Below are 144,179 nucleotides of genomic sequence, written 5' to 3' on the forward strand. Positions count from 1 at the left end.
TTTTGACTCTGGTCTCTTATTGTTAATTATGCCAATTAATAAGAAGCCAGAAAAGAGATAACTTCAGTCTCTTTATTCAGCTGAGCAAAGCAACCGGGTATCTCTTCAATGCAAACAGAGAAGAGAGACGCCCAAGAGAGTGTGACATACAATTTTATAGCCACAAGTAAACAAGCCCCCTCCCCCTTCAGTTCCCCCTTTTGCAAAGCAACTCTATTGGCTGTTTCAAACAAGTTGTTTTTCCAGACATTATCACATACATTTCATAGGGTGTCATTTTGCAAGACCCCCTCTCTATTTCTTGTCCCCTGCCTTGCGATTTCCAAGTTTAAGCAATTTTGCTCTTGTCAGCAGTCTAACTGTCAGCTTGTGGTTTTACACAGGAAAGTCCCTCTCTCTGACCTTTCCCTAATTCAGCACACTGTATTTCTGTCTCTAATATTTTGCAAGCAAAGCCGTCTTACAGAAGCAAAGAAGCAAGATGGCGCTGGTTAGGCTAACTTAAGCTTTCATTGACCCCTTCACACACACTCATGCACTGGGCAAATTTGGATGCTACTTCCCTCAGCCATGTGATTAAAAGAAGGACATGTGGAAAGTGTGCCTGTCTTGATGTCTGTTGCTGACATTCTGAGACCTTCCTGCACCTCTCTTTATCACATGGGGGCCTGTCTGTCTGAATGGCCACTTTACATATGCTTCAAATTCTAGTTTAAACTAGTACTTGGAGTGCATCTACACTTACCATTCCAATGAACCACACTCCCACACACATAAAAATCATAAAAAGAGGCTCCGGGAGGGTATAGAGTGTCAACTAAAGACAGTATCAACTAAAGACAGGTGCATCTTGGCGTGTCTCTCTTTTAATTACGTGGGCCAGGAAAGTATCATCCAAACCGGTCCAAGATGTTCATTTCACATACAGTAGTACTCTTTCTATCTGTACCCTCTCTGTACATTTGAGGGGGCTGTACTTGTGTTCATTTCAAAAGTGAACATTTGTGGAGTCATTCATATAAACATGTATAAATGTGTACAGACACATGTATGTATGTACAACATTAATGCCTGAATAGAGCTTAAATCTGAAGCATATCCTGCCAATCTTTATTCAGCAGGAGATTTCACTCATAGCCAGAGACGTTTGCAAAATTAGGGGTCGTGTTTAGGGATGTCAGAAGATGTTTTTTTCTGGCCTGCATATTACATATCTAAAAAACTATCCAATACAATAATTAAAAATCCTTCCTGAATGTCAAACATGTGACACCGATTTTCAATGAATGTTGAGCTATTTCAAACTCATTAAGTCTGTCATTATTGCATTTTAGTTTTGTCAGGCTTAAAGCAAGACAAAGTCATGAAAAAAAGGCTGCAATTTCCCTCTGTTGTATGTGTTATCTTTATTGTTACAAGCATAGAACCTTTGTTCTATATCATAGATTATTGGCACCATGATTTAGTGTCCACTTGGTTGCTATGCAGCTTCGTGTCAGCTTGTTCTTAACTGTTCTTTCTCATATTTTGTGTTGGTTAACAATTTCTGTTGCTAGGTAACACACCTACTTTTCCTAGTTACCATAGTGCCCCCTTCAGAGGGAGACAGAGCAAGCAAAGAAAAATTCTCTTCCAGACACTGAATAACCACATAGACAAATACATTTTACTCCAACAATGACTTAAGGGTTTTGTACACAATCCTTTTTATTAAGTAATAAATGCACATTTGTAAATGGTTTGGAAATTGTACAAAACTCACACATCATCCCTTGTGTTTGTACTGTTCTGTTTTCTCAGATGACTTGTTCTTGCATCATATATTTCTCATAAATATGAGGAGAAAAAAGAACAAAGGGGAGGGAACTTCTGTATATACTTTCAGATACTGGTGCAAAATTGTACCTTGGTGGATTTTTTTGAGTTATATTTATTTCCTCCATTTTTGATGCTTTTATTCAAACTTCAGATTATAGAACTATATCCTTGAATTGACCATTATCAGGGTTATGCATGGAGAAAACATACAATTTTAAAATGCTACAGCTTATAGTTGCCAGGTTGCAATCTAGAGATCCTGCTTTGTTCCCTTTAAAATGTGCACTCTGGTCAACTTCGGAGGCCTTTTTCCAGATATCTCTACTGAACAGTGGGTAGCACTAGAAGAAAATTGAGGGGCAACACAGAAGGGGCAAAGTGCATTTATGGTTGGGTAAGCTGTGTCCCACATATTCAATTTCTGAAACGGAAATGGGGGGCAGCGGGGCAGACCACTTGCCATAGGGGTGCTTGCTCACCTATGCCCGCCCTCGGGAGCTGCCCTTGTCACTGAATCAATTTTGGTAGATGTCCACTTGGAGCAGCAGTTTTCAGCAGTGGCAGCAGTTCTGTGGAATGCTCTTCCCAGAGAAACCTGTCAGGCCCAGATAATGAACACCTCTAAGTGTCAGGGCAAAGCTGACTCTTCAGAAAAGTTTATGCAGTGAAGTGATACTTGTTCCATTCCTACAATGAGCAGGACGTTGAACTGAGTCAAGGTTGACTCAGCCTTCCATCCTTCCGAGGTCGGTAAAATGAGTACCCAGAATGTTGGGGGGGCAATATGCTAAATCATTGTAAACCGCTTAGAGAGCTTCCAGCTATAGAGCGGTATATAAATGTAAGTGCTATTGCTATTGCTATTGCTAACTGAGAGACAGTAGCAGCTGGTGTCGGTGCCACAGGGTGGGGTGGGGGGTGAGAGGCACCTTTAAGCATAAATTAGTAGGTGTTCACTGCCACACCTGAAAGCTGCTCCGAGAAGTGGCAGCTCCCAGCACTTCCTGAGAATCTGTTCCACTACTCACCTGGCCTCTGCATGTGTGTAGAGGCCATTTGATGTCTATTATAGGTATTATTTTGCTTGATGTTGTGGATAATTTGCTGGTTTGGTTAGCCACCTTGGGCATGTTATTAATGAAAAGAGTGGAGTGTGATTTTGAATAAATAAATAAATAAACCATACATTTTTAAAAAAGTGAAATCTGAAGCAAATGTTAGGGTCTCTCCCCCACCCCTGGAGAAACATCTGAGAATTTTCTAGGGAAGCCAAATGGGTTACTTTAAAAAAAATGAAACTTCGCGGGGGGGAGGGTGGATCTGGAAATCCCAAACGTTGGCCGCAAAATTTCACACAAAGTGAACTTTTTCCAAAGGCAAGACATCTGAAATCGTTAAGGAAAACCAAATGGCTTTCTCTAAGACAGCAAAACTTTCACAAGCGATTCTGCACAGCCTTCTTATTTTCTCTTTATCACCTGGGTTAAGCTTCACAATCCTTAAAGAAACACTCCCAGGAAGCTTCTACTGCATCAGCCCATAGGTCCATCTAGCTCAGTATTGTCTACACAGACTGGCAGTGGCTTCTCCAAGCTTGCAGGCAGGAGTCTCTACCAGCCTTATCTTGGAAATGCCAGGGAGGGAACTTGGAGCCTTCTGCCTGCAAACATGCAGGTGCTCTTCCCAGAGCGGCTCTATCCCCTAAAGGGAATATCTTACAGTGCTCACACATCTCCCATTCAAATGCAAACTAGGATGGCCCCTGCTTAGCAAAGAGGAGAATCCATGCTTCCTACAACATAGCCCACTGTCATTCTAAGTGAGATGTACACATATTGATGTGCTGTACTCAAAAGCACATGGGCATTGGTTGCAGAGGTGGAGTGCCTTTGTACCTATTAAACAGTGTCATTGCTCTTTCCATGCTTCTCCCATCATTCCCAATGAGAGCAGGTTCAAAATAGTGATGATGCTATGTAGTAAGCAGGGAGGTGCCCTGCCTCTGCCATTAATGCTTGCCTTCTTCTGAGTAGAATGCAGCACCTTTTATGTATCTTGCTTAGAATGACTGTGTGGTATGTCAGCCAGTGTTTTATTCACCTTAAACAAACAAACAAAAAGGGAGCATATATATGCGTTGTAATAATCGTTCAGGATTCTATCATAAAACAGATTTAAAAGTTATTTTAATTAATAATCATATAACCACAACATGGTTTTTATAGCAGGTTCATAAAACAGGAAAAGGGAATACAGTAAGAGATCCAAATAAACAGAGAGAAAAATCAGTCCAAATAAATTGCAAAAGAAAATTTTCATGGTTGCTACCTGTTACTGTGCTTGCATATTTGGGCTGCAATACCTGCATTTATTCGGGGGCGGGGGGGACTCAGCCAACTCAGATGATAGGGGAACTATTTTCTTTGACATAGTTAATATAGTATACTTGGACTTCCAAAAAGCTTTCGACAAAGTTCCTCACCAAAGGCTCTTGAGTAAACTTAGCAGTAATGGAATAAGGGGGCAGGTTCAGTTGTGGATTGGTAACTAGTTGAAGGACAGAAAACAGATGGTAGGAATAAATTTTACAATGGAAGGTAAGTAAGAAGTGGGGTCCCCCTGTTGTGGTCCAGGCCACTCATATTGGACCAGAACTCATAGCCCAGTGGGCCATGCTAAGGCCTGTGTCTCTGCCAGCAATTCCATTGAAAGATTCCCTGTTGCAAGGAATAATTGAACTCTGAGTGAAATGATTAACTCCTAGGAGACAAGCTGGAAACTAATCTTTTACTTGCTTGCTAACTGGGCAAAGAGGCACCTTTTACCGTGGTGATTCTCTTTATTGAGCAGGGGGAGAGTAACTGGCCCTATCCACCCCCAGCACAGTAATAATAATAATAATAATAATAATAATAATAATAATAATAATAATTCAATTTCTATACCGCCCTTCCAAAAATGGCTCAGGGCGGTTTACAAAGAAAGGTTTACAAACAAATAAGATGGCTCCCTGTCCCCAAAGGGCTCACATTCTAAAAAGAAACATTAGACACACACCAGCAACAGTCACTGGAAGTACAGTATCTCCAGTGACTGTTGCTGGTGTCTATCTTGTGTGTGTTTGTGGGGTTTTTTTAGAATGTGAGCCCTTTGGGGACAGGGATCCATCTTATTTATTTATTATTTCTCTGTGTAAACTGCCCTGAGCCATTTTTGGAAGGGCGGTATAGAAATCGAATTATTATTATTATTATTATTATTATTATTATTATTATTAATAACAACAACAACAACAACAACAACAACAATACTTCCTCTGACAGAATGTTTACCATGCTGATGTTACCTATCTTGTTTTGCCTTAGTCAAATGCATTGAGTAACTAATCTCAAACATATGCATATTCGCTCCTCAGACTCCGTCACAGTTTTTAGAAAGCTGGTTAAATCTTGGCTTTTTAAAATCCATGGAGGACAGGTCTATCAATGGCTACTAGTTTGGTTGCTATATGCACCACCAGCCTCAGAGTCACGATTCTTCTAAATACCAGTTGCAGGGGAGCAACAGCAAGAGAGAGGGCATGCCCTCAGCTCTTGCCTGTGGGCTTCTCAGAGGCATCTGGTGGGCCACTGTGTGAAACAGGAAGCTGGACTAGATAGGCCTTGGGCATGATCCAGTAGGGCTGCTCTTATGTTCCTTCTGCAACCGACTCAGGCCATCTGGGGAAACAGGCAGGTGCCTATCTTGTGGAATAGGATCAGATATACCAACACCAAACTAGCAAGTGCAAGTAACTGCACATCAGGTCCAGAGAGTGAAGTGTTATTGTAAACTACCCAGAGAAGCAAACAAAGTCAAAAACTAGGCCTTTTTGAAAGGAAAAAAGTAAGTTTTATTTAGAGGAATACGGTAGAATATCTGAATAGTGACTATTTGTTGCAATAGCTATGTTGAAAGCTATTTTGAGAGAAGAAAAGGGAAATGGAAAATGATCAAAATCAGATGACTGCAGGGACAATAAAAGTAGAAAGAGACTAAGGACAAGAAGAAGGAGACAGCACTAATATTATACCTCTCCTGTTTTGCTGAAATTGAAAAGAGAGTCAATGAATCTCAGTTGGCCATCTGGTATTCTCACTGCAGTCAGTTTTCTGTGAGAGAAGGGACACTTCCAAAGCTAACAGGCTGCAACTCAACCATGGGATCCCAATTGGGTCTGCATACCTACGAACTGGGGAGCAGGGAAGTGAGTGCAGAGGCAGACCTTCAGCTGGAAGTCTTCAGGGTAGCATGATTCTGGGTGCTTGGAACAGTTATAGGAATTCAAAACAAGACAAGGTGGCATTTGAGTGGGGCATTTCCAGGAATACAAAAAAGGGGAGCAGATATGTTAACAACTTGTTATTGAGTCAGGGAGTTTAGTGCATGAGTCAGCACTACTGGATATGGGCACAAAGAGAAGGCTTGGGGTGTGCTAGTTCAATCAGACAGCAACCATCATGAGTTGCTCTGATTGCACTAGGATGGAGTCAGTTTGGTCTTTGGGGATTCTCCCTTGTCCCAGGATTTTAACTTGCCTGGCTGGTGATTTATCCCCATCAAAAATGCCAGAAAATACAAGAGCCTTGGGTACAGTTCCTGCCTTTCTTAGGGTCATAGTGTAAGCCTCTGTCTGTGTGACCATCTCATGTTCCTGAACCAGATGAGACCCTCAAAAAACAGACCTGGTCTAGCAGTCTTGCTTGACTAAAATGGAGACTAAGGAGAAACTCTGGCAATATGCCAATGACATAAAATCTACACAAGATATAATTTACGTAGTTAATTCAGGTTTTGCTCTGAGTTAGCAACCATGGTGGACATGAGGAAAATTACTCAAAGTAGTTGCATTGAAATTAAATGGACAAATTAGTCCATGCGTAATTTGTCCTTTTAATTTCAATGAGACTATTTTGAATGATTCCCTGCATCATGTTAGCCAGTGTTTACAACTATCTGCCATTGTGGTATTCAGTCAATGGCAGGTTACATATAAGTAACTAAAAATGCTATTTAGAGTGTCTCATTTTTCCCCTTGAGGATTATGGATGTGTGAAGAGGCTCCAATTATCCAATCCTGACTCCAAATTATATAGTTCATTATTTGTATTTTATTTACAATAAAAGCAAAAGCTTACAAGGTGCTATATACATATTATATATAATTTTGACTAAAATATCTCAAATGACTATGAAAATTCTCTCTGCAGCACTCATAAGTTGTCACAAGGCTAATCGCGGGGCTGGATGTAGAAGATGTAGCAGAAAACAGGCTGGTGGTCAGGTACTAGATTAGGCAGACAATCAAAGGCCAGAGGAAAGAGACATATTTGAAGGCAGGATGGTGGTCAATAGAGGTCAGGGTAGGCCAAGTCTCTGGCCCGATTTTGACATAGCGTGAAACCTTGGGTAGACGAAGCTGTGGTTAACCTGTGAAGCCAGGAGTCATGCCGCAGATGATTGACTAACTAGAAACACAGGAACATAGGAAGCTGCCTTATACTGCGTCAGTCCCTTGGTCCATCTAGCTCAATATAGCCTACACAGACTGGCAGCAGCTTCACCAAGGTTGCAGGCAGGAGTCTCTCTCAGCCCTTTTTTGGAGATGCCAGGGAGGGAACCTGGAACCTTCTGCATGCAAGCACACAAGTACTCTTCCCAGAGCGGCTCCCATCCGCTAGGGGAAATATCTTACAGTGCTCACACATGTAATGTCCCATACAAATGCAAACCAGGGTGTATCCTGCTTAGCTAAGGGGACAATTCATGCTTGCTACCACAGGAACAACCCTCCTCTGGTTTAGCAACCTCCAACTGCTGGGCAGAGGGACCTCTCCCTCTTCCTAATCCACCCAGGCTGCATCCTGGCAAGCTCGTTCTCCTCACATTGCCAAACTGTGGGCAAGGTGTCAGCATGCTAGTGAAGCTGCAACCATTGGCCATGAAGTTAGAGGGCAATCGTGACTTTTTGGCAGTCTCCACCTGCCCTAAGTATGTAAGACATGTAACCCTTTCCTCATACCGTTTGCATCACTGTCTTCTGCAGTTGGGGGGGAAGGGTCTTGTGGTCCCCTTCTTCCCTCCCCTGGGAAGAGAGGTTTGGGCTCCTCTCTTCCCACTTGTACTAGTTAAAGATAGACTGCATAAGCAAACCCTCTACTTTTTCTCATAAATTCGCAGATGTGACAATGGCCATTTGTGACACACCCACACCCCAGCCCATTCTCCAGCAGATATGTCATGAGATGCATGGCCCCCCTCCTCATTTCTCCAAGGACTTCTATTTTTTCCTCCCCCTAGAACCCCATCACTATCCTATGTATGAGTGCTTATCTATGGATGGATAGGCTGAGACTGCTAGGAATAGGTAGAGATTACTTAGGATTTGCTCCTTCAATTTTGCCACTGGCTCGTCTGGTGGTCACTCAGGGACGGGCCTTCTCCGCTGCTGCCATGAGGCGTTGGAATGCGCTTCCTAGTGAAATAAGAGCCTCCCCATCTCTGACAGCTTTTAAAACCATCTGTTCACCCAGGCTTTAAATTAATATTGTTTTAATGGTTTTAATGCTGTTTTAAAATATTCTTTTAAAATTTTTAAATTGTAATGTTTTAAATTTTTCATTTTTGTTTTAACTAATGTTTTACTTTCTGTTTTTATTTTGTTGTAAACCGCCCATAGAAAATTATGTTAATTTTTTTTTAAAAAAAGAAATGGCAGTATTGTTCTATCCCCCCCCCCCCGCCCCCAGTTGGTAGAGGAAGGGTGCTAGCGTGCTTGCATCTTTCCCTGGTGCAAGCATGCTTGGTCTCGGCCAAACATCATGAGAAGAACTATCCATCTAGAGCAGGATTAGATCACACAAGAATTCTTCTTCTGCAATGAAGATGGAACCTGCTCCAGAGCGGATCACTCTCTCATGAGAATGCCTGGCCATAGAGAGACGCATGTGGGCCCCTATTGGTTTCTGAGGTTATCTTTGCTGAGGAGCTGCTGTACCTATTTCAGCCATTATGAGTGTGGTGCTACAGTACAGAAGAAATCAGATTTCTAACTCCCTCTGCCTTAGAGTTCCCTTGGTGGTATAGGGAGAAATGGGCTTCAGCCCTACTACCAGAGTCCCTGTTTCAAGATTCTGTTCTTAAGAATGCTTACAAAATTATCCTCATTTGAATTTCTCCAGATTTTGGACTTCCCAATAAATGGACTTGTTTCTGCACTAGGAACTCTCCACTCTTCTCCATTTCTGAATGTTGCACAGAGCTATATTACATGTACAGTTTGCAGTAGCATCCAGTTCCTTCATTTCCTCCATATCTTTCCCCAGTCCCATGTAAAAACAAGCATGTGTGCATCGAGAGAACAGAACAAGCAATGAGAATGTATCTGTATTCTTTTTGTGTGGCGTCTGCCATTGCAAAGGTACACATGTTCAGACTTCAGTTTATTCACTGGCAAATGATTTTTATGCAACCATATGCACAATCACATAATTTTTGCAGTGTTTCATGAATGCCCAACCACATGGCAGTAAAAAAAGATGCAAACAAGTTAAAGAAGCTGAAAGCTATGACAAACTGTGCTTCTCCAGTTCTGGCATTAATTGTAGAATTCCATCTGTAATAATAGTGTGTCATAACTGTAACATTTAAGTGCGTAAGTGTGCATGTGCACATGCACACAATCTCTATGAGGTACCTGAGGTGAAGGCTTCAGACAGAAGATTGAAAAAGATTGAAATCTGCAGCTTTAAGACATGGAGATGAGCATTATTATACATTGGATTAAAGGGAAACTTGGGCTGTCCACTTATTTAAAATATTTTAGTTGATTAACCACCACCTGGGTAAGTAAATAATTGATTGGCCAGCTGTTTCAATGAATCACCCTTGACTCACCCAAATCGATTCAGGTGATTCGAATGCCATTTGAGTTTCGTTTTGCTGTAGTTGGTCAACCAATTCGGGTCGGTGGGAAGAGCAGCCCTCTGCTCTGGATTTAGTGTGTCTGCCCACCTCAGAAGACTGGTTTACTGGGTAGACCCGTCCTCCAAGGTGGGCATATGTGCTAAGTCTGGAGCAGAGGGCTGATCTACACACTGACCCCAATTGGTTGACCAGCTCTTCCCTGAAAAAAAGGCCTCAAAATGGCATTGTTTTTTTCTGGGAAGAGCTGGTCTACCAGTTGGAGTTGGTGGGTAGACTAGCCCTCCACTCTGGACTTGGACTGCTTGCCTGCCTCGGAGGACTAGTCTGTAGACCAGCCCTATGAGGTGGGCAGACACGCCACGTCCACAGCGGAGGGCTGGTCTACCCACCAACCAGCTCTCCCTGGAACAAAGTGCCACTTTGAGCCCTATTTCCCTAGCAAAATGGGCCTCAATATGGCACCCAAATCACCCAAATCAATTCAAGTCGAATCAGGGGTTGATTATCTTTGACCCCTGATCAGGCCCTCTATTTTGAGTGATTAAATATTACATTACATTACAATTCATTAAATATATATTTTATATTACCCCTTTTCAATGCAATGAATAGGAGTCCCTCCCCCATTCATAAGTAGAACAGTGTGTGACCTTAAATCTTTTTAAAAATAATTTTTTAAAAACCCATAACCCCCACTGACTTGGAGCTGCATGGGGGGAGTTCTGGGACAACCTGCTGTGCCCCCAGATCCACTTTAGGGTGCCCAGGCAACCCCCAAAGAGGGGGAATGGGGCATCCTCAAATTCCCATTATTCCCTACGGGAGAAATACAAAAAATGGAAAAATCTTTTTAAAATTCATTAATAATCACAGGAGTGTGTGATTGCTTTGGGGTTCAGTGTGTGGTAGGCACACCTGGGTGTCTACCACCCACCCCAGGTTTGTGCCCCTAGGTGCTCCACATAGGGAATAATGGGCCAGTTTGTGTCCTCATTATACCCTATGTAGAACCTTGTATAACCGGTTCAAATAGGGTTTGAATTCATACTGAACGGGGGTGGGGTGGGGGTGAACAAAACCAAACCTACCCACCCTGGTTCAAAACTGGTTTGAATTCAAACCAATCAGGCCAAGCTGGTTTTGTGTACATCCCTATTGAATCGCACACCTCTAGTTTAGAAGTCTTGTTCAGATACTGAAAGAAGTATGAAAGCTTTCACTGATTGTTTGCTGGAGAACCATCATTTTATTTGTTTCACTTCTTTATTACAGAAACATACCAGAACAGATTAGCCCCAAAGTAAATGTGCTCAAGTCCCCTGAATAAAATCTACATGAATTAGTTCCAAATAAACACTGCTTTCTACCATTTAAGCAACTAAAGCTATAGTTAATTTAGTTATTGATTAAACCAATTAAAACATACAGCATAAACTATTCCTTTCTTTTTTTTGAGTGACAAACCTTTATTCTTAAGCACACAATTCTATTTTATTAAAATTACCTCAACCAACTGAATGCATTTTAGGCCTGCATTATCATGCTGTCAATTGCTCATTTTAAGTCACTAGTACCGGACACTTTTGTTTTGATGGGAAAAATGTCTGTTCTCAATTCTGGACACAAGCCAGTAGGAAGTTGTTCTATGTAATTCCTGTTGAAATGAATGGGAACTGTACAGGAGTACAGTGGTAGCAATAATCTTTGTCAAAAAAAGCCATTGGAAGCCTGAGGGTCCCTTCTGAAGAACAAATGAAATGACAGATGAGAATGTCAAGACTGAGTGAAATGAATACCCAACTCCTCTCCACTGCGGCAGTCTGCGGAACTTCAAAATAGGCTCTCCCATCTTGAGCCATGTGAAGGAATCATATCAGGGGAAGCTTTACTGAACTTTGTCATGCTAACTTCAAGTTTATTTTGTAGCTGCATAGCTGCACTAGGAAACACTGTTGTCAGCTTTTTGATGTCCGGAATAAATGTGCAGACGGACAAATAAGCAAGAGAAAAGAAATAAGCAAGTCTGCAAGGCATTTTGAAAGATAAAAATACAAGACATCATAAATAGTAATAAAGTTGAAAAGCACTAAGGTCTATTAAGTGCAGCCCACAGGACAAATAAACAGCTAACCCATTGTGGGGTGGCATGGGGATAGAAGCAGAATGTGATAAAATTGCTTGGTTGAAGCCATACACAAACCATTACTGGGGGGACATATATCTAATTTACGGATAATCCTCTGAATTTCTGGTATACTGGGATGCTGAAACTCCTTCACCTTAACTTATGTTCTCCATAAATTAGGAGCACTTTTCATGATACACAATCCATATAAATACCTACAATTTTCCTTAACTCCAAAGCAGGTGAGTCTTCTGAAAGGGAGAATTCAAGATTTATTTATTTATTAAACATTTCAGACTGACTAGAGTTTTGCAGGTCTATCTGCATTTGTCTTTTTTTTTAATGGGAGAAGCACTATGGATTACTTTAATCCATTTTACAGAACTTGTGGACTACCAAATCAAATATAGTCCACAAGCAAAGCATTTTGGCCTGTCGGGTGCTTGATAGCCTCCTTTCTGCAATTAAAGAAAGATGGTGAGCCCTTTCACACAATTATATGGGTTTGGTTTGAGGGAGATAAAGAACTCCTTCCTGGTAGCCACAGATGAGCAGAAGGTCGGTTTGGGTCTGCAAATTCAACACACAGATAATTCAGGCAGCAGCGGTCTCCATTACTGAAACTGGGAGCTAGATCCTCTGAAGATTGAAAGAACTATCCCAGCATGCATTGCACTACCAGTTGATTGGCAATCCTTATTATATCATCAGCTGTCCCCTGATTGGACTTGAAGGGACAAGAAGCTGTATCAGCCCCACTGAGGGCATTGAAAGCAAAGGATCATAGAGTGTGATTTTCAAAGCAGCACATTCAAAGATTCAGCCCACAAGCCAGAGTGCTCTATTACAATCATGCTGCTTCCCAATAGGGATGTGCGAACTGGCTCACCGTCGAGCCAGTTAGACGTCAAACTAGTTCAGTTTGATGATTCGGGGTCGAACTGAACCATCCCTTGTTCGGTCCAACCCCGGACCGAACACCCCCTGACTGTTCAGGGGTTTGCGAGGTCTGTGTGGTTTTTTTTTAAATGGATTTTTTCAAGGCACTTACCCCCTCCAGGGGAGTTGTTGGAGGTGGGGGGGGTCCGCAGAGGTTTCCCTCCCCCACCGCCCTCAACGCAGCCCAAACCAGCCCATTCGGTCGGCTAATCAGCCCGTTCGGGCCTTCCCCCTCAGTGCGGTGGCCATTTTGGAGGCTGCTGCTCCTGCGCAAAGGGCCTCTGAGAGGCATGACATGACCCTTTGTTGTTGTTGTCATAACTGGGTGAATGGACTCAGTGGCTGACATCTAGCCTGGTGTTGCATTAGCATAATGCTCTTATGCACTAATATAATGCTAGTGCAAGGATTTAGCAGAAGGACATTGCACATAAAAGGAACTAGTTACAGACTAGTTCATGTGCTACCAGAAGATGTTGACAAGTTGCACCGCACATTGTAAAACTTTGTATATGCCTGGGAGAAGATCTTCCACTAATGATTGTGCTGCACCACAACTTCACATTGATCATGAACTTCTTAAGTGTGTGCAGCTTCTCTTGTTATGCTAGCACAACACTACAAGAGTTTTATCAAGCCTTGGTGTGTCACTGAATCTGAACTAACGCTTGCCTTTTCTGAATATCTGGACCACAGTGCTTCTAATTAGGTGCCCTTTCTCTCCCTCTCTGAAGGGTCATTCCTTTTTCTTCTGCCAATTTCATATGGCCTCGAGGACCTCTTGGTAGTTTTAGTGTTAAAAAAGACATGATCTCTTGCATCTTCTCTTTATATCTGGAGGCTTGCTAGCTGTGGCTGGGATCTTTTCATCTATTACATTTCAATATAATTAGGCTCCTAATTAGGGACGGAAGTCATGAAGGAGAAGATGGTTATTTAGCATTGCCTGTAAATGTCTGTTTTTGCCATATATAAGAGTCACAGACTTGCTGCCTGATACCTCTGGTAAGTAGGGATGTGCAGAATGCTTCAACATCGAAATGTTTTGACTTGAAATGGGCTGTTTTTGAGCTTGGAACTAGGAGTGGAACAACCACATTTTGATTTTTTTTTAAAGTTTCAAGATCGAAACAAAATGCCCTTTAAATAATAGGCCTCTTTCGAGCTTGGAACAAAACAGCCCCTCTCTGTGTGAAATGTTTCAATGTTTTAAGTGCCATTCTTTGCTACAGGTTCCAGAGGAGCAAGTCATTCACCCAGTTGGACAAATGGACACCATCACGGCAGTATAAAGAATCGTCATGGACCCGAATGTCCAGAAGCAGAATCACCCTTCCACCCAAGGCAATGACAGCCCAACCAATCTTTTGATTAGCCTTTTTCCAAGCCCGACTGAAACATTCAATCCCCCCCTTGTCCCCACCATTGTAACTGGGGTATCAGACAAGACCAAACAAGCATCAAACCCATCAATTGGGCTGCAACACATTTCAAATCTTTGAATGCTTGTAAAATTAAGGCTTTGCCACAAAGTAAACTAATATCATTATCACCCAATTAAATTACTAACATTTGAGGAACACCTTGCTTGGTATATACTTGTATAGGAGGGGCATGAAAAGACTCCATGTCATTCCATGACATCCCTGTCAATCCACTTCAGCATCACCAGCCAGTCCTTACTTGGTGCCCATGCTGGTCTGATGAGCTCAATGACTGGCCTAGAACACATAGCTGTGGCCATAAATGAGCACTCAATAAGAAATCAGTGACTGCTGTTGCATTTCTGTAAAACAAAACAAGTTAGTATCTAGTTTACCACCCTCCCTACGACTAACGATGCAATGGGCAAATATACCACTAGAAAGTATTTAATTTAATTTAATTAATTAATTAATTTAATCTGTATACCGCCCTTCCAAAATGGCTCAGGGCGGTTAGTAGATGAGTGCCAGTGCCCGGGAGCCTGAATCTGATCCTCAGGTATCCCCACTGTGGCCACGAAACTTGCAGCCCCGATCTAAAATGAGTGAGTACTAAATTTGTCTGGATTAAGACCCACTTTTCACAGAACTCCCCATACCGTGGCCCAGCACTGATAACGGGTAAGTGTGGAAAAATCTTCATGATGATGAAGAGGACCCTTCCCATCCCCTAAAAACCCTAGGTGATTACTTAAGGCTAAGACAGGACATAACAATTCTGAGGTGTCTGGCAAGAGATTAATTATAGCCCCCTTGACGTGCTGGTTGGCTTTAGCTCGACAAACTACCAATTCTACTTCTTTTTTCACTAAATGCACATCCTGACGTTGTAAAGCCCAAACAGAGGTGTCTCGTTTGGATGCCACAACAAGTCCACTTACCTGAAGAGCCCCCCCAAAAGCCACCAGTGTAGCTGCCTTAAATAATAAGACCTTAAAATTTGAAAAACATATGGAGGCTATTCTCACAACCAACAAAAATCGGACTAGCCTCTGCTAGCCCGATTTTTGCTGGTCGTCAGAACCATTGGGCTCGCAGCCGAGCCCGGTGGTTCTGGAGCGGGTAACCCACTCAAGAATCCCTGGCAAAAAGCAGGTTTGTGGAGCGAGCGCTCCTGCAAACCTGTTTTTTGCGATCATGAGTAGCCGCGTCGCGCCTTCACGACATGCCTACTCACGAGTAGACCCACGGCCAGGAGGCTTAAAAGCAGCCTCCCAGCTCAGGGACCCCATGCGCAGGGCATGCTGGGGCTTGCGGGGGCCACGTGGCCCCCGCTCCCCCCACCCCCGCTGGCTCCGTCTTGGGCCAGCCATCGTGTGGGCGGCCGATCCTGCCGCCCAGGGCTCCCTGCCCACTCATGAGTGGGGAGAGCGGGCTTAGCCCACTCTTCCCACTCACCAGACAAAACCAAGTCTCACTGATCGTGAGACCTGGTCCATGGCATTAATATGAGTTAAGAGTTCATCTAATATGGGAGGAGAAATTGGCACTCAGGAATCATGGTGTGCCAGGGATTCCAGTGCCCAACCCTCTAAAACACGGCGAACCCTAAAGTCAGTTGTGGAATCAAAGATCCCCTTTCTCTTAGCCTGGAAGGAGAGGGCCACCAACCCACCTCTGATTGATCTTGAAGCCAAACCCTGGTTGCGCAGGTGGATGCAATAGCGTAACACCTTCTCAACTGGAATAGTCCAGAGCTCCTCAAGGCCTGATGTGGTCCTTAATTCACAAAATTCACATACAGCAGCTGCATATCTTTCCCTAGTGTTGGGGGCTAAGGAAAGGCAAGTAGCCCACTCAACCTCTAACTCCCAAGGCTCCATAGCTCGGTCGGAAAGATCTCATGATTTTCCATGGTGGGTGGCACGAGAGTCCTAAAACGGACCTCCTACTTCTGAGACAATGTGTCAGCAATATTATTGTTTTGTCCTGGAACATGTCGAACACTAAATAGTATGTTATGTCACAAGCATTGTAGAGTGAGACACCTAACAAGGCGCATTACCTGTGGATTAGCAGAAGAAATTACATGTGTACAGTAGCCAAATTGTCGCACCAAAACTGAACTGCGTAATTCATGAATTCACAAACTCAAACGTGCATAGCGACCACAATTGGGGAAAATTCCAAGAATGTCAGATCACGAGTGACCCCTGTTATGACTGAGTCCTTTGACTGAGCACCATCTGTTTCTAAAAAACAAAACAAAACTATGCTCTCCAGCAGCATCAGAATGTACTTGCAGTTCAGCTTCCAACAAAAATTTTGAACACCACAAATAAATGCCGCTAAAGTCTGAAATAAATTTAGACCAAAGTTCGGCATCCTCCCAAACTGCACGAGTTACTCAAATGTGATGATGTGGGGCTTTGATGCCTTTAGTAGCATCACATAAATGCCTAAGAAAAGCCATCCTGGGGCTGACCACATGACACACAAAGTTTAGGTGATGCAAAACCATGACCTTATCCACCAGCAAACAGCAGCACTGGGCAATGGTATCAATTTTAATGCCCGCAAAGGTCAGTCATGAAGCCGGACGTTCGGTCTTTTCGTCAGCCAGGGGAACCTGGTTTTCAGCTTTCTCCCAGCGGGGCAGTGGCCATGTTGGGGGCTGGGTGCCTGCCAGGGCCACGCAGAGGAGGCCTATTGCACAGGCACCTAGCCCCCAACATGGCCGCCGCCCCGCCAGGAGAAGGCCAAAAACTGGCTGAAGACCTCCTGAACGGGTACAGAGATGGCCAAACTGGCTCTGGGGGCTATATAGAAGGTCGGTGGGGGAGGGGGGATCCCCACCGTCACCTCCAGGAATCCCACAGAGGGCTGCAAAGGTTTGTTTTTTGTTTTTTAAAAAATTAAGACATAGATCGCCCAGATCTACAGCGCAGTGCCAGCCAAACCAGCTCTTGGGGGCCATATAGAAGGCCGGCAGGGGGAGGGGGAACCCCATGGACCCTCTCCCCCACTGCCTCCAGGAAGCCCGTAGAGGGCTGCAAAGGTTAAACTTTTTTTCCCAAAGACATTTAAACGTTTGCGAACCCCGTGAACCAACGTGAACCTGAGGGGGTTCGCCAGGGTGCTGGAAAGAACTGGCCCAGTAGGGTTCGAGTGCAGTTCACACTCGAACCAAACCGGGTCAGCCGGTTCCATGCACATCCCTAGTCCTTTTTCCTCAGAAGAGGAGGAGGCTGGAGCTCACCGGGTAGGCAAACTGGATGCTTAGAAGCGTGTGCCTTCTCTTTCCCCTTGGATTTTCTACAGCCTTTTTTAGGAGCCATATCCAGGTGTTTGTTGATTATTCCTTTTTTATTCAATTTCACATTAAACCAATACTTATCCTAATATAACACAAACTCTCTCTCTCTCTTTTACATTATTTACTGCCCACAATATTAACTTCCTTTACCACAAGGGCTTAGCCCACTTTACTTTATGAATAACTGTAGGAAAACTCTTCACCTACACTTTCCCCTTTATTATCATTTAAACTTTTTCCCCTTTTTCTTAAATACAATTATTCAGGTTAAATGTGAAGTACGATGGAAGTTACATGTGCTCCCCTCGCTTTGTTTGCATTGTCATTATACCAGTTCCCGCTAAAAATTAATTATCGAATTATGCTACTCAATTAATAGGAATAGATTCATAATTCAGCCTAAAGAACCAAACAAGAAGTGAGAGAAATTAATGAATATCACCCCCGGAGTCATATCTTCCTCAGTTGGAAATCCCAAAACATAGGAAGGCATTCACTTTGGCACGTTGTTATGCCTTCCCCTCAGCTTTGCTTGAAGGCCATTTCATAAATATCCCACTAGCAGAATGACAATGCCCCTGCGGCTCCATTCAGAAACAACTGAGTGTGTCCTACTTCACTGTTTGTATTACAGAGACATTCACTCTTCCTTTATCCACCCATTGCTATGCATTCTTAAGAAGCCTTCCCTGGACCCCTTAGTGATTGATTATTATAGGCCAATCTCCAATATCCTTTGATTGGGCAAGGTGATTGAGAGGGTGGTGGCCGACCAGCTCCAGGTGGCTTGGAAGGAAACTGATTATCTATAACCATTTCAATCTGGCTTTATAGCAGTAAATGGGGTTGAGACAACCTTGATCAGCCTGATGGATGACCTCTACCAGGGAATCGACAGAGGGAGTGTGACTTTGTTGACTTTGTTGGTACTTTTGGATCTTTCGGTGGCATTCAGTACCATTGACCATGGTATCCTTCTGGACTGCCATGAGGAATTGGGGATACGGGGCTTTAGGGCAATAGGGACATTGCAGTGATTCCACTCCTATCTCTCAGGCAGATTCCAGATAGTGGAGCTTGGTGATAGTTGCTCCTCAAAACGGGAGCTGATATATTTGGGTCCTACAGGGCTCCATTCTGTCACCAATGCTTTTCAATATCTACATGAAACCGCTGGGTGAGGTCATCAGGGGGATTGGTGCTGGGTGTTATCAGTATGCTGATGACACCCAAATATACTTCTCCTTTTCACCTGCATCAGTGTTCCCTCCCTAAATGCCTGCCTACAGGCATGGGCTGGATGAAGGATAACAAATTGAGGCTGAATCCAAGCAAGAAAGAGGTACTCATTGTAAGGGTTCAGAATCTGAGGGATGAGTTAGCTCTTCCTGTGCCAGATGGGGTTACACTCCCTCAGATGGAGCAGGTACAGAGCTTGGGAGTACTCCTGGACCCAGGCCTCACCCTGGTATCTCAGGTGGAAGCTATGGCTAGGAGTGATTTCTATGAGCTTTGGCTGATTTGACATCTGTGTCCTTTCCTTGAAGAGGACGACCTCAAAACAATGGTGCATCAGCTGGTAACCTCCAGGCCTGATTATTGCAATGCGCTCTACATGGGGCTGCCTTTGTACATAGTTGGGAAATTTAAGTTTGTTCAAAATGTGGCAGCCAGATTGGTCTCTGGGGCAACATAGAAAGATCACATTATGCCTGTTTTGAAACAGTTGCACTGGCTGCCAATATGTTTCCAGGCAAAACAAAAAGTGCTGGTTATTACCTTTAAAGCTCTGAATGGCTTAGGTCCAGGTTACCTTGGAGACCGCTTTCTTCTGCATGATCCTCATCAAACGTTAAGGTCATCTGGGGAGGTCCATCTCCAGCTGCCACCAGTGCATCAGGTGGGGACTCAGAAGTGGGCCTTCTTTGTAGCTGCTCCTGGGCTGTGGAATGCACTCCCTGAAGAAGTCTGTAATCTGAATTCATTATTTGCCTTCAGGAGAGCCTGTTCTGTTTGGCCTGGCCTTCCAGGGTTTTTAAATTGCTGTAAAGGTTTTTAATCTGTTGTAACCTGGTTTTCCAGGGTTTTTAGACTGTTTTGAATGTTTTAACTTTAATTGTTTTATGGTGTTTTATAGTTTCTCTTTTTAACTGTTAATTGATCTTAATTGTTTTGTTTTAATGTAAACTGCCCTGAGCCATTTTTGGAAGGGTGGTATAGAAATCAAATAAATAAATAATAATAAATAATAAAAAATAAATAATAAATAAGTACCCAGGTCATTCAAGCCATATGTATGTCTCTATGCTGCTTTCTGACTCTAAGCCCACTATTACATCCAGCATTGCCAGGTTCTGTGCAACAGCATCCAAAATCGGTTGGACTCTGATAAATGGTGGGTCCAAGCAGCCCTAGTCTGACTTCCTGCTTGCTCCTGCGTTTTATGTTATTTTATGCCCTTTCATGTGTTTAAATGCTTTTTAATGTTTCCTTAGGCCTTTTAATGTATATTTATGCATTATACTTTGCACTGTGTAATCACCCCCTATATTTTATGCTGGTCTATGACCGTAATAAAGATGACTGATTGGTTGATAATGAATATCAGGAAACAGAGCAAAGAACCGCCAAACTGTATGGACCCAGGGATGTAGAAAGCAGCCTCCACCAACGCTGTAGGCAGCCAACGGGAAGTCAAGTCACCATCATCGCCCAGACTTTCAAGGTTCCTCTGAAGACCCAATATATGGTGGCTGCCCAAAGCAACAGTATTGGCCAGCTGTTCTGCACCAGCTGCAAATAGAATCAGCTGCGAACAGCTTGCCGCCCTGCCCCCAGAGCAACTGAGAGCTCTGAAGACCTGGGCAGGGATGAGAATGGCTACTAAACACAAGTATCAGCCAGTTGCTCATCCTAGCCACTCAACTGAATCAGCAGTGAACTGCTCGCTAACTTGCCCCCAGAGCGAATGAGATGGAGGGAAAGTCAGTTGCTTAAGCAGCCTCTCATCCCCCATCATTGGCTGGCTGATCCCACTTGCCAAGGGGAAGAAAATGATGGCCCCTGTGCCCATCTCAGCAGCCAGGTGCACAACTCTGCCCCCTCCCCACTGAGCTGTAGAACGCAACAGCGGTAAGTGACCTTTCTTGGTGATTGCTGTGATAAGCTCCATGTTTGGCCTTGAGACTAACTTCTGCTTCACTCACTGCTTTGGTCTGCTCTGCAATCTGCATGGCAAGATGTACTCAGTCAAAGGACCGGGTCTCACAATCCGTGAGACCCGGTTTGGGACTGTGAGCGGGAAGGGAGCCCTGGGCGGCCGAATAGGCCGCCCACATGATTGCCGGCTTCAAGATGGAGCCGGCGGGGGCTGGGGAGCTCGGGGGACATTTGGCCCCCGGAAGCCCGCTCACGCAGGGCATATTGGGGAGACCCTCGGAGCCGGAAGCCAACTCACAAGCAAATAGCCCAGGTTTGCAGAGCTCTGGGTCTGCAAACCCGGGCTAAGGGGCGGGCTACAGGAGCGGATTAGCCACTCCAGAACCACCGGGCTCGGCTGAGCCCAGTGGTTCTGACGATCAGCAAAAATTGGGCTAGGGAGGCTAGCCCGATTTTTGCTGATTGTCAGAATAGCCCCAAGATGTGGCTAAAGTTGCTGTAGTTGAGTGTATGGCTATACTTGCTGCTAAGTAAGGGTGCTGCTGTAGCAGCTGTTGCAATGCTAGGAAGTAACGTAAGGAATCATAATTGTGTGTGAGAGAGCAATTTGGGCCAATGATGTTACTGCAGTTCAGGCATTGTGGCTGGCAGTGAATTGTGGGTCAGTGATTCTTTTTTGGACTTTTCTGGCCTATATTTGAAATGTGTGTTCAGTGTTGGGAGGAACAGATTCCCTTTTATTTTGTGCATCTGCAGTGTTTTTCAAGGCAATGTTGCAGAATGCATTGCAAATTGCAAAGCAAAACTTGTGTGTGCACTCTGTGACTACAGCTTGTTCTGGCTATAGGGAACAATGGGGAAACTTGAAACAGTTCCCACGGGTGGCTCCTAGGGACACCAAAGCGGGTTGTGTGATAGGGCATGATGGATGCTACCTTCCACCCCCCAAAGACAGCAATTTTAAAAGACAGCAAGACAGCAATTTTAACAAATTTTTAACCTTTCCCCCAAACCCCATTCTATAGGATTAACCTTCTTTGGGGAAAGGTTAAAAATTGTTCACTGTGTTCAATGCACTCTAACTGTTTTGAGTTTTGTTCCATCAAAACAGTTGGTCATCCAGTGTTTCAATGAAATGTTTCGGCCATCTGTTTTGTTTCGAGCTTGAAACAAAACACAAAAAAATCATTTTGTTCACATCCCTACTGGTAAGTAAAGAGTATCACAATCAATAGTTCAGTGTGCCAGGGCTTATTCATGCTTCATAAGCCATTACAAGTGTCTTTAAATCAATTCAGCCTTTGACAAGAAGTCAGTGCTCATGGTTTAGTACCCATTTGGGTTGTAAAGGTTATGTTTACAGGATATCATAGAAGTAGACATCTGTACAAATGGAAGTTTATGAAGGAAAGCAAACATCTGGGGAAACTGGAAGTAATAAGCTTCAATAATCTATAGCCAGTTGTTACAAGGGGAGAAGAAAAGAGCTGCTGTGTCAGCTAGACATCCTGCTTTCTCAATTCTCAGAGAGAATTTACTGTAGATTGATGAATTTCTCACTTGAAAAATCAAGGGATAGAGGCAGCTTTCTGTGCTGTCTGTTCCTTAAGCAAAACCAGGTGTGGACAAAGTCTTTTTCTATACACCAGCTGAATTCCCCTGCTCAAAGTGCATAACCCATGCTAGTTACACAGTCTGTTGTCTTCCCCCACTTTGCATAGAAGGGTAGGGATTGAGGACAGACCACCATCATCCCAAATCGCTGGTGTGCATACCCTATTGGTGGCAAGCTGTATTCAGTCATCCCAAAACCTTTGGTTTGAGATGAGAGTTAAGATGCTTTACATTTTCACTCATGCTCTATAAAGCATGGAAATCCCAAGTTAAGGTGCTCATCTTAATTTCTGTGCTATATAATCTGTAAAGACTTTGTCCAGTCTAGTACAGTATATTATGCTGGGTTTAGAAATGAGGCTCCATGCACCCACACTTTGCCTTGATCTTTCATCTGGGGTGGGGAGGGATGCATCCAGCAGATATTCAACAGGTGCAACTTCCCCATCACTTGCTAGAGATGCCCCTGATGAATTTCCACCTGATACAAGGTGCTTCCCCCAAATGCTATTTATTATGTAAATGGCCTGACAGAAATGCAAGATTGTTCTGTTTAAGGATTTTTTACTGCATGCCAATTCAGAACAAGAGATGCGGAGCATTGCCTGGTTGCCTTAGAACATGTTGATACATTCCTTTCCCTAAAATAGAAAAAAAGATGTATTTTAGGGATGACGATTAATATGTTTGTGACTTATGCTCCGTCCTTTATTTTGCATAACCCTGAATCAATAAATTGTTGCCCTAGTTGCTCAATGTTTGCTCCTATACTTTAGTTCATAGACAGAGATGCCACCTTAATTTGAGTTGCTCTTGAATATAAACAAAATAAATTTCATTACTATATCCAGTGTCATTGAGTTTCATAGATCAGTTTGCAAAATAAATGGTAATGGCTATGCAATCTTTTCTATTTGCAGACATGCTATTAATATATTACTTTTCAAGTTTGAATAGTTCCTCTTAAATGCCTGAAGGATCCAAATGCTTGATCCAGCTGCCTTCAGTTCCTCCAGCTACTGTTGCCAGCTTTGGCTGAGGTGTGAGCAATTAGCATCAGCCTTGAAAACCTTCTGAAACTGAAACTGCCTGTTGCATCCAGTGCAGATTTTTAAAGGACTACAGCTGTATACGTGACATTTTAGGCAAGTACTGTGTTGTAGAGATGCATCAGGCAGAAATTCATCAGGGACATCTATAGCAAGTGATTGGATAAGCTGCACCTGTTGAATGTCTGCCTGGATGCATCCCTCTCTAGCCCAATGTCCAGATGAAAGACCAAGGCAAAGTGTAGGTGCATGGAGCCTCATTTCTAAAGATAGCACCATATACCAGACTGTACAAAGTCTTTACAGATTATATAGCATAGAAATTAAGATGAGCATCTTAACTTGGAATTTCCATGCTTTTTAGAGAACAAGTGCAAATGTAAAGCATCTTAACTCTCATTGCTAACTGAAGGTTTTTGGATGACTGAATTTCTAGGCTTTTTGCAAAGAAAAACCTGATTAGGCATTGTGGGGAAGAGAAGTGTAACATGTCACTTATCCATGCTGGCTAAGTGGAGTATTCATATTCACTGATAGTGTACCTCTGTGTTCTATATCAGAATCTGTATGTTCTACATCAGAGGTATATGCCTTCACAAGTCCCTTCATCACCCAACTCCCACTGCCTCATGTAGCTTCTTAAGGTCCCCTATTACCTGCAGCATTCTGCTTCCTCATAAGCCCATTTGCCTCAGCTTCAGTTTGTTTCCGCAATCCCTCGTGACCTCCATGCATTCCTTCACAAGTTGATGCACCACTCTGCCACTAACATGGGTATAGAGCTGGGAGGAAGTACATTTCCCAGATGTCTTTCCTAATGGCTCTGTCTGCCTTCCCATTTTGCCCTATGGGCTCTGGGGCCACAGAAGAGATCTACCCAACACCAGGAATGGGATGAACTGGCAGATATAGCCATGATAGGAAGGGCCATCTCATGAAGCAACCACAGAATACTGCAGATTTATTGGGATTGAGGAGCCCAATGAACAGCTCTAGTAGGCAACATTTGTTTTCTAAAGTTTAAGGATTTGTTTTTGGGGTTTTTTTGTTGCATCTCAGTCTCTTTACCTCAGATATGCACCAGATTTGAAGGGGTAGTGTCACCTCATTGAGACATCTAAATTTTCAGGTAGATTGGGCAGAAAGTTTAGATTTTATCACCAACAGAATGTCCAGAGCTTATAATATGAGAATGCTAAAATTGCTCCTCATCTAAATTATATTGGCCCTATTCTGCCATAAGGAAAGTTTCTTTGGTAGGAGTTTTGTTTCACTATGGAAGCTAGGGGTGTGCAAACAGGTTCAAATCAATATCGAACCAGTTTGGTTTAAATGTTTGAGGTTGAGCCAAACCATCCCCAGTTCAGGAGTTTGTGAAGCCATTAAGAAAAAATCTTTTTTAAAAACTTGCCCCCTCTGCCGGCCATGACACAGGACACACAGGGTCCACTCGAACCGGGTGAATTTTACATAAGGGAAGATCGGTGGGGGAGGGTGAACCTCCCCGGACACCCACCACCACCTCGGAGAAGTGGTACCCTGGAGGAGATAAGTTAAAAAAGGGAGAAGAAACCCACCAGACCCGAACCAAATGGGGGGGGGGTTCAATGGGGGACAAAACCAAACTGGCCAGGTCCGGTTCGAACTTGAATCAAACCAGGCCAGGTGGTTTTGTGCACAGTCCTAATGGAAGCTTCCTCTGCAGTGCAGTGGCAGGGTAATTTTTTCTTTCTACTGAAAGAACTGCTGATTTTGATCAGTACTATCACTATAGTGTCTTAAGTCTCACTTGATAGAAGTCACTACTCAGGCCTCAATAATGGGACACAGAATGTATCTTCAAATACACAGGATATCACCCTCACTTTAGCTTTTAATTTTGACAACCTGTAGTTATTACCGAACATTTTAATTCTGTATTGGGAATAGTTGGCAACTCAGCCCAACAGAGCAATCAGGATCCAGATTACAAGTTTTCAAAATTTTATCCTGATGAAAGTTTATTCTAAATCTTGCCTGATATAAAATATGCTAATAATGCAGGTCTCAAAGCATGAGGTAGCACTTCCCCATATTGAACACCAAAATTTCTGTAACTCCTTCAACTAAAACGCTCACCGTTTTCTTCAAAAATACAAAACTAAATGAACTGAGTGGATTCAGTAAGAGTAGCAATGTGGTCCCACTTCATGAGCAGGTAATTTGTGTTCACTTCAAATTTGTACTCCATTCTTCTTGTTCTTCCTCTTCTTCTTTTGAATAACACAAATAAAAATGGAGGAAAATTTCCCTCCTTGCTTTTCTTCTTTTTCTAATATCTTCTACTCATACCTCTCTTTTGTCTTACTCTCTTCCAAATCTACTACCTATTCTTTAGCTCCAATTCCTTCCTCCTTTTTAAAATCTATTTCAACTACTGTCCTTCTCTTCTGTCTATTTTTAATCTTATGTTGAGATCTGGGGCTTTTAAAAAAATTCAGATCAGTTCTTACAAGAGTTAGCATCCAAGGGGCTGATTGGGTTGTTGCTGTTTGGGACTGGATAGTGGGAGGAAGTTGTGGGACTCCCACTGCGAAACATCTCTCACTCGGGACCCCATCAGACTGCAACAAGAAACTCCAGAAGACCACCTTGGTGTTCTCCTCTCCAGGACAGGTGATATAGCTTCTTGCCCAGCTTCTTCAGGGCTGAACCTATCCCTTTCTCTTATTTTTGAAATCTTGCCTCTCTATCTTAAAGTACCTCTCTAGCCCACCTGGGAATTTACACCCTTGAGAGCCCTCCCCTTAAACCGGGTTTGCGGAGCAAGCGCTCTGCAAACCCGGTTTTTGGGATCATGAGTAGCCATGGCTACTCATGAGTAGACCCCCAGCAGGAGGCTGAAAAGGAGGCTCTGGGGGCAGGAGGCTCTGGGGTCTCTCCAATATGCCCTGCGCACTCGCGCAGGGCATACTGGAGCTTCCGGGGGCCACATGGCCCCCGAACTCCCCAGACCCCACCGGCTCCATCACACAGCCAACAGTCGTGTGGGCAGCTGATCCGGCTGCCCAGGGCTCCCTCCCTGCTCATCTGCAGGCCTTTACAAGCTCGTCTGCTTACCTTTACAAACAAAAAGAGCCTCAAACAAAGGAAGAAACAGTGCTTCATTTTGCAGATCCAATAAAGCACATTGGACTGCTCTTGGAGTTTCCAAAGGGAGTGAGAGAGGTGATCAAGGACCTTAAAAATGCAGCAGGAGGCTATGCAATAAAAACAGTTAACTGGCTTGGAGTGTGGCTGCTTCCCAGGGAAAATCTCATGCGGGTGAAACACTGATGCCCAATTGCTCCCTGCCATGTCATGGTCCCTGGGAGGGGGACAGAGCCAGGGAGCTCCTGTTTGTCTCTCCCCCTCCATGTCTTTCATTCATTCATTCATTCATTCAATTTCTATACCGCCCTTCCAAAAATGGCTCAGGGTGGTTTACATGGAGAAATAACAAACAAATAAGATGGAACCCTGTCCCTGAAGGGCTCACAATCTAAAATGAAAAATAAGATAGACATCAGCAACAGTCAATGGAGGTACTGTGCTGGGGGTGGATAGGGCCAGTTACTTTCCCCCTGCTAAATAAAGAGTATCACCATGTTAAAAGGTGCCTCTTTGCCAAGTTAGCAGGGGTCAGCTTGGTAATGTCAGCCTATTCTGCAGCTGTGGCTAAGCACAAAACATTTCCAACTCTTTCCCATCCCAATGCTTTTCCATGATCCATCCCCATTCTCATCCCCACAACTTCCTCCCACTATCCAGTCCCAAACAGCAACAACCCAATCAGCCCCTTGGATGCTAACTCTTGTAAGAACTGATCTGAATTTTTTTAAAAGCCCCAGATCTCAACATAAGATTAAAAATAGACAGAAGAGAAGGACAGTAGTTGAAATAGATTTTAAAAAGGAGGAAGGAATTGGAGCTAAAGAATAGGTAGTAGATTTGGAAGAGAGTAAGACAAAAAGAGAGGTATGAGTAGAAGATATTAGAAAAAGAAGAAAAGCAAGGAGAGATGGTCTTGTGGTAGCAAGGTTTTTTTCCCCCTTTTCAAGATACTTATCTATGCTTTGCATTGGGATTAAATTACAGCTGCACAAATTTTCATGATGCTCAATTTTTAATGCGAAACCTACAATTCAGGCATTAGTCTGACCACCCTAACCCTAAGCCTAATGTACTCATAGCTGTTCTTGCCTATAAGCTGCTTCTTTGTATATGGGTTTTTTCCAGCCTCCTTGCTGTGTTGATACAAATATTGATGCACATTAAAAGACTTTCCCCCTAAAAAACACCAAACAAACCCTTACTGTGTACTAATATGTATTAGTGACAAACGTTAAAAACAACTGTGGAATTTAAAGATCCCCTTTTTTCCTGTGTACTAATGCATATGCTAATAAACACTAAAATGCCCCTTTTAAAGCCAGATTGTGTTTATGGTTATAAATATCTGATTTTTTAAACAAAATTCCAAAAAACCTCCCTTGTGAATATTTATATCCCTTGAATTCTCCTCCCGAATAAAAATTGCTAAAACTTGGAGCATTTTTTGTGGGATGTGAAAATGTTACTCAGTTTGGTTCAGCATGAATCAAAACAAAGCAAATGCATTTTTGTTTTTAAAAGATGGCATTGGAGATGATTTATAAGGTGATTTAAAAGCATATGAGGTAATGTATAAAGCCTAGTTATTGTTAAACCTTCATTTCAAACAACTCTTGCTTCCTTTGCTTATGGAAGTAATACTTTCTAGTAGTAGGCCTGTTTTCAGTCAGAGATCCCCACATATAAGCCTACATGCTTACTGTTATGGTTTCATATTTTATTACTGTGCACTTCCAGTGAATTTTGTACTTGTCTCTTCTGTGTCCTGTGACCATGTTAATGTGCATGTATTTTATGAGCAACATTATTTAAAACTAGAAAGAAAAGAAACAAGTTGTTCTGGTGAGAAATAATCTGCCTACTTTCCTTTCCCTATGATCTCAATAGATAATTACCATCTTCACAAGTTAGTCCACTTGTGCCTCAAACATTCACGCGTCCACCATCTTGAATCGGGGTGGATGACATCACCATAAACTAAACACATTAAGTTCTCCCTATGTGTCCCTACAGCTGTAGCAAATTTGGTTCAAATTGGTAGGAGGTTAAAAACTGAGCCCACTTGCACCTCAAATGTTCACACGTGCACTATCTTGAATTGAGGGTGGATGACATGATCACAAACACCCTGTGCTTCAGGGGAAGTGGAAACCACTGAACATGTACTCTTGAACTGTCCGTTTTATAAAGATAGAGGGGAGAAGCTCATACTTCCTTTACTTCGCAACTACCCTGACCACTCCAATCAAGCTTATAGTAAGATGCTGCTCTTGGATGAAAAGCAAACCTTCACGTTTAATGTTGCTAGGTTCTGCGCGGCAGCATGCAAGATCCGCTGGACCCTGACTGTCAGTCCATAATGCATGATCTCACACACACACACACACACACACACACACACACGTAAAATAGCTTGCAGTTTGCAATCATTTTTCCAAATATCAACCTCTTATTTCTTTCGTGACTCTAGCTTTCCTTTCTCTATGTGGTTTCACTATCTATGCTTTTCAGTGGGAGTGTTTTCCTGCATTTTGTGGTAAATTAATTCATTTTTGTGGGGTTGGGGGTGTTAGGGGGTGTTTGGTAGTCTGGGCAAGGTCTGGAACCTACCTGCAAAAAACCGAGATAGATGTTTCTATATTTTGTGTGTTGGCCTAGGAGTTCTATGCCACTGAGTGAGGCTATTCCCATGATTCCTGGAAAGCAGGCTAAGGGAGCTTAGCCCACTTTCCAGGGATTGTGGAAACCACTGGGCATGCAGGCGAGCCCGGTGCTCCCAAGGTGGCTAGCCCGTCTAATTCCCCCTCCCCTTAAATGAGGTTAACGGAGAGAGCACTCCATTAACCTCATTTAGTTGCGTGTGTGTCTCCCGAGTTCGGGGGTCTCTCTAGGAAACCCACATGCTTGCACAGAGCATCCTGGAACTTCTGGGGGGCACGCGGCCCCCAATCCCTGTAGCCCTCGCCAGCTCCGTGATGGAGCCAGCAGCCATGTGGGTGGCCAATCCAGCCGCCCAGCTACGAGGAGCTGCTTATCTGCAGGGAGAGCAGGCAGATGAGTTAGGAACATAGGAAGCTGCCATATACTGAGTCAGACCATTGGTCTAACTAGCTCAGTATTGTCTTCACAGACTGGCTAAGCCCACTTTTCCCACAGAGCCCCCTCCAGCGCTTCACACCAATCGTGTGAAGCACCTCACTATCTTTTATCCTGTTTCCTAAGGGCTGTTATTCTCCAAAGACCTCTAAGCAATCTCCTCAGCTCATCATGAGCACGGTTCTAGGGAGAGCGACCAAGAGGCACTTTCCCCACTTTCTCCAGTCTCCTTCCCAACTCTCTCAAAAAATGCAGAAGAGACACAAAAGAAAATGAACCCTTCCTCCCAATAAAAAGGGAACCGTTAACTCCCAATTCAATTGATTCTCTGTAGGAGACTGCAGCCAATCACAGGGTTCAGTGAGTGGTCTGATCGTGATGTCATCAGTTCCCTGCTAATGGGCAAAGAGACACCTTTTAACGTGGTGATTCTCTTTATTTAGCAGGGTGAGAGTAACTGGCCCTATACACCCCCAGCACAGTACTTCCTGTGACTGTTGCTGGTGTCCATCTTGTGTTTCTTTTTAGAATGTGAGCCCTTTGTGGACAGGGATCCATCTTATTTATTTATTATTTCTCTGTGTTCCCTGAGCAATTATTGGAAAGGCGGTATAGAAATCGAATTATTCATCATCATCATCATCATCATCATCATCTTCATCATCTTCATCATCCCCAGCAACCAGGCTTAGACTCCATAAACCCCTTGCTCACCACAGACACAAAATGGACTAGATGAAAAAGCTCCCCACACATAAGTCAATCAGGTGAGACGCAAAAAAATCCTACTCAGTCACCAAATGGATGACCAGCAAAGCCTGCTCTCTACCCAGAGTGAGAGCAAGGGTAAGTCCACCCAGTTCCTAGGGTGGGGTAACAAGGGCAATTGCCCCTGTGCTCCTGCAAGCCCTGCACCTGCCTGCCTCCCCTGCAGCCGGTGTGGGCTTTGAGATGCTTCCTCTGAACCCTGTGTGCGGGCAGCATGGGGCTGCCTAGGATCAGGAGGCTTGCCTGCCATTGAAAGGCTCCCCACATGCTGAGGCAGGCTGTGGGCTACAACTCGCCCCCAGCTGTTTGGTGGTTTGGTGGGGCTTCCAGAGGCCTCTCTGCCAGCTTCCCTAAATCTCTTCAGTATGGGCTGGCAGGCTGCCTGCAGACAGCAGAGAAGAAAGGAGGCAGAGTGGCCAGCACTGTGCTCTGTGTACATCACAGCTCTGTGCACACCCTCTGCCCTGCCCTGCCCTGCCCTGGGGAGCCTGTGCCTTCTTCCTCCACAGAGCCAGCCATGGAAGGTATGGGATTTCCCTTTTATGATTATCCGCCCCCTGCATATTTATGCAATGGCTGGCTATAGGGCTTTGATATCAGGCACAGGTCTGGGGCAGGTGGGAGGGCTTTTTATATTTAATTTGGATTGTACAATCTGTTGATTTTTAACTTTTAAAAAAATATTTCCCCTAAAAACATTTTTGCTCGTTTCAATGCCAGAAAATCACAAAAACTTGTGGAACTGAAGCCCCCGCTTCCATTATTCCACCCCCATGTGGAAGAATCTGCCCCTTGCCTTCAAAAAAAGGGGTAAAGCACTCCCTCATTTGCCCCACCCTTTAGATCAACTGGAATGACTTGGCATAGGGCTTTGGTATTGAGCATAGATGTAGAGCAGGGTGGGAAAGCTCTGAGTATTTAGTATGAAGTAGAGTAGTATGTAGCAGATTTTTAATACATTTTCCCCTACTGCAGTAAAGCTGCCTGTAAGAGTTTTCTCTATCTATAGAGTACTTCACACCTAGTGAAAGTGGAACTAACTGTAAATTGCCAGATAAACAAACAAACCATATTATATATTATATGCACCATTTTATATGCACATGTGTGTAAACCATTGAGATCAGGCTGATCCCAGTGGTACCACAGCAGCAAACCCACCTAACTAGTCACCCTTTAAAACGAGGTTAACAGTAGTGGTGTGCACAGAACCGGCTGGTTCGGTTCAAGTCTGAACCAGACCCAAACTGGACTGGGCCAGTTTGGTTCTGCACCCCCTCGAACCCCCCCCCCCACTCCTGATTTATTTCGGTCCAGAGTGTTCACAAACATTTTTAGTTTTTGGGTTTTTTTAAGCATGACCGAGGCCATGCTGAGGCCCTTTGCGCAGGCACAGTGGCCTCAAAAATGGCCACTGTGCTGGGAAAAAATGGCTGAATGGACTGTTTTTGTAAGGCAGGGAGGCCGGCAGGGGGAACGGGAACCTCTGTGGAAACACACACCGAGGTGGGTCTCATGATCCATGAGACCTGCTTTTTGCAAAACTGCGGGGAGAGCGGGCTAAGCCCGCTCTCCCTGCAGACAATTGGGCAGGGAGTGCTGGGTGGCTGGATCGGCCGCCCACACAATTGCCAGCTCCGTGACGGAGCCGTGACACAATTGCCCACACAATTGCCAGCTCCATTGCCAGCTCCACACAATTGCCAGCAATCGCCCACACAATTGCCAGCTCCGTGACGGAGCCATGACGGAGCCATGCGGCTCCTGGAAGCCCCAGTATGCCCTGCGTGAGCACGCAGGGCATACTGGGGAGACCTCCGGAGCCGGGAGGCGGATTTTCACCTCCCCTCTGGGGGTCTACTCATGAGTAGCTGTGGCGTGGAGCCGTGCCGTGGCTACTCACGACCAGATAGCCCAGGTTTGCGGAGCACTCGCCCCACATACCCAGGCTATGGGGAGGGCTACAGAAGCGGGTTAACCTCTCGAGAACCACCGGGCTCACAGCCGAGCCTGATGGTACTGATGATCGGCAAAATCGGGCTATCGGAGGCTAGCCCAATTTTTGCCGATCGTCAGAATAGCCCCACCATCTGCCACCTCAGAGATCTCCCCTGGAGGGGGTAAATTTAAAATAATAATGATAACACCTCAACACCATAGGGGCCACAGAAATCACCATCAGCCAATTACAAAAAGCAGCTTTACTGGGAACAGCCTATATTCTGCGACGATATCTATAACAATTGACAATAAAATTCAGCCATCCCAGGTCCTTGGGAAGGACTCGATGTCTGGATAAAACAAACCAGTCAATAACACCTGTCTGACTGTGTAAACAAGAAATAATAATAATAATATTTGTTATCCTAAAAATGTTCACAGACCCCCTGAACGGGTCTGGTCTGGGGTCAAGCCAAACTAGGGGTGGTTTGGCTCGATATTGAGCCTTCGAACTGAACCTTTTCAACTTTGAACTAGTTTGGTTCCAAACCTGTTTGCACATCCCTAGTTATGGGAGTGAGCGCTCCCTTAACCCTTTAAAAAAAAAAATCACCTGGCAGCCGTGGACGAGCATAGATGATGAAATGGAACACACTAAGACAGCTCTGTGGATATGATTAGATTCAGAATACTTGCCTTGTAATGCTACAAGAAAGTAAAAAGATCTTATTTTTACCATGATCTACTGCCATGCTGCATCATCGTATTTTCAGCAGCTGGGACAACACATCCCGGCCCATGGCCCTCCCCGCTCCCTGGACACGCGAGTAATCATCTGGACATGTAGGGATCATGCTCAGCACAGGAGAAGTGGTCGTTTGTGAGGAAGGTGTCTAACCCGCCTTCCCTGCAGCCTGCTCTGGAGCCCTTCTCACCGCTCATAAGAAGAGGCTCAGTATGTCATCAGTTAGTATGATTCTGCAATCATATGAAATGTAAAGGAGGCCCTGCACATGCTGATTTGCCCCCAACCCCGCACCCCCCAGGGATGGCGCTGAACCCACCTAGCAAAAACTATGCCCAGGAGGGAGGAAAATGGGCACAAAGGCTTTCCAGCTCCACCCCCCACTGCTAGTTTGGGCTAATCCAGTATTAAAGCCCAATGCTTAAAAAAAAAATAGGGTAAAGCAATAACACCACCAGCAACATGAGGCCAATGGTGGCCACATCCTGCAATTTTTGTATTTCAAAGGCATCTGTATTTGGGACATTCACAGAGGAAAGAAGGAGAATTTTGTTCCTCACTTTGAAACTTAATGAGAACCTTTCCTGAGGCTAATTCTCATAATTGTAAGAATACAGATGGCAGCATCCATTTAGAAGTGATAGCACAAACTCAGCATATTTATAATCTCCTCTATTATTTAAAGATTTAATTTGGCTAATGTCTTAACTAGTCATACATCAGAGACTTTCCATATTCATCATTTATTTTGACAAGTTACCTGGTAGAAATAGGAATCTGATAAAGCTGTGTTCAACACTTAAATGTGTATATAATTGATGTGGCTGTTATAAAATCTCCAAACTGAGGTGGTTTAATGCAATTATTGTGTGACTGAGTTTTAAAATGTGCTGTTTGATCTCCAGTGGCAGAATCAGACCATAGCAGAAACAGACCTGTTTATTCTAGAAATGCTAGAACCCCCAGCAATAAAGTTGTTAAAACTATAGAAAATAGGCCTCAATTCCCAGGAGCTAGCAAAGCTAGCCTTGATTGTGTCATGTGAACCTGCCAATGTTAGCTTCATGCACCTGATTTGTGGTTTGGAAGCCAACATCTGTAACGAAGAGTTTGGTACAGATGTCAACTCCAGAATGTATATCAAGCAGAAGAACCCAACTTTTGCAGGATTGGATAACATGACCAATGCTGCGTCTTCCCCCCATCTTGCCACCAGGTATTCAGCTCACCACTGAATTTTGATGTTGTTATCTGAACCTACCATATGTTAATCTTGGATGGATATTTATTTTCCTTTGGGGGGGGGGTCTTTTCTTTTTGTTTTGGGTTCCCCTCCCCATATTTTGATACAACTGGAGATGTACATCCCCATCTTAAACCTTTACCTATTGCATGAAGGGCTGGACAGATCTTTCTGTTTTCATTCCACCCATATTTTTCACTTGTTACTTTGATTTCCCCCCTTTTTTCTTCTGCTAAAGCTCCCCAGATTGTTTCCCCCCTTTCACTCCCCCCAAATAAACATATTTATGTATTTTTAAACTATTTTCATCTGCTTATCTTAACAGTTGGTGCAGCAATACATAGCAAAGTACGCATTAGAATACCTGTCTTTATGCAAATATGTACAGTAGAATACATAGAATTAGTAACTGCCTCTATATCTTGTAAAATTTGTTCCACTGGAGAGCCAGAGTGGTCCAAATTTTGTCAAGAGATAAATTTTATCAAGAGTTCTGAAGGTAAGATCCAAAGTTAACCTTCCATGACTCTCTCCTAGATCACTAAGATAACTGATGAAAATTTCTCTCATCACTTCAGCCCTTCTCACACCAGTGCCACCTTTAATAGGTAGCATTCATGTCCCCATCACTGAGGCAACCAGGCAGGAACATTACATGAGCATGATGCACATTTTTCACCGTGCCTCCATTTCTTCTACTGCAACCTGCAAAACTGGCCTGACATGTCTATTCAATCCATTACCTCGATTGCTGTCCAGTCCTACACACCATTTCTATCTCTGTTGTGTGCTATTCCACATACCCCCTCACTTTCCTGCCTGGCATTTTTGCCTCTATATTCCTGAACCCAGTTTATGCATGGTGGGCTTCACAGTCACAAACACAATACAATAGAAGACAACTGTTAAAGATGTGCAGTTTCCTTTTCCTTTTTTGGTACTCCATTTTTGTTATAAGCAATTCTTTTGTTTTGTTATTCATTTGTTAAGGGCAGCATTCATTGTATAATGAATGTTGGCCATTTTCATTATCTGATTGATTTTTGTAACAGGGAACTTACCTTATAGCACAGCACAGTGGCAAGCCTTCCCTCTTTTTTTGTAACAATTTATTGAAAGGAGTGGCACAATTCCTTTTGGCAACCATCTCTGCCACTCCCCACAATATCTCATTTATTGCATGTGGAAGAATCTTTGGAAATTATGATATGATGGAAGCCATTTTTTTTTGCAGTGACAAACTGTGCAACCTCTGGATTATTGTGGGAAAGAAATTGCCACCACAAGAGGCAGCTGTCAAAAGGAGGTCTGCCACTCTTTTTCTCATCTAAAGGGCTAAAAAGAGAAATAAGAGCCTGCCACCACAGGCAAGTCCCCATTATGAAGTGATTAAGTTCCTTAAGGAACAAAATGGTGTGTGTGTATATATATATATCCCAGTCATTTCATAACAAAGAGCTGAATGGACCACATTTGAACCCATTTTTCATTTGCTACTAAATGAATGTATACCCCTAATAATTACAGATACTTTAGATGGTTACATGACAGCCTGTAACCAAAGTCTCATGCATTCACCCTGCTATAATGAAAGAATATTCAGCATTTAAGTAGCATTGTTTCCCTGCTGGTTCTAGTTTTTGCACAAATTATGATGTCTAATTCTCATTATACATTCTTAATTTAATTTTTACCAGGAAAAGGATCCTCGTGTGCTAGTTCTCAAGAGTGTAATATTAAGAGGAAATCATTTTGATACTAATTTCAAAGTGATGGAGTGCCCTATTATAAACTCTCTATTAATTTGGTATTAAACATTAATTTGCTTTCTGTTTGATATGAAATGGAGGGTAAATAGACAGATTTTCTGATAGGGTATGTTCTAGTGAGCATATTTTGATATGGCCCTATGTACTGCTTGCTAGTAAGTTACTGGAATGGATGAACATATATCAGGGGCTTGGCTGGTAGCAAAGGGAGCATTTGCCCTGGGCCCAACAAATAGAAATGTGCATGGGCAGCCAAGTTATGGTTCAGTGTTTGAGATGATCAGATCAATCCTTTTCATTCAAGGCAGGAAAACTATTCAGTTAATATATAACCCCAGGATCAAGAGTTACCTCAGTATTTGGGGTAATTACATAGGATGCAGTGCTTGTTTGACAGACTGTGCGATGTTGCACATGCGCTGGATCATAACGTTTTCACAGTTGCTCAAGATAGCTATTGAAAAAGTGCAAAATTGCACAAATGCAGTTGTGTGACAGTGAGGCTATTGTATAGCATGGCTGCACAACTCTGTGCAGTTTTTGAATCTGTGAAACAGCACTCTTGTGCAACTGCACAAATGTTTCATTCCACCATGTGTGTAACATTGCACAGTATGTCTGCCAGAGAGAAGAAAGTGAGTGAGAGAGAGTGTGTGTGTGTGTGTGTGTGTGTGTGTGTGTGTGTGTGTGTGTGTGAGAAATGAACATTCTCTCCCTGGGTCTCAGTCTTAAAAAAGCCTTGACTTAAATCATGGATTTGGAGAATACCTACTGTTTTTTCCTTTCCAGTTTTCCAGCCTCAACGCTCTTTTGCACTTTCTCAAGTCATCTCTTAAGAAACCTGAGCACATGTGAAAAATTATATTTTTAGCATTTTTTCGTAGTAGATGTAAAGTCTGTGGTGCCTTTGCAAAGAAAGGAAAAGTGTTGCTTTCAGTTCAGCTGTGGGGGAAGTAAGGCAGAAAAATATTAGGTGTATCTAAATAAAAAGGGTGAAGAGTTGAGCAGAATATGAACAAAAATTGGAAACACACTGGAAAATGTCCTTTAAAACCAAATTTATTTTAAATATCCAAAACAGAAATTATTCCTCTCTCCAGAATAAGGCATTTTTCTTCACAGCAAAGATTTAACATTGTTTGAGACCTTTGCTTTCAAGCATACTGTAGGTATTCTGAAAAGCAAAGTGTTTGTTTTGCTTTTTGAGAAGTGACCTTCTAAAATAGCAGTAGCACTCCAGTGACAGTACCATGAAGTCCTTACAACCTTATGGAACAAGATGTCATTACCCCAGATCCAGGACTCACCACCTGGGGAATGAGGTGGACTGTTCAGGGGATGAGACAAGGTGGGAAGAACCTATGGCACAGACCAGGGGCGTAGCAAGGTGGGAGTGGGCCCAGAGACAAGATTTTAAAATGCCCCCCCCCCACTGAAGCTCAGCTCATGAAGTAAAGAAATCTTAAATGAGGCTGAATCGTGGTCACAAAAAGCAGAGTAAAATTATACACACACACACACACATACGTGTGTGCCACAATAAAACATCACCCTAAATTATCTTTTAAAAGGTTTTGTAAATGGTGGACGATGCAAGTCCTTTAATGGTCCTAGAGAAAGACCTGCTGTTCTGGTCGCTCCAGGTCTTAACATCCACATCCGTTTCGGAGGATGAATACAACTGAAGGAAGCCCGGGCGGGTGCTTGGCTGGGGGAGTCGGTCATGTGACTTGCCTCTGAGGGGCCCCCCCAGGCTGTGGGCCCCCAGACAACTGTCTCCCCTTGCCCTATTGTAGCTACGCCCCTGGCACAGACCCCAAATGGCCCCATGTTGCTGCCCCCCCCCCCACACACACAGCAGGAGAACTGCTGAATTCAAGCCAGCACCTCCACCACAACCCACGGATTTGTTGATTAAGACAAGCCTCATCCTCCAACTCAGTCTCCTGCAGACTTACCAGTTTTAGCAGAGGCCTCCCCCCAGTGTTGTCAGAGCAAGCACTTACAACATCCAGCAAGGCCCCTTTAAGAAACCAATTCCTCTCTGGGGAAGGGATGGGTGTAAATCACTCTGCCTTAACTGCGGTGTTAAAAGCCAGCAGTCTGCTCTGGAGTCACTGGAGCAACATGGCATTAATGTTGCCTTACCCAGCTGCTGTAACGGCACATGGTGTTTCCCGCAGTTCTACTCCTGGCCCTCAGAGCTGACCAAAGTCAGTGGGATTCCTGGATCTCTACCTTGGTGGAGACCTGGCTCAACTCAACTTGGTGGAGACCTGGCTCAGGATAATGGCACATTTTGGCAGCTCCCTTGCTCAGTTTCATAGTGGTTCAACCACAGGTGGCAGAAGCCACACATTTGCTACAAAATGTTTCCTGTGGTGAAATGTTAGCAACATCTCTAGTCTAAAGTCAGCTCATCAAAGCAATATGATGGTGAAGTTTGGCTCAGCTATTGCTGCTTGGGCATGATGATGTAGCATGATGCTGGTGTCATGAAGAGATATAGAATATTCCATTTAGGCAGCATGACAGTTCAATGCCTAGACATGATTGCTCCTAAGCGTCCTCTCCAACCCAGTTCAAAATTGGCCCCTTGGTATATGGAAGGACTCCGGGGGCTGAAGCAGCGAGGTAGATGACTGGAGCGCAAGTGGAGAAAGACTCGACTAAAATCTGACAGATTACAACAAAGAGCACATTTGAAGATCTACGCTCAGGCAATACATGCAACAAAGAAGTGATTCTTTTCTGCCCATATTGCATCCACAAGTTCACGTCCAGCAGAGCTGTTTAGGGTTGTGAGAGGGCTGGTATGTGCCCCTCCTGCCTTGAATCAGAATCTGAAACCATCAATTACTTGCTGTAACTTGTTTAATGAAATCTTTGTGGGGGAAATCTCTCGTATTGGGGCTGACTTAGATTCTGTCTCCACAATTACTCCAGTGTCTGATGTGGAGGTGTCCAGTGACTCCTCTTGTGTGGTTAAGTTGGATCAGTTCCAGTTTGTGGCTCCTGAGGATGTGGATGAGCTGATTGGAACAATGCAACCTACCACCTGTTCTCTTGACCCTTGCACAATATGGCTTATACTATCGGGCAGGGGGTTGTAGTAGAAGGCCTGGTAGAGATTATAAATGCATTTCTGAGGGAAGGTAGAATGCCTCCTTGTCTAAGGAGGCGATTATTAGACCACTTTTGAAGAAGCCTACCTTGGATCCCTCAGAGTTGAAGAACTGCAGGCCTGTTTCCAACCTTCAGTGGCTGGGCAAGGTAATTGAGAGGGCAGTGGCCTTCCAGCTCCAGACAATCTTGGAGGAAACTGATTATCTAGACCCATTTCAAACTGGCTTTGGGGTGGGCTATGGGTTGGACACTGCCTTGGTTGGTCTGATGAATGATCTCCAATTGGGAATTGACAGAGAAAGTGTGACTCTGTTGGTCCTTTTGGACCAGTGGTTTTCAATACTATCAACCATAGTATCCTTCTGGAGCTTCTCAGGGGGTTGGGTGTGGGAGGCACTGCTTTGTGGTGGTTCCGCTCCTACTTCTCTGGCAGGTTCCAGATGGTGTCCCTTGGCGACTGGTGTTCTTCAAAATCTGAGCTTTTGTATGGTGTCCCTCAGGGCTCCGTATTGTCTTTGATGTTAAAAATCTACATGAAACCGCTGGGAGAGATCATCAGGAGATTTGGTGCAGGGTGTTATTAAGATGCTGATGACACCCAAATCTGCATGTCAACATCATCGGGAGGGGACATAACCTGCATAAATACCTGTATAGAGGAGGTAATGGGTTGGATGAGGGATAACAAACTGAGACTGAATCTAGATAAGACAGAGATAGTCATTGTGCAAGGTTGAAACTTGAGAGATGAGATTGATCTGTCTGTTCTAGATGGGGTCACACTTCCCTGGAAGGAAGAGGTACGCAGTCTGGGAGTCCTTCTGGATCCGAGCCTCTCCCTGGTCTCTCAGAGACCAGGCTCTGGCCAGAAGTGCTGTGGCCAGAACAGCCAGAAGGCTGTGGCCAGAAGTGCCTTCTATCAGCTTCGGCTGATATGCCAGCTGCATCCATTTCTTGAGATAAATGACCTCAGAACATGGTACATCTGCTGGTAACCTCCAGACTGGATTACTGTAACATACTCTATGTGGGACTGCCTTTGTATGTAGTCCGGAAACTACAGCTGGTTCAGAATGCGGCAGCCAGGTTGGTCTCTGGGTCATCTCAGAGAGACCATATTTCTCCTGTATTGAAAGATCTACACTGGTTGCTGATACATTTCCAGGCAAAATACAAGGTGCTGTTTATAACCTTTAAAGCCCTAGACGGCTTGGTCCCTGGGTATTTAAGAGAACATCTTCTTTGTTATGAACCTACTGCCCATTGAGATCATCAGGAGAGGTCCATCTGCAGTTGACACCGGCTCATTTGGTGGCTACTCGGTGACGGGCCTTCTCTGCTGCTGCCCCAGAGCTTTGGAACATGCTCCCTGCTGAAATAAGAGCCTCCCCATCTCTGACAACTTTTAAAAAGTCTTTAAAGATGCACCTATTCACCCAGGCTTTTAATTAAATATTATTTTAACAGTTTTAGCATCATTTTAAAATGTTGTTTAAAAATTTTAAATTGTAACTTTTACTATGTCATTTATTTTGTTTTAGCTACTGTTTTAAGTTTTTTGTTGTAATTTATTTTAACTAATGTTTTAGCTTTTTGTTTGTTTGTTGTAATCCGCCCAGAGACGCGAGCTTTGGGTGATATAGAAGCATGTTAAATAGATAAAATAAAGTAAATGCCACTACCTTGGGAATAACCAACAGATAAATAGTATTGCACAACTATTACTTGGCAGAGAAATGGACAGAAGATGGGAAGGAACAGTTTAGTACTTGTGAGAATTCACAGACCAATAGTGCCTTCCTAACCTTTTAAAGTGTGGCAGAATGATAAGCCACCAAGGGATGATTCATATATTCCTCCACATTGCTTAATGACTCATCCCTCCATGACATCATCCAGTGATTTGGAGTTAAAATATTTGAATGGCTTTCACTGAAAAATATTCCTTTGGACCTGAGGTCAGGTGATAAGAAAGCACCATATGTGGCATTAGATCTGATGCCTGGTTTGTACATATGAGTCAGGATTTAATGCTACGGTCATTAGCTAGTATCCAAAGAGCCATGCAAATAGTTTTCTGTGGTAAGAAAGAGGCTTTGGGCTTCTCTTAGTTGAATAGCTGCTACTCCACCAATGCAGCATGGTAAATTGCTTTGAAAGGACCTGCAAAATCAGTTTGCAATACGGTGAATATTGCAATACAGTTTGCAATACGGGGGGGGGGGGAGTCAACAGCTCATTGAACAGGCCTAAAGTGGTTCTTTGGATCCTAGTCATGAATGTGCAGATGTGAGGTCACCCTCACAGAGTGAACCAGCCTGAATAATGCAATGGTGGTCTCACCGGAATGCTTCAGTAGCTACCACAGTCTATACTGTGAGGTATGCCACTGCAGATACCTGTATCTTTAGAAATGAAGTATGAATAGCTTTGAGTTAAGCTTATATAAGCTTATATATTGCCCTATATAAGCATTCCAAATCAACTGTTCTATAAGCTGGCTTCTCTGCTTTTTGACCTTATAAAAACAATGTTTTGGATGCATTTTAGGTCTTTAGAGCACAATGCGCTCAAGCAGTGCTTTGTTCAGTCCTCATTAATATTAGTCACAGTTACGATGGAGCTCTGTATCTTAGTTTGCACTCATTTGTTTTCATGAGTGAGTATGTTTTAGCTTCCTAGGTTATAAAGTAACTATGAATACAGTGAGATTTAACAAGGATCAATGTGCATCTTCAGAAATTGAATTTATGGTAAATGGAATGAGAAGGATGTTCAACACTTGCTCAAGATGATTTTGTTACTATCTCAGCACAACACAAGTAGCCAATCAATCCTGATCCTCAGTTCTGATTTTTAAAGCACAGAGGAAATGTTCAAAGGCTACTCTCCACTAGGTTCTTTTGCAGTAGGAGTTAGGTGTCGAACTACACCTGGTATGACTGAGGCCTCAAAGTGCCGTTGTACTCTGGAAAGTAAAATTGTAAAGCCTCATTGTAGAAGAACTATGGTCAGAAAAGATCCACTTAAAGGGTTCCGGTTGCTGCTCCTATTGCCATGAAATCAGTTATAAAGCAGGATTCAGCTACACAGTGTTGTATCAGAGTGAATGGATCCTCAAAAAAAGAAAACAATTCTTCTTCCTACTACTGAAATATGACTCCAGGCCCAGGGCACCCCTAGCTAATGGGGGCACCCAGACCACCCCCACTGTGAGCCCTCTGCTGTGAGCCCCCCCTCTAAACTTGATTTTTGGCGGCCTCCCCACACCCATCCTGCTGTGCCGAACTTCCACACACACACACCCAATTTAAGCCGCCATATGTGCGGCTGAGGGGTGGTGGCCAGGGGGTGAGCTGCTGCTGGGATGAACAAAACATTAACTTGCCCCTGATTTCCCCCCCCCCACAAGCTGGGGGGAGGCTCCCAAATTACCCAGGTGCACCACTGCCTGGTGTATCCAGAGGGCAAGGAGGGTTGGCATGCTCTGGCCTGGGGGGAGAAAGCTGCTTGACATGATATGTGTGCCCCACAGCTTGGAGGGTGGGGGAGGGCAGCCGGACACAGGAACTTAGGAAGCTGCCAGTCAGAACACTGGTTCATCTAGCTCAGTATTGTCTACATTGACTGGCCGCAGCTTCTCCAAAGCTGCAGCCCGTATCTTGGAGACGCCCGGGAGAGAACTTGGGACCTTCTGCATAGAAGTAGATGGGCAGGTCCTGCTTAGCAAAGGGGACAACCCATGCTTACGACTGCAAGACCAGCTCTCTTCTCATAGACCAACTCCTCCCATCTGCAGTCTGCAGTCCAGAAACAGGTTTACCATCTCAATGAGAAGTAGGCTGTAATTTCCAATTTTGCCCCCAAACCTAGGAATAAACCCTAGTCTGTAGTGAGTTCCACTCATCCAACCAAGGTTCTGTTCCTGTTGAGTCCAGATTGGGATTTCACCACAAACTGGAGATAAGGGAGGAAGCTTCTCCCCTGGGCTTCCATCCCATTGGCTGGAGCAGGCTGTCCTTCCAGCATTGCAGGAAGTCTGCACAGCCAGTCTCACCCCCTTTGTCAGCTCCCAGACTTGATATTGTGATCATTTGGGAGCGAGCACGGTGGGGTTTGTGGGTTGGAGGCAAACTGTGGGTCCATTGGATCCACAGTTTGTCGTTGTGTCCAAAGGAAGCCACTGAATTAAAAACAAAAACCCACCAATAAATAGGAGACAGTTTTCAGTCCTGCTGGAAATATTGGCAAAAACCTGAGTTGTTTCAGCTCATCTCTAATATTTTTATATGCAACATCATTGCTAAACTGGTTGGGGATCTGATGCTACAGTTTTGTGGAGTTTCTTTTTGCCTCAGAACAACTTGCCTCAGTGTCCCAAGAGCTTTACAGTATCATCTCTGTTTTCATTCATTGTTCATGAATCATATGTATTAGTGGCATATTGAAGAAACTCTCATTAGCTTCATTCCCTCTCGTGTATGCAATAGGAGCTTCCCATTGCTCAGTGACTAAGCTATGTTATCTGTATACCATCTATCTGTGGATAACTTCTTTTTAAAAAAAATCAACACTTCAGTCTAACATTGGGAGATAATTCTTTGGGGAGCAGATTACTTTGCTGTACGGCAAGCAATGAAAATAATAATAATTGGATGTTGGACAGCTTGGGAATGTTCATATAAATACATTAAAGGAATTATTTGTCAGCTGTGAACTTTTACGTCACCATAGACAGAATGTGAAAAGTAAGTCTTTTTTCTTTGTCAAATCTGCCATTCCTTACACTCTACTGTGCCTCAATCAAGATTTATTTAATAATAATAATAATAATAATAATAATGAACCCAATTGCCTTATTTGATAAAGACAAGAAACCCCTCAAGTAACCTGTGACAAAAGGAAATTAAAAAACCAAAAATATAAAAGAGGCCTTTTTAAAAATAGAATCACTGATCATTAGAAGCACAATTAATATGCTGGTGATTTTTAGGATCATCAGCAAAATGTGTTCTTGAGATAAGTCAATTACAGGTGCTAAATCTTCCTTAGAAATGCATTAATGCCCTAGATCCAGAATATCTTCTTTCGCATTACCTTTTTGATCATTAAGGTCTTCACAGCAAGCTTTGCCTTTGGGAGGGCCATTTGGAAGATACTCAGAGCAAGGTCTTCTCAGTTATCACACCTGTATTATGAAAATCACTCCCCTTTCATGTTACTTTCACAGTACAGCTCCTTTCTGCACCTCATAGGTAACATCAGAAGCCTTGGGCCACATGAGAGAAGACCATGTCACATCTCCAGAGGCGTATCTAGAGAAATTAGCGCCTAGGGCAAGCACTGAAGTTGCGTCCCCTGTCCAAACATCTGACACCCATCTTTCAGATAACTTTACCATAATATCAGCTGAAAAGGTTCCCCCTCCCTTCGCTGGCCTCTAGGGCCTCGCAGGGACAATTTGAGCATGTGCGGTGGCCATTTTTAAAAATAACTGGTTTTTTAAATGGCCGCTGAAAACAAAATGGCCACCGTGCATGCTCAGATGGCCTCTGTGAGGCCTGGCATGGCCTAGGGCTTCACAGAAGCCATTTGAGCATGCACGGTGGCCATTTTGTTTTTGTTGGCAATTTAAAAAATAATAATTTTACAAAATGGTGTCCCTCTTCAAGTGGCACCCGGGGCACATGCCCTGCCTGCCCTACTCTAGATATGCCCCTGCACATCTCTGCTCCATGCTAGCCTCTCTGAATCTGAGGTGACAATGGCATGAGAAGGAAGCAGCAGAGTGTGCTCTTCCCAAATGACCCAGGGCTTCATATCTGTGCAGGAAGGAGCAGCACTGCAGCAGCTTCCATTCTATTAATTTAATGTGTATAGGAACTGTGAGAAGCATTCCAGACAATCTTGTGACCAGTGCCAGCAGCAGGTCCATGTGGGCCCTCAGTCAACTGCTGTTCTCCTTAGAGGTGCATTGGGGCAGCTGCACTGGCACCTGTCATCCTTGTTTGCCAATAATGCAATTTGCCAGTCTCTGTCACAGCATCTAGTGATGCAACAATAGGGATGAGCACATTATATCATAGGTGAAGAAAGAGGGTGGGCACCAGTAGTTTCTCCAAGCCACCATTTCCACTAAGATAACCCCTCCCAAGGGTTGGGAGTGGCTTAGGTTGACAGCAAGAAAGTTGTGGGGAGGCTAACTGTTGACAGTAGTGGCTTAAAGTGCTTCTCAACAGCCACATCTTTTGGCAGGGGGGCGGGTACAAAGTCCTCAGGGATTGTTATGGGCCTTTGATGGCCTTGGGTACTCAGTCTTTGTCCCAGCAGACCCACTGTTGAGGCTGGTCCTGCTTGTTGCAGACTTGTAGGTGGCTTGCCAAGGCTTTTGTTGTGAGGCAAGCTTTCAGGGAGATGGTTTGATTTTACTCTACTTTTTTTTAACACCCCCCCCCCCGGTGTATTTATGTGAGAGCATTTTTTCTGCAGCTTGTTTCCTCCTATCTGTTTCCTTTGTTTTAATGGATGGCTGTATATTTTTCTACCTCTGTTTGTAGTTTTATTGGTTTTTCCTCAAAAGACAGTATATTTTATTGTTGTAGAATTTATGTGCACATTCTTTTACCCCTCAATATTTCATTCTTTCATTCTTTCATTCATCCATTCTAATGCCACATGGAAACCCATGAAAATGGTGTTTTGTAGGAAAGGTGGACAAAGTTCTGTCACAATTAAATAGGCCAGTTGAACATAATGAAACTGCCTTAACCTGAGTCCAACCAATATTGCTCATTAGTCTCCACAAAGCTGGATGTATATTGCAGGATTATACAGTACTCATAAATACAATTGCAAGCTCCAAAGTATGTTAATGCCCACAAATTGATCTTGACTGTGTTGCAAATCAAAATGAGAGAAGGCTTTGGGCCCAGGCCTTGGATCTTTTAAATACTTTGCAATGCCAGGATTGTTCTTGTTCTTAAATGAGGCTGTTTACGCTGAGACTGTTGTTGTCATGCCACAAATTAAAAAGCCAATTTTCCACACACATTTTTTTTTTTTTTAGGAAACAGTGCTCTAGTGGGCTGGTGCATGCACTGGTCCCACCCTAATGCTGGCCATTGCCAATGGGCATGGCTTGCTGCAGTGCAGTATAGGCAGGCACTCTTCCTGGAGTACTCACAACGCCCAGCATACAGAGTGATGACATAACTGGTCTGCATTCCCAGTGAACACCACTAATCACTATCTAGGCATGGCAACTTCAGGGTGAAGCTTTGTGCATCATCTCCTACATCAACCCTAGCTAGGAGATTCTTTTGGATCCAGTTGGCATCTCCTGCCACATTTCATTATTATTCATTAGCAGCAACGAAAAAGGGTATTCATGTGCCTTGTGCACATGTGTGCACACTGTCTCTCACAAATACACCATCTCACTGCTACTGTGGGCTTCAACAGCACTCTTACAGGAATAATTAGATTAAGTAGTTCTCACGCACCTGCATACACATAGACACACATAGTGAGATCATTCACACAATCAAAACTGAGATCTACCCAGGTTTGGGAGCTGTGTGTGCTCCTAATTTTCAGTTGTATAGAAGCAAGGAAAGAAGAAAAACTGGGTAGAAGTGATTGAGCCCTTTCTCATGAGCAGTGAGAAGGGGCAAGAGGGTTAGCAGGGAGGAAGCCTCAAAAGATTACCTTTCTGCAAGATGAGTAGGTCCTTCCCTCTGGCCAGGTGGATCACCTGCCCAGATGATTACTGGCTGCTGCCGGTTGCTCCGAGGGCCTGGGTACTGGACGCTTCACCCTGCATCGTCCTGCTCCCCAGAGCTCTCATGATGTACCACACAAGTGTGTGGTGCATTATGGGGATCCTCCCTCTCTGGAGCTGACCAGGAGCCCCACAGTTGGCCAGCCTGCTCAGTCTCCTAATCTTGTTTTAGAGAGAGACAGGCAGCCATGGTGCCGCCGGGATCAGGCCCAATGCAAAACTGGACTAGCCGGGATCAGGCTCACGTGCAAAACTGGACTAGGCTTCCTTAGCCCAGTTTTGCATGTGCGTCTGAATAGCTTCATTGTGTGGAAGCAAGGTAGGAGAAACAGCTACCCAAGTTTTCCTCCTACCTTGCTTCCACACAATCCCTTCTACCTAGGTTTTCCTCCTAATTTGCTTCCACACAACCCAAAATTGGGACCACCCTCAACTCCCAAACCTGAGTAGAATACTGTGTTTGACTGTGTGAATGACCTCAATCTCTAATCACTAAACAGATTATTTTTGCTTAATGGGTAGAATTGTTTGTTTTAACATGTTAATTTATATGAATATCTGAATTTGCCGTATATTGAGTCAGGCCTGGTATCTCTTTAGCTCAGTCTGCTTTGATTGACAGCAGGTCTGCAACATCCAAGCTGAATGCTGCTCACCACCTATCTGCGTGGCAGCTCCTCTATACCTGGCTGGCAGCAAGAAAGAGGTTTCTTAAGCCCCTGGTTAGCCAGGGATAGACTGCTTTCATCTTGGGGAAATTTATATAGTTCTGTTCTAGAATCAGCTTGGGCAGACGGGCATTTTAACAATTTATGAATTGCTTTCGATTAACTTTGCGCTTCCTAAAGTTATGAAACATGTTTTTATATAATGTACATCTACGTCTGGTATCCTATTGTATCTGCATATGGGATCTTTTTGAAATAGGGCCATGAACAATGGAGTATTGCTCTATGCTCATAGGCATATATTTAAACAGCACTTTCAGCATTGGATCTCAAACCCTCCTGATGAGGGCTTTTGAGAAGTCTTGCTGCACTTATCCAATCTTTTGAGAAAACCAGAAAATTGGTGAGTCATAATGATGCATGGAGCCTGTCTCTGCCAGAACACATCTTTCATTTATCTGCTGCAGAAAAATGTGCTCCATCCAAGTTTACTTTGATATTTGTTAGACAGAGGTAGAACTTTACCTTCTTTTGAGCCACATTAAATGTTCAGAGAAGTACATCTTAGCTCTATTTTTATGTCCCCTGATACCAGGACATCATACCTGTTGTTTTCCCACAGGGGAAAAAAGTATAGTGCTAAGAAATTCTCACAGAGAAACCTTTTGGACGATTAATGAAAAGGAGAATGAAACATCTTCTCCACTAAAACTGGGGAACAGAACACAATCCTGAATCACCAAAATACATGTCATAGGATTTTCAAAACACAGCAGCAAAAGAAAAGAACTTAAAAACAAAACAAAAAAAACTCAGCAAGGAAGCCTGCAACACTTTTATTAAAATGTTTGCAGAAATTCAGAACAAGAGCTTCAATTTAGATGAACAATAAGATTTTAATGACAATGGCCATCATGCTATGCAATGTAGCACTGGTGTCATGCACATATAAAAGGCAGCCTTGGTGGTGTTGAGCAGAAGCACATTTGCACAAATGCATTGAACAATGGAAGTAGCGGGATGCAAGTGCTGCTTTAAACAGTGGTGCATGAGCACTCTTGTGCAACACTGTCAGAGCAGCCTTTTTACATGCATAACAATGCCAGTGCATTGGAAACGCTAACATTATGTTGTGCAGCATGTTGGTCACTAATATTATAACCGTCTTTTGTACTGCAAATCTGAGCTATGCTTGAATGTCTAAGAAAATGTCAACCATGTATCTAGATAATCCTATCTCCCTTTCCATGGAGTTTAGTGATATCTCTGTGTTCTCTGTCTTCCTTCCCTCTGCTAACAGTGTAGAGAAGGAGTGGGAAAATATACAGCGTTATGATGTCAAGACATAGGTTAAATTATCCTAGATGTTATGGAAGGGAAGGAAGATTTAGACACATGACTCTGGTTTTAAGCTACAACTGCATATATATTGTAATTTTAGATCTAGTCCAAAGTGGGGGTGTGGACAAAACCACCTGGCCTGGTTTGAGTTTGAACTGGACATGAACTGGACCTGGCAAATTTAGTTTTGCCCCTTATTGAACCCCTACTGTTTGATTTGGTTCAAGGGGGTTCATTGAACAACCCCCCCCAAAAAATTGTTTTCAAACTTACCCCCTCCAGGGGGCTACTATGAGGTGGCGGAGGGGTCCATGGAGGTTCCTCCTCCCCCTGCCGGCCTTACTTTATGCAAAAATCACCCAGTTTGGGTGGTCTTTGGCCCTTTCTGGTCCTATTCCCCAGCATGGTGGCCATTTTGGAGGCTGCTGTGCAAGTGGTGGTACTCTGCATGGCCCGGGTGACCTGGCCATGAAGGGTCCCACTGCATATGTGCAGCAGCCTCCAAAATGGCCACTGAACCAGGGGAAAGGCCTGAAAAGGGCCAAAGACCACCCAAACCAGACAATTTTTGCACAAAGGCCAACGGAGGGAGGGGGAACCTCCGTGGACCCCCCCCCCGCCACCTCAGAGAAACCCCCCCTGGAGGGGTAAATTAATTTTTTTTTTTTTAAGAATGGCTTGATGAACCCCCAAACTGGGAGTTTGTTCCAGGGTCAAGGTGAACCGGGGGTGGTTCGGCTCAACCCCGAATCTTCAAACCGAACCCGTTCAATATCAAACTGGTTCAGATTCGGACCTGTTTGCACATCCCTAATCCAAAGTACTATGCTGGTGGAAAGTTATAGGTAATATTAGGAGAGTCCATATAGGTTAGTGAATTGACTCCATTTGGTTCAGTTCAGACTAGACTTGACTAACCTGTGTTATTTTCCAGAAAATATTTCACTGAGAACACTTTTAAATCCAGACCCACATTGTGCTCTTGAGCAAAATAAGGCCAAACAGGTTCTTTCTGGGATACCTGTTTTGCCATTCCCTTCTCTTCCTCCACAGCTTCCTTGAAAATGGTGGTGGTAGTGATTATGGAGAAACTTCATGGTTGGCAAGGTCTCAATTATGCCATGATGATGATATCTGAAATGACAAAATGACAGTGTGTCATACTAAGAAACTGGGAAATGTAGTTTTCCAGGGTACCTGCATGTTTTATATGGACATCACATGCCCTTAAAAGCTCGGAGCACCTTTTATCAGCTTCAGCTGATATGCCAACTGCGACATTACCTGGATAGAGATAACTTGGCCACAGTTACTCATGTTCTAGTAACCCCTTGCATAGATTACTGCAATGCTTTGTATGTGGGGCTGCCTTTGAAAACAGTCTGGAAACTGCAGCTGGTACAAAATAAAGCTGCAAGATTACTAATTGGGACTGGACGTTTTGAACATATAACCCCAGTGCTTTGTAAGCTGCCCTGGCTCCCAGTCTGTTTCTGAGCCCAATTCAAAATGCTGCTTTTCACCTTTAAAGCCTTAAATGGCTTGGGACTAGGTTGCCTGAGTGCCTTGCTCCATATGTCCCTACCTGTACCTTAAGATCTTCCTTGGAGGCCCTCCTCTGGGTGCCCCTGCCAAACAAGGTGAAGCGGGTGGCTATCAGGGAGAGGGCATTTTCAGGGGTTACACCCCATTTATGGAATAGCCTCCCCAGTGAGTTTCGCCTGGCTTCATCACTTTGTTCTTTTAGATACAAGATGGCCTTTTTGTTCACCCAGGCCTTTTACATTTGGGTTTTAAGATTTTATTTGATTTTTAACTAATTTTAAAATGAGTTTTTAAGCTGATTGTATTGTATTTTGTATTTTCTTTTCACCTTTTTTGTCTGCTATGATTTAATGTGTTATGTGTTTTTATTGTATGTTTCAATCTCCTGTTGTGAGTCACCCAGAGAACAATTTGTTAGGGGGTGGCTATAGTTAATTATTAATTATAATTATTACATATGCAGAGCCCATGCTGCCTGAGATTTCAGCATTCCAGGTACCAGAAGTTTCATTCAGTAATCAAAAAACCTTTGGTTTAAGATTAGAGTTAAAAAGCTTTACATTTTCACTCGTTCTCTAAAAAGAATGGAAATTCCAAGTTAAGGTGCCCATCTTAACTTCCATGCCATATAAGCTTTAAAGACTTGGTACAGTCTGATACATGATGATGGTTTTAGAAATGAGAGTCCATAAAGTCAAACTTTGCCTTGGTCTTTCAATTGGACATTCTGCTGGGGAGGGATGCATCCAGGCAGACATTTTAACAGGTGTAGGTTCCCTTATCACTTCCTAGAGATACCCCTGATTAATTTCTGCCTGATGTATCTCTGATCAAGGCAAAGTGTGGGTGCATGGAGCCTCATTTCTAAAGCCATCAGATACCAGGCTGCACAAAGTCTTTACAGCTTATATGGCTATTTCCATTCTTTTTAGAGCACAAGTGAAAACCACTCCACCACATCCATGGAGATTAGAGATGAGTGAAACAATTTGGGTACAAAATGATTTGTATCCGAATCTGGCTGATTCGGGTGATTTGTAGACAGAACAAATCACCCCTGTGCTCAATTGCCCAGATTCAGGTACAAAACAAATCACCCCAGATTTGGACCCCCAAAATTAGGAGATTTGGACCACCATTTTGTGGAGTCTCCCACTTCCTACCAGAGAATCTACTCTCAGAAGGACACCTCAGACATTGAACACAACAAAACCCAGTGCCCTATGGGCTTGTCATTTGGGGGGTGGTTGGCAACCTGTGCGCACTGTACCACAATCAGCTCTGGGCCACCCTGCTGCCCCCCAAGTGGAGTTATGGGGCTGCTGAAATCCCCCATTATTCTCTATGGGAAAAAATTTAAAGATGCACAAACTTCATAAAAAAATTAAAAACCACCCCTTTCACCAATTTATTTGAAATCTGGGTGTTAGCAGGCACCAACTGGGGCACTACCACCTGATCCACTCTTCAATTCAGATTGGGGAAATTTGGGAACAAATCGAATCTGGGGTGATTCGGGAAGGGCAGACTTGGACTCAAAACAAATTGGGGATGATTCAATTTGGGTAAAAATAGAATCAAAAGAATCGATTTGTACACATCCCTAATGGAGATAGTGCTGGAAGGAAGTACACTTCCCAAATATGCCCATGTGCTTTCCCAATGTTCCTGTGTAAATTCTCAACTCTATGGGCTCTGCTTCCTGCAGAAGAGGCCCTCCCTGCACTGAGAGAGTAATGAACTGCACTAGAGATGGCAACAGTGAAAGCAGCACCTTGGAGATGCTACAGATTCATTGGGATTGCAGTGCCCAATGAACAGCCCTAGTGCCAACACTTGTTTTTTAGCATTTAAGGGTCAGTTCTTAAACTGCTGCAACTTAGCCATTTTCTGCACCAGATATGTAAGGGTGATGTATGCCTGCAAATTTTCAGACAGACGGAGCAATTTAGATTTTAACACCAATAGAATATTCAGGGCTTATAATGTTAAAATGCTGAAACAACTCCCACCATTTTAATTATATTAACAAAACTGTAACATAAGGAAAGGTTATTTGTTAGGAGTTTTCTCTACTAAATAAGCTCTCTATGTAATTGGGGAATAAATTTTCCTTTCTATTGAAAAACTGCTGATTTTGATCAGTATTTTTGGAGGATATTAAAGCCTTGTTGGACAAGTCATTACCCAGGCCTCTCCAGATTAATATAGGTCTCAATAATGTGATCTCACATTATAGGCCTCAATAACTGGGCTGGGCACAAAATTAATCTTTAAATTTACAGAATACTACCCCCATTTTAGTAGTACAGATCTCTTTTTCTTTGTTTTGACAACACATAGTTATTAAGGGATATTCTAAGTCTACACACTTGGCCACATTCCACTCAGCCCAACAGAGCAATCAAAATCCAAATTGTAAAGTTTTCAAAGTTTCAAAGTTTTGACTGAAGTTCTACTAATTAACTGCAAAATAACATAATATAATAGCACTTAGCAATAGCAATAGCACTTACATTTATATACCACTCTATAGCTGGAAGCTCTCTAAGCGGTTTACAGTGATTTAGCATATTGCCCCCCAACATTCTGGGTACTCATTTTACCAACCTCAGAAGGATGGAAGGCTGAGTCAACCTTGAGCCCCTGGTCAGGATCGAACTTGTAACCTTCTGGTTACAGGGCGGCAGTTTTACCACTGCGCCACCAGGGGCTCACGTGAGCTTAAACCATGTGAGCTTAAATCATGTGAGCTTAAACCACAAGGTAGAACTTCCTGATAGTGAACACCAAAAATTCTGTAACAGCTTCAATTAAGATCAAGTCACACTCCCCACCCTGCCAAACAATTAAATGAAATTAGTGGATTCAGTAAAAGTGGCAGTGTGATCCCACCTCATGATTATTCAGCAGTGAATAAGGTCACAACAAGAAACAGGTAATTTATGTTCACTTTAAATCTGTACTTCATTTTTCTTTTCTTTTCTTATAACACACACACACACACACACACACACACACACACAATTAAAAATAACATAAGCTTTAACAACTGTGTCCAAAACAAGGTTATCGTCCCACAAATTTCCCATACACCTCACAGTTCTCTTGCTTGATTTAATTTCCTTTAGGGTGGTGTTATCAACAAAACAGTGGTAGGCCTTAAGCCAATCTGACTGAAATTGTAGGCCTTAAACCCCCGAATTGTGCCTTTTTGCCATATATAGTGACTCTTGCTCTGCTTTTTGAGCACCCTAGAGAACAAAAGCCCCCAGTTCTTGAAACCTCAAGTCTTTTAAGGGATGGAAATCTATAGGAGCCCTTATATCTTCTTTTTCTCCTTCCTTCACTTAGGCCATACAGGCCTTGAGCAACAGCCCTCCCCACACCTTTCCAGAGCCTGTTCTCTGGCTACAGTAGAGCTCTGAGGAGCTGATAAGAGCTCTTCTGGCCTTGGCTCTTCCTCTTTTAATACAGTTGTGGCATGTTTTAATGATATTTATTAGTATCTGTCTCTTTTTCTTCTGTCTAGAAAGTAGTATTTTAAAAATATTGTACACAAGTGACATAGACTCTGAGCATAGATGGAATAGATTTCTTCCCTTTAAGCCTCAGGCCTCCACTTAATGGCTCATGGCTGATAGGATAATGGCTTATTCAGTGTAGTCTCATTGAAATTAAAAGGACGTTAGGCATTCCTTAACATGTTCATTTAATTTCAGTAGGAGTCCTTTGAGTAATGTTCCTCATTGAGGCTATTCACATGCACATACAAAACTGGGCTAAGGGAGCCCAGCTCAGTTCTGCACACAAGTGTGAACTACCGGGATTGGGCCCAATCCCAGTGGCACCATGGCAGCAAACCCGCCTATGAAGCCACCCTTCAAAAAAAAGGTTAGGAGAGCGAACACTCAACTAACCCCATTTCTTGATCGTGTGTCAGCCGGAGCCACAGCTGGCAGACTTGAGAAGGGGAGGGGGATCTTCATAATGCATCGTGCACTTGCACAGTGCATTACTGGAGCTCCGGTGGGCAGGGTGATGCATAGTGACATGTTCAGGCATCCCGACCATTGGAGCTACTGGCAGCAGCTGGTACTTGTGATCTGCCTACCCAGCGATGGCAGAATGACCATCTGCAGAGAGGTAAGCTCTTTAGGGCTTCCTCCCCATAAAACCAGCAGCCCTTTCACACTGCTCATGAAAAAGAGCTCATTATGTCAGTCACTGAGGCTATTCTTACGTGCAGTGGAAACTGGACTAAGGGAGCCCAGCCCGGTTGCCTCAGCATGTTAGAACTGCTGGGAGCCATGTGGCTCCTGGCGGTGACACAGCCGCAAACCCTTTTGGGTAGCCCACCTCTTAACCCAGGTTTTGGGTGCATTCACTTCTAACAGGGAGGCTACAACAAGCCTCCCAGTGTCGGGGCGACTCCCCAGACTGCTCTATGCACTTGGGCATTCTGGGATTTCCAGGGACCGGGAGGCCCCCCAACCCCACCACCACAAATGGCTCCATGACAGAGTCAGTAGTTGTCTGGGCGGCTGATCAGGCTGTCCAGGGAGGGCTCCCTGATCTTCTGCGGGGAGAGCAGATTAAACCCACTCTCCCCACAAACCCCTTTTAGGCTCTTCACATTGCTCGTGTGGAAAGCCTTGCTATCTCGTTCTTGCTGTATTCTCTACAAAGGAGGAGGAGATGGATTAATGGCATTTTCATTTTAAATATGCTAACAGATCTTATGCCCTGTGGGATGCTTGGCTAATGTCAGATACTTTGAGAAAAATCTGTGAGCTGGGTGAGGTGCTTCTGGATTTACCTTACAGGATTTTAACATTGTTTCCCACTTAGACTTTCAATTTACTTTCAATTATTCTCCCCTCCCCCAACACCATGTTTCAAGGATTGTTAACTGTTCCCTGGAATATGGAAGCAGCTCTCACTGAGTTAATGGCAGTAACTTCCTTTCAGGTATGCACATAGAATTGCAGGTTCAGTTATCAAAATGCTACTGGAAAGGGCAAAACCTGCCCTAAAACTGCCACCCCCAACTCAATATGCATTGCATCTGGGCAGTTTTATAGGGGGAAATGGCAGCTGCCAGTACTGCTAGAACAGTCAGTAAAACTCCCATGTTTCACATTGCCATTTGCTCCTGCTGCAAATGGCTGAAATACCCACCACGCTAACTTTGCTACCTGCAAATGGAGGGTATTTCAGTCAGCCTTAGTTAGGAACTGCAGCCAAATTTTGGGTAGTAGTGGTGGTGGTATTTCAGCCCAGTCTTAGCAAGTGTGTCTCTAGTTTTTCTCCGGGGGAGGGGGGGGGAGAATGATCCACAGGCATCATTAGAAGACTCAGAAATACTGTTTGTGAAGATAAAATGGAATTGCCTTGTGTATGCTGTTTGACATTCTTAGAAAACTGGAAGTAACATGAATTACTATATAGAATTGTGCAATTCTGATATTTATTATGTGTTATTGTATTGTCCAATACTAGTATGCATATATTTTTAAAAAGAAGGTTGAAAAAATTATTACGTATCTTTTAAGGATCAGCATATGACATGATCAATGATCCCCATTTGATCCTACAGCTTATCCATGCTAAATTTCATAATCTTTTGAATGACTAAACCCATGTCAACTTTGTATATCAGTCCTTTTCTTTGAATAATGCAACTACAAGTCATTATTGGGTTTTTTAAATGAGTGTCGATCCATTAAAACTGTTCTTTTGCAGTAACTGGAATTCTTCCCCACAACTACAAATTTCCTCCTGAAAACAAAAGCATGGAGATACATGGCATCCCTCGTTATTTGTCCAACTCTGTCGTTATTTAGTTTCTTGTCCCACAGCTAAAATATATACCTGTCTTGCTCTGTATATGAAATATAGAAGACAGAAACACAAGAGCTATAATTGATCTTCACACAGTGAAGTTCAAGGCCAGTTTTCTGAGTACAGTTACCATGTCAACACTGCTTTAAATTATTTTGCATAGCAAGTGTTATCACGTGGAGAGTTGTTGAATGTGTCACTCACTACACGGATCATATGACTCCCTTTCTGTGACTCCCTTTCATATAAAAACAAGGTCCTTACAAGGGCTCTTGAAATATGCTATGCCTGTTACCTTAATAGAAGAACATATGTGGGAGATTGTACAAGGTACCCTTTTAAATTACACAATAATGAGGGTTTTAGAAGTAAAACAGAAAGATAACTGTCTGTCCATTTGCCTCATGGTGAGACATTCCAGGGTTGCAGCACTTATTTGGTTCTATCTGGACGAGAGGGCACTTGAAACTTATGGTGTCTTATAATGTTTGGTTTATTCACAAATATACATAGCAATAGCTGAACATTCCTACAAATCAACAACAACTTACATTAGTTCCCACAGAGTAGACCTGAACCCCAGAGCTGCTTCAGAGTAGACCTGAACCTCTAACTCCTTTGCCCGTTACAGCCTCTCTAAAATTATGTCTCACAGAAGCTGCCTGAATCTGCTATTTCTTTTTATTGACCACAGATACAATCGCCTGTGCCTGGATTAGGGGTGTGCAATTCGGGATTTCGGGTGATTTGGCTCGGACCCGAACCGAATCACCCCTGTTCTGTTTTGTGCCCGAATCTGGGTCACCCGAATCACCCTTGATTCGGTTCGGATTCGGATTTAATCCGAATCCGAATCTGAATCGATTCGGGGGGGTAAAAAGGGGCCCAGGGGCAAAATTTTGGGGTGGGGTGGTAGAGCCCAATGGGTAGAGTCTACCACCCCAATTTCAGGGGGATTGGGCAAAATCCTGATTTTTGGCGAATTTTTAAAGTTTTAGTGACTTTGGGGCAGTTCGGGGGCATAGCATGGGATCTGGGCAAAAGGAGTGGGGTGGGGTGGTAGTGCCTAATGGGTGCAGGCTACCACCCCAATTTCAGGGGGATTGGGCAAAGGGCTGATTTTTGGTAAATTTCTGAAAATTTCATGTCTTTGGGGCAGATTGGGGCATATTGGGGCAGAAAGTGGGGCCTGGGGCAGAATAGTGGGGTGGGGTGGTAGTGCCTAATGGGTGGAGGATACCACCCCAATTTCAGGGGGTTTGGACAAAGGGCTGATATTTTGAGAATTTTTGAAGTTTTAGTGACTTTGGGGCAGTTTGGGGGCAGAAAGTGGATCTGCCCCAAAATAGTGGGGTGGGGTGGTAGTGCCTAATGGGTGGAGGCTACCACCCCCATTTCAGGGGGATTGGGCAGAGGGCTGATTTTTTGAGAATTTTTGAAGTTTGGGTGTCTTTGGGGCAGATTGGGGGCAGAAAGTGGATCTGCCCCAAAGGAGTGGGGTGGGCTGGTAGATAGTGCCTAATGGCTGGAGGCTACCACCCATCCCCAATTTAAGAGTGATTGGGCAGAGGGGGGAATTTTGGTGAATTTATTTTTATGAGGTTTGTCTTCATAAGGTGAAGTGTGCTAAATTGATTACTTCCTCATATTATTCATATTAAAGGAAAGTGTGAAAAAGTGAAAGTGGGGTCATGAGAGTTGTTTAATTGAAAAATATCTCATTAGCTATGATAGAATGAGAATTCACACCTCAGAAGTTTTTTCTGAGGTGTGAATTCTCATTCTATCATAGCAAATGAGATATTTTTCAATTAAACAACTCTCATGACCCCACTTTCACTTTTTCACACTTTCCTTTACTATGAATAATATGAGGAAGTAATCAATTTAGCACACTTCACCTTATGAAGACAAACCTCATACAAATAAATTCACCATAGTTCACCCCTCTGCCCAATCACTCTTAAACTGGGGATGGGTGGTAGCCTCCAGCCATTAGGCACTATCTACCAGCCCACCCCACTCCTTTGGGGCAGATCCACTTTCTGCCCCCAATCTGCCCCAAAGACACCCAAACTTCAAAAATTCTCAAAAAATCAGCCCTCTGCCCAATCCCCCTGAAATGGGGGTGGTAGCCTCCACCCATTAGGCACTACCACCCCACCCCACTATTTTGGGGCAGATCCACTTTCTGCCCCCAAACTGCCCCAAAGTCACTAAAACTTCAAAAATTCTCAAAAAATCAGCCCTTTGTCCAAACCCCCTGAAATTGGGGTGGTATCCTCCACCCATTAGGCACTACCACCCCACCCCACTATTCTGCCCCAGGCCCCACTTTCTGCCCCAATATGCCCCAATCTGCCCCAAAGACATGAAATTTTCAGAAATTTACCAAAAATCAGCCCTTGGCCCAATCCCCCTGAAATTGGGGTGGTAGCCTGCACCCATTAGGCACTACCACCCCACCCCACTCCTTTTGCCCAGATCCCATGCTATGCCCCCGAACTGCCCCAAAGTCACTAAAACTTTAAAAATTCACCAAAAATCAACCGTGAACCAAATCACCCGAATTTTTCATGCCCGAAATTTGGGTGATTTGGCATGTGCCTGAAAAATATCGGGGGACATCGGGGGTGATTCGGTTCGGCCCCGAATCACCCGAAATTGTTCATTTCGGGCACAGATCGTTCTGTGCCCGAAATTTTTTGCACATCCCTAGCCTGGATATGGAGGTTTGTGGGGAGGATGAATCCTTCCATTTTCACATCAGTCATGTCCATTAGGTGGCGTATACATGCTATTTTCAAGACTTCCTTGGCTTATCCATGTTGAAGTGTTTGAGGAGAAACATTAAAGCCCTCACACAGCAGATTATGCCCTGGAGATAAAGTAGTTCAGGCCAAGAAATTATCTGGAGACATTAGGCTATTCATTCATTCATATATCACCTGATATATACATGTATATATTTATTTATTCATTCAGCACATTTAATACTACCCCATACAAAAGTCCCTGGGTGGTTCACAATCCAAAAACAACTACTTGTGGAGATAGAATCACCAAGGAAGTCTAACACAGACATATTGAATTTCAGAAGAGGAAACTTCTCCCAAATGAGGAGTATGGTGAAAAGAAAGCTGAAAGGGAAAATCAGGAGAGCCACTTTGCTCCAGAGTGCATGGAGTTTACTCAAAACCACAATACTAGAAGCCCAGTTAGATCGTATACCCCAAAGGAGGAAAGGTACCACTAAGTCCAGGAGGATGCCAGCGCGGCTAACAGGTACCGTTAATGAAGCCATAAAAGGGAAGAAGATTGCCTTCCAAAATTGGAAGGCCTGTCCAAATGAAGACAACAGAAAGGAACACAATGCCGGATGGCATCCATCCAAGAGTTCTCAAGGAACTCAAATGTGATATTGCCAAACTCCTTGCAAAATATATATAACTTATCCCTGCAATCAGGCTCTGTGCCGGAAGACTGGAAAGTAGCAAATGTAACACCCATTTTCAAAAAGGGATCCAGGGGCGATCCTGGAAATTACAGGCCGGTTAACTTAATGCCCATTCAGGCAACTTGATGGAAATCATCTTCAAGGATAAAATTGTAAAGCACATAGAACAACAGGCCCTGCTGGCAGAGAACCACCATGGCTTTTGCAAAGGTAAATCTTGCCTCACAAAACTTTTGGAGTTGTTTGAGAATGTCAACAAGTGTTTGGATAAAGGTGATCCGGTTGACATAGTATACCTGGACTTCCAAAAAGCTTTCAACAAAATTCCTCAACAAAGACTCCTGAGAAAACTTAGCAGTCATGGGATAAGAGGACAAGTACATGTGTGGATTGCTAACTGGCTGAAAGACAGGAAATAGAGGGTAGGGATAAATGGAGAGTTTTCACAATGGAGGCAAGTATGAAGCAGGGTCCCCCAGGGAACTGTACTGGGGCCGGTGCTTTTTAATATTTGTAAATGATCTAGAAGTAGGGGTAAGCAGCGAGGTGGCCAGATTTGCAGATGATACCAAACTCTTTTGGGTAGTGAAATCCAAAACGGCTTGTGAGGAGCTCCAAAAGGATCTCTCCAAACTGGATGAGTGGGCAACAAAATGGCCAATGCGGTTCAATGTTAACCTCTGCTAACTTGGCAAAGAGGCACTTTTAAGGTGGTTATTCTCTTTATTTAGCAGAGAGAGAGTAACTGGCCCTATCCACCTCCAGCACAGTACGCCCAGTGACTGTTGCTGGTGTTTATCATGTTTCTTTTCAGATTTTGAGCTCTTTGGATACAGGGGTCCATCTTATTTATTTGTTATTTCTCTGTGTAAACAGCCCTGAGCCATTTTTGGAAGGGCAGTATAGAATAGAATAGAATAGAATAGAATAGAATAGAATAGAATAGAATAGAATAGAATAGAATAAAGTTGGCAAGTGTAAAGTGATGCACATTGCGATGAAACCCCCCAATTTCAAGTATACGCTGATGGGATCTGAGCTGTCGGTGACTGACCAGGAGAGAGAGCTTGGGGTCATGGTGGACAGCTCATTGAAAGTTTTGATTCAATGTATGGCAGCTGTGGAAAAGGCCAATTCCAGGCTAGGGTTCATCAGGAAGGGGATTGAAAATAAAACTCCTAATATTATAATGACCTTATACAAAATGATGGTGCGGCCGCACCTGGAGTACTTCATATAATTCTGGTCACCACATCTAAAAAAAGACATTGTAGAACTGGAAAAGGTGCAGAAGAAGGCAACCAAAATGATCAGGGGCCTAGATTACCTTTCTTATGAGGCAAGTCTACTACTCCTGGGGCTATTTAGTTTCGAAAAAAGATGACTGCAGGGAGACTTGATAGAGGTCTATAAAATCATGGATGATATGGAGAAAGTGGATAGAGAGAAATTCTTCTCCCTCTCACATAACACTCGAACCAGGGGTCATCCCATGAAATTGATTGCCAGGAAATTTAGGACGAGCAGGTGCTTTTTCACACAATGCATAATCAACTTGTGGATTTCTCTGCCACAAGATGTGGTGACAGCCAACAACCTTGATCGCTTTAAGAAGGGTTTGGATAACTTCATGGAGGAGAGGTCTATCAACGGCTACTAGTCAGAGGACTATAGGCCACCTCCAGCCTCAAAGGCAGGATGCCTCTTAGTATCAGTTGCAGGGGAGTAACAGCAGGACAGAGGGCATGCCCTCAACTCCTGCCTGTAGGCTTCCAGCGGCATCTGGTGGGCCACTGTGTGAAACAGGATGCTGGAATATTTATTTATTTATTTATTTTATTGTTAAATTTATATACCGCCTTTCATTAAAAATTATCCCAAGGTGGTTTACAAAAGTTAAAAAACATACAATAAAAACAACAATTAAGCTAAAAATATGAAACAAATCTGATTTAAAATATATAAAATACAAAGATAAAAACTATACACAGATAAAACACACAGAAGCAGCAATAGCAACAATCATGTAAAGGCCGGGATAAAAAGCCAACATTTAACAAGCTTTCTAAAAACTGTGATGGAGTTCGAGGAGCAAATAACCACCGGGAGAGCATTCCAAAGTCTGGGGACAGCAACAGAGAAGGCCCTGTCCTGCGTGCACGACAACTGAGCCTGAGCTTCCAAAAGCAGGCCGGGTCCAATAATATCCCCAAGCTAGATAGGCCTTGGGCCTGATCCAGCAGGGCTGTTCTTATGTTCCTAGTATTTCTACTCTGATTGATTGATTGAGTGCCGTCCAGTCGATGTCGACTCTTAGCGACCACATAGATAAACTTGGCCTTTAAGTTCTCTCATGGTGCATTCATTGCTGCCATAATTGAGTCTGTCCACCTTGCTGCCGGTCATCCTCTTCTTCTGTTTCCTTCAACTTTCCCCAGCATTATAAACTTCTCAAGGGAGCTGGGTATTTGCATAATGTGTCCAAGGTATGATAGTTTGAGCCTAGTCATTTGTGTCTAGAGTGAAAATTCTGGATTGATTTGTTCTATGATCCATTTGTTTGTTTTCCTGGCTGCCCATGGTATCCTCAAAAGTCTTCTCCAGCACCAAAAGCGTCAATGCTTTTTCTATCTTGCTTCTTCAAAGTCCAGCTTTCGCATCCATAGAGTGTCACGGGGAATACCATTGTCTGAACGATTCTAATCTTTGTAGGTGTAGACACATCACAGCATCTAAATATCCTTTCCAAGGCCTTCACTGCAACCCTACCAAGTGCTAGTCTGCAGCATATTTCTTGACTACTGGATTGTTTACTGTTGACAGTCGATCTTAAAAGGCAGAAGCTATCCACCACTTCAATGTCTTCATTGTCAATTCTGAAGGCTGGTTGCTGTACCCATTGTCATTAGTTTAGTCTTTACATTTATTTGTAGTCCCATTTTTTCACTGTGCTCCTTGACTATCATTACTAGAGCTTGCAGATCATCCACATTCCTGTCCTGTGTATAGATTTCTCATGAGAACAGTGAGATGTTCTGGGATGCCCATTTTCCTAAGGATATTCTACAACTTGATATGGTCGACGCAATCGAAGGCTTCTCTATAGGGATGTGCGAATCAATTTGGGTACAAATCAATATGTACCCAAATCTAGCTGATTCGGGTGATTTGGAGACAAAAGAAATCACCCCTTTGGTCCATTGGCTAGATTCGGGTACAACTCGAATCGTGGCTGATCTGATTCAGATCGATTCGGGTTTTGGATCTGTCCTATTAATTTTCCTAGATTCCCAGCTTTCATTTTAAAAAAAAAAGATAAGCTCTAGCCCTTATAGAAGTGGAGTTATGGAGCAAAATGTGTGGTCACTATTTTTCAAGTGTTCGGATTCTTTGGTGTATAATAACTTTCACTCAATGAATCCTTATGAGGATTCATTACACACCTTCATTTCTTCTATTCATTTTGACTGTCTTTTAGACAGTGCCAATTGTCAACTGCCATGTGCCAACTACACCCCACTCCCACCTGCAAGGCAGTGAGGTACTACTCAGTTTAAGTTAAGTGCCTAATGGGTAGAGGCTACCACCCAAATTGCAGAGGGATTGGGCAAAGGGCTGTTTTTTGGTGAATTGTTGAAGTTTTCCATAGGAAATCATGTAGGTTTCAGCAGCCCCATAACTGCACTTGGGGGGTGCTGGAGTGGCCCAGAGTGAGTGGTGGTGTAGTGAACAGAGGGTGCCAGCCACCCCCATGGGTTTCTAGCCAATGGGGTTCAGGGTTCTATTGTTTCTGAGGTGTTCTTAGTGTAGATTCTCTGGTAGCAAATGAGATTTTCAGTACAAACCATGAATCCACTCTCATTTGCTACCATAGAATCTACACTCAGACCACCTCAGAAACAACAGAACCTTGTACCCCATGGGTTAGCAACCCCATGGGAGTGGCTGGCACCCTATGTGCACTACACCACCACTCACTCTGGGCCACCCCAGCGCCCTCCAAGTGCACTTATGGGGCTGCTGAAACCTCCATTATACCTTATAGGGAAAAACCTTAAAGATGAGTAAACTTCAACTATTCACCCAAAACCAGCCCTTTGCCCAATCCCTCTGCAATTTGGGTGGTAGCCTCCACCCATTAGGCACTACCACCTCACCACACTCTTCCACCCCAGATCCCACTTTATGCCCCAAATCTCCCTCAACGACACTTAACCTTCAACAATTCACCAAAAATCAGCCCTTTGTCCAATTCCTCTGCAATTTGGGTGGTAGCCTCCACCCATTAGGCACTTAACATAAACTGAGTAGTACCTCACTGCCTTGTGGGTGGGAGTGGGGTGTAGTTGGCACATGGCAGTTGACAATTGGCACTGTCTAAAAGACAGTCAAAATGAATAGAAGAAATGAAGGTGTGTAATGAATCCTCATAAGGATTCATTGAGTGAAAGTTATTATACACCAAAGAATCCAAACACTTAAAAAATAGTGACCACACATTTTGCTCCATAACTCCACTTCTATAAGGGCTAGAGCTTAGTTTTTTTTAAAAAAAATGAAAGCTGGGAATCTGGGGAAATTAATAGGACAGATCCAAAACCCGAATCAATTCTATTCGGATCAGCCGCGATTCAGATCAGAATCGAATTTGGGGTGATTCAGATGGGTCAGATTTGGATCCAAATCGAATCAGGGCTGTTTTGATTTGGTTACAACACAGAAAATCCGAATTGAACACCCCTACTTCTCTATAGTCAAAAAAGCATGTATTGACTTCATTCTGGTATTCTTTGGCTTTCTCAATTATCCAGCGTGCATCAGCAATGATGTCTCTTGTTCTTCCTCCTTTTCTCAAACCAGCTTGAACATCCAGCATTTCCCTTTCCACAGAGGGCTCTAATCTGTGTTGAATGATCCTGAACATTATTTTGCTAGCATGTGAAATTAAGGATATTGTGTGATGGTTTGCACAATCTGTTAAGTCTCCTTTCTTTGGTATGGCTATGTAGATTGACCTCTTCCAATCTGTTGGCCACTGTGTTGTTCTCCAAAGTTGCTGGCATAGTTTGGTTAGAGCCTTGACTGATTCTTCTTCTGTTGCCTGCCATATTTCTGTAGCTATTCCATCAATTCCTGTAGCCTTCTGACTTGGTAATGACTGGAATGCTGATCTCACTTCATCTTCCCATACTAGAGGTGCTTGCATAATATCTTCTAGAGTATCTTGGATGTTGATGTCCCTGCTGTACAGATTTTCAGTATACTCCTTCCATCTCTGTTTGATCTTCTCTGAGTCAGTTACTATCTGTCCTTTGGCATTGCTTAACATACCAATTCGAGTTTGGAACTTCCCTCTGAGTTCAGAGATCTTTTGGAAAAGATCTTGCCTTGTTTTAAATAGGCCACTCTCTTTCAAAGTCCATTTCATACCTGTAAGTGGCTCACCTTTCACCTTTGAATTTCACCTCATAACCTTTCTGTAAAATATTTAACTGACATCTATAGTATGTTTAACTTCCCATTCACTGGAACAATGGGGACCTTATAATTTGTGTCCAACTTAGTAAATCTTGCTCTTTCTCTAATCAAATTGCTGGTTGTGCCTGAATCAATACAAATTCCAGCATTACATTTTGTAGAACTAGCTCTTGCAACACTCATTTTATATTTGCCATACTTATTCTCTTCTTGCTTCCATGTATTTTTATTTGTATGCTTAGGTGACTCACTCCTCTTGAAATGTGATATTGGCCCCTTTCAGTTGCAAATTCTTTATTTTGAGGACACTGAGCCTTCATATGCCTGGGATTCCCACAGTCAAAATATTTTTTGTTCTTTTAATGAGTTTTACAAGCATTTTCTTCACTTGACTTTAGTTGCTGTCCATTGCCTCTGTACAAATTAAAGTCTAACAAACTGTTGATTACAAACTCCAAACTCAAATCATCTTTGACTTCCAATAAATTTACAATAGGCTCTAAATATTCAGGAAGACTGCTCAACAACATTCCAATCTAAACCATATCAGGCAACATTACTCCCTGTGCTTGCAGCTGTTGTGACGTCTAACAGCATCTCATTTACATGCTTAAACAGATCCTCTCCCTCCTTCAGTTTCTTATTGCACATCTTTATAGCTTGGAGACAGCTGACTTTCATACAATTTCTTCAGAGTCTCTCACATGTTCTTTGCATGCTATTTATTTCTTAAATGCGCCAATATAGAGTCACTGAGTTTCTTCTCACAACTAGTGAGAAGGGCTCCAGAGCAGGTTGTGGGGAAGGCAGGTTAGACTTTCCTTCCCCACAGATGACTGCTCCTCCTGTGCAGGGTGCACTCCCCATACACCCAGACAATTCCCCACACACCCAGGCAGTGGGGAGGATCAGGAGCTGGAATGTGTTGTGCTGGCCCTCAGAAACTCTGTGTGAGTGCATGGTGCATTATGGGGATCTACCCTTCCCTCCTTAAGCACTCGGTCCCTTAATCTTGTTGTAAAGGGTGGCTACTTAGGTGGGTTTGCTGCCATGGTGCCACGGGGATCGGCCCAATCCCAGTGTTTCACACACATGTGCAAAACTGGGCTGGTCTCCCTTAGCCCAGTTTTGCACACATTTGTGAATAGCCTCACTCACTGATAAATTATCTCAGTGGCTTTATCATCTGCACTGTCTCAAGCTTGTCTTTCTTCTCTTTCTTATGGCTGGATGTTTTGTGTGTAGGACCCTGTGTGTAAGGGTGTAAAACTCTGTGTGCTCTGTGTGTAAGACACGGTGTTCTATCCGTAAGACCCTGCATTTTGAAAGACCACAGCTCAAACTCTGGACCTTGTAACTTCTCAATCCTCTGTAGCACTTGTCCTGTCTCCATCTTTGAGAAAACCTTGTTTTATTGTTCAGGCTAATTACTTTCTTCACCAGTCTCAGTGCTCTGGGCCCATAACCCTGTTGAGTGGTTTGAGGAGGAACATTAAAACCCTCACACAGCAGAGTATGCTCGGGTAGTAAAGAAGTTCAGTCCAAGAGATTATCTGGAGGCATTATATTGAGTTTAAAAAATAAATACAGATTTATTAAGAAACTAAACATCACTACTGAGAGAAAGGCATTGAATAACATACCCAAACAGGCACTAGCCTTCAACAACAAAGTTCTAACTGACTCTAACTGACCATGATGGACCTATTAACATCTCATTATGCCTCTAGTGGCCAGAAGTGGTTACTGCAATGCTAAGAGCAATGCTTTTGAATCCTCACTTTTAACAATCCATTGTGATCTCTCAGCCGTTACCTCATCCTAAAAAACATCAACTGGCCTCCTGAAGTTTGAGCTAGTGATATGCCCAGCAAAAGTCTAGGCCAGTTAGCATTCATTATTTCAAACTGTATATAAATGGCTGACATACAGCACAGTGACCTACACATGCAGACCCATTGCATCCTCACCCGCAAGAGCCCATCCACATACCTTCTGAAGGCAGAGGCTGCTCTGTGCCTCCAAAGCTGTGCTTCAATGCAACTGTGACCAATCCCCATTGGAAATGGGGGGACTGGTCCCAGTTGTGATGATGCACAGCTTCAGAGGCATGGTGCAGCCTCTGGCTTCAGAAGGTATGTGGACTCTTGGCTAGTGCAGAAGCAGTGAGTTTGCACCTTTCTTGGATGTGCGGTTCACTGTGCAGTATGTCAGTCATATTTGACTGCTAGAATTAATTTACCAGCTAGTTCTCATTGAGATGGTAAGCCTGTGTCTTGGCTGTGTTACTTCAAACTGCAGATGAGGACTCCTATGCTTTAATGTTCTTCTATTAAAAAAAAAACCCAACAACCTCAGATCCCCACCACCACATGTAGTCAGTGAGGTAATTCACATGACTACTTTGGGCAGCGGGGAAAGGCAAGATTGCACCTAGCTTCCCCTCCCTGCCACTTGCGTGCCCACATGATTTTATTTAACTATATTTATTTATTTCATTTATATCCCGCTTTTGCTCCGAGGAACTTAGAGCAGTGTACATGATTATGTGTATCCTCACAACAACCCTGTGAGGTAGGCTAGGCTGAGAGATGCATGAGTGGCCCAGAATCACCCAGTGAGTTTCATGGTTGAATGGGGATTTGAACTTGGGTCTTCCTGGTCCTAGTCCAACATTCTAACCACTATATTATGCTGGCTATTTTATGCCACAGATTGACTCTGTGGCAAGTGGCATGGTGATCTGGAGGCTGGGGGAGAAAAATCTTGGCCTCCAGGAATCCTACAATGCACTTCATGAGAAGCAAAGTTCATTGTGGAAACTCTGGAAGCCAAGTCACACCTTCCCCTCGCCTTTATGGTCAAAATGGCTGCTGGCAGCCTGAGCCACATGACTGAGGAGTGGGGTAGGAGGATGCATGTATGCCTCCCCACTTCACTCTTAGCCTGGGTACAAAACAAGGGCTACCTGATTGAGGTGTTCAAGGATTGGGATCAATTCCAGCACTTCTCACGATCATCTCTACCTGGGCTAGCACAGCCCTACCTGAGTAGAGCTGGTTGTGAGAACAACCTCACAATGTCAGGGAAAAGAGATTAGAAAAAAGAGATTTCTCCCTCACATCTAGCTTTCTATGTGGAGGTGTCTTTGTTTTGGTGGAGAAATGTTCAACCATGTGAAACCCCACCTGTGTCTGAAATGGTACAGCCCGGACTAAATGGGAACTAAGATAGAACAATATTGTTCACCTTTTGCGTAGTGAACAGGGCAGCGGGTTTATGTTAAAAACACTCAAGAATGTCAAATGACTTCTGTATAAGAAAGTAAAACCTACATGGTTTACCCTAGAATGTGGCAACTTCCAAAACATCATTTTGTTCTTTCCCTTTCTCTGCTCTTTATTTCCCTTTACTAATCTGTTAGGAGTCCTTGAACTATGGCAACTATTGTGGTATGACAATGAAGCCTTTATTGCTACTTAGCAATCTGTTGAGATTCATCAGCTGCTCTTTCATAACCAGAGTTGGCTAACTGCTTTCTCACACAATTTATCTGATTATTTTGCCTTCCTCATTTTTTTTTTAACATCTGCAACTTATTTTGGGAAATATACATTATTCCGAGCCATCCAATTTTGCTGTATATGTGTACAAAGGGTATTTTCTTCTGCTGGGCAGAAATAAAAAAAGGGCCCAGTCTTACGGGTCTAGTAAACATGTGCACAATGCATACCATCAGCCATAAGGACTGCTGCACAAGTGAATTGTCAGGATGTGCAATCTTGTATCAGCACACTGAGCCCATCTAGGATATTGTACAGTACAACCCGAGTTTGTGTTTGCAATAGTCACCATTGGTAGCACCATTGCAATAGTCACCATTGGTAGATGTGATATGCAAAGCCATTATATAGCCCAGGAATGGGTGGAGGGGTGGCATAATGTGAGCTCACCTAGAAAGGGAAGCAATTCAGTTTCCAGTAGAAAGCTGCTTCATAACCCTACATTCCTTGTGGCTGACATTCTGCCTTCGCTTGAGCAAGGACATGATTGTGCTAGCACAAGGCTGCTGTGATTGCTAGTTGAGTGAAGTCTGTGCTTCAGACTAGTTTTCATACTGCAAACATGTGTTCACTTGTGCAACATGTCCTTCATAAGTCCCAAAGGAACTTGTGTGCAAGAGCACAATTTGATTGAAATAACACAATAAAATTCCTGTGACTTTATGCAGCTACAAGATCTCCTTGCATTAGCCCAACTTTGTTTTGTAAGCACAGCTATAGTCAAGAGGTTAATCAATAAGGCTGCTCATGTGAATCGCAATCAAGGTGGATCCCGGCACTGCCCCCAAAGCAATTAGACACTCCTGTGATTTTTTCCATTTTCACATTTCGCCCATGGAGAATAATGGGGATTTGAGGCCAACACCAAAGACTACTACAGCCACAAACAAACACCTAGCAAGACACACTATGGTGCAAGGCAGCAAAACCAACCCATCACAAAAACTGCAAAGAAAGAGGGCGAGGCAAAAACACACCACGTTAAATGAGGACTTAAAATAACACACCTTGAGATTTTTTCTGCTCTTCTCTTCATGCATGCAGATACTATAAAGGAAAATCCACCTCAGACTGTCAGGTCCACCACATCTTTGCTGGAGGCCCCAGAGGCCCCAGACACGTGTTGGCACCAAACCACTTACTCATCACTGGCAGTGCATGTGTGTTTGGTGTGTGCATGCTAGAACTAAACTGAAGAGGGGGAAGGGGAGGGCTATATACACATTGTACAAATATATTATATACAAGTATATACACACACACATGCTTCTATACAGCTATAATATTTACATACCAACTAGCTACACAAGCCAAAACCCTATCAACACATAAGAAAGAAACCTCTAGTCTCTACCACACCAACCCACACAACAAAAACCTCCACACACCTGCACACACACCTGCACAACACTTCTACACATTTACAGCAGCTAGTTCTACATATTAACATATTAACACTTTTACACATTTATATCTGTACACTTTTATTCTACACATTTGCAGATTTATATTTTTACAAATCCACATTTTTACAGTCCCCCCCTGACTCCCCACAAGTCACCTATGTACACATTCAAAATTTTACAAATTTACAAATGTACATATTTACAAATCTACACATTTGCAAATATACACAGTGCTGCATTGACACCCCACCTAGTGTTTGTGTGTATACCCACAGCCACCCACCCCCCCGAGTGCTGCTGGCCAGAAGGAACCAGGGGATGTTCAGCATCATGGGTGGTGCCAATGTGTGTATGTGTCCAGATGTCATGTCACAGCACTAGCAATGTGATGCGACGTGGCACAGCTAAAGAAAGAAGGAGGGAGGTTAGGATGCATGGAAGTTGTTGCCAGGAGGCTGGCTAACACCATGGACCAACCATGGGCCAAACACTTGCCCAGCTCAATTTCCATCTCGGAGTGGCCCCACAGGGGGAGATTATCCTTGAGAAAAAACTAGCTGCTTGACCAAGCCAGGGTCCAACCTGGACCGAGCAGAGGTTACCACATCACCAGCACATGAAAATACCCACTCGCTCTGGATGCTGGTTGGTGGGTAGGTGAGGAGGCACAATGCAACCATCGCCAAGTCTGGCCAGATTTGGCGGCGGGTTGCCCAGAACTGAGCATGGTTCATCTCTGGGTCTTCCTCCACAGGCTCCTCCAAGTACTGGGCAATGGATTGTGCAGCACTCATGCTGGGCCTAGTAGGCGAGCCTCCTGCAAACCAGGCAAGGTGCCAAGGCACACCTGCTTAAATCACTGGGTTGATTTAAGAACTGCCTGCTGTGTTGGCACCACTGCCTGGGATGCCACGCTGCTAGACTGGGAAGAGGAAGCTGTGGGAGAGGAAGGGCTGCCCACACTGCTGCTGGGTGTGGGTCGTGCACACGGGGCGCGGGGGACATCACCACCACCCTCCTGTTCTCTAGTCCTCTTGACCTCCTCCTCACTAACTCTGTCAACCAAGAGGTCCCTCCACACATAACATTGCTCTTGATGGTCAGGCCACAGAGACAAGCCAGGATATACTCCTCTCTGTCACCCAACTTATCAACCAGCCTGTCAACAACCCCAGCACTCAGCCATCTAGCAAGTGCATGGCCCTCTGGAGTGGTCAGTGAGGTCTAGATTTCACCCATCAGCTTTCCCAGGAGGAGAGCCATGGGCAGGGCCTGGCTCAGAGGAGTGGCATTGGCACACAAAATCTTTATTGTGAACAAGAAGGGTAGAGTGCTGGCATGAGCTTCCACTCTGAGTTAGAGAGGTTGCACACACCCAAGGCCCCATTCCTCACCAGGTTGTTGAGGGCCACCTCCTGCTCCAACAGGTGCTGTAGCAAGAGAAAGGTGGAGTTCCACCGGATATCTACATCCATGGGGATGAGATGTTGCAGAAGGCCATGCTCATGTTGCCACTCATGGAGCAAGCGACTGGACCTCTCACTCTGATGGAAGTGAGCTGCAATATTGTGGGCCTTGTCCACAAGCACAGCCGTGGCAGCAACAGCACCCTGAATCGAGCGGCCCTGGGCCCTGGATGCCTTCACTTCCTTGAGGGCAAGGGAGTCCCTCACATCCAGATGGAGCATGTGTGCCACGCAGAAGATGTCCACACACTCCAGCACTGACTCTACTGCTGCGATTATGTTGGAGACCCAGGTGGAGTGTGTAAACCCACCCACCCAAACTAAAATAAACACTGAGTAAAATAAAATTCAATGCTGGAAGGCAGAATTTGGGGAACTGCTGGGGGAAAGGTGAGGGGGAAAGCGGGGTGGTGCCTAGGTCTGTGGAGAGGACAGGCAGCCACTGCTGGAGCAAGCAGTGTGCTTTTTAAAGCAGCAATAATAGGGGTGGGTTTTTTGTTTTGAAAAACAAACCATCCAAAATGGAGTGAAGGGACTGAGGTTGCTGGGGATTGAGTCAACCCAGCCACGAAAAAATAAAGCAGCCAGTCAGTCAGGAAAAAGAAAGGGGTTGGGGGGAATGCAAAAAATGCCCCCCCCCCCCCGCGCAGTGGCTAGCTGGACAGAGAGCAGGAGAAGACTGCTCTGGGGGGGGGGAATATCCAAAAGGGACAGCACAGCAGCCACACATAGCCAGGAAAAATTACTTTTAAAAAGAAGGGAAATTGGTGGTGAAGCAACAACAAAATAAGGAAACCGCCCACAGGGCTCAAGCAGGACACAGAGTCACAGACGTCACCACCACCACCAGAGATCAGAGACAGAGAGAGGCAGCACTCCAAGAACAGCCAAAAACCAGCAGTCAGTCAGCTCTCGCTCTCTCTCTCACCTCAGCAAAGCAGAGTGATTTTGCAAGGCCAGGGCTTGCCTTTAAGTACAAGTTGAATGTCCCTCCTTTGGAGCCCCCACTCTTGTCCTTCCCCCAGGGCCAATAGGGTGCCAGTTCTCCAGGACTGGCAGCACTGAAAAGCCTACCAGAGGACCAGACACATCTGGCAATCAGGGAAACAGGCGTTCGGCAAATCACAGCAAGTGAAACAAGTGTCACAAAATGGCCACCAGAACCTAAAATGGAGGCTCGAGTCTTCTAGCTTCTTTGAACAAGGTCAAATAGAGCCAGGCTCTGTCTAGTTCAAGCTTGGACCGGCATTGCCTTATCAATGCCCTGTTTTGTCTGAGTTCAAACTTCGAACCAAACTGGTTCAAATTCTAAACAGTTCGAATTCTAACCTGTTTGCACATCTCTATTAGCAGGCATTTTTTAAAAAAAAAATGAAGAGGATCATCTAAAAATACAACCCCTCACTCCTCACTCGTAGTCTGATCTGGTACAGCCCAGTAATAGATGTATCACATGCTGCTGCACAGCTTGGCTTTAGGCCTGAGTATTCAAGGAGGTGTGAAAGCTCGAAGTGCATTGTAAACCAGACAGAATTGCAATGCCTGGACTGCTCTTTCTTTTTGATACTCATTAAGCATTTTGCCTTAGGGTTCAATGTCAGCAGGCTTTAGGTCCTTTTTCAGTATGCCGTGTAAGAGTTGGATTACAGAAAGCTCCTTAATCACTTACATTACTCTTTGATTGTGTGTGGTCACATAATACTCTTAGGGTGCAAGCACATGGAATTTCCTGGGGCACATCAAGTCACTGCCTGTGTTTGGTTCTCTTCTACCACCCAATATTTCCATTTCATTGGGAATATTTCAAAATGTTCAAGCGGGGTGGGTGAACTGCCACTTTCAGATAAGGCTGCCTCTTTAGGAATTATATATTAAAACCAAACAAGCTCTGAGCCCCCGTTTATAACTGTCATATTCTTTTTGATGTGCTGCTGTGATAATGGTAATCCCTTTGATTTGCTCATGTTAATGACCCTTAACTTCGCCTTGGGATACTGTCATTACATACTGGTCTTTAGCTGCAGAACTGTATAAAAGGGGGGGGGATAGCAGGCTGTTTGTATAATGTTATTGCTTTTTCAATGAAGACAATGTCATTTTGTCTCATATATTCACAGTTTTCTGAGGAATACTGTGGTCTATCAGAAGGTCCTAGAAAAATAACAAAAGATACCAGCTAGCTCAAAGGCAGGAAATAAGGATAAGAATATTTTTAATCACCGGAAAGGGAAAATGTATCTTAAAGCTTTCAAAGAGAACACTATTATAGTTCAGAACATCATTTAACTACCATTTATATTAGGATAAGTAATATATCTTCAGACACATTAAGTGTTGTAGTGGGGAAATGCTTGACTAATGAGCAGAAGGTTGCTGGTTCAAATCCCCACTGGTACTATATCGGGCAGCAGCAATATAGGAACATGCTGAAAGTTATCGTCTCATACTGCACTGGAGGAGGCAATGGTAAACCCCTCCTGTATTCTACCACAGAAAACCACAGGGCTCTGTGGGTGCCAGGAGCCGAAATTGATTTGTCAGCACACTTTACCTTTAATATATCTTGGGCTAGGTTTGAAATTGACAGCATATTATTGACCAACATCTGTAACCTGGCAATGCATTCAAATCCATCAGTGTAGAGAGAGAGTGAATAGAGAAACATTGTCTCCCTCTCCTATAATATTAGAACTCTGGATTACCCAATCAAATGCATTGGTAGTAGGTTCAAGACCACTGCTACTTCTTCACATGGTGCACAATTAATTTGTGGAACTGACTGCCACAACTCAGTTGGCTTTAAAATGCATTATGTATGTAACCCTGTGAGTGCAGTCCCCTGTTGGAACACAAAGGCAGATGGGGGGTTGGTTGACCTTTGGGGCTACCATAATGTGGATCTGAGGGGAGAGTTTCTTCCGAGGGAAGTGCTAGACTGAGGAAAGAACAGGGCATGAGAAGAAAGCCGTTAAATCCTTGATTGAGAGGATCAGAGTGAGAGAGAAAAGTCAAGTGGGAAGACAAGACAAGCAGAGAGAGAGGACAAGCAGTAATACGACATCAGCTCTCTTATATGAAGAATATGAAGAGTGGAGCAAGGGACAGGTCTGACCCAACTACATCCTTGGACTAGGTTTTCCACTGTGTGTGTGGAGGGGGAAGGGGTTAGGGATTTGTTATAAACTACATACGTGCTGGAATAATTTTTTAAAATCATTTCTTCCCCTCTCCCCCTTCCTATAGTTAAGTAAACAAAAGTCTTGGTTACCTATATAGTATTTGAAAAATAGCTTGCTGGATTCCTACCCTTATCCCTGATAGAAGTGGAGTAGGGTGGGACTGCACCGCAGTAGTCGGGGGCTTCACTATATTGTTCCTCACTCCCCGACACCTTATTGAGCTCAGGGCCTGCTGTCTCTAGAGTTGCCATCCCCCCAAAATTCTGGGTTTCCACCCGGGTTTTAAGGCTCTCATTCAGATTGCTTAGACCACCCAGATTCACCCGGATTTCGGCTTTCTTTCTTGCATTCTTTTTTAAAGTGCTGACTCAGTAACTCAGAGAGCAGCTGGTGCTGGTGAGTGCCCAATGCAGGGGCAGCAGGGCCTGAGTGCCCAATGCAGGGGCAGCAGGAAGGGACAGCTGTCAGTCCTTGGAGACCCCTGGCCTTGGGCATTCTCCCCCTCCCATCCAATGGTGGCTACGCCACTGTTCCAATCGACCTATGCCACTCCTGGGAGCTCCTTGTCCTGGTCACTCATTGGGTGTGGAACTTCACCATGCAGTAGTTATACTGTGGCACATGGGGATGTGCTTCGTGACCTTGTTAACACTTCTGGGTACATCTCTGTGACCATACTGAAAACCTCCTGTAGCTAGGAGCAGTGATGCTTTGCCAGCATAATCTCAACCTTCATACTCTTTCTCTTGTGCTAGAAGGTGTAAAAGAGGGGAACTACCACTCAGCCAGAGTTAAGCACTATAGTCCCACTGATTTCAGTGAGCAAGAAAAGCATATGCTTCTCTCTCTCCCACTGAAACCAATGGACATAAAAGTGCTTTGCTTTATCAGTAGAACTATCTCACATGCCCTCAGGCCATTCTTTGGGTAATAAGTCACACAGCTACCTGGACATATACCCCACTGAGCCCAGCATGGCTTACTTCCAAGTAAACATGCATAGAGGTCAGGCTGCATATAGCTCATGGAGTGCTTCTGAAGCTTTAAAGCTCCTAATTAAAATATGCATCAAATGATGAGGAAAAACCTTGCTTATTTCAGCTCTAAATGAGACCATTTAAAATGTTTCCCAGCGACGATGGAAAATTGGCTAGAGTTTGTGAGTTTGCATAGGTGCAGATGTGTTTGATCATATGGTGTGTTTACTGACAGCCAAAGGCACAACTCCAAATTGCAGGCCCAGATGCTTGGCTCTTTGCTGTCTTCTTCACTGTCATATGCAGAGCAAGATATACTTTCTCTGAACCAAAAGGTCATTTTATTTTATCATACCAAATGTGCAAGGAGATAGGCGATGACTTCAGATTGTCATAGCCAATGTGCCTTTAAAACAAAATAACCATATTTTCTGCTTGATTTATCAACACCCAAGACTCTCAGATTAATCCCCCTCCCAATCTAGCAAAGAGAACTATTCCCTCCAGCAAAACTCTCCTTCTTTGTGCTTCCCCTTTTCTTGATCTCTGGTGGCTTTTGCATCTATTATGGCACTCTGCATGAAACAAGCTCATGTCAATTCCCACTCTTTCATCTTCATTTTTAATTAAATTCACTTGTTTTGTTAGTGGCAGTATAAAAATCTGTCGCAGTTTATTAAAAAATTTCATTATGAATATGTATTTTAGATAGTAACTGTTTCAATATTGTTATAGATAAATTGCTCCAAGTTGGGGAGAAAAAATGGAAAGGAAACCAAAGATGTATGTGCTGTTCAGATCCTTTAACCAGGAAGTGAGCAGATAACATATTTTGCTTTATTCCATTGATGGAGATTCACACGTGGAACTACACAGGATGCATCCTTTGATGTGTCTAGAGAAGGCATCACCATCTGAAGCCAGGACTGGCCTTGGGTGGGATGACCTTGGGTGGGATGAGCTAGGGTGTCTACTTAAAGGGGGCACTAAGCTGAACATTCAACTGTTTGTGAGTGTTGAATGTGTTGTCTTGAATGACATCGCAAGGAAGAAAAACACAGTGGGGCGCTTCTCACGATCAGCAAAAATCGGGCTAGCAGAGGCTAGCCCGATTTTTGGTGACCGTAAGAACCACCGGACTCGCAGCCAAGCCTGGTGGTTCTTGAGCGGCAAACCCGCTTGAGAACCCCTGGTAAAAAGCAGGTTTGCAGAGTGAACGCTCCAGCAAACCTGCTTTTTACCATCGTGAGTAGCCGCGGTGCGGCTTCGTGACGTGCCTACTCATGAGTAGACCCCCCGGCCGGGAGGCAAAAAGCCACCTCCTGGCTCGGGGGTCTCCCCAGTATGCCCTGTGTGCTCACATAGGGCATACTGGGGCTTGTGGGGGCGGCACGGCCCCCGCTCCCCCCACCCCTGCCGGCTCCATCTCGGGGCCGGCCATCATGTGGGCGGCCGATCCAGCCGCCCAGGGCTCCCTGCCTGCTCGTGAGCGGGGAGAGCGGGCTTAGCCCGCTCTTCCCGCTCACAGGTTAAAACCGGGTCTCACTGATCGTGAGACCCAGTCCAGTGTCTTTAGCCTTTTATTATACAGGTTGTTTAGGTGCCATGTGCAAAAATGAACTTCCACCCATTACTATGAAGGCTGCCAAAAGTACTCCTTGCCGAGGGTACTATTTATACTAGAGCCAGCTCTGTTTGGAGCCACCACTTGTGCAGTTATTTACACTCCACTCAAGCAGGATCAAGGTTGTAATATCTCTAATGGATACAAATAAGTTGAAAGGATGCAACATGTAGGGGTGCAGCAAATGATTTTTTAAAATTAAAGAATAACTTTTATTTTATTTTTAAAATTACCATCCATTTAATGTGTGTAATTATGAGCAGACATATCACCAAGGCACCTGTCTTTCTCTCTCCTGAAGCACTCTGTCATGGAGTGGTTGCTGTTCTGTTGTGAGAATCTGGATGGGAGTAGCCCCAAGCAACTTCCAATGTTAGGAATTCATCTATAGTTAAACACTACAGGTAATCACTTCCATAATAATCTATACATTTATTTCTCTAAGACATGCCCGTGGCTAATCCTATGTGTGGCAGCTCTCGTGAGAGTTCGCAAGCAGCTGCCGATTAGCCATGGGGACGGGGGAGAAAATGGTAATGGCAGCAGTGGGTGGTAGAGAGGACGGCACAGCCTCTCTCTCCAGCCTGCCTGCCAGCCAAAAGGCATGAGCTCCGGGGGTGGGGGAGAAGACAGTAGTGGTGGGTGGGCAGCAGAGAGGGTGGCTCAGCCTCCCTGTCCAGCCCACCTGCTGGCCACAAGGCAGGAGCGCCAGGGGTAGGAGCACCGGGAGGGGGGGACAATGGGGTCAGGGGAATGGGGGAGAACTAGAGGTGCAGATGCTCTGCACCCATCCCAACTAGTTGCATAATAATCTATCTGCAGTTAATTGGGCTCAGTCAGAACACCCCCCACCCCCCGCTGATTAATTTTGTCGATCCATAAGCATGTATGAGTTACACCCACATCCTAGAGGCACAACACAGAAAAAAACATACAACACCAAAATCTTGGAAGAAAAGGCCACTTTATCAAACAATTAGTGAACTAGATTTTGGAGATACCCCCATCCCAATGCAGTGCAGGCCTAATCTCAGCTAAGGGGGTCAGACTAACTGTCCTTCCCTGAATGCTTTGGACAACACACCCTTGCTTAGAGCATGGAATCAGCACCATGGTGATATTTTACTAACCCTTAAAGGTCACGACACTTTTGTAGACTTCACCCCCTGAAAGCCACTCAACCTTTGGAGTGTGAGAAGTCTTGAAGCAGATAAGAGTGTGAACTGTAGTCCCTGAACTGCAAAGCCTCTGATTAATCACTCCCCCTGCATAAATTAGCCCAAGGGTGCCCAATGGTGTAAACCTCATTATTCTAACCCACATTGCACCTGTTTGCTGTGATGTATTTAAATAACTACACTGAGAAACAGAACAGAGTAGATGAAAAGACCTCAAGCCAAAAGCCAATCTGGTGGGGAGCCAAAAATTGCTACTTGCCCACAATAGGGCCACAGTAGATGAAAAGACCTCAAGCCAAAAGCCAATCTGGTGGGGAGCCAAAAATTGCTACTTGCCCACAATAGGGCCACCAGCTATGTCCACTCTGTCCCCAGGGAGAGAGTGGGGATCCCACCTGGCAAGGACTGAGCCCAGGGGGAAAGTGTCTCCCCAATTGTTAGTTGTCTTCCCAATTGTCACACTGAGACCCTCCAAGGTCTCAGCATCGTGCCTTCCAAATATGGGGTGAGGCAAATGGCCAGTCCCTGCACAGGGCTGGGGCTGGCCACACCCATACACATATGAAGAAGGTACCATATGAACTGGAGCTTTAAGCATTTTAGCAGTTGAAATAAGTGGAACTTACTTTTGAGTAGACCCCCACGAGATCAGGCTGTCATCAATTTTTAAGATTTTTAGATTCCGGACCCACTTTATTCCCAACCTGCAGTATGTGACCCTGCTAAATTTGTGTACAATATATGTCAGTTTCTCCCTGTAGGAATGGGAAATACAAAGGTTATGAATAAGGTTTCCTGATGGAGGTGTTCACATTTTACTTTCCTTTGTTTCCTGTTGCTCCCAAAGCAGCTAAATGTGAACTGAAAATCCTAGGATGTCAGCTGGTGTTTTTTAAAAAGTTCTTATTTTATTACTGGAAGTAAACTTCCAGCAGATTCCAGTTGATCCCTTTGCTAATCTGGAAGCCCCCTGTACACTGGGCTACACTCCCCAGAAAGTTTTGGGGAAAGGTTTACATACCTACCCCTTTGAAAATCCCTTCAGAGGGCAGCTCTTCTCACTGCTTCTTGCTGCTCTCACAGGATATCTTTTTCCCTGTATGTTCCTCTTCCCTTCATTTCTACCTGCTTAGTCTCTGTTATTTTATCTGTCCCACATCCCCACCCACTGTGTCTGTGTGTTTTTCCCTTGGTGTGTGTGTCTGTGTGTATCTGCTCACATTTCAACATCTGTTCTCCTTCTGTCTTCTTTCCTCACCCTGCAAAGCTTCACTATATAACCCACCTGCTCCTTAGGCAACTGCCTTATGGGGCTATGCATACACTCTCTCTCTCTCTCTCTCTCTCTCTCTCTCTCTCTCTCTCTCTCTCTCTCTCTCTCTCTCTCTTCCACTTGTTCCTCCTTTTGGAGGTATTTTATCCCCTTTGGAGGCTTAATTTTTCAAGACTTGTAGTTCTGCATTCTTCAGGATTCCTCTGAATATGCAGCAAAATCCTCTCTCTTCTTTTGGGTGTACCTGCTTTTCTTACAATGATTGGCACAGGGTGCCACATTGCTATTGGAGGAAACGATGCCCTTAAGTCTCCCCCTTACAGTTGTGTTCGCTCACCTTTGATCTGTTCCCTCACCTTTGGCACACTGTCACACGCCCACACAATCTATGATGTTCTGGGAAGCACAGATCTCTGGGAGCTGGAAGTCATTTTCCTGACTTCCAGGAATCCCACAATGCACTGTGTGGTGCATTGGGGGATTCCCCCAGGAGTCAGACACTCTAGGAGCCTGACTCTGTGTAGGGTCAGGCTATGTATAGCCCGAGCATACACATAGCAATAGCAATAGCACTTACATTTATATACTGCTCTATAGCCGGAGCTCTCTAAGCGGTTTACAATGATTTAGCATATTGCCCCCAACATTCTGGGTACTCATTTTACTGACCTCGGAAGGATGGAAGGCTGAATCAACCTTGAGCCCCTGGTCAGGATCGAACTTGTAACCTTCTGGTTACAGGGCGGCAGTTTTACCACTGCGCCACCAGGGGCATAACCCCAGACCTGGGGTAAAGGGCATACCCACGCCTGTGACTCAATCAAATCCCTGGTTTTAAAAACAAAAAAAGCTTGGGCTAGCAGGTGAGGCAGCGCCAAGATCAGCATCAATTCTGGCGCTGCACACAAGCAGCCCTACCCAGGTAGGGCTGCCCTAACCTGGCTAGGGCTGCTCATGTGCAATGCACTCTCCTTGATTCATTCATCAGTGCTTCTGAACTGATGTCTGTTTTCTGTGCCTACAGATCTGACGTGCTCACACAGGGCATCCTGGAACTTCCAGGGGCCACGTGGCCCCCAATCCCTGCATCCCCTGCCGGCTCCGTGATGGAGCCGGCGGTCGTGTGGGCAGCTGATCCAGCCATCCAGGGCTGCCTTTGGATCGTCTTCAGGGAGAATGGGCTAAGCCCGCTCTCCCCGCAAACCCCCTTACGGCTCTTCACACTGATTGTATGAAGAGCCTCTATGATTCCCAAAAGTCCTTGTGCCTTGGCCAGGACTGCAGGAAGAGGAAAGAAAAACCTCTTCCAGCAGTTCTTTTCAAGGTGAAGCTGTGTCACTGCAACTGCACTTGGCTCCTACCTATAAATAAAGGAGTCTGTGGAGGTGGTGGTGGAGAAGACTGCCTTAGTAATTTGGCCTGATTGTACCTGGATAAAACAGTAGTTCAGGCAGTGAATCAGTGAATCAATTTGAGTAAAATTGGGCCAGATTTAGACAAAGCAAGCCTGATTTGCTTATGAGCCAAATACCAGCCCAATGTTTCACACAGCCCTAACACATATCCATTGCCCAGACAACTAGGCCATTGTTCCTTTGCTGTACTGGTGGTCTCACTTCGTGTCTGTGGTGCATGGACATATTTCAACCAAATCCAAGTCTAGTCAAGCCTATGTACTTATACTTGATTAGTAGGGCCAGAATGTGGATGGGGATGCACATGCAATTGAAAGTATTGCAATGTGAATTGATGACATCAGTATTAAGATGTACATGGGGATGTAGATGTTATCTGCTCTCTAACGGTCAACAGAATGTACATTTGGATGTCAAATATGCACAAACTGGATTAGGAAGCATTGTATTAGCAATGGGAAGATTTTCTTCTTCTTTTCCCAAGTACCACTCCCCTTGTGAACAGTTTTGCAACCTTTCCGAAAAGCATGGGGAATTGCTTTAAAGGGGGTGCATTTCATGGGGCAACAACATTCACAAAACACACAGCCCTATTTGGCTCAGTATTAGAGATCTGTAATGCTTTTTTTCTGCTTGTCTAATAAATTGAGGATATGTTGTAAGCTCCCCCCCCCCGCCCTTAGTAAATACGTTTTGGAATTTCAGTAAATACACTTATACCCTGTGGCCACACAAGAAGACCACAAATTGTTGTGCCATATGGCCATTTTGGATACAAGCCAAGCTTCATGCTGATGCACTAATTAAAATAACTGTGACTTTAAAGACATCACATGGGGTATTCCCACAAGGGGTTAAAAAACTCATATATTAGTAATGCTAGTTTGTTATTTCAGTAGGCTATAGCTGAACAAATCTAAAGAGATATCTTGGGAAACCAAAACAGGATTGCATTAAGAAGAAGAAGAAGAAGAAGAAGAAGAAGAAGAAGAAGAAGAAGAAGAAGAAGAAGAAGAAGAAGAAGAAGAAGATCCTGACAAAAAATAAGATTTGGTTTATATATGTCACAGAATGAAGTGATAGAATGCTGAAGTGGGTGAATGGACTGAACTACTTCAGACTAGGTAGATGATCACATTTTCGAATATTCTTGATGTTTAAACTCCTGAAGACCAATGTAACTGGCAAAGGAAGAGAATCGCCTTTCTTCCCAATGTGATCATTTTTTATTTGCAGGGATTGTTTTTTACATAGCAAAAAATTCAAAAGTGGCATGATCCACAGTAGTGGCAGGAGGTGCAATGTACTACCACCTCAAGGTTCTACCACATGCATGCATAGATCTAGTCAAAGCAAGAGCAGAATGCTGATTATGGAATACTATCACTGTGCCCTCTAATTTTTTCATTGGTGCGTGGAATGGATTTTGTTCTGGGCAGTAGTATCAAGGCAGTGTGTATGCACATGAATTCAAAATGGGACCTTCCTGAGCCCCATTACCGACCTGAGTGGTGTCTAAAATTAATTGAATGGGCATAGAAAAACTTGGATGCATGCACACATGTGCATGCCTTAGAGGGAAGACTGAACACTATAATGGAAATATGCCTTAGAAATTTAAGAAGAATATATATGAGTTATCAGGGCCAGCCCAAACACCAGGCCAACTAGGTGGTTGCCTAGGACAGGATGTGGGTGGTGGGGGTGGACAGCACAAGGATGGGGCAGTGGGAGCAGCACCCAACTGTCCCCCTTCCACTGCTGCCACCTCCTCTTCTCCTATGGTGGATTACCCGCTTCTCCTGCTTCCGGGTCCTAGCCAGAAGCAGGAAGAGTGGGAGGGCATGCCAGAGGAGAAGACAAGGTACAGTGGCGGCAATGACAGGATGAGGCTGCCAGCCGACTCACTGGCTTAGCCATAGAAGCCAGTGAGCCAGCTGGCAGTTGTGTCCGGCAACCCTGGCTGCCATGCCTCTTCTCCTTTGGCTAGCCCATCCGCTCTTCCTGTGTCTGCCCCACTGTTGGAAGCAGGAAGGGCTAGTGGGCAAAGAAGCCAGGCATGCAGCCAGAGAAACCCCAGCCTACACCTGCAACTGCCACGCCTCCTCTTCTCCTCTGGCCCACCCACTGATAGAGGAGTGCTTAAAACTGGATTTGCTGGTTGGACTTGAACCCAGACCAGATTCAAGCTGACCTGGCCCAGATTGATTTTGGCCCGGTTGAGCCGGACTCAGTTTGAGTTTGAATCGAGTTGGCTCAACTGGCTCAAAGCTATATTGGCAAAGGGGAATCCAGTGAGGATTCCTCTTTACCAGTACAGGGGCAGGAGGGCTTTTCTAAGTAGAGAGGGGGCAGGAGGGGAGTAAAAAGGTACTTATGAGCCATGGCTGCAGCACTGGTAGCCATGGGGGGGGGGTGTTAGCAGGTGCAGCGGCAGCTGTCCCCCAACGCTGCCAGCCTCCCCTTGAGTATTCCGGGCCAGTTTGTGCCTGGTTCGGGCCTCTGTGCCGGTGTGGAGGTCACTACAATGGCCTCTGCACATGCATGGAAGCCATTCTAGTGATCCGCACACCTGCTCAGAGGCCTGAACTGGGGCCTGAATTAGCTTGGGCTACTCAGGTGGAGGCTGGCAGGGGTGGGGGGTGGAAGCCCCCGCCAGCCCCGAGGCCACTGCCACCTCTGCAGCTCGTACTTGTAAGTACCGTTTTATTCCCCTCCCACCCCCTCTATAATTAGAAAGGCCCCTCCAGTCCTTGCCTGTTCTGGTAAAGAGGAATCTTCACCCAATTCCCCTTTAGTACTTTAACTCCAAGCCAGCTCAGCTCAATCTGGGCCTTGTTCAGCTCGAACTTGGACTGGTCAAGGCTGGTCCAGTTTGACCCTGAACCTGTTAAGCCAAGCTCAAACTGAGCCGGCTCACACACCCTTCTGGCCGGCTGCTCTGTTGTTGGTGGTGGAGGAGGAGGAGGAGTTGGCAGTGGCGTTGGCATAGGTAAAAATATACATATAGAAAATAACAGCACCACAAAGTATAAAACATGAGTGGAAGCAGCCAGGCTTTGTGTGGGGCAACAAAAGTCCTTGCACCAGCCTATGAGGTATACATTGTCCCTAACATACATTGATCAAGACGTGCTTTGAGAGATCAATGTTTGGATGGGTATCTGCCTGAAAACTTCATATACATCACCTTGAATTCCAGGATGGGGGAAAGGGCAGAATATAAATGTAACCAAATACATATATTTTAGTAGTGCTATCCACACCGATGGGAAGTAGCTCTCCAAGGTCTAAGGAGGAGATGCTTCTGTCGATTGATTGATTGATTGATTGATTGATTGATAAAGTGCTATCAAGTCAGTGTTGATTCTTAGTGACCACAAAGATAGATTCTCTCCAGGATGATCTGTCTTCAGCTTGGCCTTTTAGGTCTCTCAGTGGTGCATTCATTGCTGTCATAATTGAGTCCTTGCTGCTGGTTGTCCTCTTCTTCTCTTTCCTTCAACTTGCCCCAGCATAATGGACTTCTCAAGGGAGTTGGATTTTCACACAAGGAGTCTGAATTGTGATAGTTTGAGCCTGGGGATTCGAGTGAAAATTCTGGCTTGATTTGTTCTATGACCCATTGGTTTGTTTTCCTGGCTGTCTATGGTATCCTCAAAAGTCTTCTCCAGCACCAAAGTTCAAAAGCATCAATACTTTTTCTGTCTTGCTTCTTTGGAGTCCAGCTTTCGCATCCATAGAGTGTCATGGGAAAATAGGGATATAGGGAAACCTAAAGATTTCATGTTTCCCTGAGCATTTTGTTGCATAAAAGCTGTTATGAGAAAGAGAGAGTGTGCTGTAATGCCTCCTGGTCTGGCTATCTTATCTTTGTTTTTAGAAATGGGATTTCTTTTCCCTAGAGAGATAATATATTGCCCCTAGAAAACTGTGGAGACTTACTAGTAGGCTAGGAAGGAGAAAGCAGCTGCTGAGAGTTTACCTAAAAGTGCTGAAGACCTTTCCAGGTTATTGAGTGATCATCTGTATGTCAAAGCTCAGTGTTAAAAGGAGCAGACCTGAGGTGGTCGAGGTGTGAAGATTGCTGGAAGCTTTGAAGGAGGTTATTTTGAAAGGTAGTAAGTGTGAAATAAGGAAGAAGAATCAGAGAAGGCAACACAAAATAGCTTTCTTTTGTGGAGATCATATCAGAGTTCGATACTGGGACCTTCTATACAAGGTGTGCTCTTTCAGTAAACTAAGAGAACCATGAAAACTGTTCAGCTGACAAGCTACATAATCATTTTCTAATAGAAAACCTCCATGCAAGATATTTTTTTCAGATTTCTTGAGCAATCTATGAGGATAAGTGTGAAAGTTTTATTTGTGGAGTCGGGAGGAAAGAAGAGTTCCTTCTCAGATCATCTGAGGGAAGCCAACATAAGTGACTATAAGGCCAAAGAAATCTAAGCCCCCCCCCCCCCATGTTAGTAAAAATGCCTACATCGAAATGCTTGGATAATATACCGACTTGCATGAAAAATGCAGGGCTACTTAAAATTTGAGTAGAAGAGAAATCGAATAAGAGAATGACCAACTGTCTATGTAAAAATACAAGGGTGTTCAATGTGCTATTTAAAAAGAAAGAAAAAGGATAAAAGGAAAATATTGTGGCATTTTAAAGACTCCTGTGGAGTTCTGTATAAAACTAAGCTGCAGGCACAGCCAGAGGAAAGAGATGAGTTTTTGACAGTCTGCCTTTGTCCGCATTAGATCCAGCACTGAAAAAAACCATTTGGATTAGGACATGACAAAGGACCTGAACACCACAGTAATTTCTAAACTTAAAAGTTAACAAGGCTCCTGAAAAAATGAAGGGGGGCTTGGCAGAATTCCATAAAACATGTACAACAGGATGTCACCCCATATGGAGCTGGAGATTTATAATGGAGCTTGTCTCCTTTTGCCTTGAGAAAAGCTTCTGTATTGCTTATATCAGCAAGCAAGAGTGCATTGATTTAAGTTAAAAACTGAATAGTGATAGACAAATCATCTTAATCCTGAGACCTGTGCTCAACCCCCTGTGACTCATGTATTAGCAAAGCAGGCATTAAAATTAATGCCCTCCAATAATGTGAAAATGTGTATGGGACCTTTTCTAACACTGAGTTTAAAAAAAAATCCCATATGTATTAATATAGTGCATTGCCATGTCTTTATATTATACACTATAGCACTACATTATTTTTCAGTAGTTTCCTTTTATCCTTCTCTCCATTTCTCTAGAGTTCTCTCTGCATCAGGCCTACACAACCTGCAGCTCACTAAGCCAAATGCAGCTATATCTTCGTTCTTTTCTTTCATTTTTTTTTAACAATCTCAGTCAGGCAGCAAAAACAGCAAGTTTAAATCCCCTGGTGGGCTGCCATTCATGGCTAGTGAACTGAATTTGGTTTGGTGTATCACAAATTGTGCAGTCATGCAATATAAAATATATTCCATCTTGTTCCTCTCCTTCTCTATCCATTAATTAGTCTGCCAGATTATTCCTTGTTTGTTCATTCATAGGCCGAATTCAGATCTAATACAAAACTGGAGGTCCCTTCACTTCCATTTTCCTAAGCCACATGTCTGAATTGAGGAAATCGGAGTTAAGAGCAAAAAGGGACATGCAGTTTCCCTCCCCAAACTCCACTCTAAACCTTCGACCAGCATGGAGTTTTGCCACCCTTAACTTTGGTTCTGCAGCACTGGCATAACATCCAAACGCTGGCACCACAGTTTTGGCCCCATGGAAATGGAGTTGAGGGAGGAAGCGCCTCTCTCACTCCGGCCTGATTGGCTGTGTGGGATGTCCTTCTGTCAAGACAGCTCCCCCACCTCTCTGCAGTCTCGGTCTCTACAGAGAGGCAGATCTCCAGAATGTCCAAATTCAGATGGGAGAGCAGGGGTTCAGGGTGTGTAGCCCCCTCATTACATATGAATTCAGCCACTGATGATTTCCGCATTACATGTGAGTTCAGCCACTGTTTTATTGAACATTGTCAGAATTGAATCCTACTAACCAAGTGGTAATGAAAAGCATCTTGCAAACATACTGGAAATGTTGGCATCCTAATAGCCAATCATGAGAAATGTTTTCCTTCTCAACTAGACCGTTCATTCACTCCACTTCCACACTGATGAGCCTCTGAGATTACTGGTACTGAACATTTTGTGTCATTCAGAGTAGTTAGGGATATGACTGAATTCCTCTTTTGCCAAAATTTGTGATGAAATACATGGTTTTGGACCCCTCCTACTCTCCAACAGGTTGGATTTTATAAGATATGGATATGTCTACGGATTCTACACATTCTGTATGTCTCCATAAAAATCCATATTTAAATGTGCATCTTGCAATGAATTATTTATTTATTTAACATATTTTTTTGGTATACCACTCAAAACGCAAGTCTCTGGATGGTTTTCAACAATACAATAAAAACAACAACAAAAGGTTAAAACATTACAACAATTTAAAGTTTAAAACAATGTTAAAACTAGTAAAAAACATCAAACTATTAAAACAGATTCAAGAAAGACAAAGGTTCCTTCACACAACCAATATGAATATGAATACAATGCTTGAGCCCGACCTTGATATCATCTTGCCGGTAAGGCAAAGCGGAAGTGCTGTGGAGACATCTCTTCTACCATGACCTCCAAGGTGCCCCAGAAGACCATGCGCTCTTAATGTCCGATCCTCCACTCTGCCCAACGAAAAACCGTGAGAAATTGCAGGAGGTTACCTTTGAGTTGCTCAGCTCCCCAGTGGCCAAGATGGAGCAGGATAATGCACAAGATTAGTTTGGAGGCAGGGGATTTTTTGTGTGTGAATAAGGTCCCCAGTTCAATCCCTGGCTTCTCTGGTTTAAAAATAGTGCTGAGCTGAAATGTCACCCCATCCCCCCGCTGCCCACAGTAGCCCTGCCACTCATACTGCCCATAATCTTGACAGGGGGGGGGGAGCAGGCCACCCCATGGTGGTGGTGGTTGGGCAGGCGGACTTTTCCATCCCCACTCCTGGCTGGTGTGTGGCTTCACGCACCAGAGAAAAATATATTCATTTGGGTTACTGGGGAAAGAATTCAATGAAATTTAGCAGAAGAGAACAGCTTGAGTGGGGCACTGATTCTGGTGTTTGCCTCTGCCCCACCTTGCTCCAGGTGTGCATCATCTGTGGGGCTGCTGCTGCTCCTGCTACAAAGAGCAGGCTGGGCCAATGGCATGAGGCTTGTGGCGTGAGCCGAAGGGTGCGAGCACAAGGGCTCTTGTCCTTGTGGCTCTCAGCTGTGAGGCGAGCTGCCTGGGGCCTCAGAAGATCTTCCATTTGTTTTCTCCATCAAGAAGCCAGCATGAGAGTTTGACTGCATGAGTCCTGGACCTGGTTTTTATCAAACAGAGGAGCTGTGGTTGGTTGAGCTGAGGAGATGTGTCTGGGAGAGCAGAAAAGTGGGGATGTTGTGGGGGCAGCAATATCACAAGTAGTGGGCAGAGGGAGGTATGGTGGTAGGAGTTGGGCAGGCCGTTACAGGGGAAAACAGTCCAGGCAATTGAGGCCTGTTCCTTTTCCCAGCTCTTCTCCCAACCCTGTGTCCCAAGGGAGCTCCGAGAACACTCCCTCAAGAACTAGGGTGCTGCTGCTGAATGCCAGGTTGGTTAACACTAAAACATCTCTCATCCATGATCTGATTGTGGATGAGCATGCTGACCTGGTATGTGTGACAGAGACCTGGTTGGATGAGCTGGGTGGGGTTGGTCTCTCTCAGTTATGTCCTCCAGGTTTCCTGATCATGCAGCAGCCCCTCCAGGAGAGGGGGCATTGAAGTCATCTATCGAGAGACCTTTCCCATAACCAGGTGCCCAGTCAGGCAATCTCAGAATTTCGAGTGTTTGCCCTTGAGGGTGGGCCTCTGAGATAGGCTGGGGATTCTGCTGGTGTACCTACCACCCCGCTGCACTTCAATCTCCCTACCTGAGCTGGCCTACTTGAGCTGGTCTCGGAGGTAGTGATAGTGATGCTATCACTAATAGTGATGCTACAATGCATAGTAGAGAATTAGACAGGCACTTCTGTTTAGTTTTCCAAGTACACCTCCACATAGTATTTGGATATTTCATGAGCCCCAGCATACTGAAATACGTAGTTTTCCAGCATTTTTTGTTCTGGCTATGTCCACTGCTAAATAGTTTTTGAAATATTAAAATATTAACGAGCTTGACTTGTATTTTTCAGCTGATATCATGGTAAAGTTATCTGAAAGATGGGTGTCAGCTGTTTGGACAGGGGGCGCAATTTCAGTGCTTGCCCTAGATGCTATTTTCCCTAGAAATGCCTCTGCCCAAACTTATTGTCTTGGGGGATTTCAATGTCCATGCTGAGGCCCCCCTAGTAGGTGCAGATCAGGATTTCATGGCCTCCATGGCAACTCTGGGCCTGTCTCAGCTGGTATTGGGCCCTACCCACATGGCAGGACATATTCTGGATCTGGATTTTGCTGACTGGGGAATAAATTATCTGGAGGTGGGGGAGTTTGAGATAACTCCCTTGTCATGGACAGATCATCATCCGGTGGGCTTTAGTTTGACTGCTCCATCTGCCCTCTGCAGGAGTGGTGGACTGATTAGAATGGTCCTCCCCCTGAGGCTTATGGACCTGTTTGGTTTTCAGATGGCCCTCAGAGAGTTTCCAGTGTTCAGAACTAGTGACCCTGTCAAGGCCCTGGTGAATCTCTGGAATGGAGAGACAGCCCAGGCTGTTAACACGGTTGCTCCTAAATGCCTTCTCTGGCTTGGTGGAGCCCATTCAGCTCCTTGGTTTTCCTCAGAGCTAAGGGTGATGAAACAACTTGAGTGACGGCTGGAACAACACTGGAGGGTTGTGACAAATCCGACTGAACACAGGCTAGAGCCGATTTTAGGGACTACTCCCTGGTGGTGGGGGCAGCAAAGAAATGCTTTTTCTCAGCCTCCATTGCATCTGCTCAGTGCAGACCAGCAGAGCTGTTTCATGTAGCAAAGACATTGCTGCACACATCCCCCAAGGTAATGGGGGAGGAATCATCTATAGCCCATTGTGATCAGTTTGTGTGTCACTTTGCAGATAAAGTCACTCGCATCCATGCTGATTTGGACTCCAGAGTTTTGGCAGTTCCAGCAGATGTGCCTCTGCTACCATCTGGTCCTATTGTGTTGGATTCTTTTCAGTGGTGCAGCCTGAGGATCTGGACAAGGTCCTGGGCAGTGTGCGGGCGACATCGTGCGGTCTTGACCCTTGCCCTTCATGGCTAATAAAATCTGCCAGGGAGGGTACAGGCAGTTGGTTGGAGGTGATTAATAATGCTTCATTAAGGGAAGGCAGGATGCCATCATGCCTCAAGGAGGAAGTGGTAAGACCATTATTTAAAAAGCCCTCCCTTGATCCCTCCAACCCGGACAACTATAGACGTGTCCCTAACCTGCCCTTTCAGGGCAAGGTGATAGATTGTGTGGCAGCGTCCCAGCTGCAGAGGGTCTTGGATGATATGGATTATCTGGACCCTTATCAATCAGGCTTCTACACCGATATGGGACTGAAACTGCCTTGGTCGCTCTAGTGGATGACCCACACCAGGAACTAGAAGGGGGAGTGCGTCCTTGCTGGTTCTGCTGGACCTCTTAGTGGCGTTCGATAGCATCGACCATGGTATCATTCTGGACCGCTTCTTGGAATTGGAGGTACTGTGTTGGAGTGGCTCTGGTCCTTTCTTGGGTGGAGGGTCCAGAAGGTGGTGCTGGGAGACTATTGCTCAGCTTCGTGGCCATTGGCCTGTGGGGTCCCACAGGGTTCGGTTTTGTCCCTCATGCTGTTTAACATCTACATGAAACCGCTGGGAGAGGTCATCCGGGGATTTGGACTGAGTTGTCAGCAATATGCAGATGACACTCAGCTCTATCTCTCCTTGTCATCTGATCCTAGGGAGGCAGTGGATGTCCTGAATCGGGGGCTGGAGGCCATGATAGGTTGGATGTGGGCTAATAAATTGAGACTGAATCCAGACAAGACAGAGGTAATGTTGGTCATTAGAAAAGCCAATTGGGATGAGGAGATTTTACCGGTTCTGGATGGGGTTGCACTCCCCTTGAAGGAGCAAGTATACAGCTTGGGGGTATTACTGGACCCGCTCTGCTTTTGGAAGCTCAGGTGGAGGCGGTGGCCAGGAGTGCCTTTGAATGGCTTCGGCTAGTGTGCCAGCTGCATCCCTTTCTCAAGAAGGCAGATCTGGCCACAGTTACCCATGCCTTAGTCACGTCATGGCTGGATTACTGTAATGCGCTCTACATGGGGCTGCCCTTGAAGAATATCTGGAAACTGCAGCTAGTGCAAAATGCAAGAGCTAGGGTTTTATCCGAAGCTGTCCATTGGGATCACATCACACCCATTTTGAAAGAACTGCTCCAGCTACCAGTTTGTTTCCGCTGCCCACTTAACAAGGTCACCTGAGGGGGCTCTGCACTGGGTGCCAACAATGAAGGAGGATCGGTTGTCATGCACACGGGAGAGGGCCTTTTCTGTTGCTTCCCCCAGACTCTGTAATGCTCTCCCAGTGGCTATTCGTTCCTCGGTCTCCATCACAGTTTTCAGAAAGCGAGTTAAATCTTGGTTTTTTTACCCAGGCTTTTATATGATTGTCTCTACTGCTGCTTCTTTGTATTTTGTACAGTTTTTAGGCTTGTATTTTAAATCTTTTTAATCAGATTTGTTTTCTATTTTAGCGTAATATGTTAATTGTGTCATTTTTAATTGTCATTTTTAATTTTTGTATAAACTGCCTTGGGATTGTTTTAATGAAAGGCAGTATATAAAGTTAACAATAAACAAACAAACAAATGAATGAATGAATGAATGAATGACTAAACAGAAGAGAAATCAACAGAAACCATGCAAATTTTGGATGGAATGGAAAAAGAGTTCCATCCATCACTAGTAGTAAAACATAATTTGAGAATAAGTAAAGGAAAATTTCACATCAAAGAAGAGGCTTGGCAGTCCAGGGGTTTCACAGCTATGTGGACCGCTGGCTGGAAAGTCAGGATGCCCCTTGCCCCCCACCCCACTTTTATCAGTATACAGTATTAGCAAAATTCTAGTCAGCAGCAGATACCTTATTTACCTGAATAGAAGGCAACTCTGAATTTAAGTTGACCCTCTTTAAAAACAGAAGTTCAATACAGGTTATACCTTTATTTACCCAAAAGGAAAAGGACTCTGAATTTAAGATGACTCTGCACCTCCACTTTCCAACATCAAAGAACTTTGAAAAAACCTAGTCTTGAATTTGATATCTACCTTCCCACCAACAAGCAACATACAATTATGCCAAAGATCTAGCACAAGTTCAAGAAGTCTTGTGCAATCGCTCAAGACTGATTCACCCAGTCATATCCTACACTTGATTTCTTGTCACTTCTTAAGGTCATTCACACGACCTCTTACCTGGGTGAGCTGGGAAGGCAGGCAAGGAGAGAGAGGTTTCAGATGATCAGCCAAGAAAAGTAAAGATTGCCAATCGCACACCTACATGCACACCTGGGCGGTAATCAGCCGTGTGCGGCCAGGAGGAGCAAAGCACACTTTGGGTCCTCCATGGACCCAGAATGCAGCGCAGGTGCAGTGGAGTGACTGTATAGCAGCTGCTCCACTCCATGTGGCCACCTGTTCCCCCAGCTCGCTGCCAGAAATGGCAGCGGGCCGGGGGGAAACCGGTTACCCTGCCGGGGGTGATCGTTCACGCATGTGGGAAGAATAGTCTGGACAAAACTGGTCTCCGCTAATCATAAAATCTCTACAAACACACTTAATGCTGCAGCCATCTTGAATTAAACCAGTCTTCCAGCTTGCATTTGCAATGTGCAATACAAAATAAGCTTTGGCTTGGAAAAACAGCAAACGTCTAGTCACTACTAGCTCTTTTTAAAGGGTTTTGTTCAACCAGGCATTTGCTATTCTAGTGAGAGTTGATTCACCACAAAGCACTTTGCTAAAAGTCTTTTCAATTGACCACACACAGCAATTACATATATACAGAGGATAAGATCCAGATCAGCTTCAACAGGATGTCAGAATTAAATGGTGCCCATTTGAGACATAACAATAACTGAGGATTAAGATAAAAGCAAGGGACTTCCATTATCTAAAATTGGTCATGTACCATTACTTTACAGAAAAATGAATGCTCTTGTCTCACCCCTTTGATGGTGATACCAAGCATGAACTCCTAGGGGAGGATGTGCCAAGGTTTTTACAGTTTTGATGGAATTAACCCTTATCCCTACTCTTTAAAAGTTCAGTACTTATACTAGCTATCTTAAACGCTTCCTTACTTAGTAGGACCCTCTTTCACCATTTTCTGTAAAATGGAACCTACTTCCTCCCATATATTCCATCTCTCTTTTTCTTTGCAGCCCTTTCTTGCCTGTCATCACCTCCCCTCTTTTTCACCTCCTCTTCTAACCTTCTTTTTCTCTCTCTTAAAAAATATAACAGAGAAAATGGTGCCTTAGGTGTAACCACTTGGGACAGGGACACAACTCCTGTGTGGGACATGGCTGAACTCACTTCAGTTTAATTGAGAACCTGTTTGGTATTAACTAGATTTCTTGGAAAATTCTCAAAATTATTTCATTTATTGTTCATCCATATCCTAGACACCAACTGTGCAAAAGCCCCAAAAGCTGATTCTTAAGACTGCAAGAAATTGTTCCCTGGGCACATAGCACAGCTCAGGAAACCTGCTGAGCTTCAGGAGCAAGCAACCTGTAGAAGCTCCACACTTGACTGACAAAGCTAGGGGGAACTCTCTAGCCCGAATGAGTCCAGTATAGGCAGTCTCCATTTCTATACCATCTGTAAGGCCTTACCTAAGGTCCATGTGACTGTATTTTGAGCTAGGGGAAGGGCTAGAATGGGCCTCTTACCATTCACATGGGCAAGGAGGAGGGCTTACAGAAAGTACATAAAGGGAGCTTATCTCATTCAGGGAGTTTCACTAAGCTTAGGTAGACAGTTATTGTGCAGCAGCCTTGCTCTCAAGGCTTGAAAACTCTCCTTAACTGTGGCATTTCTGGAACACTGACATCCTCAAAAGAAAAAAGAAAAAGAAAACACCAACCACTGTTGCTGCCATTTACCTATGAAGTGTCAAGGTAAGATTCAGGAAGTGTAATTTTCTGTGGGAACATGGTACGAAGGGAAATCTTAGCCTCTCACCTTCCTGGGTGCCATGATCCCAATCTGAATTCTCCACAGCTGCTCTCATTTTATTTAATTATTATTTCTTTATTTATCATATCTTTATATCGCCTGATATTGCATCTCTAGGCAGTATACAGAATTTAAAACAAGAAATATAAAACAGAGTAAAAGCAGTTAATATTTCACAGAAAAAAAGTAAAAACAATATGATAAGATAAGCACATTGTTTAATTTGTTTAAAATTAATTTCAGTTAAAAGACTGAGAAAACAGCTGCATCTTGAGGTGGGGGCGTGCATGAACCAAAAATTGTGGCTCGATTAAAATTCAAATCGAATTTGAGCTGAACTGTGTGTTGCCGAACTGATTTGGTCAAACTGACCAGCCGGTTCTGTCCGTTTGACCAAACCCATTCAGCATTTCAGTGGCTAATACTGTAAAGGGGAATCTGGTGGGGATTTCCTTTTATAAGTATATGGACGGGGGGCCCTGGCTCCTGTGAAGTGGTGGTAGGGAGGCAACAAGAGGGGAAGTGAAAGGGGCTGCTTACCCGCCCAAACGCACTGCCCACACCACCGATTGGGCAGAGTACTTAAGAGAGCACCCTCTTTGCATTGAACTCTGTCGCCTATTAAGATCATCTGGAGAGGTCTGGTTACAGTTGCCACCAGCTCGTTTGGTGATGAATTGGGACCAGGCATTCTCTATGACTGCCCTGGGATTTTGGAATATGCTCCCTGTTGAAATAAAAGTATCTCCTTCTATGTTTACTTTTAGGAAGACCCTCAATACTAGGGGATGTGCACGAATGGCTCAGTGCCAAACTGGTTCACCTCAAATCAGACCATTTCAGAGATTCAACCATGGACCAAACTGGTCCACAATTGAACTGAACTAAGCCTGTTTTGGGTGGACTAGTTCAGTGCTGAACAGGCAGTGGGGGGCAGCGGCGAGAGAGGGTCTGCTGACTTGCTCATGTGCACTGCCCGCCCTGCCATTTGCACCCTAGTGCAGCCCATAGCTAAAGCACTTGCACTCCTGCCTTCTTTACCAAGCAAAAGGAAGATGTGGTGTGGTGTGTGGTTTCTGTGCATGTGTGGAGGCCAGAACTGAACTGCCACCGAGCGCGCTGCTTGGTAAAGGAGGCAAGAGTGCATGTGCTTTAGTTATGGTCTGCTCTACCAACAAAATAATGCAAGATGGAAAGCAAATGTCCATTTTGTGGGGTGGGTAGAGTAATAAATACATGTAATTTAAGAATGGAACACTTTACAGAGCTCATGTGGCTGGAGGACATGAAACACTAGTATAAGATTATCCATGTATCGGTTCAATGTATGATCCTTGTAAGAAACAAAATGGCATCTCTTGGCTTCTACTAGATGACTTACTGGTTTCTGCATCCAACAAGAAGCATAGACCTGTATTTGTGAATGACAAAATAATTCTTAACCTCAGAGTCAATTATTTCCCCCCTAATTTTTTCTTGTATTTTACATAGAAAACAATTTTTTAAACTCAATGCCCTTGATAGATGGTCGCAATAGAATTTAAAAGATTCACGTGTAAGCTTTCACATGTTTATACTAAATTCAGATTTCAAGCAGGTTATTCTTAGAAAGTGACAGTAGTCCTTCTGTTCCACAAGTGTAGGAGCCCTCCTACATAGGAGGTTGCACAGCCCTCAGGGATGTATTTCTGGAAGATAAAGGGACTTTTGGAGAGGAAGGGAAATCACTCCCTTCTTCCTCTCCACATGCATTTGGCTACAACAGAAGTCTTCTCCTCAGTTACCCTGCAGTCTCCTTGCAAAGGCACAGCCCTTCTTCTGCCCTCCTATGGCTGTGGCCCATGTGGGCCAACTGATCCCCCCCACTCAATACTGATACTTTACATGGTTGTTTTAAAGCACTTATTCTTTATTCGCCCTGCTGATGCATTATCAGGAGGAAATATTTATTCACCTCAGATGACCTCCAAAAGGCGCAAGCCTATATGTATGTACATATCTACCCCTGGTGTGGCGAGACTCACTCCTAGCCAGAGGTGAGGAGAGCAGTTCACCCTCTGTTAGCTCAAAGTTGCATGGCCCTTTGTAAGCAGGCGGATCTGAGTGATTTAAAGCCCCAATCCTCCACACTGAAGCACAAGGAGACTTGGCCAGCAGGATCCACCCTGGGCAAATAGATAGTAGGGTAGTTCACATGATTGTCATTAGGGTAGAGGAAGCCTCTGACCCTAATTCAGGAGCTGGGCATGCTCCAATTTTTGATCACGTGTTAGAGAAAATGTGTCAGTCAAGCCCCTGATTCTGTCCCAGCTTCTGAATTAGGTTGGTGGGAGAATTATTCTACCCAGCTGGGGCTTGACCAGCTATCAAGCTTCCCAACTCTAACTTTGTTTTTCTCTAACATGCAATCCAATATCAGGAGTACACACAGCTCCCAAACTAGGGGAGGACACTTGTCTTCTCCTAGTAATCATAATGAGAACAGCCCTCAAGTGTGTACATTCTCTCTCTCTCTCCCCCCCGCCCTTGCACTCTCTCTCTTTCTGCAGGACCAGTACAGCCAATCACTAATTAATCTGACTCCTTCTACATTTCATTCATTCATTCATTCATTCATTCATTTGATCTCTATACCGCACTTCCAAAAATGGCTCAGGGCAGTTAACACAGAGAAATAATAAATAAATAAGATAGATCCCTCTCCCCAAAGGGTTCACAATCTAAAAAGAAACACAAGATAGACATCAGTAACAGTCACTCGAGGTACTTTGCTAGGGATGGATAGGGCCAGTTACTCTCCCCTGCCCCTGCTAGATAAAGAGAAACACCACGTTAAAAAGTGCCTCTTTGCCAAGTTAGCAGGTGTAAATGGGGCAAGCTCCATCCAAAATCTTGCTTCTAAGCTTCTCAAATCTTTCACAAAATGCTCCAATTTTTCCAGTTCTTTCTTGGTCTCTTTGTCTCATGATTAGAAATGTGCATTGAAAGAGAATCTTGTCTTGAAACATCAAAACGGGGGAAAATGCTGAAACAGCTTTCAAATTTATGCATATTCAATACAATGTCGTTCTTAGCAAAGGGAAGAGGGAGTGTCTTATATCCCAAATAAAATTCTATACAGTATTGTGCCAATTACGATCTCCTGGCAACAGAATATACAGATGCTTTTTTTGCAGATGAAAAACAAAACACTTCAGCTTAATGATTTTTTCTAAACCAAAACCGGATAAAGTTAGCATCACTCTTGAAGCTGATCGACACCACTGTGGGAAAGAGGGTCAAATCTCCACTCCTGCTTGTTCCATTTTTAAAATTAGTCCAGTTTGACCAGAGGGGGCAAAAACACACCCACTCATTCAGCAGATCATTTCCCGGTTTTTATATTGAGAGCCTTCCACTGCCAATGTATTGCTAAACCACACACACCTTGTCTCATCTCCCATGAATGTTATGGCATGTGTGTTTATTAGATAGGCATCTCTAGGATCTTTAGACCAAGGGCTAACCTATCCACTGGAATGGGGTGATCCCACAAAAGGGAGACAAGATAGGCTTCAAACAAATCAGCAGTTGTTATAAATGAATATTCTTGCTTGTCCACAGAAAGCAAAGGCTACCAAATTTTCTAGGACAGCACTCCTAGAGGTTTTCCAGGCAGTCGGTTTATTGTGTGAAGTAGTGTCGTAAATACTAACTGGAGTCATAATGGGCTGTGCATGCACATAGACTGTCCCTCTTGCCATTTCCCCCTCTGCTCTTGGCTCCATGCAGGCAGGAGGCTTCCATAAAACAGAGATGGGCGGTATCTAAAATTTTGTATTTTGTATCTAAAATACTTTTCAGAAAAGTATTTTGTATCCAAAATGCATTTGCTCAGGTATTTTGTATTTTTAAAACACATTGGCAAAACCAAAATACATCTCGGCCAATCATTGCTTTGCTTTCTTGCTTCAGGAGCTGCCTTTTTATTGCAAGCAGGCAGCCCATTGGCTTCCAAACATCCTCGTGTGTGTGCTCTGTTCCTCCCTCTCTATCCCCTGGAGTTTGAATAGTTCTATTCTGCTGCTGTTTGGACAGCCAGCCAATTTTGAAAATCAAATGTGTGTGGGGGGGGGGGCGGGGGAGACTGTCCCTTTGAGTAAAATGGGAAATGAGGGGTAAGGGTGTCATGGGAGTCCGGGGCGGGGGACCAGCCCCCAGCCCAGTTTTGGATGCAAGAAAACTCCCTACCTCACAGCTCACTTGCTTTAATGTTTCTTTGTCCCTCTAGCTGCAACACTGCAACTAGAAACCTGACCTGACCCAAAGAGGCTGAAGTTCTTCTGGTCCAGTCTCTGCATAAATTTGCCACATGCCTAAGGCTTAGGCAAGTTATTTTGCAGAGTAGTTTACAAATATTTTCCCGTCTGTATCCCTGTCTGTATTGTGTACTGTGGCAGACTAATGGAAGCAAATTTCCATTTCTTTCCTCTCTACAAAACAAAGTATCAGCATATTCTCTGCTTGAAGTTTACATTCAGAGATCTTTGTGTTCAGATTGCTGGAGGGCATGCAGAGTATGTAGCTGGCTTTGAGGATTACCAGGCTGTGGTGGGAGTGGGATACATTGAGGTGATGCTCATGATCATCGAGAGCAGGTGAGGAGTGTGCAGGGGGAAGGCTGCTTTTAACTCACTTTCCCCCCAGAAAACCAAGTCCCAAGTCTTTGGCATGCCTCCTGCTTGCCCAGACGAGCAGCACTCCATGGGTTCCAACTTCTTGTTCCAGCCGCCACATATCCCACAATGCACTGTGTGCAGTGCATTGGGGGATTCCTCCATCTCTGTGTCTCCTCGGGCTGAACACAGCCTGACGAAACACACAATACTTGACAGCCAGGTTAAAAGAGCACTCGCACCCTTAACCTCGACTAACAGCTGGGTTTAGTAAGGGGGTAAGGCTGCACAGGAGTGCTGGGATCTGTGAGGATCATGGCACCACACGACCGGTATAACCCAGGCTGAGCTGCCATAGCCTGGGTTAGGCTGGTCATGAGAAAAGCCTCTGTATCAATGTGGGACACACAGAACAATATTGGAAATCAAGCATCCATGCTTGCTTAGATTGGTTTAAAGCCTTCTAAAGTTTTAAAAGGCATCTTTTCCTTCACAACAGCCTGTGAAGTTGGTGGTAGCTAGGAAGGGAGGGAGGGAGAGAGAGAGGGAGAGGGAGGGAGAGAGACTGCCTCACAGGAGCTGGTGACTCCATGTACAGTATCCAAAGTTTGTTTCCTCCCATTCTGTCCTCACAACAATAATTTGAGGTAGGCTAGGCTGAGAAATAATGAGTGACCAAGATCAGCCAGTGCAGACTGAGTGAGGATTTCATAACTGAGTGGGAGCTTCAACCTGGGTCTCCCAGTCCTCATTCAACAACCTAATTACTACACCACATTGGCTTATGGGGCAGTTAGAATCTTCTTTATTTTCTGATTTGTAGAAAGATATACAAATAAATCTGCTTCATTTGTATGTAAACTAGAAGTTTTATTTGGTTTTCTTACTAACAGCTCGGTTTAGGGGAATCCTTCTGAATCACACATACCAGGCCTGTCTCCAACCTCCCATGGCTGGGCAAGGTAATTGAGAGGGTGGTGATCAGATGGTCTTAGAGGAAACTGATTATCTAGACCCATTTCAAACTGTTTTGGGGTAGGCTATGGGGTGGAGACTGTCTTGGTCGGCCTGATGGATGATCTCCAACTGAGAATTGACAGAGGAAGTGTGACTCTGTTGGTCTTTTTGGATCTCTCGGTGGCTTTTGATACTATCAACCATAGTATCCTTCTGGAATGTCTGAGAGAGTTGGGGGTGGGAGGCACTGTCTTACATTGGTTCTGCTTCTACTTCTTGGACAGATTCCAGATGGTGCTGATTAGAGACTGTTGCTCTTTGAAATCTGAGCTTATGTGTGGCATGCCTCAGGGCTCCATACTGTCTCCAATGCTCTTTAACATCTACATGAAACCGCTGGAAGAGATCATCAGGGGATTTGGTGTCGGGTGTTATCAGTATGCTGATGACACCCAGATCTACATCTCTATGTTCAGGAGAACATCATCAGGAGATGGCATAACCTCCCTAGATGCCTGCCTGGAAGCAGTAATGGGATGGATGACGGAGAATAAATGGAGACTGAATCCAGATAAGATGGAGGTACTTATTGTGTGGGATCAGAACTCCAGAGATGATTTTGATCTGCCTGTTCTAGATGAGGTCACACTTCCCCAGAAGGAACAGTTACATAGTCTAGGAGTGCTTCTGGAGCCACACTTCTCTCTGGTATCTCAGGTTAAGGCGGTGGCCGGAGGGGCTTTTTATCAGCTTTGGCTGATACACCAGCTTCACCAATTTCTTGAGATGAACTACCTCAAAACAGTGGTACATATGTTGGTAACCTCCAGACTTGACTTCTGCAATGCACTCTATGTGGGGCTGCCTTTGTATGTAGTCTGGAAACTCCAATTGGTACAGAATGCAGCAGATAGGTTGGTATCTGGGTTATCTCAGAGAGAGCACATTACTCTTTTGTTGATAGAACTACACTGGCTGCCAATAGGTTTCCGGGCAAAATGCAAAGTGCTGGTTAAAGCCTTTAATGGCTTAGGCCCTGGGTATTTAAGAGAATATCTTCTTCATTATGAGCCCCACCACCCACTGAGGTCGTCTGGAGAGATCCATCTCCAGTTGCCACCAGCTCAGCTGGTGGCCACACGGGGACGGGCCTTCTTGGTTGCTGCCCTGAGACTGTGGGATGTGCTCCCTACTGAAATACAATCCTCCCCATCTCTAACAATTTTTAAAAAGCACTTGAAAACCCATCTCTTCACCCAAGCTTTTTCAGCTTTTTAATTTTTTAAGTTTTAATCTGATTTTAATGTTTAGATTGCCTAAAATGTTTTAAGATTTTTGTGTATGTTTTAACTTGTTTTATGTTGTTGTTAATCACTCAGAGACAAAAGTTTGGGGTGGTGAACAATCAGATAGATAGATAGATAGATAGACACACAAACTGCTCTCAATAATTCAGGAATAGCATAGAGAGAAATTAATAGGGGAGAGGATTATTTGGGGTAAAATCCCCATATGATCTGACCATATGATTGCTTCACCATAAATACAACTTGCTGCTCATTTGACTATGCCACAGCTATAGGATTGCAGCCTTTGTCATGATTCACTTTCAATTATTCAAATGGGTCTACCCGAAGCAGGATTAACATTGGATACATCCTGTTGTGTTTTTATTTCTGTTGACATGTTTTGTCCATATTTGCCCCCTCCCCCCAAAAAAGCCTGCAGATGCCCATGGAGGGTGTTGAGAATGGAGAAACATAGCAAAATGAAACAGGGTATTATGTTGTTTGATTTTGATGAGGCGGGTCTCACGATCAATGATACCCGCCTGGGGCGGGTGAGCGGGGAGAGCAGACTTAGCCCGCTCTCCCAGTATACAAACAGACAGTCTGCTCTGGGCAGCCGAAGCAGCAGCCCACACGACTACCGGCTCCATTACAGAGCTGGTGGGTGCTGGGTGGAGTGGGGGCCAATCGGCCCCCAGAAGCGCAGGACATGCTGGAGAGACCCCCGGAGCTAGGAGGCGGCTTTCAGTTTCTTCTCCAGGGGTCTCCTTGTGAGTAGCCGCCGCACAGAGCCACGCCACACCTTCTCACGATTTTTAAAACCAGGTTTGCAGAGCGTTCACTCCACAAACCTGGTTTAAGGGCAGAGGTAGTTAGGCGGGTTACCTGCTTAGGAACCACCGGGCTCGCAGCCGAGCCCAGTGGTTCACACGATGGGACAAAATCGGGCTAGCCTCCGCTAACCCGATTTCATCCCATTGTGTGAATAGCCTCATTGAGTGTTTAAAAAGCTGGAAGTACTCCAGTTTTTGCAGTACAAATCCAAGCATATTGGATGGATATCCCATTGTCTGATGGTTTGTTTTTTTTTAGATATAATACAAGTCTAACATCAAGTGGTCCTGTAGAACAGTTATTTTCCTTTGTTGGGATGATTCACAGTCCCAGAAGGCACAGCTTGAGTGATTTAATTTTTGAAAAACTTGTATTACTTAAAGAAAATGGAAACAAGATCAGATAAGTAATGAACATCTCAACCCCCCCCCTTTTTTTTCAGGCACTATATTTTGTATTTTAAGTTGCATTTTAAATACAATTTTGTAATTTATATTTTTACAGGTTGTTTACCAAGTATTTTGTATCTAAAATATATTTCCCCACGTTTTTGTTATTTAGAAGTTTTTTGCCCATCTCTGCCATAAAGAAATACTGCTGTTTCATCTCCCCACCTCCTTCTTCCTCCACCAAGCCTGTCTTGAATCTCCACCTATCTCTCCCTCCCATTGCCTACATGTCACACATTCCCACCCCTAATGACATTTTTAAAATATCAATCTTAATATGATGTGTGCACAGGTGTGAAAGTGATGGCTGCATTTCACCTGTTGCCAGATGGCTGGAGTTTATTTTGCATCCATTTTAAATGTCCTTGAATTATATAAGTATATTGCATGCTCCTCCCATGCTTCACTGCTAATAGCAGCTCAGTGTGGGGCTATTTGGATCAGGAGTTAACTCCCCCACTAGCCCCAATCCAAATACTCTCCTTTTTTGGGGGGGGAGATGCTGGAGATTCATTCCTGCATCTCTAACATCTCATGTAGTTTGGCCCTTCATTTAAAATGCGTCATAAATAAATGTTAGCAGAAAAGTGGCCAATAAAATCTCCTTGGATAGGGAGTTTCATCACTGGTATGCCACCACTGAGAAGGTGAAATGTTATAGCCACCCACCACATTTCAGAATGATGCAGTAGGAGTTCTCATAATAAAGCCTCAAGATTTTAGGCAGACTAGATGACAGGCAGCATTCCTTCATGTATCTAGCACCCAGGTCAGGTAGGATTTTAAAAGTCAAAACAAAGCTAACATCTTCAATTAGGCTTAGAAACAAAAAGGCAGCCCATGTATATGTTTCAGGGTTTAGTTATAAATAGAGGTGTGCACAGAACCACGGAGCTGCAGCCCGGTACTGGGGTGGGGGTTCCTTAAAGGGCGGGGGGAGGGTTTACTTACCCCTCCCGCCACTTTCCCCCCTCCAGCGCACGTATTTTCATCAGTAATTGGATATGACGAATTGGATAATTCGTCAGTAATACCTCCCTGCCGCCCCTTCCCCCGCTTGACTGCAAGAGGCTTCCAGAAGCCTTTTGCGCATGCGCACATCACGTGCATGCATCACGTCTCTGCGTGTACGTCGTGGAGACATGAAGCGTGTGTGCGCCATGCGCACGCGCAAAAGGCTTCTTGAAGCCTGTTGCAGTCAAGCAGGGGAAGGGGCAGCAGGGATGTATCCTGCTGCCCCAATTACTGACAAAAATATGTGCGCCAGAGGGGGAAAAGCGGCTGGAGGGGTAAGTAAACCCTCCCCCTGCCCTAAAGGAACCCCCACCCCAATCCACCCGAACCCTGAACCGCCCATGTCCGGACCAGTCCGGAGGCCTGTAGAATGGTCTCCGGACCGGTCTGGGCACATCACTAGTTATAAACATTTAAATAGTGATGAATTCACAGTCTAATCCTGGTCACTTTTCTTAGCTGTGTAATTTGGCTGCAGCTGTTTGCAATACTTGGATGAGGAGCCAATTTGATGGCCGAGGTCAAATTTGACCTTTTGCCCATGGTGCAGCAATATCTTCAAGTCATTCATACCAATCTTGTACAATCTGCAACACTTTCCTATGGATCTTTTTGCCTCTTGAGTTATCTCTATATTGAATTCTCTGGTGTGCTCTCTTCTTGAAACATTTCTTTAAAAAAACCAAAAACTCATTCTCCCCTCAAGTCATATTTTCAATTTCCCCCCCTTTCTTTTTTCTTTTTTTAAGGAGGAATGAGGTATTCCTTATTCTTTCTAGTTGTTTCTCTGGTTTCACTTTATTTAACCAGAGTTGTAATTCTGAGCAATCTTGTTTTATCTCTGTGCATATTAATGGGCACCTTCCATACTTAGCTAATTTATATATTTGGTGTAGTTACAGATTATACAGATTTTGGGTTATGAAGATTTTAATCAAGAAGTATGTCTTTTTAATCTTTCTGCTCAGCTTCGTTTTGCTTCAGTATTAGCTTGGCAATTAAGGTAATGAATTTTAGTGAGGAAGGCTGAAGGAATGGAGTGCTTTCTAAACAGGCACCTGGCATGCACTGGTTGTCATGGTGATTTCCCAGATGCTCAAACAAGTGGAGAAAAGCAGTGATTCAATATTCCCATTACACACACGAAGCAGAAATGTTAATTGATATCTGTTTCAGAGAAACATGGGTTGGACTGTGGGATTTTAAACTGCAGATGTGTTCTGGAAGAGATGTGGAGAGCTACATACATTAGAGGCATCAGAAGAAAACATGGGCTGACATCCAGACTAAGTTACTCAATTGTTCTACTCAGAAGTTACTCTAAAGGGCTAGTGAATTTCAATAGGGTTTCTGTTCAGTAATTTGATCAGGATGTCAGCTACTGTTTCAGGAAAAAAGGGTACATTGAAGGTAAATTGCCTTACCTCTTCAGCTGATAGTCATTGAGGCTGTTCACATGAGGAGGCTTGGGCAGCCCTACTTGGGTAGGGCAGATCATGTGAAGTGCCAGGATCTAGACTGATCCTGGCACTGCTTCCCTGGGTAGTCTGGGAATGTAACTTGGACTTTTACCAGGGTAAATGGGCCCTTTTACCCAGTTACAGGGTAGTGTGTATGCCTGGGGTGCATGCAGATCAAGCAGACAGACAGCCAGGTGCCTAGAGCACCCAAGTTGTGGTGGAATCCCTCAATTAACCAGACTCATTGCATGGTGCATTGTGGGATATCTGGAGGCTGGGATGAACTTTCCTGGCCGCAGCACTGGTTATGTGGGCTCGTGAGCCACATGGCTGGGATTGCCATTGGATCACCTGGGGGAAAGATAAATGCTCTCCTGCCTTCACCCCACCCGCCCATCCCGGCCCAGCAAAAGGTCTTGTGGACAACCTTATTATTAATAATAATAATAATAATAATAATAATAATAATAATAATAATAATTTGATTTCTATACCGCCCTTCCAAAAATGGCTCAGGGCGGTTTACAAAGAGAAATAACAAACAAATAAGATGGAACCCTGTCCCCAAAGGGCTCACATTCTAAAAAGAAACATAAGATAGACCCCAGCTACAGTCACTGGAAGTACTGTGCTGGGGGTGGAGAGGGCCAGTTACTCTCCCCCTGCTAAATAAAGAGAATCACCACGGTAAAAGGTGCCTCTTTGCCCAGTTAGCAGGGGTAATTAAGTCAGGGGTTCTCACACTTGGGTCCCCAGATGTCATTAAACTACAACATCCATCATCCCCAGTTGCAATAGCCTTTGCTATTGTGACTGGGGATGATGGGAGTTGTAGTTCAATTGTTGGGTTATGATGGGAGTTGTAGTCCAACTGTTATTGTGACATGCTGACACCTTGCCTAGAGTCTGGTGACATGAGCCCTATGGAGCTTGCTGGGATGTAGCCTCAGCGGACCAGGAAAATGGAGGGGCTTCCCTGCCCTGAAACTGGAGGTAGTTGGACTGCAGTTGGGTGAACATCCATGATGTGATTCACAGTCTGAAAAATTAACCGCAGGTTCAGTGATGTCCAGTTTTACATTCCAAGCAAACGCGGCTCTGTTTTGCATGCAGAGGGGAAGGAATACATTTCCATATTGAAAAATTTATATGATTGTCTCCACTGCTGCTTCTTGTATTTTGTACTGTTTTTTATGCTTGTACTTTTTTTTAAAAAAAAATCAGATTTGTTTTATACTTTTTAGCTCAATATTTTAATGTGTTTTATAATCATGTTTTATAATTTTAATAATTTATAATCATGTTTTAAAATTTTATTGTGAGCCACCTAGGGATTTTCTTAATGAAAGGCAGGGTATAAATCCAACAATTAAATAAATAAATAAATAAATAAATAACCTGGTTTGGGCATTCTTCAGCCCTTTCTGGGCCTTTTAACTGTCATGGTGGCCATTTTGGAGGCTGCCACACATGGGCAATGGGCCCCTGCATGACTGGGTCATGACCCTGGCCATGCAGAGGCCCATTGTGCATGTGCAGTGGCCTCCAAAATGACCACCATGACAGGTAAAAGGCCCAGAAAGGGCCGAAGAATGCACAAACCAAGTGATTTTTGGCACAAGGAAGGCCAGCAGGGAGAGGGAGACCTCCATGGATCCCCCTGCAGCCTTGGAGAAGCCCCCTGGAGGGGGTAGGTATTAATTTTTGTTTAAAAACAAGTACTCCTGAACCTTTCTGAACCACACCAAACCCGAGGGTGGGGGTTTGATGCCTGGGGAAGGAACTGAAATGGCCCAGTCCTGTTCAGACTCAAACCAACCAGGCCAGCTGATTTTGTGCACACCCCTATACAGTACTGTTACTTTAAAAAGAAAAGCCTAGTGGAACCCTGGGGAACAGGAGGGAGGGTGGAACCCAGAATAACCTTAGAGTTGATATAGGTTTTCTTTTTTTCATAATCTCCTTACATTGTGGTGTAACACAAGCATATGCCCTACCATTGTGTTAGGACTGATGTATCTAAGCCTGCACAAGGTCCAAAGGTGAAAAATGTGTATGTGTTTTAGGGAGATGTGATTATCTCAACAGAAACTTGGAGTTTAGTAATGATTAAGTGATGTCTTAGATAGGAAAAGGATGACTATGATTCATGCTGACGTGGCATAGCTTGTTTAATCATTATTGTGTGGCCAATGCTTGTGTAAATTGTGTATGTTGTTTACTATAAGGTATAAATATTCTTGGAAATCGCAAATCGGGGTCCCAGCTTGTTGAGAACCGGTTGACACCGCTCTGTCTGGAGCAGTGCAAAATAAAACCTTGGAAAAGTTTCTCCTGTGTCTGGTTATTCTTATACTAAGAGCCCCGACAAGAACCCAGAGAAGTGCATTTAGGCACATCAGGACCCAATCCCTTAAGCAGCAGACGGCACTCACATGTAGTCAGCTATCCAACCACTCAAACTGCAAACCAAGGTTACCCCTGTTTAGCAAAGGGACAATTCATGCTCACTATCTCAAGACTGATTTAATCCCATTAACATAACCCAGTCTTCAGCACCTGTCTTGGAGGGCACATTAAAAATGTCTTCGGGGAGTTTTCTCACATATGTCCACAAATATGGCACAGACCAAGTTCTATCCTGTGCCTTTGCAGTCACATTTCAGGAGTGCCACTTCAGGTTTGATGGGAGAGCAGGGACAGGAACAAGATTCATAGAGGTCATTCACACAGTAAAAAAAATGTGTTCTACCCAGGTTCGGGATCTGTGTGTGCTCCCAATTTTTGGTTATGTGGAAGCAAGTTAGGAGGAAAACCTGGGTAGAAATGATTGTGTGGAAGGTAGGAGGAAAGACTACCCAGATTTCCCTCCTGCCTTGCTTCCACACAAGTGCAAATTGGGAGCACACACAGCTCCCAAACCCAGGTAGAACACAGTTTTTGATTGTGTGAATTACCTCACACTCTTGGATAGGTTCAGGATTAAATCTTTAAATATGTTGGAGATGGCAAAGGCAGTTGAATTATTCTAGGCAGGAAGGAAAGCGTTAATCTCAGCTTCAGAGGTTAAGTGATGTGGGGGTATTCATGTGTAAATGTATTCTTTGTATACCTGCTTTGTGTCACATGGGAGCACAGGCTCACAGATACAGACTTCTCTCTCCATCCAAACAGACAAGTAATTCAGCTAAGCTTTTTCTTCTTTTTAAGCAATGTTTCTTACAGTTACGAATTATGGTTCTGACATCTGAGTGATATCTTCATAACCCAGCTCTGCTAACAAAATAATAACGCTATCAGAAATGCATTGGTGGTCTGGGGGGGAATGTTCCCCTCATCCTCCTTGAATGGCACCTTTCCCTCTTTCATCCTTTGATCAGACCCACACACTTCTGTGTTTCCTTCATGTAGTCTCCTTGGGCAGTTTCAACAAACAAAAGTTTGCCACCAAATGTGCATCTCCTCCCCCCCCCCACCCACCCACCCCTGCAGATATGTGGGGAAATTTGTTTCTGGGATGTCTGTGTTTCTCCCAAGGAAAAAATTCAGATAATTTTCTCTGATGGTTTTTCCATTATTCAGTCAATCCCTTGCCTGAGACACATGATTTTCAAAAATCTTGTTGTCACATTTACCCTTTATGTTTTTAAGGTGTGCACCTAATATTTATATACATTTAAAACACACATGCGTGCATGCATGAACAAGCATACTTCAGCACCTAAGGGAAGCTGGGGGGAGGGGGTACCCACAACTGACAATTAGTTTGTTACAGCTGGTTGCTGTTCTTTTAAAAGGAAATCTTATTCCTACCCTCACAATTTAACTGTATCACCATCTCATAAAATAATTAAACACATTGTCTGATATTGCCCCATGAAGTGTATAGCCAAATAAAATGGCCAATAATCATAATTTAAGACATTAAAGACATCTGTGAATCTCACTCATGAAGCAGTTAGCCACACAGCAGAGCCTCTTACATCTGTACAATTCAAGGGGTTTATCCAGGTTTACTGCGCACCAAACCAACATAATTGTTTTCAACTTTGTAATGAAACTTAATAGCTTATAGTCAGCTGGAGCAGGGGGAATCTCCCTCCGAGCATTCTTTTTATTTTATTTTTAAACAGTTTCAAGTACCTTAGCCTTGTAAGGAAATCAGAAAGCTATTTTTGCAAAGTGTTCCTTATAGAATGAGATACTAGTCAAACAAACAAACAAACAGTCCCTCTGTGTCCATAGTGACAAATTACCTCCTTTTATACTGTTCTTGTATCTTTTAACAGCAAGCAGGCAAATAGCTGAAGCCTTTCCCATTATCTCAGTTCTTATGCTGGAGGAAGGTGGAAATCACTGGCTTCATTTTTGCAGGCTAGACTGCTGTGCAAGACACACAAAGAGGGCCAGTAAAACATGAGCTGGCAACCCTAAACTGAGAGCACACACAAAGCAGTGACACTTTCTTTCTTAAGTTAATGGCAACAGCTCTGGAAATATATGCCTACTCAACGTAGTCCAACCTGTACTGTAGTTTGCAAAGTGCTGACAGACTACACCCTGGGCCCTTCACTGTTTTGTTTTGTCTTTAATTCCACAGAGGTAGCAAAAACAGATAAAGACATCCCAGTGCCTGGTTGGTGGGCTGCATTTGGCTTAATGGATCATAAATTGTGCACAACTGGTTCAAGGTATTACAAAACTCTCTCTGCATTTGGATTTCTTGTATGTCAGAATGCATGGAACTGCTGTTCCATTCAAAAAGTGACCCGTGGTCTCCCCGCATGGCCAAACTCCAATTTTAGACTCAGGCTGACCAGAGCAGTCTCCACTCCATAATCTGCTGAAAGCCAATTTGAAATGGGTCTAGATAATCTGTTTCATCCAAGACTGACTGGAGTTGAGAGGCCACCACCTTATCAATCACCTTGGCCAACCATGGGAGATTGGAGACAGGCATATAATTGCCCAACTCTGAGGGATCCACTGTATGCTTCTTTAAAAGCAGTCTAATAATTACCCCCTTTAAACAAGGAGGCATTCTACCTTCCCCCAGATAAGCATTTATGATCTCAACCAGGCCCTTTTCAACAATCTCCCTGCTTGATAATATAAGCCATGTTGGACAAGGATCAAGAGAACGGGTAGTAGGACATACAGTTCCAAGCAGCTTGTTCATATCCTCAGGAGTCAAACTGAAACTGATCCAATATAACCGCAGAAGAGGAGTTACTGGATACCCCACTAAAGACTCCGCACCAAGAATGGAACCCAGGTTGGCTCGAGTACAAGAGATTTTGTCCACAAAAGACTCATTAAAAGCTTCAGAGAGGCTAACTGATGGTTCCATAGCTGGCGTGGAAGGGGCCTGTATAAGTTCCCTCACCACACTGGACAATTCTGCTGGACATGAACCTGTGGCTGCAATCTGTGTAGCTTCTTTGCCGCACATATTGCCAGAGCATAGGTCTTCAATCGTGCTCTGTGCTGTAATCTGCAAGATTCGAGCCGAGTCCTTCTCCACTTGTGCTCTAGTTGTCTACATAGCCACTTCAGCTCGCATAGTTCTTCCATATAGTCACAGAGCCAGTTTAGAAGTGGGTTGGAGGGGATGCTTAGGAGTGATCGTGTCTGTCACTCAATTATCCCTTCTCCCCCCTTACTTGTTATTTCACTTACCCATGACAAGATGTCATCATGGAGTGCCTTTCTCTACCCCCTTCCAGCAGCCAATGATGTGAAGTGGAGGCAGGGAAACATCTTATGTGACAATAATATGATACAGGTAAATAAAATGACATATTACAGGAAGAGAGAGAGGAGAAGGTGACATGGGAAGGCTAGTTTTGCTAGCTATTTTTGTATTATAAATGCACTTTGGTTCCCAAATGGTGGGTTATGACTTGCACCATTCCCATCATCTTCTGTTATGTTGCCAAATTTGCACTGGCTTTTGAGAATAGTTCATGCAAAAAAACTAAGGTTACAGCTATTTATTTCAGATTGTCTCATTGGCTTCAGTCAATGGTATAATTGCAAATGAAGCAGAATCAATATTGAAGTTCAGTGAGGTCAGTATCGGAAAACTAACAGATGGGTCTTGGACCAAGATAATATTTTGCTGGGAAAACTTTCAGCTAGAAAAATATTGGAAACAAGCAAGCCATTTGGAGACTGATATGCAGAAAAGAAGCAGCCCCTCCAAATCTAATGTTTCTCTTTGTTGCTGTCTTGCCGTCAAATATTTTTTGTTGAGTATTTCCAAAGTACTTTCTCAAACCCAATCCTGGAAAAAGTTTTGCTTTAATACTATCTGACAACATGTCTCTATTTTTCCAATCAGATGAATGGGAAACTAGGAACACATTGGCAGGTATGTTTAGTTGTAGAATATAGCTCTGAAACATTACAGGAAAAGGCTCCAGAGGGCCCATTTATTACAAATATGTGGTATTTGAAAGAAAATTTAAAAAATAAAATTAGAGCTGGTGACTAGGGATGTGCATGGAACTGGTGGGGGCTGGTTCAATGGTGGGGGGAGGATGAACTTACACCCGCACCATGTTTTCCCTGCCAATGCACAATTCCCTAAAAGCCCATTGGGGCAGCAGTGTACCTCCCTGCTGCCTCATTCTGATGTTGTCTGGAAGTAACCAGAGGTAGTAGCTGTGATTGCATGCATTGCACTCACACATGTCGAGTGTGTGAGTGTTGTGTGCGCGATGTGCACAGTTGCAGCTACTACTTCCAGTTACTTCTGCACAACATTGGAACGGGGCGGCAGGGAGGTACACTGCTGCCCCAGTGGGCTTTTAGGGAATTGTGCACCAGCGGGGGGAACACAGTGGGGAGGTGTAAGTGCATCCTCCCCTGCCCTTAAAGCCACTCCCTCACCGTCAAAGCCTCAAGCCAGCCAGGGTTCGAACCAGTTCAGAGGCCTGTAAAAGGGCATCCAAACTGGTTCGTGCACATCCCTACTGGTGACAGCCTTTTGGTGATATGTCAGTACATCAGGAAGAAACATCCATGACTGGACAGTTTCTCTAAGAAATTATAGGTTAGTTCTGTAGCTGAAGTTTTTCCTCTGCTTCTTTTCTTTAATTCCAGGGTTAGTCACAATAAACAAATTCACAAGCAGTTTCTTAGCCTTTTTATTTCAAGGCAATGCCTCCCAAGCAATCTTAGCCTGAAGTAACTATATAATAGGGATGTGCACAAATCAATATTTTAAATTCAATTTTTACCCAAATTGAATCACCCCCATTGGGGGGGGTCTGAATCCCCCACTAATCACCCCATATTCGATTTGTACCCAAATTTTCCAAATCTGAATTGATTTGGGGCAAAAAAATGGGTTCTGGGGACAAAAGAGTAGGGTGGGTGGTACTGCCCAATGGGTGGAGGCTACCACTCAAATTTCAAAGAAATTGGGCAAAGGAGTGATTTTTAAAGAATTTTTGAAGTTCACTCGTCTTTAAGCTTTTCCCCATAGGGAATAATGGGGAATTCATCAGTCTTAATTATAACTCCCCCGAGGGGGGCACCAGGGTGGCCTAGAGTGGGTTGTGGTGGGTGGCAGTGCCCAATGGGTGCAAGGGAGCTTAATCTTTATTTAAGAAATTTTTATTTAAGGAATTTTTCAGGTCCAAATCTGGGGGGATATATTTTGTACCCGAATCTGGGCAACTGAGTAAAAGGGTGATTTGTTTTATCTACAAATCACCCAAATCAGCCAGATTTGGGTACAAATCTTTTTGTACCCAAATCATTTCACACATCCCTACTGTAAAATAAAGAAAAACAAGCCTCTAAAATGCATTAAACCCAGCTTCAGTACCCACAGCTCTTGTTTGCAGAGCCAAGAAACTATGATTTAAACTGTGGGAATATGCTGTGATGCCATGCAATATATGCAGTTGATTTTTAAGGATGTATAAAATATTTTGACATATACCAGAGCAGGAGGATTTTGCCTCACCGTGAAGTAATGAGCTTTAACAGACATGTAAACATGAACAAGGCACAGGTAATAATTAAGAGCAGCACAGGCTGAGATAAAACGTGCATGTTTTTTCTTCACTTGCATACATTTCAAAGCTGATTGCAACCCATTATCAACGTATGATGTTCCAAGAGCTTGATAAATCTTTTCCTTTCACTGTCTGCCAGGGATTGCACAGACAGGCCTTCTTGAAGGCCATCAAAGATGTTGAACCTTGTATGTCAGCGAGGAGCATGTTCCAAAGCTTAGGGCAGCAACAGAGAAGGCCCAAAACCAAGTGGTCATCAGACAAGCTGGTAGTGACTGCAAGTGGACCTCCCAAGATGACCTCAGTGAATGATGACAAATGGTGCAGAAGAAGGTGTTCTCTCAGATAAACTCAAGCAAGGCTCAAGCTGTTTAGGGCTTTAAAGGTAATCACCAGCACTTTGTATTTCACCTGAAAATCTATCAGCAGCTTTCTTGGAAGAAGCATCTGAGGGATTTTGAGGGAAGCCAACAGAGTTCCAAGAAAATTAGTGAAATCTCTCAGGGGATTCTTTGACTTGCTGTTGGAAACATGCAAGTCCTTTCTACCACTTACACAGGAACATAGGAAGCTGCCATATACTGAGTCAGACCATAGGTTTATCTAAGTATTCTCTACACAGACTGGCAGCGGCTTCTCCAAGGTTGCAGGCAAGAACCTCTCTCAGCTCTAACTTGGAGATGCCAGGGAGAGAACTTGGAACCTAGATGCTCTTCACAGAGCTGCTCCATCCCGTAAGGGGAATATCTTAAAGTGCTCACACATCTAATCTCCCATTCAAATGCAACCAGGGTGGACCCTGATTAGCTAAGCGGACAAGTCATGCTTGCGACCACAAGACCAGCTTTCCTCTTCATTTTCCTTTTGGGTAGCAATTTGTGTTCACATGGTTATACAGGGACTAACATTTTCTGTGTTCTTTCACATGATGAACACTCCAATGGAAAGATAATATATATATAGGTCTCCTCTAGTACCTCTGCACCAGTTCCTACATCTAAGGAACATTCTTTCCGCTTATGTCTCTTGTATAGCCATGCATAACATTTTCTCCATCTAATGCATTATAGATTTGCTAGATGTAATTTAAAGCATAAGGAAGTGTTCAATAAAAGATTAATGACATTTTAAACATTATTCAAGCCCTGAATAGACATTTGCACTCAAGCTAAATGTTTTCTTCAAAAGCAATGTTAGAAAAGAAAAAAGAATTCTTTAGTTTCCCACTTTCATTTTTTATCTTCCTGCATAAATGAGGCACCCCTGTACAGTATGTGCTATGAGACTAAGCAAAACTAATTATTACCTTTCAGGAACAATATATGTATATCCCCACAAGCTAGTATCATGGAAAGCGTATCATGTGGTGTCTAACAAACAGCCTTGAGGACTTTCATAATTACTGGCAGGGATATTAAAAGTGACGGATATGAGATGTAAGCTCCAAAATAATAATACAAAAAAATTATTATGAGCACAGCTACCAATTAGTCATTTGTATTTACCCTTGTTTGTCATACTAGAAAACCATTGTGTTGCAACAAATGATCTATTTTTTTACATTGTGGGTGGAGATGAATGGTTCAGACTTCAAACCAGCTATACTTCCCTTTCTAACTGGAGGATACCTTCCCTTCCTGCAGAGAGAAAACTGTGAGTCTTTAAGTAAAAATAAATCAGTCTGTTAAAGGCTCCAAGGCTAGTTTCTGAGGCATGTCTTTTACCTAGCACATCTCAAAGCATTTCAATTAAGGATTATAAATGTTGTTAGGCATAATTAAAGGTATCCATTTAAGTTCTGAAATTTATGAGGAGCTGATTTTGTGAGCAGCGGCCCTGCAGAATATAGAAGTTTGCCTTTTTTATTTTATGGAGCACAAAATGAGAAAATGTCCCTCCCCCCAGTATCAATTGTAGGCCTAGCACCCATCATTCATGCCTAGGGGATAGATGTCTGTAATATTCTTTGCATGGGTTCCCCCTTGGTGGGTGTCCTGCTGCTTCAGCAAATGTAAAAGTCAGCCTGGTAACAAGGATAGAATCTCAGAGAAGATTCAGTGTTCCAACATCTGCATTAATGTACTGTTGTTGTCTAGACACACATCACAGAACTAGTTGTGATCCATGAAACCGTAAGTAGCTTGGTCTCAGCATGTCTAAGCAGAGGTGCACCTAGGTAATTTTGGAGCCTGTACCTAAAGGTTTTTGGAGCCCCATCCCCCACAGACAGTATTTTTAACACTTTTTAAAATGTGACCACACCACCCAGGATAGACTAAAAAGGATTTGGGGGCCCCCAGGGGGTATGGAGGCCCTGGACTGGAAGTCCAGGTCTAAGAGTGCCTCTGTGTCTAAGAGCATACTATTTCCCCCAGTACTAGATGTAGGCAGCAGACGGAGTGGCCCCTTGCCTCCTCACACATGAAGTGTAGGTCTGCCAGCCAGTCCTTGCTAGAATGGCTACCCTGCTCGCTCTCACTTGTGGCAGCACCTCTGTCTCCTGCCTGGATTTGGAGTACCAGAAACAACAGCAACCAGAACCACCACCAACCAGCAGTGTTGCCGACACTTTCTTCTCTGTAGCCTCTCAGTCTGTGACCCATTTGTCATTTCCTTCCAACACAGATAGCAAGAGCAGGCTGCTGCTGCTGCCACCACTACTACCACCACTGCTGTTATTTCAGTCGCTGCTAAAGGAGGTTGAGAAGAGTAGGCTAGGGGTATGCACAAAACCACCTGGCCTGGTTCAGTTCAAGTTCGGATTGGACCTGAACCAAACTGGGCCAGCTTGGTTTTGCCCCCCATCAAACTGCCCCTGTTTGGTTCAGTTGGAGGTGGGGAGGGTGTTGCACTTTTTTCATAAAATGACTTCAATTTTTTAAAACTTCACCCCCTCTGGGGGGCTTCTCCAAGGTGGTGGGGGATCCGCGGAGTTTCCCCCTTCCCCTGCCGGCCTTCCTTTATGCAAAAATCACCTGGTTCAGGTGGTCTTCGGTGCTATTCCCCAGTGTGGCAGCCATTTTGGAGGCCACGTTGCATGCAGAAGTGGGATCTGGCAGGGAACCTGCCAGTTCAGAGAAGCCCCCTAGAGGGGGTATGCTAAACAAAAGAAAAAGAACTGATGTTTTTTTATTATTATTTATTTAAATGGCTTGATGAACTCCTGAATTGGTGGGGGGAGTCAGTCTGGGATTGAGCTGAACCAATCCCGACTTTATTATTATTATTATTATTATTATTATTATTATTATTATTATTACCCAATCCTGAGTATTTAAAAAAATATTATTACTAGTAATAGTAGAAGCAATAATATTATTATTAACAACAACAACAACAACAACAACAACAACAACATTAGTATGTTATATTATAACAACAGCAACCAAGACAAGTGCCTTGGGGAAGCAGGGACATACTGACAAGGTTCCAAGAGACAGAGAAAGGATGGAAGCAGGACTAAGAGAAAAAAAGTCAGCTTGGAACAAAGTCAATTTGGAAGGAAAACTCGGACCGGTACTCACCCAACTAGCTACAGCCCACTCTTTGAATTTGGCCACAGTTATTTATTTATTTATTATTTAAAATATTTACACCACACTCATCCAGTACACTACTACTTGGAGTGGCTCACATCATTAATAAAATAGATAAAATAAAAGATTAATAAAGTTAAGCAAAAGACCAGGCTAAAACCACATTTAAAATTACCACTTCTAAAAAAGTTTCAAATTAAAAGTTATTAATAAAAAGCTAAAAACTAAGGAACTTTAAAAACTACCAGATGTAAGCAGCAGATAAAACATTTAGCTTCTTTTTAAAAGATGTGTTTTTTAAATTTTAAACAGGTTGTTCTAGTAAGAACTAATCAGCCTATTTTCCTTTCACTGTCTCTACAACTGGACTAAATTTGGTTCAAATCAAGGTCCACAAGTTAGATCTCTTGCATCTCAAATGTTCATGCATCTACCATCTTGGATAGGGGTTGATTACAACATAACAGACTACACCATTGAGGTGTCCCTGTGTGTCACTATAACTGTATCAAATTTGGTTCAAATTGATTTGACAGTCCTCAAGCTAGTACACTTGCACTTCAAAAGTTCACACGTCCACCATCTGGGATTGGAGTGGATGACATCATCACAAACTACACCGTTGAGGTATCTCTGTGTTCCTACAACTGGACCCGATTTGGTTCATATTGGTCCAGCGTTATGAAGTTGATGTGGGGGGACACACGGACACACACACACAGAATGCTGGGTGATCTCATAAGCCTACTGGAAAGTAGGCTAAAAAAACCACTGAGGGAGGGAACATTTACACACCATTCCCACAATATGGTGAACATTTTGCAGTTACTGTATAAATAAAATGGCTGGATTATTTAAGTATCAGGAGAGGGGGCCTGTGTTTACTTCTCTCCCTGGTGGCCCTTCAGAGTGAGGGAGATAATGAAGCAAATAGGGAGAGATGGAACTGGGGAGGGGGGCTGGGTTCTTTGAACCCATCTGCTCAATTATAGCTACCTCCCTGGTATCAGTAATATCAACAATCACTATTTAGGTAAAGGAAAAAATTCCTTGTATTTCTAACTATCTGGTTAGCAATTGTGTCTCGTGTTATGCACTCTGCAGTAGCATGTGGTGAAAGCTTTTAAGTCACAAAACCTCCTATTTGTACTTTGTCCCCCTCTAACCACTGCTATTATGTGCCTGGTCTATGCTAGGAACAATTTAGGCAATATCAGCTTTTGTTTTTGTCATGTGACTGTGATACATTCTGCCTCAAAGCAAGTCATGGTCTTCTGTTTGTAATTCTGGATCTATGAGAGTCATGTGCCTACATTTTATGTATAGTTCTAAATTCTAGAGAGGAAATGTGTGGTACATGTTGTTGTTGTTGTTTCTAACAAAGGAACAAATGAAATTGATATGATACTGGGCCCACTTTGTTCCAGTATTTACTTCCCCCCAGTTCAGCTGTAGCTGGGAGCAACCAGTTGCAACAACAAAACATTTCTCCCCCCTTGCTGGATTGGAGCATATGTGTAATTATAATTCTGATATGTAGGCCTATTTTGCACTGAAATGATATATTTGCCTGTGCCACTTCAGAGTACAGGAGGGGTTTACAAGACTGAATGCTAGGCTTGTTGCTATATCTCCCAAGCCTCAGCCCTTATACTTTTTTTTGAGGGGGAGGCATCTGGGAGATGAGTGGGGCATCACAAATTGAAGTTCTTGGGGCTAGTGAGATTAGAACAAAGTCTAACTTTGGCTCTGTAACACAGTCTGATGGACATCAGGTACAGACCTAATTGTAAAAGCTCTCATTGAGTCCAGAAAAAAATAACCTGGTCCTTGACTCTGTTCCTCACATTGATATTTTATTGTTTCAACTTGAAAAACTAGCTGACATACCATGCAGGGGAATGTGGATGACTTGAGCACCACCCGTGCCCGTGTGTGTGTGTGTGCGTGTGTTAGGTCTGCCAATGCATGCAATTGTGTAATATAGCACCCCGTATTTCCAGTGGGCGTCACATCATACAACTGCATGCATGGAGCACTTATGAGAGAGAACTGCTGCCCTGCAGCACAGCCCCATTGATGGCAGCCACATGCTCATGGGATGTGAGCAGTGCTCAAGCCACCCACGCACCCTTGCACAGTATACCAGACCATGAAAGTGAAAGATAAGATACTGTACCCCGAGACCTGACAACATGACTAGAGCTCCTCCACATTAAAAGTAAATACACAAATGAAATTGTCCCCACACCCACCAACAAGGTGCCAATAAACACACTGAATCAATTACTTAGGAGAAAGGGCCACAACTTTATTAATAATTTCAAGAACTGGATTTTGCTGATGAGAGATCCACCCCCATCCAATGTGGGACTAACTTATGCTGAGGTAGGACAATGTAGCCCTTCCCCAGCCTAATGGGCGACACACCCTGGCTCAGAACCTGGCATCAGGGCAATGAAGATAGCTATCCCTCATAGCCAACCCCAAAGGATTGAGACCCGTTCGTGGACTTCACACACCTAAGCCACACAGCCTTTGAAGTTGTGAAGTCCTCAAAGTAGGTGTGAATGTGAAACGTAGCCCCTGAGCCTCTAAGGACAGATTGCACACTTCCCTGATTTAAATGGCCCCAGGATGCTCACCAGTGAACTTCCTGGGGCTCAACTCATGCTGAACGCCCCCCTCCCACACTGCCCCTGCCACAGGGAAAGGCTAGCCTTACTTGGCCTTGGCCCACAACCCTTCCAAGAATTCTGCAAGCCTTTGTTGCAGGTCGGATAGATGAATATCACAACCTAAGACAGAGAGGTATACACATTTGTGCCAGAATATTTTGGGGCAGGAAAAAAAATCCTTGGATGATCAACTACAAAACCACCCTGTTCTAGGACTGCTCTACCCACAACAAGTCATTTTCTCCCAAATTGCACCAATTACAAACCGAGGGGGGTGGATGTACTTTCAGAAACTCCCTAACTGCTACCAGTAACTCACTTCACAGCATGCCACACATGCCCAGCCACATTACTGTAAACTGCCCAGAGACTAAAGTTTGGGGTGGTATACACATTAGATAGATAGATAGATAGATAGATAGATAGATAGATAGATAGATAGATAGATAGATAGATATAGACACATGGTCAACCAAGCCCAACTGGGCACCGAAAGGAGATGTGCTGGCCCATCTGTGCACACAGAAGGCAATTGAATGTCCATAAATCAGCACACTCAATGGGGCTGCTGCCCGTCCAGCACCTGCCAAGACAAAACTTACATTAATCGATGCATAACATTAATGAATATAACATCGAAAGGCATGTGAAGGCCAACAGCCAATGTTCTGGATATCAGAATCCAGGAGACCCATATGAAAGACCATAGAGGCAGTCCCAATATGGAAAGCGTGTACCCTGAAATCGGCTTGACATTCACCACACAACAAAGGATAGCCCAGAGTTGAAACTCAGTCAAAGGATTCCCATCCATGTGAACAAACAACACACCACCCATTGTGGGGCTGAACCCGAGGTAAGCCCTTAATGCTTGGAACACTCAAAAAATCGAACTGTCTGCCCTATGCAATGTAATAAGCTGATCCCTGCCTTTCTGATCAGTTTTTGATTTGCTCAAAAGAAGCCATACACCCTCTACCTTGAAGGCCAGGTCCTGAAGCCATACACCCTCTACCTTGAAGGCCAGGTAAGCAAATGGACCTATTGGCATGCGGTCTGTGTGGTGACACTTCCAACGGCCTGAATGCACACACACACACACACACCCGCCGCAAAATAAAATCAGGGAGGCAGCTCTAAAAAGTTCCACCTCCCATGCAGAAAGGCAGAGCGTGGGAAATGCCGCAGTAATTAGCTTCAGGAGGTCAGGGGTCACAGGCTTCTTGGAATCAGGTGCCTGGGGGCAAACGCGCCCCCAACCCTCCAGCATTCTCTGTATACTAAAATCTAGCATGGGATCTGCCCCATCCCTGGCCTTAGCCTCAAATGAAAGAACTGAAACATAGCCTGCAATGGTACTCACTGCCTTGTCAGATGCCTTAAGTTGCACTAGGAACTGCATCATATGTTCAGAAGGGATAGGCCAAACCTACCTATAACCTAAAAGTACAGAAAGCAGCCACCTTTGTGGCATAACTAGTCTTTATGTGTGGGGCCAAGAAAGCATCAGTTGCCTTGCATGCCTCTAATTGCCAAGACTCCAAATGGCCTCCGGGAGCTTCTCCGGCTCCATCACTGCCTCCAGAGCTTTCCCTGAAACGCCCCACACGAAAACAAAATTGTGCATTGGCAATCTCATTCTGCAGGCCAGGAACATGCCAGGCCACAAATAAGATATTAAGTTTTTAAATTTTAATGTGTTTTCATCTATTATGATTTTTATCTTTTAATGAAATTAAAATGCTTATATTTTGTATTATGTTTTTAATTCTGTACACCGCCTAGAAATTTTATATTAGGCGGTATAGGGTATAGGTTAGGTGGTATGTGCGCAATAGGCCTATCACCTGAGGGGATTGGGAAAACTAAGTATTGATAATCTGAACCACTGCCTAATTATCACACCAAAAATGCACCTTGGAGTTGTTAAACTCTGCTGCCCAAAGATGAACAGCCACTACAACTGGGAACAAATCAAGGAATGTCAAGTCCCTAGTCACCCCCTCCGCACGCCAGCTTTCTGGCCACTGGCCAAAGCCCAACGGCCATTAAAGTAGACTCCAAAACCTAGGCCTCCAGCAGCATCCCAGTGGACCTGTAGGTCTGCCTCCAAAAGTCACTCTTCCCTCCAAAAGAAACCCCATTGAATCCATTCAAAAAGCTGTCCCAAACCATCAGATCAACCTTGATCTGATTGGTGGGGAAGCCTAAACCCCTTGGCTGCATCACAGAGTTGACACAGAAAGGCGTGTACCAGAGCCAACCACCTGACAGAAGAAGTTCAGGTGCACCAGCAGTATCTGCAAGTTGCGCATCGAAACCTTTCAGGCACTAAAGAAATCTGGATTTTCAGATGAAGCACCAACCAGCTTCTCTTCTGGAAGGTGGCTACAGTCTGCTACTGAATCCAATTCAATGCCCAAGAAGCAAGAACCAGGGTAAGCCTGGGTCAGCCAAGAGACCAAAAAAGGGGGTGGCGGCAGGGGGAGCCAGAGAATAGCCACCTGTGAAAAGGAAGAGATCAACTCCTATCCATGAAGAGCCAACGGTAAGGAAAGTTGTCCCCTAGCCCAAGGCCTTGTCTGCCATACTCATCCCCTAAAGTGGAAAAAATGGGGGCGGGAGGGGAAAAATATCAATCCACATCCCTAGCCATTCATTGGCACATGCCAGTAGGCCACTGCACATCTGAGCCCTAGTTACTCACAGTACTATCTAACCAGGCCCAGCCACCCCATATGCATCAGCCCGAAAAAAAGGGCTGAAGCCACCACCTGCTACCAGGCAATGCAAGCTCCCTTGCCCCACTAGCCCTCCCAAGCCAAAACAAAACATCTGTCTGATACCTGCCAGTGCCACAAAGGACAAAGCTGCCCCCACAGCCACCACCAAAATCACTTCCAAGATCACTGCCACCGCCACTACTCTGACTCTCGAGCCCAGTAAGCCCAAGCAGCACTGGCGCTCACAATGAGAGCTCCTACCAGGAGCTCACCGAAAGAGGACTGAGCTTGGGAGGAAGTGTGCTGACCATAACAGCCTTGTAAGCCCCTCCCACTTACCATAATGGCCAATCACAGGTGGCTGCCATGCTGCCTATTTGGAGATAGAACAAAGCACTACCCCCAGCAGAAGGCTGTTGGGTGGCCAAATTCCTGCACATAGAAACATAGCATTGTAGGAAGAATGGTTCTCCCTACATTCAAATATGTTAGTCCTCATCTGCAGTTTGGAGTAGTAAATATTACCTCTGTGAAAGGGGAAATGCAAATTCAGCACTAAATCAGCTAGGCTCCAGGTGACTGTGTTTTCTAACATGAATAATCAAGGAATCAATCCACTCTGAAATCATTCTTCTGGGGAAATGCTGCTTGTGTGCTGAAATGTTGGCTGAAAATTGTGCAAAGGCAATTTTGAAATGAAAGCATAATTTTCTTTATCATCACAACGTGAAGCAATGCACCAAAGCACTTCTGTCAAAAGAAAAGCAAATACTGCTTACCCTGCCTTCTCATTCCCTGCCATCTCGTGGACTGCAGCAGGTTCAGATTTACATTAATAATAATGTAAATCATTATTAATGGTATCATCATCATCGTCGTCATCGTCATCATCATCATCATTATCATCATTATTTTATTATTTAAGGGCATTTCACTTGTCTCTGTGCAAGATGTCTGTGCCAATCTAGAAAAATGAGATTGGCATTTGGATCAGCTGCTGGATCAAGAAATGCAGACACAACCAATACAGATAAAATTGTGTATATGAATACAGGTGCATATCTACATTGTGATGCTTGTCTCAGTGCCAATTATATCCCTGGATATATCAGCTGATGCAGTTGGGAATGTACATGCTCATCCAGGGTTGCTGTGCATGAGTAGAGCTGGACAGGGGATGGGAATTTTAATATATTCCACATTCCAAGTGGGACATGTAATGCAAAGATAGCCTGTGAGCAAGGTTTTAATTTTTTTTAATCTATCTATCTATCTATCTATCTATCTATCTATCTATCTATGTGTGTGTGTGTTGTAAAACACTTTGTTTCTGAAGCACCATTGAAATGATAATAATGGGTCCAATCAAAGAAAATGAAGTGTGACCATTTTAAACACTTGTGTTCTCCACCTCACAAACCTTTGGGGAAATCCACAGGCAGAAGCAGCTTTCTGCCCATGCAGCCATGACATATGCATATGTGGACAGGGCCTTTATCAAACTTATGGAACAATAAAATTGACAAAAGTCCATAGCCTCCAGGAAATATCCAAAGAGTTAAAGAACATGTGGCTAGAGTATGCCTATGAATACTAGTTATGTCAATTCAATTCAATTCCTTTATTACAAACTCAGACCAGCACAGTTATGTTGATGGTTTTGTTTGTACTAACTTTGTCCAGATCCAGCAAGAAGTGGTATAGTATGGGTGGTGGTGAGTGAGAATCCCTTGACTGTGCTCTAGGGTTGTGCAAATTGGCTCGGTTTTAGCCAGGCTCAACGTCGAACCAGCTCAGCTCAGTGGGTTTGGGGTCAAACTGGACTGGCTCATGCTCTACTGGTAAAGGGGAAAGGATGAGGATTCCCCTTTACCAGTAAAGGGGCAGGGGGGCTTCCCTAATTCTAGAGGGGGTGGAAGGGGAGTCAGTAACTACCTGCAAGCACTATTTGCTGCGGTGGTGGCCGTGGGTGGTGGTGGCAGCTTTCACCCTACTCCCACCAGCCTCCCCCAGAGTATCCAGGGCCAGCAGCAGCTAGAGATGTGCACAGAACCGTGGCAAGGAGGCTCAAAGGCGGTGGGGGTGCTGCTTTAAGAGTGGAGAGGGTGCACTTACCCCTCCCGCTGCTTTGCCCGCTGGCGTCCATTTTTTAAAAAGCCCATTGGGGTGGCAGCATACCTTCCTGCCGCCCTGTTGCCCCCATTTTCTAGATATGACTGGAAGTCTCTGTCATGCCTGAGCACACTGGCATGTGTACGGGTGCGTGCAGCATGCGTGCATCTGTGCCGGTGCGCACAGGCGCACGAGAGACTTCCGGTCATATCCAGAAAACAGGGGCAACAGGGCAGCAGGGAGGTACACTGCCACTCCAATGAACTTTTTAAAAAATGGACGTCGGTGGGGGGGGGAAGTGGCAGGAGGGGTAAGTGCACCCTCCCCTGGTCTTAAAGCTAGACACCACTGTTGTTGAACTGGCAGAACCACCGGTTCTTTGAACCGGTTCGGAAGCCCAAAAAGGGCCTCCGAACTAGTTCTGTGCACCTCTCTAGCAGTGGCCCAGTTCAGGCCTTCTCTGGCCCAGTTCTGGCTTCTGCACATGCATGGAGTCCATGTTTATGGGGGTGGGGGAAGCTGCCCTTCACTGCTTCCCCTGCAGCCGCTGCCATCACTGCTACAACAAATAGTGCTTGTAATTTATTACTTAATACCCTCCCCCTCCCTCTAGACCTAGGGAAGCCTCCCTGTCCCTTTACTGGTAAAGGGGAATCCTCACCATATTTTCCTTTACCTAGTAGAGCACTGAGCCAGTTCTAACTGGTCCAGCAGTTGAAATGGACCGGGTCTGGTTTGGTCACTGCCAAAACTGAACCGGCAAAACTGGTTTTGTGCACATCCCTACTGTGCTCATTACTAGTGATGGAGCAGAATCCAAAATTGGGGGATTTCTGCTATCTGCTCCCCAGATCGATTTTCAGATTGGGCCCAAACCTCCACCAGAATCCAGGCCAATCCAAAATAGATGTGTAATGGTTCCTAGAGGTTCTCCCTGCTTTCACTTTTACACACAGCAGGCTTTACTGTGAGTTTACTGGGAGGCTTTACTGTGAACTCGAAGTTGTCCCCAAAAACTGACATAAAAATTTGATTTTTAAAATCCCGGATATAAATCGGGCTACACTCTCATGTGAAGTGAAAAACCCAATTTATTTGTGAACTTCTCCCCGATAACTCGCAGTGACCAGGGTAAATCTGGCCAATATACGAACGCACCCCCTCCATTCCAGAGGAGATGTGAGTTAAAGAGCTTTAAAAGCCCTGTGTGTAAAACTTCTTGTTTCCCAAACTTTCAAAGGTGAGGAAAACTAGCAAGGACTCTAGATCACACTAGGCCTCAGGATTACATCCAAGTATATACATTTCTTGGCTGCCCTGGATGTAGTTAGACATGCATATGACAGCAATTATGACCTCAATTTTGAGGACTCCACCATTATCCAGTATCCTTCACATTCATATTCATATTTGTATGTATGAATGGGACCATAACTTGCTATGGTAAACAGCTTGAAGTAGGGAAGGAGGGCTGTGGAGAGATTGCTGTTCATGGTGGAAGAAGCCCTAGTTATAGGGGTACCTTGTTGCATTCCTAATAATGACCCTGGGAACACAACAGGTCCTGGAGGACTCTGATTTGGAATGCGTCAAGTTAAATAAGACTCATTCCAAATCAATCTTGGATGGGATGGATTAGTCTCTCATGACCTAATGTTCCACAGAAATCTATGGGGCCAAAAATCTGCCTATTTCTGAGAGTAGTCAGGTATTTCTCCATGTGTTCTCAGATCTTCTTTTTGTAGAAATGCAATTGGATTTGTTCAGCAGCAAAGGCCAAACAAAAAGATGTGAATGAAATAAAGGTGTGTTTTGCAATAAAAAATGCACATTAGTGATTGTCTACCTGAGGATAAAACTAAATCTTCACTCCTCTTCACAAACTCATATATGCTTATATCTTTTGGAACAGATTAGATTTCTTTATTATCTTGGTGAGCTCCTGAACCGCTCTAAAATGTGCTTGTAGAGATAATCATTTCACACAAGAAGTAGAATTCATGAGTTGCAGCAGCAGCAAGACTTGAGAATGGATCTCAGAGAAATAGATATCTAGAGACATCTAGCTATATGAAAAGGGATAACTTCCACCACACTAAACAATCAATATAGCTTTGACTCAATCAATGAATCTGTCTGTCTATCTGTCTCTGTGTATGTTAACTGCTTTGGGAACTTTTGTTGAAAAGCGGTATATAAATATTTGTCGTATTCCTAATCTGGAGATGTATCCATGTGATAGATATCCAGAAAATTCCTTGGATATGCATTCCAGCATACTAAAAGGCTTGTTCACGAGTATGAAATAACATCAGAATTGTAACCACCTGGCAGAAATTATACCTGGATCTGGAAACTAACAATGCCCTGCTTATGCAGTAAACCTATGAAATGCTATGTAACCTGTGTAAGGTCAGCCTTACAGATCTACCATATCAACTCACATACTTCTCAAGTTGATGTTCTAGAGACAACCCCAACACTAATTGCCTAGTCATCCGAGCACTTCTAATACTGAGTTTGATTCCCATGTCTTCATGTCTAGTATTGCCAGTTTTGTCTCTGGTGATGTGTTCATAGAGTTTTGCTTTGCAATATTCATAAACTGACAGTAGATAAACTATTCCCATGCTGATGAAATGGAGCCACTGCCAAAAATAAAATAAAATAAAATGCTAAATATAATGACACAATGTATTGTTGCATAGGAGGAATGAAAGAGGTCACTACAAAATATTTAATTGTGGAACATGATTGTGTACTCTGAGACAGAGTTAGGGGCACAGGGGAAATTTAAAAAATGGAGGGGAAGGCCTTCCTTAGATCAGTTGCAGAACATTCATTTGTACTAAGAAAAAAACAGCATATGCTTTTTTAAAAAAACGTTCTCTCCAGGGCTTCACCGAATATTCTGCAATTTCAGTTTTCACACAGTGTTGCTGCATGTTTAGAGATATTTTTCCAAATACATACCTTGTGTAAATGATCATTTTTAAAATCCTACTTGGTGCCAATGTTTTTTCCAGCTGTCACTGCATTGGTACCAATTTCACTCTCCCCACAGTAATGGTTTCTTTCTCATTCCTAGTTTAATCATAAACATTAAGCAAGAAAGAAAAAGTATTGATGCTTTTGAACTTTGGTGCTGGAGAAGACTTTTGAGGATACCACGGGCAGCCAGGAAAACAAACAAATGGATCATAGAACAAATCAATCCAGAATTTTCACTCAAGGCACAAATGACCAGGCTCAAACTATCATACTTTGGACACTTTATGTGAAAACCCAGTTCCCTTGAGAAGTCCATAATTCTGGGGAAAGTTGAAGGAAAGAGAAGAAGAGGACTTTCAGCAGCAAGGTGGATGGAATCAATTACAACATGAATGAATGGACCACTGAGAGACCTTAAAGGCCAAGTTGAAGACTGATCATCCTGGAGATAATCTATCTATGTGGTCGCTAAGAGTCGACACTGATTGATTAAGTGCCATCAAGTCAGCATCGACTCTTAGCAACCACATAGATAGATTCTCTCCAGGATGATCTGTCTTCCACTGGGCCTTTAAGGTCTCTCAGTGATTGATTGATTGATTGATTGAGTGCCATCAAGTCAATCAATCAATCAATCTTCCCTAGTCAGGGGTCAAGAAGTTAAGAAGATAATATAGTTATTGTTTTTTAAATGGCATGAACTGACTTGGGGTTTTTTGGGGAATGAAATATGATATATATAAATAAATGAATGAATTGTGATTTCTAATCACATTTAGCTACATTATAGGAAGCTTCACACAATCACTGCTGAGGCAGAAAGCCGGGAACTGGAGTTTCCAGTGGGCATGCACTTCCAGCAGTCGGGTCATATGAACCCACCAACCACTAGTGCCTGCATCAGGTTACCAAGAGTTTACCAAGATTCTCTGCCAACTTCAAGTCTAGGTAAAATGTTTTGTGTGCATCTCAGGCTGAAGTCAGCAAGGTGATGCGGGAACCGGCCATTGGTTAGTTCATATGATACATCTGCCAGGAGCACGTGCTTGCCGGGAAACTCTGATTCCCAGCTCACTTACTTGGCAGTGGATCATGTGAACCCGCCCTGTGTTCCTGAGAGCAGATAAATCAATTGAGAGACTGCAAGAAAGGACTATGATATTAAATATTTTTACAAGGAGTGCTGGGGTGGTGATGATGATGGTGGTGGAGGAGGAGGAAGGGATGTGCTTTTTGAACACTGCTAAAAACCTTTCTGAAAATCAGTTAGTAGTTTTGGCTCAGTCCTACTTTTGGCTCTTTAAAGAACATTGTTGTTCTATGGCTTTTATATTCATTATTTTGCAATGGATGACATGCAGTGATTCTTCTAACCCGCTCCCCATCTTTATCCTCTCATAGAACAATGTTAAATGCAAAAGCCTGAGAATTTTTTTTTTTAAGATTCTGAGACTACAAAATTACAGCAAAGAAAAGGACCAAATGCCATGGGCATGCATTGAAGAGAGGGTCAGGGTGGTCTAAGAACTCTTGGCAAGGAATATAAAGCACTAGGAAAAGTTTTCTTGGTTCAAACATGGTATTTGGGAGGAACATGAATGGATAAAGACACTTGCTAGAGGTCAGGAATCTTCCTCTTTCCCCCTGCTCTTTCTTTTAAGCTGGGATGTATTATTCATGTTTTCTCTTCACACACAATGGTAGGGATGGACAAAGCATAACCAGCTAGTTGGCCCATGGCTATCTGTGGTTGTTGAATACAATGCACAGCTTAGCCAATGGGAGTCCTAATTAAAGCCAACGTTCCATTTTTATACTTTGGTTGAACAGGGACCCAATATAAGGGCATGTAGATATCATTAGAGTTTACTTTTAATATGAATAATGGATGTCCTCCCCAAATTAGATGCACTTTAGACTTTTGAAAGCTTTGTTCTGGATTTTAAACACATGACATGAGAGACCCAGTGAAATCAATGGGTCCATGTAATATTCATGATTCTATGCAGGAGCTTCACACATGGTGGAGAAAGCAGCCAGTATGCACTTGTGGAGATCTGTCTGACATATTCAGCAACACGAGGAGCCCCCATGTACAAAGAGAGTATGTTTAGGACTGAAGGGGTTTCTAATTGTTCTACTATAGTTGTGTAAATAAATGAATCTTCTGCATGGAAATGGTAGTGGTGTTGGCCATACAACCCATTGTGTGCAGGGTGTGCTGATAATAGGCTGCTGATTAAACCTAGTTCTTCAGCCAGCCATTGTCCCCACTTCTGTTTGCATGATTGCTATGGGCACCAGCTGTAGGTTCTACAGAAATGTTTTTAACTCCCCTACAGGATCTTAGATACTGAGGCTGTCCTCATGAGCAGTCTAGCCAAGGTTAGGGCAGCCTAGCCTGGGTTCGGCTGCTCATCTGGAGAGCCCGAGGAGAGCGCTCAGAGTCTGAGGAGACCCAGAGACGGGCACCTAGAGTGCCTTTCTGTTGGGGGAATCCCCCAAGGCACCACACTCATTGTGCAGTGCCTTGAGGGATATCTGGAGGCCGGCAAAATGAGTCCCAACATCTGTTGATCCATGCTCCCAGGAGCAGTGCGGATAGTGATCCGCGCTGGTGTGGGCAGTATGGAATGTGTGGGTGCTCAGCTCACATGCTGAAGCAACAAAAGTTGATAATCTGGGGGAAGGTAGGTGGTCATGTGAATAGTCCCACTTTATCTGAGCAGCACCCTTCAAATTCAGCTCACAGTTTGCTTTAGGTGAAATATGGCAGCAATTTCAACTGTAGCCAACAGCAGCAACCCAGCCAGATGCAACCCAGCTGTACAGATACAGCACAACACATGCAATCTTCACACTTAAAAATCCACACATGGATTTGACATTAATTCCTCCATCAGCGTAGTTCCCATATAGGCCTCCCATTGGAAGGCTAGCTACAAAATTCGCTAATCTTTCTATATCTGATTCATCTTCTGAACAACTCTGTTAGTTACAATCATTCTTATTTTAGAATGTCAACAACTGAGTTGGGATTTTGCCAGGCACTCTTTACTCCTGTGGCCTGGTTCATTAACCCACCTATTTTTATTGATTATTTCATTTTTATTTACACACACACATACACACGATAATGGATAAAGTGTTCGGTTCAAACAAAGGATTGCTAGGTTTATATCTCAGCTCAGCAATGGGATATTATGTCCAAGGTTGTCCAAGCAATGGACAACCTTGGACCAATCAGCCCCCCTTATCCTAACTTATTTCACCAAATCTTTGTGAGAATATAGTGGGTAGTTTTCAGATACATTGATACAGTAACTGACATCCCGACTAATGAAATGCTTGTGGAAGATGTCGCACTAACATAAAGCTGTTGCCAAATCTGGAGCTTGCATTCGTCTAGTGTTGTTCTACTGCATGTATGCTTGTGCATGCAACTGTGGCACATCTAATTGATATTAAAGGGAACTTTCATGCAAACTGTGGATGTGATCTTCTTGTGCCATTGCAACTTTGCTCATTATGCAAACTCTTCATTTGTCAGGATGTTGGCGAGTGGCTTAGTTTCTATATATGCTGCCCCCAGCTCTTTGCAAGATGGGCAAGACTCACATGTAAGAAATAAATAACATCTTAATTTACATTCTAAAGCAGCCCCACTAAATTTGGTGGGGATATGCAAGCATTTCCACACCATGCCTACAGTGCATTGCAAAATACAGAGGTATGTGTGAGTGATTCACTCAATCCTTCCACCTCAGGAAGGGTGGGGGGAAAGAAGATGAAAGGTCTGTACACATGACTACATCACATTATATTGTAGGTGTGGTGGGAGCATACATGCATCCAAGTTCTCCCACTATGCATGTGGAGGAAATGTGCTAAGTGGCTGTACAGAGCAGGCTGCACTAGTTTAAATGCTTCCAGCTTCTTCAGCAATATCTCATTTTTGTAATATCGCAGGTGGCCACTGCCTGCCTTCATTGCTCAACTGGCCTCATTGATGACAATTGCTTGGCAATTAGCAATTGTGGCTCTTTGCAACCGTACTGTACTGTAAGGTTACACCTTAATTGTGGCATCTCTTTGAATGGAATCAGATGGAAAAACAATGTCAGCAAGTTGCCTTTTGTTGGCATGAGGTTTAGCTCAATATGTTTATTCCTCTAAATTAGTACACTCAACACCATCCTCCTAATTATTTACAGTGCTAGAAAGCCTAATTATCTCTTTAATAAATCTGCACATAGGTAGTGCTAATTAGTTTCCTGCTCTTAGAACCCCATCTGAGTTACTACAAATACACACACACACACACACACACACACACACACACATGATCTTCAGATCTTCAGATGACCAGATGTGTGTTTCTCCTTGAGTCTTATTTTCGTGTACTTTCCCAAATATTGTGATAAGCAAACACTGTTCTGGTAAAAACAGGAAGGCAGAATTACATCAAATTATGTATCTGCACATTTGCCATCTGAGTCCACACAATAACGTTTTACTTAAGTGAATTTCCAATTCAGCATATGTGACACAGATAATACTTTTTGGGCTGTATTCTTTCCATAAGCATATAACTGATCATGACTCCATGTAAAGGGAAAAAATACTACAGACTGAAGCATCTTGCTCTTTATCTCCCTTGTTGATTTTTAGCCATCGGGTTCTTCATGATTTCAGCAGATGTTTCTGCTTTTTGGTTTCAAGGCAACTTAATAAACTACTTCCTCCCCGTCACCACTCCTCTTTTTCTTTTCCACTCTTGGGAAAAACAAATGCATTCATGAGTGAGATCCTTGCTACAGTTTGTGAATCAATTTTGCATGTTTCCAACACAGTTATACAGAGGAACTTGTAGTTTCACTTTATTATTGATGAGGGCATTTCAATAATTAAAAAAAAAATAACCCTGTAAATGTGGAGTTGTGCAGACAGTAAAAGGGACTGCCTTTCTTCTGACCTACAACAGAAAACCACTTCATGGATTTAATTGAATTTATTTATTTAAATATTTATATTTTACTCTATAGGACAAGTCCTCCTGGGAAGCTAACCACACTCAGTAAAATGACATTAAAATCAGAACAAGAAGAGCAATAAAGACTGTAATGCAGCAGCCATAGATTACTTGCTAAAAACAGCAATTAGAGGCTTTGGTGAATAACCACATTGCTGTCCACTTGAAAGCTATACAGGAAGGGTTTTGTCAGATATACCAAGGTACCACCACCAAAAAGGTCCTGTCCCTAGAACCCGCTAAGCAAAATTTAGAAAGGCCTAAAAGAAATTTAGGCCAAAGATCAGGTTCAAGAGACCAGTTGCAGGGCCTGGGTATGCTCCATATTGGAGAAAGTAGATCTTATGGTAACCAGGTTGCAGACTGTTTGGGGCTGTGAAGGTTAATATCAGCACTTCAAATTGGGATGAGAAAAAAAAACTAGCCACCAATGCAGTTGATGCAAAGTTGAGATCTCGTGCGCCAATAAGCATCTGTGCAGTAAACTCTATTATGTTGAGACAGAAAAAAGAAATGGGGATCAGCCTATCTTAGAGATGTATGAACCTTCATAATACAGCCAGGCAATGAATAGGTGGGAGAAAGAATGGAGTTTGGCCCCATCCTTTACACAGTCACAAAGTCTTATGAACAGTGTGGGATCACACCATAGGGAAGTTTTTCCTATTCTGCTGCAAGTGTCTGTGACCAAAGACAACCAGCTTACGAAAGGGTTACATGCATATTTGGTAAATGGTTGTCTGTATTCTCCTGTAGCGATAAGTATAGGAAGATGGGATGGTGTGTGTATTTAAAATGTATTGCAAGGCTGTCCTAATGATCAAAATATATCTGCCTATAAAAATCCTCTAGTCCCAGTGCTTTTGGGTCAGCATGGAAAGAAATAGCAAAAAGCACCATCTGTGCATTCACTGAGCCTGATAACTCTGGACACTTTGAGAGGTTTTTAAAAACATGCAGAACAAAACTTCCAGATACATTTTCTAGACATTAGAATTCAAGCAAATCACTGCTGATTCTCAGGTGCAGTTCAAATGTAAAACAGGACCCTGGGGATGCCTCTGTGGTTCATGTTCAACATCTTTACTTGCACTTTTGCCATCTACATCTGTGCGAAGAATACCTGGGATCTTTCATACCATCAGTCTAGCAACAGTTCAAGCTGTGGTTGATTGGCATCTCAGTTTGAGTTCTGGGCACTTTGCACAGCTGTATATAGAGAAAAGGACTAGATACTCATTTCAGTGAACTTCTTTTGGGATTCTTTTCATCTGAATTTCTTCCTGACTTTTGGAGTTCCAAATCACTTGTTCTTGTTTCTAGAGTGGAACCAAGGAAATAAGATTCTTCCATTGTTCTTTTCTCTTTCTAAATCTACCGAGCTACATGTGCAGTTTGTCTTAGCTTCTGGTCCCTTCCATTTGTTCATGTGTCCATCTACAAAACTGATGCTGCAAAAACTGGCCCTATCCACCCCCAGCACAGTACCTCCAGTGACTGTTGCTGGTGTCTATCTTATGTTTCTTTTTAGATTGTGAGCCCTTTGGGGACAGGGATCCATCTTATTTATTATTTCTCTGTATAAACTGCCCTGAGCCATTTTTGGAAGGGCGGTATAGAAATCAATCAATCAATCAATCAATCAATCAATCAATCAAATAAATAAATAAATAAATAAAGTCTTGTGATTGTATCTACAGTGTATCAAGATTATTGGGGGGGGGGGTTTACAAATGTGCCTGAGCCATGGGTGCACATCACTGAAGCACTACACAAAATGGGGCTATTCACACGACCACACTCGCGGGTGGGGGGAAATGTAGGGTTCAACCTACCTCCCCCTGGATGGTTCTTCTTTACCCCTACAGCTGTGCACCCACACAACCCACGCTGCCAGGATCAGTGTGGATCAACAGAGGCCGGGACTTGTTAACCCGGCCTCCAGGTATTCCACCGTGCACTGCATGCTGGTGCACTCTAGGCACGTGTCTCTCTAGGCACACGCTAGACAATTCTTCTCACTGCATCTTGTCTTCAATACCCTACTCCCATTCCAAATTCTTAGTCACAGATGGTGTTCCCCTCATCTTGGAGTTCACCAGGCTTGCTTGAAGTGAGCCCATTTAAAAGGTTCAAATCTTCATTTCAATTTACTGTGTTTAGAAGCTATATTGATAGTTGATGCTACGATATCATTATTTTATTGTTTGTACATTTGCATTGTCATTGTTGCTGTTCTTTGTTTTGGTTTTAATTTTTCTATTCTATTGGATTTTGCTGCTAGTTTTTTGACTGTGAACGTTTACTATCTGTGGTGCTTCATGCGTATGTTCACTCAGATGCCTTCAGGGAAAGAGCTAACTGATCAAATAATACACTGAAGTTGGACATGTGGCTCATGTAACTATAATAGGGCAAGGGGAGACAGTTGTTTGGGGGCCCTTGAGGGGGGCAGAGGCAAGTCACATGACTGACTCCCCCGGCCTCACACCCACCTGGGCTTCCTTCAGTTGTATTCATCCTCTGAAATTGATGTGTTAAGACCTGGAGCTACCAGAACAGCATGTCTTTCTCTAGTACCATTAAATGACTTGCATCATCCACAATTTACAAAACCTTTAAAAAAATAATTTAGGATGATGTTCTATTGTGGCACATAGGAGGGGTGTGTGTGTGTGTGTATATATATATATATGCTTTTTGTTACCACTATTCAGCCTCTTTTAAGATTTCTTTACTTCATGAGCTGAGCTCGTGAAGGGGGGGCATAAGGTGTGGGGGCATTTTAAAATCTTGTCTCTGGGCCCACTCCAACTTTGCTACGCCCCTGTGTGGCTATGACCTCCTGGCTTTTGTGGAATCACAGTAGCTTAGGCAATGAACAGGACAGGATCACATACTGACCTGTAATGGGCAGCCTGTTGTTCTACCTCTTGTTTTGTCCTTTTGATCCTGTTTCTCATGAATGTTTCACATGTTGGCAGAACCCTATGCTTATCTCATGTCCAATGGGAAGAATTCTAAAATGGAGGGAGGAATACCAGAAATGAATTTAGGTAGATGTTATACTTCTTCCCTCACCCCTGCTTTTTTCCTCTGTTTTTTTCTCTCTCACCACACTCACCAGATTACTGACATTTCCAAGTATTACAGATGTCTTCGGGAAATATTTCTCTTACTATAAAATACAGCTTTAAAAGTATTCCTTACAAATTATTTGATTATTTTCTCTCTTCTTGTCAAATGTTTCAGCATTCTTACAATAATTTCATTTCTGCCACTTCAATTAAAATTTACCATGCTAGTTATTTTCTATATCAAGTTTCCCCTTAGCTACTGAGGTATGTAAGGCTTTGCATATTTTGGAGAAAAATTCAAATTCACTTTTATTTCACTTTTCTTTGTTGTGATTTTGATTCTCTGATGAAAGGAGGGGGGGGGAAAGATAGCCTACTTTCTGGTTCCAATTCTTGTTTGGCTTACACATTCCTGATGAAGATGTACTGTGGTAGTAAGTGTGTCATTCTAATGATGGAGGTGCAATGTGGTAATAAATGTGTCGGGCAACAAATAAGAGATGAAATCCACTTTTTTCCTTTTGATGTATTTCAAGAGAGTATGAGGTTATTTGAATATAGTTAACTAAATACTTATCTAAAAATATTGGCTGACATAATGGGTAGGGACCCATCAAGGCTGCTGCAGAATTTCAAAAGCAAACCTGATGGTCTAGCAATGGGGCTGCTGTGGAATGTTTTCTGTCCAGGTAGCAGGACCACACTCCTTTCCATGGAGTGCTAAGCTGAAAAGGAGCACTGTGCTGCTGCCCCAGAAACAGTTTTAAAGGCATTCTTCAGCACACCATCTCAGTACACCATCAATCTGCCTTTGCAGTTCTGCAGCAGCCCTGATGGGTTCCCACCATCAACAGAGGGCTGCCTGTCATGTCAGCCACTATCCTAAAAATGTTGAAGTTAGATCATTTTTAAAAATCCCTCCCTGTCTCTTCTCATTCCATGTGGTAAGAGAGGGAGGTCTATGCTGCACCAAGCTGTGCAGCCAAATTGGTTGCAGGATTTCATCCCCCCCCCCCCCACACACACACCTCTCTGTTCCTCCGATAGTTTCTGGTTCTTCCTGAACTAACAGACACTTTTATTTCCCAGGAAGCTTGATCTATATGTATTACGCGGAATGTCAGTTCTGTGTTATGTCTAAAGGCAGCCCAAATGGGGTGCCTAACATGAAGAACATATGCAGCTTCATGAAGAACTTATGTTCTTCAAGTTAGGCACCCCTTTTGGGCAGCCTTCAGACATAATGCGGAACTGACAGTAATGCTGGCATCATGAGATGGCGGACCTCACTACAAATTGAAGGTACAAATCGCAGTCCAGGGAGGGAAACTGTGGGTCCATTTAAAAAAAAAGTGAAACTGCAGTTGCCCACATTCGGACGTACAGTTTTTGAAACCAGTGAAGGGGCCTACAGTTTTGTGTTATGTGCAAATACAGCCTTTGTGTGATGGACACTGGAATAAAATCACCCCGTCTTTCCTTTTTTCACTTGATTCATCTGGGTCTAGAGATGCATGTCACCTTTTTTAGCTATAACCTTTATTCCTGCAACTTAATTGTTTTTCATGTGTTTAGAACCTAGGTTTGTGCTTGCTTCTCAAACAGAAGGATTAAGAAACCTACACTAAGGAGGGTAATTATAAATTTGTGTTAAAGTAACCATAAGACAATGGAAGAAGTCTATGTAACCTCTTGTTGTCTATCAGGAAAATTGGAACATTGACTATTTTTCTTAGTTAGGATTTCCTGTTCGCTCATGAGTTCACATGTCTGTCATCTTAGATAGGGGTGGATGTCATCATCACAAACTACACCATTGGAACATCCCTATGTTCACTACAGCTTGGAACATTCCACTTGTGTCTCTACAGCTGTAGCAAATTTGGTTAAAATCAGTTAGGCAGTTCAGAAGTTAGCCCACTTGAGCCTTGAAAGTTTACAGGTCCACCATCTTGAATTGGGGTTGGATGACATCAACACAAACTACGCCATTGAAGTATCCCTGTGTGTCACTCACTACAACTGTCCCTAATTTGGTTTACATCAGTTAGACAGTCCACAAGTTCACCTACTTGCAACTCAAATGTTCATGCATCTGCCATCTTGAATGGATGATGGATGGTGGATGACATCATTACAAACTACACCCTTGAGCCATCCCTATGTGTCCCTACAGCTGTAGCAAATTTGGTACAAATCAGTTAGGCAGTTCAGAAATTAGCTCACTTGCACCTCAAACTTTTACGCATCTGCCATCTTGAATCGGGGTGGATGACATCATGACAAACTACACCTTTGAGGTATCCCCTATGTGTACCTGATTTAGTTCATATTGGTCCAGGCATTACAAAGTTAATGGGGGACACACACTCACGGACACAAAGAATGCTGGGTGATCTCATAAGTCTACCGGAAAGTAAGCTAAAAAGGGCAAAATTTAGATGGAAGTCAGGTTGCCTTTCAAGCTTTCTCACTTGACTCTTTTCTTACGTTATTTTACAGTTTGTAAGTGCATGAATGAATGCTCCTTAAACTATGCCCCTTGAACCTATATTTCATGAATCCCTGGGTAATCAATGCTATGTTTCTTATGTCTTAAACTTTGTCTATGTTATAATGCCTATATATGCTATACTAGAAGCTATATAAGAAAATTAGCATTTTTATAGAAGTTTTCCTCTGGAGTATTTATCTTTAAATATTGTCATTACAGTAACCTCATGAGGAACGTGAACCCACATGTGGTGCAATTCCTGAATTGGAGCCTTGCACATAATGGTCTCCTGATATAGTTTACAGCTAATCTAAATACTGGGGTATAAAAGGTTACCCACTAGAGGCAACCACGACAATTAGTCATGTGAAAGAACCAATATCTTTGACGAATAGAATGGAAAGAAAACCCTAACAAATCACGATTGTGATCACACTAGATGGATTCTTGTTGTATTTAGTGAAATTTGTATGACATGAAGGCCCATTCAATACTTGCTTAGTAACACTGCCAGCAAAATATTAATGAAGCAAAAAATGAATATTGAGGATATTCTTCAAAAGATAACCCATGTGACATGTCTAGCTTCTTCATTCTGCTTCCCATCCTCACTTCAGCTTTGTTTGTTCTGATATTCTCTAATTTAGGACCTTGATTACATGGATAAAACATCACAGCATTCTCTGAGCATCTTCTGAGTTCCATCAATACTACAAGCCAAGGGAGAAGGAATAGTTCACTGGCAGAGCACATGCACAAGGTCCAAGGTCCAGTCTCTGAGATTTGAATTTAGAACTAACTGAGACCATGGCTGTTGGTGAGCTGGGAGTGCCAACAGGTGGAACGCCAACTTAATTCTCTCCTGACATTAAGGAATTATAAAGCAGTACTGACTGGAATGGCTGTCAGAACTCCCGCCAACACTGCCCTGTCCCCATACTCCTCCCTTCTTTCACCCATTCTTTGTCTCCACCTGCCCTCTCCCTGCTCCTCTCCCTTACCTGAGGATTGCACCATGATGCCCACTTCTGATGACTAGAGCTGGGGCCAGCTGCCTAGCTGACTGTCCCTTGCCATGGCTTGAAACAATTTTTCTTCATTAAACTCTTTGGGACATCTGGTAAACAAAGTACATTGTGGGGTGTGCAGGGCTTTTAACGGATGCTGCCATAGTTGCAGTTTTTTCTGGTTCACAGGCCTAGTACCGGTAGTTACTGGTTCAGGCTTACTCAGTGAGCTTCAGACTGAATACGGATTTGAACCAGGGTCATATGTTCCTATCCAACACCCTAATCTCTATATATGCTGACTCACTAAGCAACTAGGCTACTACATTCTTCCAAACACTCTTTAGAGTCAGTCCCATGCAGTGCACTATACATTAGACCAACCGTACATTATTATTATTTCTTGTTTACACAGTCAGACAGGTGTTATTGACTGGTTTGTCAATCTAGACATCGAGTCCTTCCCAAGGACCTGGTCCACAGTTTCATCTGCTTCTTTACAAAGGTGGCACGCTGTTTGTTATTGACTTTTTGACTTTTGCTCTTATTGCATTTGTTCTTAGTGCCTGTTCTTGTGCAGCCAGTATTAAACCCTCTATTTCTTTCTTCAAGTTGCCATTCTTAAGCTATTGCCAGGTCTTGGTGATGTCTGATTTTCCACTTATATTGTGCAAATATTGACCATGCAGGGGCTTATTTCTCCATTTTTCTGCTCGGTTCTTGACTTGTTATTTCTTGTAAGCCTGCTTTCTTTCATTGGTGTTGAATAGTTTCGTGTTATTGACGATCTGAAGTGCATCTTCTTCACTGTCCTTGATATATTCTTCAAGGCCTCTTTTCTCCTCCTCTACTGTTTGATGGACTTGCAGCATTCCTCTTCCACCTGAGCTGCGAGGGAGGTAGAGCCTATCTACATCACTGCAGGGGTGCAGAGCATGATTGATGGTCATTATTTTCCTGGTCTTACGATCTAGTGTCTCTAGCTCTGCCTGGGTCCAGGCTATTATTCCTGCAGTGTATCTGATAACAGGTATAGCCCAGGTGTTTATGGCTTGTATGGTGCTCTCGCCATTGAGTTTGGACTTGAGGATTTTTCTAACTCTCCTGATCTATTCACTTCCAATTTTTCTTTTAACTTCAGTGTGTGCGATGTTATCTGCCTTGAGAATGCCCACGTATTTGTAATGTTCTTTCTCTTCCAGGTTCTTGATGTTGCTTCCATTGGGCAGTTCTATTCCTTCTGTTTTTGTTATTTTCCCTCTGTTCATTATTAATGAAGCACACTTGTCTAGTCCAAACTCCATTGCTATATCACTACTGAATATACGGACAGTGTTTAGCTGTGATTCGATTTCTGATTGGGACTTTCCATACAACTTCAGATCGTCCATGTACAGCAGATGATTTATTTTACTTGATGTTTTAGATGTTTGGTATCCAAGGCCTGTTCTGTTTAATATTTGTGAAAGTGGAGTCATGGCGATTACAAACAACAGAGGGGATAGTGAGTCCCCATGGAAAATGCCTCTTCTCATGCTAACCTGTCCAAGTGTCTCGCCATTGATTGTTAACTGTGTACTCCACATGCTCATTGCTTTTTTTAAATAAATATCTGAATGTTTTTGCTGACACCAGTTGTTTCTAAACATTTTAGTATCCATGTGTGAGGCAATGAATTGAAGGCTTTCTTGTAGTCAATCCATGCAACACTTAGATTTGTTTTTCTTCTCTTGCAATTGTCTAAAATCATTTTGTCAATCAGCAGCTGGTCTTTTGTGCCTCTGGTGTTTGGGCAATTTCCTTTCTGTTCAACTGGAAGCTGCTTATATTAGTTGATTAGTGTTGCATTACTTCATCTGCTATTATTCCAGTTAATAATTTGAACATGGTTGGCAGGCAGGTGATCGGTCTATAATTACTTGGAACTGCACCTTTTGCTGGGTCTTTCATTATGAGATGAGTTTTCCCAGTTGTTAGCCAATATCACCTCCTTGCAAAATGTGATTGAACTGTTTTGATAGTTGTTTATGGAGGCTTGTTAGGTGTTTACGCCAAAAGCCATGCAGTTCATCGTCGCCTGGTGTAGGCCAATTTTTAATTTTCTTTTTCTTTCACTTATTAATTCTGGTATTGTTATTAGATCTTGCATTTGTTGGTTACATTTTTCGACCTCTTTCACCCAGCCTGCTGTTTTATTATAATTTGTTGAATTGTCCCATAGTTTCCCCCAGAATTGCACTGTTGCTTCTTAATTTGGTGTTTCTAAGTTTCTTACAATTTCTCCTTCTATGCTTTGGTAGAAACGTCTCTGATTCGACTGGTATTGGAGATTCTACCTGTGTTGTGTAATTCTGGCTTCGTATCTGCTAATCTTCTTTGACACTGCTGTTATTTGCTGCTTTATTATTTCCAGGACTTCTCTAATTTTCCTTGAATCGAGATGGTATTTTTGGATCAGATACTGTTTGGTGTTTTCATTCTTCAGCTTCTTGTCTTTCATATCTTTCAATTTACTAGCATCCAATCTAAACCTGGTGATTTTATTTTCTAATCTAATCTTCCATTTAGGTGATGTACTACTTTCTTTTTTTACAGATCCACTGATCTTATATTATTATTTCTTGTTTACATAGTATTATTATTATTATTATTATTATTATTATTATTATTATTATTATTGCCCCTGGTGGCGCAGTGGTAAAACTGCCGCCCTGTAACCAGAAGGTTACAAGTTCGATCCTGACCAGGGACTCAAGGTTGACTCAGCCTTCCATCCTTCCGAGGTCGGTAAAATGAGTACCCAGAATGTTGGGGGGCAATATGCTAAATCATTGTAAACTGCTTAGAGAGCTTCCAGCTATAGAGCAGTATATAAATGTAAGTGCTAAGTGCTGCTATTATTATTATTACTAACATTTTTATCCTGCTCTTCCGTCAAGGAGCCCAGAGCGGTGTACTACAAACTTAAGTTTCTCCTTAAATCAGCCCTGTTAAGTAGGTTAGGCTGAGAGAGAAGTGACTGGCCCAGAATCACCCAGCTAGTATCATGGCTGAATGGGGATTTGAACTCGGGTCTCCCCGGTCCTAGTCCAGCACTCTAACCACTCTAACCATGTTGCCAAGGCATATATCATTCTAGTTTGTTCCTTGTTGTCCAGAAGGTGCCCAGCTGGGGCACCAGGTGAAGATGAAAAAAGTGTTCTTGGCCATACCTACCACCTGAGAAATTAGTCACACACACACACACACACACACACACACACACACACACACACAGCGCACCGCAAATCTGCAGACTTCTCCTTCAAGGGGAGTAGATATATCAAAAGGATTTTTACAAGTAACATTAGATAATTGCATGTAAGTGTTAGAAACATCTATATAGGATTCTGATTGAAGAAGCCATGTTCTGACCCATTTCTGTGCTCTCATGGCATGTACATAGCCTTACTTACAGTTTTTTAAAGAAAATGTTTACAGATAAATTGCTGCTACCAGATGCCCATATGTTAGAGATCTGAGATTCTTCCTTTTCTTTAGAAATACCTTCAACAATGTTGGCATCTTTTCCATGGCTAGTTGTTCCCTTGTTACACTCAAAATGGAAAAAATTTCTCTAAGTGCCAGTTTGTAGAGGGAGCCAGTGTTTAGGGCTCCACAGTTTGCGAAGCAACCATCTGCTGTCTTAGAAAATCTGATGGGCTGAAAATTTTTTGGAACAGCAGATCCTATACTTTTATCTATATAAGACTTTTAGTCTAAATTATAGGCTAATCCTTAGGAACAGAACTCACATAAAAGAAATGACAAATGCAAAGAAAGACACAGGCCATACCCATTCCATTTCCATGGCATTTATAGACATTTCACTTATAGTGGGTGGAAAGTGGTTGTCAGCAAATACACATAACCATGTCTCCATTAAAACCAATGGAGCAACAATAGTTTCAATATAAGCATGTAGTTCACCCAGAAAAGGGTTACCAATTTTCTACCAGCCCTGTTCTTGTGCCTTTAACTACAGCTTGATCTATACACTTTAGGAAGTTATAATTCATATCTTCATGGCCTCTAAAACTTACCTAAACATCTTTTGCAGATGTAGCTGGCATTAAAGATACAGGAGGAGAAGGCGCCAGACTGGTCTCCCCCCCACCCCCCACCCCCCGATTTCAGTTAGCAATTGTACCAGGCAAAGTGAGGCCTTTGGCTTAGTATCTTCTGATTGTTTATTTGTGACAAATCTCTCTCGAATAGTAATATACTGAAAATGTGCTATGCATGTTCAGAACACATTCCCATGCCTTAAGTTCAAACACCAGCACAATTGTGTCAGATGTTTTCAAAGGGGAAGGTACAAGATATATTGGCTAGGAACCTAAGAAAGGTAGGAGACACCTAAAGAACTGCAGGAGGCTCTCCTACCTCCTCCTTCCCCTGCAGCCGCCTGTCCCCCCAAAGGGGGCCTGAGGACTTTCAAAGGTGGCATGCAATGGCATATAGGCAAAAGGTGATGCTGGGTGTGAAGGATTACCAACATTCTTGACCACTTCACTTTCTGCCTTCTCTACCTGAGATCATTTCTCAGGTATTTTTGAGATACAGCACCAAAAAAATCACTATCTCTGTAATGTGCAGTAGATGAGCCTCCCTTCCTTTCAGAGTGATGCCCTGGAAGGACAGAAAAATCCTTTATTTCAAAATTCCACCACTCATTTTGCAATCCATATCAATGGGCTCCTCCCACCCCCGTCAATACATGGAAAGCAGACAGAGAGGCAAAGAGATTATGTGAAATACCCCCCTGCTATGCTGGATATTATGCAAATATTTATGCATGACAAAAGAAGGTTGTCTCCAATGTTGGATAAAGCTGTTTGCAAGGTAAAGCATGGTGATAATGGAGGATCAAACAAGCCTCCCAGAGAGAATGAGGGAGAAATCATTGGGAAAGTACAGCTGACTTTCTTTTTGTCCCATCGAGGATGAGCCTTTGATGGAAAACACATTGTCATGCAATATGCCTCTTAAGCACCAAGAGATCATACATAATGATCATGACATAATTCTCAGTGAAGTTCAAATAGCAGCTTAGCCTTTCCATACCCATTATCAAGGGAGAATTTGAAATATAGGGACATCGGAAGCTGC

The sequence above is a fragment of the Hemicordylus capensis genome, chromosome 4 (genome assembly GCF_027244095.1).
Source record: "Hemicordylus capensis ecotype Gifberg chromosome 4, rHemCap1.1.pri, whole genome shotgun sequence".
NCBI lineage: Eukaryota > Metazoa > Chordata > Lepidosauria > Squamata > Cordylidae > Hemicordylus > Hemicordylus capensis.